Raw genomic sequence first — 110,083 nt, 5'->3', positions numbered from 1 at the left:
CAGCACTTAAAAGTCACTAAACTGATCTACAGGCATTAAGAACCTTCAAGTGAAGTGGACTTCATATGCAAGACTCTATTTTAGTCAAACCAAGTCCATTTACCAATATATTAGCAAAGACAAGAGACTCTCTGCAGTACCATTTCTCTCTTACCCTTTTCTTTCAGGACAAGCTGCTCAAAATCAGATGACCTGTAATTAGGATCCAGTAAACCAAAAAATTTTATTCTGTACTCAGAGATTTCTTGTGTGACCATGTGCAAGGAAATTAACATCTGTCAGCCTCAGTTTCTTTATATGCAATCTGAATTAGCTGAGGGAGGAGGGAGAAAGAGGCAATTTGGTGTTAAATAATTATTCATAATTTCTTTAATTAAAAAATACATATGTAAGGACTTTGTACACAAAGTAAAGGAACATTACCACTCAGTTGAACTGGAACACCAACCCTCATGCCCGCTTGCTTTGTAGTATTTGGAATAAAGACAGGATTTGATGAGCTCCCACCACGGACAAATTCAGGCTCCACTAAGCCCCACAGAAATAAAGTTGCAAAACAGAAGGTGCCTCACACAGCCAGACACACGTATTTGTTCACATAGCACAGACTCCCAGCTGCAATCTTGAAAGTACTCAACTACAGTAGTAGTGTACTGTGTAAAAATGACACTTTAATGAAGCCAATTTACAGGACTTGAGAAAACATACAGAAGCTTTGACCAGCTTCCTAGCTTAGGCCCTTCAGAATAGAAATCACCTAGAAATCTTCATTATCGTTCTACAGCACCTAATAAAAGTAGACCCTCAACTGCTACCTGAATATGCTAGAAAATCCCAACAAAAGTGATGAGCTCTGCTTTTAAATGCTGTACTGGGAATCTTCTGTCTGGGTCACAGCCTGCCATTGCGGGATTTTTTATTTATTTTTAAATATGACTTTCAAAAAATTATTGTCCAAGGCACTGTAATTTACACCTACAGATTAGCACTGCAGCTAAGAAAAATCCTAACAAAACAACTTACTGCCTTTCCGCTGCTATGTTTGCCAGCGTGAAAGGAGACTGCCACCCAGTGGACTCCATCCAAGTACACCAACTGCAAGCCGTGACATTCAATACAGAATTATTGAAAACTTTATTTTTAAGAAAGTGAGGTTATTTTTAGGATATTTCCCATCACTATAATAATGTTTTTAATAGATAAATTCACTTGTCATTCTGTACTGCACCTGAAAAAATTGACATTTCATGAAGGCACTGTACATAGAAAGCTTTTTGGAATTACAAGAAAAAAATAATCTACCAAATCAAGTTTTGACCATAATTAACTAGTGCAATCACTCAGTTCAGAGGTGGGTTATGTTCTAAATGCAGCTTGTGCCATCCTTGGGTAGGTTTAAACAGAATTCACCGGTAATATGGCAACGCTGAATAGCACACAGATAGTTTAACACCTCTTGAGGTGTGGAATTCATTTATATTTGTAAAATCCTTCTCCAGTCTTCTTACCCAGCTTCTTTTCTGCTACCAGTTTATTCAGGAGTGGGCTGGGTGCAAAAAGAGGGTTGTTGGGCTCTAATGAATGCCATCCTGGAAAAGAAAGGAAGTGGATGAATTAGTAACAGTTCTGTTTATATCCAAAGATAATAGAGATCTGCATTTCCTTAGAAAAATATTCAGAGGTCAGAAAACTGAAGGAGGTCTGGAACTTATTGTAAACCCTCTGAGACCCTTCAATGCAGCTTCTTAAAGCACAGATCAGTACTGATGATTATGAGCAAATCTGTCAATTAATCTTTAGGCACAGTGTACTCTGAATGCCTTTTAATCTCCAGGATGGGGATTTTTAATACTTTAAAAAAATTAAGGAGAACTTTTGAAACATAGATAAGTAGAAGGAAATAAAACAACAGTTAGCTGAAAAGAAATTTAAGTGCAAAGAAATTCCAACTTGAATTTCTACCTGTGGAAGACACAGTCAGTTAGAACAATGTAATGCTACTCCACAGTATTAACTAAAAGCAAAAGAGGTTTCACTGAAAATGCCCTTTTCAAAGTCACATTCTGCCTTGGAGAATATTTAAGCTGCTCATTCAAAAGAATACACCAACCATCAACAAGCCATCACCAATTATGTATGGTTTTTTTACTGTATTGACATTCATCCACTTAGTAACTGAAGTGAAAGGGAGATGATTTACTTATATCTTTTGAGGTATTTACTGCGTTTCCTATTAATTAAGAATGAAAACACAGCTGGCAGAAAAAGGATAAGCAGTCTCAACATTTGTTGCTTTTCATCAGAATTTCTTACCTCCAAGTATGCCTCTCTTCCCACTGATTCTTTTTAGTTATATAAAGTATCATTAATATTATTATTATTTTCCAATGGAACTCGATGAGGTCAGCAAAACCACCACTGTGTACAAAGGCCACAAGCATGCAGTACAAATGCTGTACTCACACAGCATTCTGAGCTGAATTCTCATTCCTTTCTCCTGAACAGTTAAAAGGCTATGCCATAAACATTCAGTTTAAATAATTAAGAGTCACATTTGCATTAGAACATCTACAGTGTAGCTAAAAAGGGGGAAAACAGAACAAAATAAGCATGCAGTACCATCTATAATGTATTTACTGGTATCCAACCCAACGTAGTCCAGCAGTTCAAATGGACCCATGGGATAGCCAGCCCCAAGCTTCATAGCAACATCAATATCTTCCTTTGATGCATCTCCTAGAGAAAAGATTGACAGTTTGATGAACAGAGAAGATTCCGCATCTCCTTGGCACCACTTATAAATAATTAACAGGGTGTTATTTCACCCTGGTGCAGCTCTTCACAGAAATCTCTGCATGCTTCAGAGCCACAAAAACTAGAGTCAGCATACACATGTGGAGCATAAAGCTGAATCTCTCACAAAAAAAAAAAAAGCCCTGCAGGCCTGTTTTCTATTTTTCTAGCTTCCTCCTGCATTTCAATACAGATCACTATGCTACTGATGGAGCCACAGCTACTGTGCTGAACCTATCAGAAAGACTAAAGGAAGAACTGGTCCCTATGAAGAATCAAGAGTTTCTTTTAGAGGCAGCAGAATAGGTAAGTAAGGAAATGACTAAATTTCATCTTCATGAGATCAGCAGCAGCTTTTGAGTGATCCACAGGACAGAGCTAATCTTACTCTACAACTGCCAGAAGACAAGTGATATCCAGCTGATGGATAAGGCAGGCATGGAGAGGGGAACAGTAGCAGCTGAGTAGCAGGCTTAGTTACAGCAGCTTTCACTGGAGGATATCTGTTGGTATCAGAGATGGCAGATAGGAGAGACCTGAAAAGACTATGCAGGTGCAGTTAAATTCGTGAATTCTGAAGTTGTTAAAAAAAAAGAAATCAAAATCATCAGAAATTTATTACTTCTACTTCAGTGTGTGCCTATAAAAATACAAATCCTGTATTGTCACAGTTAATATTCACCTCATTCTTTTCCTGGGAATACATATTTTATACTGTCATCAAAGCAGATGCATCTCTACTGCTTAATTCTAATATATATTTTGATAAAGGCAGTGCAGTTCTTTGCAGATCCTGTAAAAAATGATGAAGTTATACAAACCCCAGAGGTACTTGTTAAGTAACCTCCATGCTCAATGCGTACAGGCATTCAGGGTGTCCAAAAGCTTGGCAGACATAGCCTATGCAATTTATATGCCTAAGATCAGAGATTCTTAGAAATAAATTTACAAAATCTCTTGTAAAGGCAACAGCTCCAGTGACAGTTTTATATGAAGTAATAATTTATATATATCTCCCTTTACTCTTTAAAGCTGACAATGTTTGGGCTTTTTTAAAACCTCATTTTATTTCTGAGAAACCTGGAAAAGTAACCTTACTTAATTCTAACATTTCAGTTCCCCAGATTCAAACACGCCTAAATCCTCAGCCCATTTGAAGTTGATGCAGGTGTACATACTTGTTCTATCAGCAGATTTGTCCCACTTTGTCAAACTTAGGACATGGCCACCCAACAGTATATAGTTTCATTACAATACAATCAAAAATAGCAAAAGGACAAGCAAGGGTTATACCCCTAATTCATAACAGTCTCTCCTAGTATAAAGCAGACTCTATATAAACTTGACTGCTTTTTAGTTTTTCCACTAAGAACAGGGAAGTACAGACCACCACGTATTATAATATGCCCCCTGTTTAAATCACTGTTAATATACTAAAGGTATTTTGCCTATGCAGAAAGTGCACATTCAACAGTATAAGACTCTGTATAAATAAAAACTCAAGGACTGGCCCAATACAAAGGTATATTTCAGTGCTTGAGGTTGCCAGGAAAGAGATACAATTTCATTCTAATGTGGATGACAATCTGGCTCAACAGTCTACTCTGAGGATTAACACAAAGGATATGGTAAAAATTTAACCTGACTCAATGGAAAATATGAATTAAATGACAGCCATCAGTCTTAAAACATCAACCAGCTTTTTAAATAGATTTCATTAAAAACTCACAAATTAACAAGTTTGGAAATATCATACTGTGGAACAAAATACAAATAGAATAAAGATTAAATCAAAATATTGTTTTGCTTAGCAGAAACCAGTCAATTTTAACATACAAACTCAGTGACTGTTTTCTCCTGCATTTAATTAAAAGTTCTGTTGTCTCCTGAAATATGCACAATGATACATGTGACTTAACAAAGGCACCTCTTTTAAACACAGTGAAACACCCATACACTCTATTTAAAACTGTGACTTTCTCTAAGAGAATAATGCCCCCTCACATCCATGCCTTTGCCTTTCAAGTCACTAAATTTTCTCTTTTCTCTCTTTGAGATGTAATTAGGTACATCTGTTGATGGATAAACAAGTAATGTTGTTTTATATTTTTTTTCTGGAGATCAAACCACTTCTTCCATGTGCTTTAAAAGAGATTTTTAATATTTAAAGCATATTAGGTGAAATCCTGAAAATGGAGTGCTTTCATCTGTAAAAAACCAGTGATTTCAAAAACAAAATGTTTCAAATGACATTCTTAGTATCATGGCACTATGAGCAGAGCACTTGAAATAAAAGCAATTACACTCTGTAATTTCCTCTTTATCCACTACATTCATTACTGGCTTGTTTTCTTTTCAAAACAAGTACCAAGGCTTTGACAAATTCAGTGGTTCTTTGGGGGTTAGTGATTATTTCTATCTACCCTCAGAATCAATATAAGAGAGACCAGCACCTAGATGGGAGTTCTAGAGGAACCTATGTCTAAAAAAGGACACAGAATTTTATGTGGCAATAGCTGAGCCCAAATCACTTGTATGCCAGTACAATGTGACACTATTACACTACCTACCTCATCTGAAAATTGGTGGTTTATTTCACAAGCCCCATATGAGTGAACTCAGGAGAACTTTGCTAATCGTCCCCTAATGGGATTTTCAACCACTTTTATCAACGTCTCTTTGGACAGAGAGAGGGAGGTTCCTGAATAGTCGGCAAAGGATATTTTTACAATGGCATTACACTCACCTTGTCACCTCCAAGTCAGAAACATTTTCACCACCAGGAATTTCCCTCACAAGTAACTACTACCTTCCAACTCCTCACAACCTAACATTTCAAAGTGAAGGCAAGATCTTTCTCATTACACATACTGGCTCATATTTGAAGTTCACTGTTCACTTCCAGCCTTTAAGATCTGAAAATTTTGAGGGAATCTCAAGGCTTTTCTGAAGTGACATAACATTTAGTAGTATTATACGTCAACATTCCCTGAAATCAACATCCCAACAAATACCTCTCTCAAAAAGTCGAACAGCTTCCATCATATATGGCACCAAGAGACGGTTTACAATAAACCCTGGAGTATCCTATGAAAAATAAAAAAGGGATTCTAAGTACACATTCTTTACCAGTACTACACTCAAATGCTACATGACAAATGAAACAAGTGGATGAAGTGTATCATCAATTTATGATACTCTCTGAATTGTATTTTTCATCTGATTTATCTGCCCAGCGTTAAAACATAAAAGATGAATTTCACAAACAAGGAATAGCACATAAACATTCATCATGACAAAGAACAGTAAGACTACTACAAGCCCAATTCAATTAATCTTAAAACAATTTAATGTGGCCAGTTGGCAAATGTCTTTTCTTTATCAAAATTCTGATGATGCCATTTCCTGAAGGATAGGAGAAGAGCATTTCTTCTCTAATAGGTTTTTTTGTGTGTGTCCACTACCAGAAATGGGCTGTGAAACTCAAGGCAATAGTTTGCATAAAGCTACCCAGACCACAACTCAATGGATTCAGAAAAAGTGTGCTTAGGAAGCAGGGTGTTACTCTAGAGAAAAAAACCAAAGCTGCAAAGCTCTGAAGATTAATTTGCGTCTCATTACTGCAGTCTTAAGGAAAGTTTGGAATGAGCACACACCAGAGAGGATTCATCCAACTGCCTCACAGTACAAGAGGTAACAGTCTTGTCTCCAGCACGGCAAAAAATGAGTTCTTGCTTAAGCTCTCCAGTCCAGGCTTTTGCAGGACTTTAAAAACAGACTCCAAAACTGTAAACCCTGATACTTGTGAATTTTGCTACTCTAGGCAAGATGTCTAGAGTCACTTGACGTTTAAGAATTTGTGGTAATTATGGATGTTTTCTTCGTCAAACTGTTTTTAATAGGGAAGATAAACTAGACAAGAAGCAACCTGGAAATTCTTGAAGTACTCTTACACCCACTAAAACCTACCACCTTAAAATTAACAGTCTACAAGAACAGATCCTCTGAACACTGTACAGTCAAAACATACTCACCTTACAACTGACAGGACTCTTTCCTACTGCTTTACTGAAATCCATAAGAGATTCAAAAGTCTTTTGACTGGTCATTGGAGTCTTGATGACCTGGGCAGAGGGAAGGTAGAGAGAGAATAAGCACATTTATGAGCAGAAGCTCTCTCATTTCATCTCATCCCCATTACAGCAATGATTAAATTGCTGTAATTTAGAACATTATTTCAGAATTTCACAAAACACTTGTTTTGCAAAAAAGATCTTCAATGGATATATATTGGATATATATATGTAACAGACACAGAAATCCATTTTAAAGATAGATACAGCATTTTGCACATTTTGAAACTATGCATTTCTTTAAGATACTTTCCCACTCAGCCACTATGGACGGGTGGTAAAAGGGACCATCCTTTGGAATCACACTTAAGGGATTATAGTATAACAAAGCAACTTCAAAAGCTACATAGTCTCTGTTGTCTTGGGAAACACAAAGACATCACTCCAGAGAACCATGTGAACAGATACAGTTCCTGATATAACAGGTTGTAACATCTACCCTGTGCCCAATGTAAACACAAAAGACATTAATTTCTAAAGAAAATTTAAAATCTATCCTGCAACTTTGTGACAGCCCTGTAAGCTTTTCAGTACTACGTTTCCATCTTGATTTTCTTCACAGCTGAGTCTTCTGTCACACATAGTATTTTCTATACTTCACATTCCCTGCCCCAACTCCCACCCCCCCAAATAAAAAAAAAAAAGGCAAAAAAGACAGATGTGCAGAAACTGAACTGGTTGTAATATTTATGTTGAAACCAGTCTCCATGCGCAGTAGCCTAAAACTGCTATACGTAAGTACATAAGGCTGAGCTCCTTATTCATACCATTAAGTCACAGAATCATTAAGGTTGGAAAAGACTTCGAAGACCATCGAGTAAAACCTTTGACCAAACACCACCATGTAAACTCAGCAATGGCACTAAGCACCATGTCCAGGCATTGCTTGAACACTTCCAGGGATGTGACACCACCACCTCCCCAGCAGCCCATTTCAATGTTTAATCACACTTTTCAGTGAACAAATTCTTCCTGATGTCCAGCTGAAACCTCCCCTGGCACAGCTGGAGGCCATTTTCCCTTGTCCAGTTGCTAGCTGCCTGGGGGAAGAGGCTGACAACCACCTGGCTACAGGTAGCTGTAGAGAGTGATAAGGTCACCCTTGAGCCTCCTTTTGTCCAGGCTAAACAACCCCAGCTCCCTCAGCTGCTCCTCATGTGACTTACCCTCCAGACCCCTCACCAGCTTCACTGCCCTTCTCTGGCCCTGCCTGAGCACCTCAATGTCCTTCCTGCAGTGAGGGTCTCAGAACCGGGCACTCGAGGTGCAGCCTCAGCCGTGCTGAGCACAGAGGGACAATCACTGCCTTGGTCCTGCTGGCCACACTATTTCTGATCCAAGGACAGATGCCATTGGCCTTATTGGCCACCAGGGCACACTGTTGGCTCATGTTCAGCCGCTGTCAACCAGCACCTCCCAGGTCCTTTTCTGCTGGGCTGCTTTCCAGCCACTCTTCCCCCAGCCTGTAGCGCTGCATGGGGTGGTTGGGACTCAAGTGTAGCGTCCGGCACTTGGCCTTACTGAACCTCATACCGATGGCCTTAGCCCATGGATCCAGCCCATCCACATCCCTCTGCAGAACCTTCCTACCCTCCAGCAGATCAACATTCCCACCCAGCTTAGTGTCGTCTGCAAATTTACTGAGGGTACATTCAATGCTCTCATCCAGGTGATTGGTAACAACATTAAACAGGACTGGCCCCAACACAGAGCCCTGGGGAACCCCACTAGTGACCGGCTGACAGCTGGATGTAACTCCACTCACCACCACTCTCTGGGCCCAGCCATCCAGCCAGATTTTAATCCAGCAAAGAATACACCTGTCAAAGCCATGGACTGTCAGCTTCTCCAGGAGAATGCTGTGGGAGACAGTATCAAAGGCTTTACTGAAGTCCAGGCAGACAACATTCACAGCCTTTCTCTGTTACAGAGAGATTTTCCCCCATTCTAATAACTGACATAAGGCAAACACAAAAAACCTCACACCAGTTAGGACTGAGAAAAAGGCTTGTTTCACAGCAGAAAAATTAGTGATCTTTGATATTTGATAAAAATATCTGCAACAGTTTCAAGAATGAGTTTTTAATATACACTTCAGAATTTTGAAAAACTAGCGCTAGCTTTTTTGAATTATTAGAGAAAGAAATCCCCTCAAAGCTATGTGCTTTCTGAGCATGAGATCCACAATCTAGGAAAAGAACAGATAATACTCAAAAGTACTGCAGATTTGTGACCCACGAAGGACAGCTTCCATGAGAAATGACTGGCAATTTCAGTAGTATCTTTCATAGTTTTGGTGATTCTCTTGATTTTTCCCTTAATTATTTCAAATTGAAACACCTGTTTTACATAGAAAATGTTGTTTAGAGTGTTTGCCAATGCCAATCCTCATTTACAGTAGTAAACCTGAAACAAAACCAAAAGCTTTAAAAGCTTTTTAAAAAGCTTTAAAAAGTGTATTGATTTACTAATATTGGTGCCTTTCTTCATCAAGCCACTGAAAGCAGAGGTTCTGTGTTTTAAAGTTCTTCAAATACTATTCATGAACTGAAGCGACTCTGAGGTAGGACATAAGTCATGTGAAAAACCTCAAAATTATAAAGATTGAGCACGGCAGTCAAACAGAGACTCCTTGGTTTTGGTTTAATAAACAATGATAGGTATCTTGTATTTTTCTAATCTCACGGATGCTTAGTTTAGATTTCTCAAGACTATGATCTGTTTTAGCCTTAAGATATAGAACACTTCATTCACAGAAATAAATTACTGCCAACAAGTCCTTCTTGGTACAGAAATCAATGAAGTCTACGTTAGCCTAGGGAATTACATTAAATATTTTTGTTACATCTGACAAACTTATAAAATTCCTCCCTTTCCTTCTTACCACATGTCTCCAGAACACTTAGTCACAATATACAGGATGCAATATTAAACTAAAAAAAAATTTAAAAATCCACCTGGATACAGAATTCAGCGAGAGAGAATTCGCATGTGTCTGAGTGTTCATCAGACAACCATACTCTGAATCAAATTTGTTCATTTCAGCCAAAAGATTCAAGCATTCCAAAAGGGAGAAGAGGAGAACGATACATGCAAAGACATAGAGCAAACATCTGCATATATATATTTTACTGGGAAACAAGCAAAAACTATAATAACGTGAATCTTGGGCATTCGAAATGGGGGCACAACACATTTGAAGTGTTTGTCACTAAAGCAATACTAGAACTAATGGCCCACGGGACAGAGGAAAATGATTTAAAGCACTTAAGGGTATGAAGTACATGAAACTTTGGGGCAGAATGGCCAAATATAACAATTTATTTCCACTTACTCTAGAGTTTGTAAATTCTAGTGATCAAGGTCAGCCACAAGGGGGAAAGGTGAGAAAAGAAAGACCTGTTGTTTTGTCTGTAATGTGACCCTTACTTTGGAGGCTCAGATAAACTCTTATACTGGAATGTTATTCTACTCTGCATTTCAGTATTTTTAGAAATTATATGATGTAGCCAAAGAGAGTATATTTAGAAAAGACATCTGAAGAGTTCTGTAAAAACTTTCTATGCTTCCTTAAAGGCTGAGAAATACTGTAATACTTCCAGACAAAACATATGAAACAAACACGACTGACTCTATTTCAAAAGTGACAAGAAGTAAGATTTCATTTCATGTAATTTTCTATTGATTCCTACCGGTAGCAGCAGTTCTTATTAATCAGCTGCCTGTGTGCCTAAAATGATCACTACAAACACCACCTCTGTTGGCAGTTCAGTGGAGGACTCCGGAGCCTCGAGACTGAAGGAGTTACCTCTGTCTCTTCAACCTGCCCCTCAACAGAGACTGCACCATCCTCTTATCACTAGAGGAAGCTAATTCCATATCAGAAGAGCTGCAAACTGAGATCTACTCTTTCATCTAACTCAAGTCTCACTGATGACAACTGCATTGCTGCACTGCAGTTGTTATTGTGATGGAATGTGATCATAATAACCACCGTAAGGAGTGGTCCTAAGACCCTTACCTCCACAAGCTTCATCATAGGCACAGGGTTGAAGAAATGGAGACCCCCAAATCGGTCCTGCCTGGTGGTCGAGTTAGCCAAGTTTGTGATTTGCAAGGATGAAGTGTTGCTTGCAAATATCGTATGGCTGGAAATAAAAAATACATGGATTGCATAAATGACAGTAGGAGAATGATGCGCTAAACAGAAATAGATACCCACTGGCTAACCATACACAGAATCCTCAGAAATATTCCTGCAGTTTATCACAGTTCTTTTGCTGAGGTGTGAGTACAGCCACAGCAAGGACTGTGAGAGTTTCTGACTGTCAAGGAAGTGCGTTGAATACATTTGTTAGGTGCTGGGAAAAAAGACTCTGAAAGTAGAAAATTTCTTTTAACTCCCCAGTTACATTCCAGATAACTCCTTCAGCAATCCTGGAAACCTAAGGGTAATTTTTTTGTTAATCATTTACACATCTATTGAAACCCAATCATTTGCCATGTTGAAAATGCACTTTGGAGCCTTAAGGAAAATGTGGAATCTACTTTTTTATATAATGATCAATGGTAGACACGATGAGCAAACCTGCTTCAAGAGCAAAGAGCTGATAGGAAACAAACAGAGAAAAGATAAATACCACCATGCACAGGACACTGCAAAGGATACACAACATGCCAAGAATTTTAAGACTTACATGAAGTCCTTTTCCAGACATAAACCAGATTTAATACCTGCAACTTATAATGGTTTGGTTTGTGGTTTGGGATTTTTTTTCCCCAGAAATACGTCAGAACCTCAACTGCCCTGCTGTAATGACATCACACCAAAAACTTAAAGAAATGGCTTTTTCTTCAAATCACAAAAATCAGAAAATAAATCAGAGATAAAACCATATCTTCCATTCTGGACTAGATCCTACTGTCCTTTCAAAAAGTTATCCTATCAGACTCATCAAATGTTAACCTACATTGATATTTTGCTTACATTTCATTGAGATATAATTGAGCTTCACAACAGAGCTTTCAGAGAAGTTATGTCCAAGCCATGGGAACATCTTATAGTGGCATTAAAAGAAAACATTCTGAGACAAAAACACCCACATGATTTTCTATTGTTTATTATGTTCTCTTTTTCGTTATAAAAAAGGAAATAAAAAAATCCTGGAAATTCCTGTTTACTTTTCTCACAAATATTCTTTTCTTATTTCCTCACCATAAATGGGCCTTATATTGTTCTGAGGTGGGTTACTAAAAGAAGTATTCTATATTTCAAAGTTTTGACATTGCAAGGTCAGTGCATTCAAAAGTCACTTATCCTCACCAAATGTTTCCCACCGTACATAAAAATTCAAATATTCATATAAAACTTAATCACACTGATTTGTGTAATGTAATTATTGTTAGGTTTATATCTGAGTTCAATTAAGTAAGAGATTTTACCTCAGTATCACTTCTATGGGTGAATACTTGTAGCCTCACACAATATAAAGCCTTGGAGGGGGAAAATACATTTGCACTGTGTACACGGGCATTTTATTTACACTTTTTGCTCTGACCAACCAATTGATTTCAATTGAGTTTAAAACAGAATTTTCATGCCTCTTTGACTTAGAATTACATAATCCATGCTTCAGGTGGCAGCAGAGTTGGAAGGCTTTGGAAAGCAACAGTACTAGCGAAGCCATAGCGATGCTTTTCCAGGCACCAGAGTGCTTTCTCCTGGTGCCATCTAGTGGGTCAGAGGAAGACGTCGAAAACAGAGCCCAACACGAGAGAAGCAGACCATATCAATAAATCTGACTCTTACAGCCCAGCTCCCTTACACAGCAAACACTGAACAAGACTTCCTTTGTAACAGTTTTATAACACATTGATTCTAACACAGTGAACAGCTGAAAGACTCAGCCAGTTCTGAGCTGAGTTCCCACATATAAAGATAAATCCTAGATCAAGAAATGTTGATGGGCATTCCCACACCCCAGACATAAACAGAAAGCAAGTACAGAAGTGTTCTTAAAGTGGATACACAAAAATTCTTTTGTCATGTTCATTATGACCCTGTTTGGAAAAGTGTTGCAGTGTTTAAATAACTAAAAGCCACAAAGAACGTGGGGATATCCTACAAAAACCCTTGCCTGACCTTTTCATAATGGAAACACAAAACCGACTCAATTCAAGAAAAGGAAAACAAAACTGAAGAGGGGGTAGGAATGCTTTCTCCTGCTCTGAAGATGATGACCATGTAACACAGTAACAGTGACCACGTTAGGAGGGTGAGTATAACACCAAGAGGAACAGAACCTACTCAAGGAATTTTGCAAAGCTCTAAGAACATAAACCACTATGCTCTCAGACTGATGGCATCCAGGAAACACCATTCACCATTTCACCTGGACAATTACCCAGATGAGGAATACCTCGAGTTCCCCATGTGCTTTGGGGTTGCCACACTCTTCTGGCTCATTACACTTGTTCTGAAGACTTAAGGGAAATTCACTCCCCATTCACAAATACAACTTCTCTCAATAAAGAACAGCTTTCCCACTCCCTTACATTAATAGATCTACTCTCAGAGGAATTACAGTTCTTTTACAAGAAAACGGAGGAGGAATTAAGTTAATTGTGCTTTGTTTTTTCAATGCAATGCTTCTGTTTAGTGCTGTCCCCAGACTTATTTTCATTGGAGAGGTCATCATGGTGCCCATATAATATGTTTACAAGTTTTGAACTACTCAGTCTTAGCAATGGCTGTAGAATGCCTGCACTGACAGGGAGAGCCTTCCATTCCACCACAGTGCCATGTGGGCTGAAGGAAGTCTACTGCTTCCTTCTAATGCATGGAAAAATACTCACTAGACACTTCTGCCTTTCCCCACATTGCTCACAGGATCTGCAACTCTATACTTCTTACATAATTACAAACTACCCTTTGTATCCAATAGCTAATATTTTAACACTTGGCTACTAAATGTCACTATTTTACCAGTTTTCTTTCTTTCATCTAGGCTTTCTACACTGCAACCCATATTCTTCGCCATTCACTCCACTTTTCTTTATCCTACATGTAAGAGATCCGTATGTTTATCATAATTTCCAAATATCCTTTTAAATGGAAGGCTTCTTGTCTAGTCATTTTTCCCAACCTTGAAAAATCATGTCTGATGTAATGGGAGGAAGCATATCTGAACAACTCCTAATATCTTTTAACACTCTGTAATGTAAAATTTAATGTTTTAAGGCAGCTATGCTGACAAACAGCTCAGTCTTACGAAACACAGCCTCAGGTGTTCCAAACATACATATTTTTAAATGAGGCTCCAAGTCCCTCTGCCCACATTTCCTTGCTAACTGGTTCTAAACAATTTGTTATTTAGTACAGTCCAACTTTCTCATTAAAGACTAGGGCACTTGTTGGTCTATTTTTACAAAATAGGCCCAATCTCATCACTACAAGGTATTCTCATAATTGCCAAAGACAGCTACTTACTTCTGTGTGTCAGATTAAGAGTAATGGCAAGTTACCCTGTGCTCAGTACATGGTTGGTTGTGATCATTTATTGCTTTCAAAAGTACCAGGTGATTTTAACTACTGACCATATGAGAAAGGCCAAAAAATCTCCCCAGGCTGAATTCAACTAATGATAACATCTTTTCTCCCTTGACATTACATTCAAGCCACAGCTTGACTAGTTGACAGGCTTATCTAGACAGTCTAGAATACCTCTTAGTCAATATTCTCAGATTTAGCTACACTAGTTAAAATCTCAACCTGCAAGCAGTCAAGGTCTTGTGATCCTGAGTCATCAATTACAAGGTTCAAACTTCTGAGACTGCATGCTCAGCTTAAAAGCATTTTTGGGTTTGGATACAATTCAACAATAACTTCAAACAGTTATCAGTTACAGTTCAAAGAAAATTCCAGGGACTGTAACTGAATGAGTGCATATTAAAAAATTATTTACACTTTTATACCACACAATAACCAGCAATGATCTGTTTCTGAACTCTTGTATATAAAGTAAACTTGGTTCACTTAAGACTCTTTTGAGATGACTGAGACTTATGGCTAAGAGGCTGAGACTTCTTAAAACTTGTTCATGCCAGGTATGCTAAAACCAAATATTTTATCATCCCAATTCCCAATTTAAATATGGGAACAAGAGGTTAAGCATAACCCATGTGTACTAGAACAAGTTTATTCTACTGTTGTGCATTTGCAATTGGATTTAGATTTGAACTACGGCCAAGTAGACGGACAAGCTTCATGACCAAACATACCTGGAACCGTAACACATTAAGCAATGCAACAAGCAAAAGACCTGGTGGACACATCTATGAGTGTTTGTAACATATGCACCTGGTACAACAACTATTCCACACCAACATGACGGTCTGGAGTTAGTCTAAGAGAAAAAAACCCCTGGTTTTAAAAAAAAGCAGCTAAGAAAATAGAGAACTAACATTAAGCACAAAAACACCAGAAACAATGGTCTAAGTTTCAAAGTGTAAAAGGAAAAATACACATACTCTGGAGCAAACTTATCCAGCCTCTTGAAGAGTTCATTTTTGACTTCCGGGTTCTCCACAATGGCTTCTATAACCAGATCTGTGCTGTGGACTACTGCTGCTGCATCTGTGCTCGTTGTGAGGTTCTTTAAGGTCTTCTCAATGAACTCAGCACCAACCTGAAACATTTCCAAGAAGTTATAATGTCTATTTACAATGACTTAATTTATTTTTACATGAAAATCCCCTTATGTGCTCTGAAGTGTTTTTGAGCCGCCAAAATTGCAGGCAGTCTGCCACGTTTCCAAATCAGTGAGCAAGTTCTAAGTGTGTAGAGATACAATGCTTTCCACTGACAAAATTTTCCTAGCCAGTCAAATCTGCTTTGAAGCAAATAGGAGACCTTTGAATTAATTCTTTTAGGAAGACCATTTGCTGCAGTCCAGCCTTCAGGGTAAGAGTCTCAGTGATCAACTGGTTGGTCAATCAGTAGCTACAGTTTCAGTGCAAATGCAGGGGAAAAAATTGTTTTTTTCACTAGTAAATCCAACAATTGCTGACACAGTTTGTGAGGACAGAAATCAAACAGAACTGCAAGACTTTTCACCAAGGGTAAATGGAGACATAGTATAAGTCTCCATACCAACCAAAACCTGCATGGTAGAATACAATGGCATACAAAACCCACAAGCAATATGTGGACAGTTTTCCTTTGTATTAAAAGACTCCCCATAATTATGTATGTATGTATGTATGCCCTGGTTATCCTGGTACAAGCCCTTTTAATTTCCTTTGCTTCATCATTTCTACTGGCAATCATCAATCCCGGTATACATAATATATGTTAATATGTATCAAAAGAAGAAATGAATCTGCTGTGGAATTTAGAGAAACAAGAACAGTAACAAGTAACCCTTTGGATACAAATTTAGATGCATCAACTGCTCCACAGTGGCTTGCTCTATGTAAGTCTTACTCAGTAATGTAAATGAACAGTATCTTATACATCTAATTCATGTTACTTGCATTCTCTTTTCCTTTGCAATAATCCTGTACCCAAGTCTTGGGGCCAGGACAGGAACCAACAAAACAAACCCAAAAAAACCCACAAAACCCCCACTCCTTACTAAGGTATTAAGACAATTTTGTTACTATTTGCTTTTGGATAAAATGGGTGCATTCCCAGATAACACATCTTTCAATCTCCCTAAATTAAAAAAAAGGAAAATCGAAGTTCTTCAGTACACTGGAAAAAGTTTTCTTTTTAAGCCAGTATATTAACATGCTCTCTAATGCACAGCTGTAAGCAATATCAGAACTCGAATATGGTAGTTTTTACTTTCCTAAGTTTTCCTAGAGGAATAAAGAAGAAGATGTCAACCTCAGGCTTATCTGCAAACTTCTTTTTTGTCACTCTCTTCAAACTCTCCTCGATTCCTTTTGTAGACTTTTTAAGGATTTCATCTGACTGGTCTACTAACACCACCGTGTGACCACTGGCTGCTGCAACCTGAAAGTTAAAAAAAAAAAAAAAAAAAATTCAACATCAATGTCATAAAAGAACCAACCATATTGATTTGTGCTGGGGCAGACAATACACCAGGCAATGAATTAGGCAAAAGAGACATTGAACCAAATGCACTTTCATAGAAAAATCATAAAAACCTGCAGATAGCTGGGGTGGACTAGAAGGAATAAAGGTCTCAACTCGAGAGAAAAGGAAAAAGAAATCCATCTTTGCCCCACACTGACTGCAGAACCCTACCTGTGCCTGGAGACATCTGAATTCTGCAGCTATGGCTAGAGAACAAACAGTTGCCTTGAAAGGAACAAGTGGCTTAGCTGTGATCCTTGTATCTTGTAAGGAAAAAGGGCTGTGGAGACCAAAACTGGAATGCTGGCAGAGCGAACAGGTGGCATAAGGGATGACCAACCCTGTGTTCCCAGGACAGCGACAGCTCTGCTGTCAGGCCATGAGCACGTGCCTGCAACAACTGGAAGGTGACAGCCGAGCTGGGAGTAGCAGTGAATGTTTGCCACTCCAGGACTCTGCACAGACCTGAATGACCTGCTATCTCTCCTTACTACATACTTGGTGCAGCTACAGACAGCACTACTGAGTTGTCTTTTTGGTTGGAATTTAAATTAATTTCAAACGTATAACATCACTTTCACACATTGCATCAGCATAATAAAACTCAGCTGTTCATTATCTGTTACTTCACTATTCATTAGTTAGCAACAGCCTATCTTCCTTTTCAGAATTCCTAAATTAACAGAGCTTGTAATATAATAATTGTATAAAACGGTTGTTAAAACATGGTTCCACTGATGGTTTTTAAAGACACAACTTCAGAGCTTTCCTTCTGCAGTCTTCTACCTTACATCTAATCTTATATGTAGAGATTAAAGACTCTCATGTGCCCACAAGACCTACTCCAACAACGCTAGTTGAAACGAAAAATACAGAGATATCTCATGAAGAAAAGCATGGTGATATTCTCATCCAATTTGCCTCACTAATACAGCTAATAAAGAAATGCCAGACTGCCTCTGGACAGCAGCAGTAGAGCTTTAGCAGGGAGTCAGTTGGCAGATGGGCACGTCTTTATCCAACTTTTTTCCTTTTATTTCATAAAAACAACTGGATAAAAAACACTTAAACCAAGCTTGGACTTCTACTCCTAACACTTCATCTGTTGCTGATCATTTGTAGCGGTACAGCAAGACCCTTTAGTCTTCAGATGAAAAATCAATACCAAGCACATTTTTAAGAAATGCTTCTCTGAGTATCCATTCATGAAACCATCACTGACCAGTTGGTGAAAAATCCTAGAAAAATTAACATCTGCTTTCCCCTCATAGTTACATGGACAGGAAAGAAGAATATGGCAAAAGATCATATCATCTCCTAGCAATTCAAACACACACTTGCCTAGATTCTACTACCCAATGATCTTAAGAATGCTAAATAAGAAACATGAGTGCTGGGGAGTCAATTAATGCTCTTCTCATGCAGAAGTGTTTTTCACGTGGTAAATCAGAAATTATAAATTCATGGCTTTCAACCATACATTTTAGCGGAGGTTAGCTTCTCCTGACAGTATGAAAAAGCAAGGAAAGAGGAGAGACAATTTCTTAAGTGTACAACAAGGGAGGAAAAACAGCTTTATTAACAGGGTACAGGGGATACACCACTCAGTGTTATAATCATCTTTGCTTTGAGATAATTTTGGATTGATGAATTGGAGGCAGATGGTCAGCAAAACAATCCTTGGTCCTTAACAGTGGTAGAAGCGTACAACCCCTGTTACTGCCAAATACCAGACATGTTTCTCTTGACATGCCCCTCTTTGAGAATGTGCAGACTAACAGAATATGAAGATCAGCTCACTTTCCCTGCAAGATTATAAACTTTGCATAGTGTGCATCTTCCTCAAACATGAGAACAACTTTCTTCAAAGTTCCTTTAGTGGAAGCCTCAAGCTCTAGCATCAAGATACACAGGAGTGTTTTTACCAGACAAGTGAAAAACCAACTAGCTAATTCCTTAGTAAAAGAAAAAACAAACAAAAAATACCCCTCTGTATTCCTCCTGCTAGAGACTTGCCAGGAATGTAAGACACCTTCCGTTCTGAGAAGGAAACTCATTAATCCATTAAAATGGAGAACTGCTATTTATGAGCTCCAAGCTCACTGTCAGTTTCTAGCTGGGGATACTTTGCATGCTCCCCTTACTCTTTGTGAAGTTTGTGAACTACCCTGGTATCCTGGGCAACAGGTTCTTTCTTTGAATTAAACAAATATCTAAATTTTACATCACTGACAGAACTGTTCAGTTTTATGTCCTAAAGCTATCAAGTTAAAGGTGAACTTGAAAGCCAAAGGCCTGAGATTAAGCACTGGGAAAATAAGCCCTATTTAAATATTAACCACTTCGTAATTCTGCAGATGACTGGCAGCTAAATACCCATTTTAGCTGCTGCATTCTACTTGTAAAATGACACCTGATCTGCTCCCTTGGCAAGTTAGAAGCAGCTTCTTTCTCGGACCAACATTTTCCACATATTATCATACACTGTCTGGTTTACAAGTAGGCCACACACTGTCTTAACAACCACCTTAAAGAAACTAAAATACAGACCTTGGCTCTTTTTGCCGACTCGTCTGACCTGAAGACGCGTGGATTAGCAAGAGAACAAGAAGTGCTAAAGTTGGGCAACCAGACAGCAGCGGTGCAGCAATACTTCCCACTCCCGCCCCGCAGCAATCAAACCCAACCCCAACCCTGACTCCGCACAAGTCCGGCAGCGGAGCAGAAGGGGCGCGTCCCTCCGGGCCCGCACCGGCCCTGCCCCTCGGGGTGCCACGGCCGGGCCAGGGCAGCCACTGCTTCCCGCACAGACACAGCCTGGAAAGCCACAGCACGGAACAGACTGAACACGAACTATAACACACTCAGAGAAGCGGGAGGTTTTATTTTGTTTCGCTGCGGTTTTTATTCATGTCGGTCCGCCGGCGGACCGCTCGACTTCCTCTACGTTCGCCCCGTCCCGCCCAAGCACAGCGCGGGGCGCTGCACCGGGGCCGGGCTCAGCTGCGAGCGGAGCGAAGGGGCCGCCAGGAGCAGCAGCGCGGGGGCTCCCCCGCCACCGCGGCCCCGGCCCCGCTCCGCCCGCACTTGCCGAGCCCCGGCCGCCCCGCGGCCGCCATGGCGCCGCCGCCGCCTCCGCTCACCCCCGCTCGCCCGCGTCCAGGCCGGGCTCTCCACGCTCACCTGGGCGATGCCGGCGCCCATGAGGCCGCCGCCGATGACCGTCACATGCTTGATGATCAGCTTCTTGGCGGCCGCCGTGGCGGCGTCGGAGGAGGCGGCGCGCACGAACTGGCGCGTGGCGAAGGCCATGGCGAGAGCGCGGAGCGGGCGAGCGGCGGGGCCGGGCCGGGCCGGGCGGGGCGAGGGCTGCGCTCCGCCCCGGGGGGCGGTGGCCGGGCCCGGCTGCCCGGCCGCGGGGAACAGGCGCGGTGGGTCTTTCACCTACGCTACCTCGGATTCCTTAAGAGGAGTCAAGCAGCAACGCCGAGGTCAGAGCTCCCGCTGGCCCCCGGCTGGCGCTGGCTGCGCTGATGCCCGTCCTTTGCCACAGAGGTCACCGCGCTGCCTCCTCAGCGCTCACCTTCCTGCTGCCGCTGCTCATGTTCACAGAGTTAATGGGGCTGGAAAAGACCTCTGAGATCACCGAGTCCAACCCATGACCGAACACCATGTCAAACTAGACCATGGCACCAAGTCTTTCCTTAAACACCTCCAGGGACTGTGACCCCACTACCTACCAATGTCTAATCACCCTTTATGTGAAGAAATTCTTCCTAATGCTCATCCTAAACCTCTCCAGGTGCTGCTTGAGCTTATGTCTTCTTGTCCTAGTGCTATTTGTACGGGAGAACAGACCGATTCCCACCTGGCTACAACCTCCTTTCAGGCACTTGTAGAAAGCGACAAGGTCTCCGGAGCCTCCTTTTTCTCCAGGCTAAACAGCCCCAGCTCCCTAAGCTGCTCCTCACAGGACTTACCCTCTCGGCCCTTCACCAGCTCCATTGCCCTTCTCTGGACCCTCTCCAGCACCTCAGTGTCCTTCCTGTTCACATCATTAGAAGCTCTCTCTCTATAACAAGTGTTTCCTGACTAGAAGGGGATTTTATTTCCAGGCTAGCACAAGTCATATAGTAAACAACAACAAAAAATTATTTCCTTTATAAATACTAACAATCGAATCATATCAGATGCAGACAGACCTGATTTTCCATGTATTTAATTTATCTCCAGAACAACCAGCACTTCAAGTCAGCAACAGCAGCAGCTGACAGTACAGCAATTACAGCATATTCTACTTAAGTCAGCATCAGGGTAAACATTGAGCAGCTTGTTTGAGTCAAATAAAAAATAAGAGGATTCTCATATCTCTGCACTTTGTACCAAAAGCCCAATGCAAAAAAATTCCTCATTTCCTCACTCAGCCTCACCTGACAGTAGGTTAGGCAGGAGCAGGAAGTGGTTGTGAGAACAGCTTTACTCAAACAGAGACTCAGAGTTACTGTTCTTTGTGTATACAAATGACAGCTGAATGGGTAACTAATGAATTTCCCTTAAAAAAAAAAAAAAAAAAAAAAAAAATAAAAAGCACTATGCCAAGTAACCTGCAACCTAAGCCCAGGGTATAAGACACAATTTCTACATACAGCTGTTGCTCCTGAGTGCCCAGCTTCCAGCACACACCAGTGCTCATACTCACTCCTTCCCCACAAGCACTTCAGCTGTCTGCTCCCAGGTCTTCCCTTCTATATATAACAATCTCCTCCCTCCACCGGGCCTCCTCTAGGCCAGAGGCCCCAGCTCTCTGTCCTCCCCCCCAGGCTCTCCATAGCCACTCTTCTCCCTCTCTGCCCTCCATGCCTCTCTATGCCAGGAGTCCAACAAAACTACACCTCAGCTCCCACCCAAGATTTTCTTTCTTGCACACGGTGCATCTCCTCCTGGTGACAACTCATTTGCCCTTTTATCTTCCTCATCTCTACCCTTCTCTCTCCTTTTATTCTGTGAGTGTTTTTAAAACATTCCTTGTATCATTTGATCATAACATGCCTGGCAGTGTATTTTTCCAATTTCACTTTGTTCCCCCATGTCCTTCACTCCTCATCCAAAAACATTTTGTAATATTTTGTCACTCAGAAACTTTCATTGTAAGATGCCAAACACCACAAGCTTAGTCAGTAAGTGGAACTCATCAAAAGGACTATGCAAAGCTGTCACACACTTACTTGGGAATTACTTTATTAAAAATAAAAATATATTGAAGCAAAGTCTGAAGTAATTTTTAGACACAGATATTTTCAGCATTCAGAAACAGCCACTCTTATATATACATTTTTCAACAAGGCATTTGATATGCTTCCTCTGCTAAAAAAACAGAGGGGGAGGATATATTTACAAACACAAACCAAATCTGTTACCATTTTACTTAGTTTGCCAAAGATGGCAACACGCTTTGAAAACCACAAAGATTTTGTTGCTTTTATGCTACTGTTTAGCTACTTTGATGGCATCCTGTGAAAATTTCAGTGCATCTAGAAGGCATGAAAGGCAAGTCTTTATTGTAATTTCTAACGGCATCTTGCATTCTGACAGACACTGACGTGACTGAACCTTCGCATCAGTATTTTTAGCTTGTCACACGATGCAGCATTTGATTACAGGTATCACCAAAAACCACATTCTCAAGATACTATTTGCAGAAGAATAATTTTCAAAGGATAGTTTTCAAAGGTGACATTTTAAACTAAACTCAGCAGGCAAAACAAGCACAAATATGTACAATTTCACATACTAGGGGATTATGCAAATTGTGTTTTCTTTGGAAAATGTAAAAATAAAACACTAAAGTGCTTTTCAAATGTGTCCTCATTGATCAAAAGGACAGATATTTTGTATAAGTGATCAGTTGCACACCAACATCATTATGTTGCTTAAAAGGCATTTCAACAGAAAGATAAATATTATCAGCACTAAATTTTAGCTTCTCAGTCAAGCATATACTATTTTAAGGATTTTTCAGACAAAAATCCTGACTGTACAGAATCTATTTATTCATTGGAAAATACAAAATTAAAGAAACGAGTGCTTAATTCTCCAATACTGTTAGCTTTTAGAGCAAGTTCACTAGCATTGGTATCAAATTCAACTTTTTGTCGTGCTAAGTTTTCAAAAATTTCATACTAATAAAAAATTCAACAGAAGCTTATGAAGTCCAAAGTTAGCCCACATAAGAACTGGAAGTTCTCACACAAACAGAGGGATACCTGACCAATCAAATACATAATTCAGAAATTAAGACACTCTGTTATTCAAAACAGGTAACAGAAAACCTTAATTTAAATCCGAAATAACTATCTTACAGTCTCTGTTAGGCACTACCTGGCTTATAAAATTTCAAGTTTAAAAGTGACAGAAACAGACATTAATTTAAAGCTGAAAAGTTGATTCTTCTTTTACAATTTAGATTCAGTTTCTGCCATGGAATACCCAATTCTAAATTACAGTCAAATTAACATTCCAGTCTTGTAAACTTGACATTAGGAGGACTCCCAGTATTCTCTAGATCTCCAGTGACGGGGAGAAAACTTTCTTTAAAAGAGTACATAAGAACTTAATTCATGTGATATGAAATTCTGCTAGATAAAAAGGGGTATAAAGTAATTTAATAATAATTAAGAATAATTAAAGGTTGTTACATATTCCCCCCCAAAGATCACTTGATGTGTTTAAAAGATCTTTCAAATACAAAGCAAGACTGATCGCCCTGTTCCAAAACACCTAACATGAGGTTTCCTTGGCCATTGGTTTAACAGTGGTTAACAGCACTAAGATTCTGCATATATAAAGAATAAGGTACTGATACAGTAGTACTATATGAACTAGATATTTGTACTTCGTGTGGAAGATAACAAAGACATTATACTCAAACCTCAAGTTTGTCAGATTCCTCCTGTTCCATGGTAAATGCATAAGACCTTCACTTCTAATGCCACTGTGAAGTCATATTTGAAGAGTCCAGTTCCCAAAGCCGTAGAGGTTGTGGCAGTACTGTCCGTACTGCTGGTGAATGAAAAACTTGAGTGCAAGCCCTGAGTCCAGGATTGCACATGTCGAGTTTCTCCCTATGAGTGGGTGTTGGTCTCATCCAGACTGCAGCCACTGCTGCTGTGGGGAAAACAGTGAACGCCAAGAGGCAGCACAGATGTCATCTTGAATATCTGCTTGGCACCAGAAAGAACAGACTTCTGCTGTTTCTTGTTAGGGGATTCCGCTCTCATTTATATGCCGAAATAAAACATCTGCATCCATATGCTGCACACTTGTTTCATGTTGAGAATATGGCATATTCAAGCATCCATGTGGCCTCAAACCTGGGGTTTTCAGAGTTGGCACCTACATGTTTTAAGTGAGCCCTGATAGTCAAGTATGTTTGAATCCAGGAATCCAGACTGATTCAATCCTATCTACACCTATGAGTTACTTGCAAGAAAGAATCCTCCAAGGTTAATAGAAGTGTCATTTAGTAGTTTCCAAAAAGTGTGTGTCATTAGTTAAGCTCAATTACAATGTTTCTTTACACAGAAAATGCTAACACCCTGTCATTTGTTAATCCTTTTGATATTATACAATGTCCTTCACTCCTTTGGTAAATTAATTGTTTATGTGCTGCTTTCACAATTTTTTACAATTACTATCTGCTAAAGCATTAACAGATGTTTTGGACCATTCTCCCATAATTAACATTTGACAAACTGACAGCAATAGCTTACAGACAGGGTTTAAGCCCAGCAAGTTTTAATATCAAATTGAAAACTATGCTGTCAGATTGTTTGTGGAATGCAACAGCTGACAAAGAAAATCTTTACTTTCCAGAAGTCTAAATGGAGTGATCACTGGCTATGAAAGTATATGCAGTTAGTGTTTTCCTGAGAAAAAAAAAACAAGAGATGGAAACAAAAAGCTGGATTTTAAAAGTGCAGTATTTCTTTGCTAAATCTTTTTTGATTTTATATCATCTCTTCAAAGCTATTATGTTGAATGGACATGGAGCCAAAGTCAGACCAAACCTTCCCTCCATGGATGGTTTTGCAGCATTTTCAGGGTACAAAAAGGTAAAACTTTGCATTAAACTTGTGAAAATCAAGAACAGCTCCATTTTTGCCAACTGCTCTCCCATGCACACACGTTTACCTGAAGAACAGTTAGAAGAGATATGTTACTGGCTTTACACAGTTGATCCCTTTGTTAACACACATGTAATTCCTGTGCTACCATAGTCCAAACACAGAAAGGCTTAAGCTACTATTAAGCTATGAACTCTCAATATTTTGTTCTAAGCCCTGCTCATCAGTATTACTTTGTATTAACAGCATTTACATCTGCAACAAAAGTATTAGCAAAGGACAAGTCATACTTTCTGCCTGGCAGCTGGAGACTTTAGGAACCCAACCCATTTTGCAAGTCACCAACTGTAAGAATAAAATAAGATCTATAGTTGGTCCTACGTGCATTTTTTACATCTCATACCTCCAAGGCCTTACACTTGAAACACCACCCCCCCCAGCGCCCAATGACTGCATGTGGATTATCTTACCCATTCCAAAAGGAATGAATGATTCTTTCTTAATTAGCTGCCCATTTTCATCCAGAAATCTTGATGGTTGAAATTCATCTGGTTTCTCCCAAATGTTAGGATCTCTGTGTACTGACCACAGGTTGGGCACAATCACACTGCCCTTAGGAATGGTATATCCCTGCAGCACTTGAAACAAAAGCACAGAGACAGAGATCTGACAAGTTGCTAGAAGTAAACACGGGAAACATATCACTAAAAAGACAACTAGAAGATGTCATAAAAAATTATATCCATCCCTAGCAGTGGGTGGCAAATGTAGCAAAAGCTTAAGGCAAAGGTGATCTCTGCTACCCTGTTTGAGTCAGAATCACACACGCCTGAGCAGCTGGAAAGACATCAAGTTACACCAACAGCTCCCTGCAGAGAAAAAGCAGCAGCAATTGTAAGAAATGCACTCTGCAGCATGCAAATGCTGCAACCCAGTTTCCTCTTACTCCTGTGCTGTCATAGAGCCCCAGCACAGTAAAGGGACGGGTTTTGAACTGTTGTCACAAGAGGGTCTTGAAATTACTAGTCTCATTTCAGCTTGTTGCACCTCACTGTCCTGAAGCCAAAACAATTTAAAAAGATCAATTCAGTACTGGGTTTGAAAGCTGAGTATGACTATCTTACACTGGCTTTAGCCATTGCTCAGCAATAGATAAGCTGGAAAAATACGTGGAGGTCAATGGTATAAGCCTTTAACCAATGACCTGCTCTAAATTGATGTTTTCAGACCTCTGTGTCAGAATGCCAAAAACAACTCTGCTGTTTCAGGTACAAAGGTGGAGTCTCAGCTGCCAGCTACAACTAAGCATATCAGTCAATACAGGCTGATCCACGTAAAAGAAATTGCCCTAAATTAGGATGTTAGGTCAGATATGCTGCTTAAATAGAGGAGTATCTTGAGGCCACCTACTCTCTAAAAATGGCATTTTACGTACTTGGGTTACAGGTCTAACACATAAATGAGGTCTTTGTAAATTATCACTACATGTCCCATCAGATCTTCATCCCCAAAAGAAATACTGTAAGTAAGAAGTCTCTAGAAACACTTACGAGCAGTTTCTGAGGCCATTCGAGGAATAGAGAGGGGAACAACTGCAGTCATCCTCTGCACTTCCATAATGGTTGCCTCTGTGAAGGGCATTTGAGCCTTGTGAGTAAGCGAGGGAACTTTGTCACGTCCTAGAACTGCTTCAACTTCTGCATGAACCTTCTCTATTCAAAGGGAGCAAGAAAAATAAAAAATTCAAAAGATGCACAATATGTCAGGAGACATCTTCCCAATATCATCTGTCTATGCTTCATTGTTTACACAGATTTCTCAAAAATTACTTCAAGATGTGATCCCTAGCTGAAATAATTATGCCAGCATGAGCTTTAAGAAGAGGCTCAGTTAAGAAGAAAACAACCAAGCACAATTGTCAAAAATAAAGCTACTGAGATGACAGACATTGCTCACACTTCTGCATTGGAAGAGTGCAGGAAAAGTTCTGTGGTAATTCCAAATATATCCATAATCTTACTTTAAGAGGTTAATTATATATATATATATGCAGTAATTTGAATGGTGAAAACATCAAGCTTCTGCCATGCATTAAAAACCTTAAACAAAAAGAGAAGTGTGTGTAGTGTGTGCCTGCACACAGAGATATTGGAAAGCTTTTCATGCAGCTGCTTTAGACACTTCATTCTGGAGCAGGAATTCTGGTGCTGTTACTGCAAGTGTAGAAGCCATTTAACTTGTTCTTGCCACTTCTTACTTTCTATTCACAGAACCTAAACTCAGCTATTTCCCAGTTCCCCCAAAAGGCAGCAGTAGATGCTCCTTTCCCACACAGCCCTTCTGCAAAGGAAAAAAAGTTAATGAGCTATTTTCCTTTCTCATTCATGGGAAGCATAAACTGTCAAAATATTTGTTTGTCCCTTTCATCTCTCAAAGGACTCATCATCCAATTAGTTCTCTTCACAGAAGTTTCCAAGATGCAAGATTTGCTTCACCTATGTACATGCAGGATGATATGCCTTCTCTTACAGGTAACTTGGAATCTGGCTACACAGCAAAAGACAATCTTGAAAGAGGAGACCTCAAAACTACACCTTTAATCAAAAATAATAAGTCAGTTTTCAATTTTCACCTTTTGTATCCTGAATACTTTGTGGTTGTCCTGCCTGCCTTTTCCAACCAGGCTGCTGATACTCTTGAGTTTTTGCACTTTTCTCTTAGCAGTGACACAAGATTAAATGAAAGCTCAACACAAAAAAAAGTGTCCCAGTTTCCCAAGTAAAATCCAGAACTGCTGCCTGAACTGGGTTCAATGAACAGCTGCTGCCACCTAATGGTTTCACTAGTAAAAAAGTTCATGTATGAAGAACATTAAAAAACACAGCAAGAGATGTGCTGCTGATGGCATGGCCCTCCAGAATTTTCTTTGTGAGGGGTTGCTACTTTTATTAGTGACACACCATATCCCAGTATTCAGGTATGCGCAGTAATTTAAACAAAGTTTTCAATATAAAAAAATAAAATTAAGGAGACTGTCTCACGCCAAGTGTCACATCAGTGCTTCATCTCAAACAACTCATTTGTTCAGTTAGTAAAGAAATGCTGAACTATACAGAAAGCAGCCAAACTGCTGCTCACATTGCTAAGTGCAAAAACACAAACTTGAGCAGTTCTCCACTAACAGCATGATATTTGAACTGTTCCACAACTTTTCACATATTTAAAAATCTCACAGATCTTCAGAAGTTAAGGACCAAAACAAAGTCAGGGAACAGAACAAACCAAATACTCCACATGGCCTCAGCACATTGTCTCACACCAATCCTTTTTTTTTTTCCATGTAAAAAGCAAAACTGGTTTCCAAAGAGAAAAAGGTTATTCCAGATTTTTTTCCCTGATAGCCTTTAGCTTGCCTTTCCATGTCTGCAAGTAACATTTGCTACTGCTAAAAGTTACAAAATTCAGGTATTTTCTTTAGGGAAAAAACCATGTCAATATGTTTAAGAGAAACACATTACCAGAGTCAAAAAAAGAGGCCCCTACCTTACTCCAAGGCAATCAGGATACATAAGGAACAGGATACTAGAAGTAAGAGAATCACATTCCATAGCTAAGTGATACACTCTAGACTATTGAGCTTATTTAGATTACTCAACAACAGCCACATAAGGAAAGGTGGAATTGGAGAAGCAATAAAAGAGATCACCAGAAGAAGGAAAATTGACCAGCACATAGACATACAGTAACACGCAGGTAGGAAAGAGGTTAAAAAACCCAAACCAACACAACACTCTTCCAGATCTCATTTGTGTAATTTAGAATATATCTAATTCATGTAACTGCATATCAAGTCAAGCAGTGATAACATGCAGACATCAAAGACAGAAGAATAAGCCTATGCAATAAAAGTTTATTTTGCAGTTGTCCCAATGAACTCTCTCTTCCACGTATTGAACTGATGCCCCATTGTGCAATCTTTGGTCAACAAACTGGTTGACTTGGTGCAATAAACTATGATCTCGGCCTATTTAGAAGTGATTATTCTAGACAGATCAGACTCTGAGGGTAGATGAGCCTACTCAGGGTCATAACCCACTGAGTTTCGAATACTTTTAAAGTCAGAGATTCTATTAACTCTCAGGAAAATCCGCTGCACTTCTTTGCCATCTTCAACAGGGTAGTTTTTTTTTCCTAGTATCTGATTAGAATTTTCTTGTTGCAGACTGTCTCCGCTGCTTCTCTCCCTTCCACTGCACACCTCAGGGGAGACTGTCCCCATCTTCTCAGCATCTTCCAATCAGGCAGCTGTAGACAGCATAATGTTTCCCCTCAGTCATCTTTCCCTAATAATGAGCAAGATCAATTCCTTCTGCCACTTCTTTGGGGTCACGTGTTCCATGTGTCTTACCCTCCCACCCCCTGCCATCATCAACCACCTACCCAAGGCTGACCATTGAAACGACCACTCAAGACTCCTGGGGAGAGGCCTGTCCAAATACACTGACCAGCTGGTGCTCTGCACTTGTGCCAAGTCCAATTTGCTTAAACTGTCTCTGATTTGATCTTCCTCTACAGTGGACAGTGTTTCACTTCCCCAGCCTCTGTCACTAGGCTCAACAACCTCCCTGCTCAGAAGGCATAAAAGCAAACCTTACCACTATGGATCTTACATATCTTGTATCACTGCTATATGCCTGGAATGCCACAATTGCCAAAGTTTCTCAAACATGCTAAAGTTCCCTGGAATTATTTGGAAAAGATTTGCCCCAAAACAGAAGAAATGCACAGATTAAAAGGCCATTTAGTACTTAATATCACTAACCTAGAGGTCTTCAAAGCACAGGAGGATAGAAGATGTCTGATTATGTATCAGCCTTTCAAATTGCACATACACACATTGTTTCAAATGTTTCACACACACTTCAAATGATATCTGCACTGTCGCTGTTTGCTTCTGTTTCTGAGCATCCATCTAGAGCTTTACAGTCTGGAATAAGTCACCTAGAATAAAAATAGTCTTACCTTGTACTTCTGGGTAAAGGGACATGTAGAGCAGGCACCACAGTAATGTGTTGGAAGTAGTATCTGTGCCTGCAATGAAGAGGTCACCAATGATAAAAAATAGGTAGTCATCATTAAAGCTGCTCTCCTTGTTGTTCTTCTCCTCTTCCGCATGGATGAAGTACATATCAATGAAGTCCCTGGGATTTGCTGCATCCAGTGTGTCCCTGTGCTGTGCAATTATTTTCTTTAGAAAAGCAGTAATATCTAGTTCTGTTTGCCGAAGCTCCCGGAAAGGCCCAAAGGGAAGGTAGTAGAGCCAAGGGCAGATGTTGACCAGGATCATGTAGCTGTTCACGCTCAGCTCCAGTGCACGGGCCATGTTCTTCAGCATCGTCTTGAACTCAACATCTTCGTAGTTAAAACGCTTGCCAAAGGCCATGGAACAGATAACATTGGACACTGCGTTGCGAATGATTGGAAAGGGATTAAATGGATCCTTCCCATGCTTCAGCATTTCTTCCTTTATGAAGTTCAGCTCCTCAATGATTTTAGGCTCTAAGCTATGTCTCCCTACTCCAAAATGGCGCAATGTTGAGAGAGAGAATTTCCTCTGTTGCTTCCAGACAGGACCGTATGGTGCAAAAATAACACCTGAAAAAGAAAGGAAGAGTCTGAAACCAAGATGCCCTATTTTCAACAAGAAATAATTATATGGACCTGCAACCCAAGACCCAGAAAAGAGGGAAATGATACACAATAAATCCATCCCAAGCACTAGGCTAGGAGCTAGAGGAAGAACACAAGGTTCTTTATAATAGCTTTGGGAAATCTTGTTCCTCCTATTCCCAATCCATGAAATTAATATTGAAGTTACATCAGTGGTTTTATTAGTCTTTGCAAGATGGATGGAGAAGAGGTATTGTAGATGCTTCATTACAAATTATAATTTTTTAGGAACTGTTATTCTGGGACATAGATTAGCTATTGCCTTTTCTCCTCAGTGTCCTGAGATAGGAATTCCTTCAGCGAAGCAGAACAGAAGACATTAAAGCACAATCTAATTTGTATTTCTTTTCACCTTCATGTTATACAAACTTCTCAATACTTTTTGCATATGTTTCTATTACAAACAAGATTTTTCTTTAAGTTGTAATAAAAATATAGGATACACATGCTCTGAACGAACCGGGAAGGTAAAGACAGCTTCAGAGCCACTTGGCAAAAACCTGCTTGATTTGCATCTCAAACTGCATCAGTTTTGATGCCTCCAGGCACTTGTTCTACATGATTGTGTCATTATGAAACACCATTTAAATTAACTCCCTTAGCTTCAAGTATAACTATTGCTCACTTACAAACAGAAATATCTCTTCTGTTGAATTAAAAGACCACGCCAAAGACATCGCAGGGTGACAAACACACAACCTGCTATATCTAATGTTAATGGTTAACTTGGTGTCCTCAAGTAGGGTAAGTGAAAAAACAGGCATATTCAGGGCTGAATTTGGCCAAGAACCAACATTTCCAAGGTTTGTGGCTGGGGTGGAAAAGAAACATGGATTTTTTGGAATAAAACAAAGTTATCACTATTTCTATCCCACAACAAATATCTCAAAACCAGACTACATATCCACAATCTGTTCCCCTTTCTGTCATTAGGAAAGTAAGTTTTAGGATTCAAATACTTTCATAAAATAAAACCAACCTGTTGTCTTGAATGTAAAAAAGACTCTCGTAGTGCCCCAGAAAAGCTGACACCAACAACATACCTTCCCACACCCAGAGTCTCTCCAGCAGTCCTGCACAGGGCGTGGCCGCATACCACGGTGTTTTCTGACATCCTGAAACCCCAAATTGCTGCAGAATACTAATAACTGATTTGCAAATAGGGAAAGAATAATACAGGAGACAGACTGAGGAGGAAGAAGAGCATGAAGTTATAGTAACAGAGATAAGAGGAGAAAGCAAACTGTCAACTGGATCACTACTAAGCTACACTAACAGAATAGTCCTTTGCTGTTTTCAAAGAAAATCTCTGCCTGCCCTGAAAAGTCAAGGTACCCAGCATAGACAACTCTACTCTTTAAAAAAAACAAAACAACCCTAACCAAAAAACCAAAACCTCCCACAAACTAAAGTAAAATAAAACAAATAAACAAAAACCTGAAGAAAATACAATAATGAAGCAACAAGAATAACCAGGACTTCATGCTCATCGCAGAAGGCTAATTCAACGAACTGATAATGAAAACCTTTCAATACAACCAACAAACTCATAAGAACCAGAGTTCATTTTCTTCTTCTTTTTTACATGAAAAGAATTTAAATCCTTACAAGAAGCAAGTTCTGGCAACAGCTAATTTACCCTCCCTCCCCCCCATTTCTTTCTGCTAGCTTTAGTGTTACTGCAATACTGGGAGCATTGACCAACACAGAATTCATGACCTTAACACTTAACTTCTGTGTTGTCAGATGTCCACATCTGGATGTGCACAGGGCAGGGCTAAAATGGTAGACAACCACTCAGACTCCATCCCCTCTAGAGACTGAGTCACTGCTACCTCTCATAGATATAAAATACAAAAACGCTTTACTAAAACAAAACCACCAAAGTCTACATTTTCCCCCAGTCTAGTATTTTTCTTCCCACAGATGTATGTGCAGAAGCCTTCAATTAAGACTTAACTTCTACCGTCTCCCTTAAGTTCTCATGGAACTTCCCATCCAGCCAAGGAGGTCTCCCTTCTTTACTAATCAAGTCGTTGAAATACAGTATTTGCCATTTCTGATACTTCTACTTGCTCTCCCCCAGGCACAATATTCCATTTGCATGTCACACACAATCAAGCCACAAAGCTAAGATAAGCCCTGCTTTCTTCCATACCATACCCAGCAGGTCAGCTCAGGGTAAAGACAAAACTATGACAGAAAATGTAGCTTACAAGAAAATAGCCCTGTAAGTTCATACCCTGTAGCTTGCTTATAGAACAAAGATATAGAAACCCAAAATGAACACTTACTGACTCAAAGCGTCCCAGTGCTGTAGTACCCAAGTTGTGACCAGCAGATCTGAAGTTACCCATCATCCTGCTTTTATCATTTCCTTTCCTAGTACATATTAACACAACTGCCTCTGTCCTGACCTGCAGCAAAGTCTCACCACAAACTCCTGAACCTATGTTCAGGAGGCTCTCAGACCAGCTTTCAGAGTTCTCCAGTTTGAGTGTTGTAACCCATTGTCCTCCTCCATGAACCACAGACAAAAAAGAAAGAGTAGTTATCACAAATGTAGCATCACAGATGTTCAGTCATCTCCTTCATGCTACCACTAAAGAGTAGTTATCACCAATGAAGCATCACAGACTTTCAGTCATCTCCTTCATGCTACCACTAAACCCAAGCCAGCCCAGTGACAGCACCTGTAACTTACACTGGCTTTTGGAGAACCAGCAGCCCGCACTGCCCACGTTCACTGACTTTTCCCTTTGTATACTCAAAATACACCACCCCTGTGGTTCATTCTACAACACTCCCACATCTGTGGCAATTCAACACTCCCAAATCTGTGGCACCAGTGAACATAAGCGCTACACACCAGATCAGGATGTTTTATGGAACACTGGGCAGCCCTCATGTAACAGTCCTCGTGCCTGAGCACAGTTACAGTGACCTTCCAGATAAAACTAAACGTAAAGCAATGTAATGTCCCTGCTGCAGTGCAACACAGGCAGGCACAGTCCCTGGACTTGGCTGCAGCACGCTCTGGCTCTGGACAACAGGCTCCTTCCACAGTCAACTTCCCTGGAACATCCACTAGTGAAAGCAGCTAATTGCTCTTGCTAACCTTGGTTCACCATGTTCAAAAAAGCCTGTCAGAGACCATGAAACACGAAATACACAGTACTTAAGGAAAAAGAAATCCACCATGAGCTTAAACATGCAGTTTTACAGCACCGCTAAAATTATCTAACTCCTCTTCCCTTTTCCTCCCCCAGTTCTTGCTAGAAGTACTGTACCTAAAAATACTCACGCATGATAGTGTGCCAGCAATATCTATCCCAGATCAATATAATTTATAATTTATTTTTTTATTTTTTAAACCAAGTTCAGCAATGGTACCTGATCACATTTTGATAAACATGATCTAGGTCTCTCGCTTTCCTCTTATCCTTACAAGGGTAATTCTGGTTCACTAAAAACAAAACAAAACAAAAAAAACAAACAAAAAAAAAAACCAAACCAAACAAACAAAAAACAAACACAAAACTCAACAACAAATTTAAGATAAGTTGATAAAAAATAAAAAAAGATAAGTTTCACAACAAGCTAGCACACTAACAAGCCTTCTGGGCTACACTTCCTAACTGGAAATGGAAAATTAGTTTTCCACAAACACCGACATCCATAATGACCTAAAAACTAAACATGAAGAAATTCTAACTGCAGTACTGCCAATATGCATTTACAGTCTCCATGCCCTCTTCTTGCAAAAGCTAGTAAACTCTCCTTTGACCTGTAAAAAAACCCCAATAAAAAACAAAACCAAAAAATAACAACAAAACAAACAAAAAATCCCAAAAAACAAACAAACAAACAAACCACAAACCCAAATATACTCAATAAGTTCTGACAAGCAGAATAATACACCTGCAAACATCTCAGCAACAGTAGCTTGCACACAGGCAGCACAGACTGCACAGCTACAGGACTCCACAGAAACCTGCTCTTTGCCATTGTTACCTTGGTAAGAACTGGGGAAGCACTCATTTTTGTACCACTGCCAAAGTTTGGAAATTTCTTCTCCTGACACAGTCAAAATCAGAAAGCCCTTACATGACAGACCAGTGGTTCCTTAAACCCCTGCACAAATGCCAGTCACAGAATCAATTAGGTTGGAAAAGACCTCTAAGATTGAGTCCAATTTATGATTGAACAACACCAGGTCAACTAGACCATGGCACTAAGTGCCATATCCAGTCTTTCCTTAAACACCGCTAGGGATAGTGACTCTACCACCTCCCTGGGCAGCCAATTTCAAGGCCTAATCACCCTTTCTGTGAAATTCTTCCTAATGTCCAACCTAAACCTCCCTTGGTGCAGCCTGAGACCATGTCTTCTTGTCCTACCACTGGTTGCCTGGGAGAAGAGGCCAACCCCCACCTGGCTACAACCTCCTTTCAGGTAGTTGGGAGAGCGATAAGGTCCCTCCGAGCCTCCTCTTCTCCAGGCTAAACAACCCTAGCTCCCTCAGCCACTCCTCGGTTCCTTTACTGTGAATAGAGCTAAAGGGATCAGACATTTCAGTCATCCGGAGGTGGGCTGTGGTGCACAGCACAGCACTGCCCAGCTCACGGGGATGCTGTACGTCCACCTCAAGGGAGAGCGAGTTTCTCTCTGCGTGCTTTCGGTCAGCAGCAGGGTGAAGGACACACGCTAGGAGCAAAAAGCAAGTAAATGGTTCATTCTGCAATTCACAATAGTTATTAATAAATTTTGGCACAGCAGCCACGAGCCCCGCTCGCAGTTCCCGCTCGGTATCATCGCCCTGGCCATCCATCAGGGTACGACAGCTCCCCGAGCGACACCCGCCGGGGCGCCCCCAGGCGCTTACCCTTGTTGTGGGTGATCATGAGGACGATGGGCACGGAGGGCCGGTCGCTGAACACCTCCGCCTTCTGCACCAGCGCCTCCCGCACCGCCTCGAAGGTGTTGAGCACGATGAAGGGGCGGCTGCCCACGAAGAGGCGGAAGACGCTGCCGTACATCTTCGTGAGGCTGGTGAGGAAGACATGCGGAGAGAAGGCGGGGGAGACGCGGCCGCAGTCCCGCACATCCACCGCCCACCGGCGCAGCAGCGGCGGCGGCAGGAGGGCGAAGGCGAAGTTGCCCACGAGCGGCCAGGGCGCGGGGCCCGGCGGCAGCCCCGACAGCGCCCGCGGCCGCCGCCGCAGCAGCCAGTAGCAGCCGAGCCAGCACAGGGCCGCCAGCAGCAGCTCGGTGGCGGTGGGCGGCCGCAGCAGCCACGTCCAAGCCGCCGTGCCCGGCGCCGCCATCTCCCCGGGCGGTGGGACCGGCGCGCTGGCCCCGCTGCCGGCGAGTAGCGGTTTAAGATGGCGGGGGCGGGCAGGAGGCGAGGCCCGCGACGCCCTGACCCCGTCCCGCCGGGTCTGTGGGCGGGGAGCGGGGCCGGGCTCCGGTACCGCCGCCGCCTTCAGCGGTCAAAAGCTGGCTCGGTGCTTGGACACAGTCGAAGTTTAAAAGATGTCGTTAAACATAAGCACACAGGTTCAGCTAATGGCGGAAGAAAAAAAAAAAAAGAGAGAGTGCTCCCCACAACCTCATAGGACTTGCTTTCAAACGCTTCTTCTGCAAGCATCCATTTTTAGTGGAAATACAGATGATCCTTCTTCCCCCTTCCCCAATAGAAAAGCTGGAAGTTCTAAGTAGTAGACCAAAATGTTCTGTTTTCATAACCGAGGACTAACCCAGAAACATGTCTCAGCTCTAGGTTAAAGCAACTGCTTGGCAAACACAGAACAGCACAGAGAGGCTTATCACATCTGAATTTTAAGTTTAGAGGAAAAATAATTTTAGTTCTTTCCCACAAATAAATAAATAAAACAAAAACCCCAACAAAACAAACAAAAAACCGAACAACAAAAAAAACCCACAGACACCACCCCTCCACACACACACACCACACAGGAAGAGCTCTTGATACCCCCTCACCAAAAGAGAAGAGCACTGTGGGCAAGACACAAGTACACCATCTTTAAAGTGATCCCCCCCCAAAAATAAAAAACCGCAGGGAACAAGAGGTGCTTATCCACTCTAAACAGTGTTGTTAAAAAACTTCTTTTTAAATAGTTAAGCATTCCATAAAGATAGTGACAAGTGGCTCATAAAATAGTGGCTGAACTGTATTAAAAAGGTTTTATTGCAATTTTACAGAAGTTACAGGAATTTTAGAAATACATAAAGCTTCAAATGGTCAAGGTCAGCTTTCCTCCAAACAATTAAGGCAACCGTCTCTTTAATCTAAACAGCAAATGGACATTTTACTAGCCATGGATTAAAAAAAATAAAAAAACCCTAAGAACACAGATTTAAATTAGCAGAACAGAATGCATCTTTTTTATATATATTTGGCAGAAATTCAGTGGTTAATTACAATGTACACCAATAAAATGCAACTATTAGAAAAAATATAAAAAGAACAGGTGAAAATTTAGCTGAACTAAAGACATCTTAAATCTGAGTCTCAAGAAAATTTTAAATTCTACAGTGTGAAAATAAGCTATTCAGCACAGCTGAAACACACTACTGGTTTTGCCCGTTTTCTTTATAGAACAGTAATCTAGTCTCCCTTCCCTCTTAGTCTAGTCAAGAAGTTACACTAGATAAAAAAAAAAAAAGCCTGCCTTCCTTCTGTATGCAATTGAAAGATTGGTTTCAGTGGTGTATGACCAATTCAAGCTTGTCCAGAGATTAAATTCCACATTAATTTTGATAAAAATAAGATTACTTTCATACTTTTAAATCAAGTTAATGATCAAATGTACATTTTGCTCTAGCATATCAGTACATAAATGGATGTTTCACGTTAAAATAATAGCTATTGCAACATTAAAATCCATTTTTTCAATTAGTACTAAATAGCCTCTTTATAGAGCATAAAATTAACAGCAAAACAATACGCATGTACTAATATTCTGCTTACCCCAAATAACTACATATACAAGTTTTAGCACTATAATGCTTCCCATGGAAATCATTCTTCCTCAGTCCTAGTAGCAGTGTAATAAAAACCCACCCTCCCTTGAATTCTGCATTTAAGGAAAAACCATTCTTCAAACTCTTTTACCTCAAATTGAGTAATCAAAGCATTTGGTGACTTTACTTTTAACAGGTAAAAAACCCCTCCATATAACAAACAAAAATCCCCATCAGAGTAAAGACTGTCATTAAAACAAGCATTTGAAATAGAATAGTTCAAAGGAACTTATTTTTCTTTAAAGATAACTAAGTTACAGAGTTAAGGCCCAAGCAGAAACAGTAGAAATTTAATTAACACAGTAAACTCTCAAAAGAAACATAATATTCTTTTCTCAAACTTTGAATCCTATCAACGTTTATGACTATTGAGCAGCTATTCTCTATAGTTACTGAGTTAGCACCCATTCTCTTCAAGTATGGGCGGTGGTTTTATATGCTTTATTTACATTTGCAGGCAACTTTTGGATTTTTATTTCCACAGGCACTTTATTCATTAAAAAACACTCTCCTTGCCAAAAGAATATTGAAAATATTTGAAATCTCTGAGTTAGACTAGTGCACTGAAACATGTTTTTGTAACACAGCAAATGCTAAGGCTAAAAAAAACACAGTCAAGTGCATGTCACATGCTCGCAAAGGCTTTGTTTTTTGCAGGGCATTCAAACCTGCAGCCATCTATCTCTTTATATTTCTGTAAATATTGCACTTTTTTTTTTGTAAATTAAAAAACAAAAGCCCTTTTTCTCTGAAGCATCTAGTAATTAAGAGATAGGAAAGTTATATTTCAATGTGGCTTAGGACTGTTACGGATGACTTTGTTCTATCTTTGGCTCTTCCAAGTGTCCTACTATTAAAGCAGGCACTGAGACAAGTAGCAAGACACAATCTAGACTATTGCTACTAGATTATCCCTCTTCACTCAAGAAAACCCCCAGCAGCTCACCCTGATTTTATCTCAGATGACGGGTTTCTGCTTTAAATTAAGTTACTTTAGCCATGGAATATTCTTTGCATTGACACAGAAGTCCATAAAACAGATCTTTTACAAGCCCATACTCCTTGACATGCAAGGTGTATGTGACTCAAGAGAACTTATTACAGTATATGAAAGAGAACAGTTTAGGGACCAAAACCTCAGAGCACAACCACTTTAGAGCAGAGGAATGTGCTGCAGTGTTCCAGGCTGCACCCTGCTGACTCACCAGGGTGTACCTGGACATGGCATCCACTCTGCCAGGTTCACGTGTCCATATCAAATACAGCATATTTATTTCAGAGTTGATTACAGTAGGCTTGCCGTATGTGTCACAGGCAGGCACTTTTACAACTGCAAGTTGACATGGAAGGGGCCTTTAGAAAGAGAGTCTTGGTATTCTCCATGGGTAGAAAGTGTAGGTACTGCTGCCCAAAAATGCCTCCTGAAAAGACTGGGAAGTGCACTGTCCTTCATTATATACAAAAAAATTCATAACCAAAGGCAGGGAGGGAAGAAAACAATAACTTCTGCAACAGAAGGCACAAGAGTTTTTTGTCTTAAGAGAACGTTGTTTGTGAAGCTTTCAAACAAAGCTAGAAAGTTACATTGCTGTTCCACAACCTAAATAATCTAGTTTAACGTCCTTTCATGAGTTTTTATAATGTCCTACAATGAACAGCCTTGATAATTACATCAAATTTCAATTCTGTTCTTTAGATATGGTTACATGGTCATGTTCCTTCACAAGTTTGTTTTTTCGAAGTTTCAGCAAAAGGTGGATCTACCCTGCATAACTGGTGTTCTCCTGCTGCAGCTTTGTGCATTTCACATCCTCTCTGTCTCTGAGGCTTCAACAATGATGATGAAGCCAGAGGATGATTTTCTTTAAACTACTAGCTTGCACCTTAATCCTGCCAACACAACTCTCGTATTTCAGACTGAGTTTCAGACGACTAGCTATCTTAAGAATGTATGAAAACTTAGACTTGGACATGTAGTTTAGACCAACATATACACTTCTAATGTTTTCCTGCATTAAAATACTTACTTTGCAGTTTTTATATAAAATAGAAATAGAAAAGGGTCATTTATATTAAAAGCATCGGGAACAGGCTCAAAATGTAGAGAAATTTTGCTTTATTGAAAAGATGTCAAAACAGCTTTCCTTAGTGTTCATGGGTAAGAAGAGAATACCAGCTCTTAATAATATTTGAGATCATTAGCACCATAAATGCATATAGGTTTCTGATTTTTAAAGGTATGGGTGGTCATGTAAGTAGTCCAAAGTATTGCATTTGTCAGTACACAGGCTGACCACAAAAAATTTCTACTTGTATGTGCCAACTAAATGACATAACACAACTTCTTTAACATGTTTTTACCAAATTCATGGCCAACAATGCAAATGATCATGACAGATAGCACCTTTGGAGACAAAAGCTAAAAGATGCTCATGTTATTGCTTTTTTTAAAGTACAGCTAGTGCAATAGGGATTTTGGGGGTTTGTTTTTCTTTTTTTTATACAGTGAACAGATTGCAATATCTTACAAATCACAACTCTAGCTCTAAGTCTCTCTTGCACGCATACAGCAAACCACAACACTCACAGTTACCTAACCAAAATAGCTGACATCAGCTATAAAGCGTCATCCTGAAAGTCTCACAAGATAAAAGTCAACTCTTGCTAATTGTGAACAGTTTATGTAAAAATGAGGCCCAGTTTGCAAACATTAGTGGAAACTACAGCACAAAAGGTCTATAAGTATTATCATTTGTTATTGTAGCATTATGTTGTGCAGTGTTTGCAGAACTGGACCCTAAAGCCATAAACCCCTGCCATTTATTAGCTCCTTATCGTGCACGCATTACAGCATTCCTACATTACCAGGTAGGGTTCCTCAGCAGCCAACAGCTTTTCTTGCCTAATTTTTCCAAGGTTGGATATATAGCTCCAACCTATGTACAGAACTACAGATTCAACCTAGGAGAAATCATGCAAGAAAAGCTGTCAGCCAATGAGCATGAAAACATGTTGCAGTTAAAAGCAAAGTCTCTTGCAGTGTTTTTACAGAAGTGTTTACAGTTCTCAAAGTCACATGGAAAGCACGAGAACATCAGCCATCAGACCATTATTTCTGCTTTTACTTTCAGGTTCCTTGGTATGACCCTGACTTCACGAAGCTGCCAGAACTCATCTTTTTCACATCTCACACATGCTCTCCTGAATCAGGAAAACAAACACAAACAAACATACTGAACATTTAAAGAGCAAGAACTGATTCCTGAGAGAAAAAAACCAAAGTATGTCCTAGCATGTTAGGTTTTGTATTTAAAAATACTTTCAAGTCTCAAATTGTGCAAAGATGTGTCTGAAAAGAATGCCTTTTGGCTTTAGGGTTAATTATGGAGTCTTCTCAAATGTAAATCCTACTCTTCTGTATTGAGCCATTTAGAAGAGGCAGACATAGTGAGACAGGAGCCCAGATCAGCACAGGCTTAAGTGTAAGCAGCGTTTTGAGTGGCAACAAATTATGAAAAAAGTGGAATGCAAACTCAGTTTTTAAAGAAATAAAGCACTCATAACAAATTGGTCAAAATGTAAGAGGGGCTGGAGTTTAGTAATATTGTTCATACACAAACACTTCAATGGTAAAGGTAAAAGTAAGCAGGGAGATAACTTCCTCTTGATATTCTCAGCGCTCCTATCATCTCTAATGAAAAAACCCCCAGTAATTTAAAAAGCAAACAGACCCATTCATTTTAAATGGAACTCACATGCTTGAAGTAACCCCAAATTTTATGCTCCCTTGAATTAGAACACAGCTCTCCAATGACTGGTTTTACAGAGATCTGCCTTTTCAGCCCTTTTATACTTTTCTGATTTGCAAGTGACCTTCACTACACTTTTTAGCTATTGCCACCTTTGGTACTGTGCTCTCAGTCTTAAAGGAGCTCAAAATGACAAGCAAAGATGGCTCACAGCCTACTATGTAAGAACAACCTAGTTCACCTTCCCAGAGAAGCCTCTGTACTGAATCCAACACTGCACATGCCACAGGGACCCCTCTCTGCGCACATGTGCCTGCATGGTGCCTGGGTGCCCACCTGCTCAAGATGCTTTTACTTCAGACTAGTTTTTGACTGCTTCTTCTTTTAATTAAAAAAAAAAAGAACAAAAAACCAAAAAGCCAAACCAAATAAACCCCCTCCCCCAAAGAAACCAAAACCAAAAGTCAAATATTCAGCAAAGTTACTTTGTGAAAAGTCATCTCAATTGGCACAAATGAGATGCTTCTGTAGTAATTCTTTGCAGTGTCACAAACGCTAACATCCTAAAAACCTTGCTATGCTCAGGGCAAATGCAAGAGCTGACATAATTATACAGGCACAGTTTGAAAGAAGAGTATTTCTCCTAGAAGAAACCCATGCATAGACTCCTTAAAAACATCTTAGGCACTGTATACAATGGATCTACATTTTTTTTCCATTGGCATTTACCAGAACTAAAACCAGTTATGTTCAACCATACAGCAAGCAAAGGACAAAAATACTCACTCCTCATCTAGGGGAAGGATTGGGCCAACCACTACAGAATAATTTGAAAAAGTGTGAACACTAAGTATAATAGTACAATACAGCATCTTTTTTCAAATATAGTACAGATAAGACTGCAGGTAGCATGCAGTCAATATAATTTTAGTTCAAAAGTCACACACTGCTCCTTACAGCAAGATCTGCTTTGCTCTTCTCTCCTACCTAGTTTGCATCTTAAAGGTTAGTGCACAGCAAAGAGCCACAGAAAACAAACTGCTAACTCTTTGCTAAACTCCAAATCCTTTGTAATTAAAACATTTTCACTGAAAACAATTCAAATCTTCCTGAGTTTTTCATCACCAATTTACATTAGGAGAGAAGGAATCTTCAACACCAGTATTTTAAGATACACATTAGAGAGACTGCCCAGTATTGTTACTCCATCTTAAAACATCATTCAGGCATTGAGTGTTTTGTTTGGAAAGATGAGTTCAGAACTAGAATGTTTCCCTACAATACATAAGCTATCTGTATCTAGCCTGACATTGTCGTGTGCTACTTTCTAGGTTAATAAGACTTAATCATACAGTTAAATCCATGGAAACTTAAGCCAACTAGAAAAAGCTTCAGTATGTTTTAAGCATTGCAGTACTTTGTTCTTGTTTTAGAAGCTATTAGTGTGAGCTTGAAGGAACAACTCACAAAAAATTGTTAATTATATTTAAGTACCTTAAAATCTCCAAGCATCTCTCAGAGTTGGGTTTTATTTTTACACTCTAAGTTATGGATGAGAACCAGCACAGATACACAGCTGTACTGTAGAATGAAGTACTTAACGTTGCCTGTTTCCTTAAAGGCTTTTTTTTTCAGCACTATTACACAAAAAACAATTTATTTCTACATTACTTAGAAGTTAGGTGTAGTTTTAGCTCAATTTCATGTAAAAAGCAATATATGATCACCATCTACTTCTTTGTTTTCATCTGTCTTTCTTTTTCTTGTACATACTAGAACAAAAGCCTTTGTCCTGTTTCACAGCACTTCTTTTTGGACACTGGGAAGCATAATAAAGTAGCATATGAAGGCTTACTTATAAGCATGTGCACTTAAGCAGCAACACTCATTTGAGTGGAGCCCAACAGAAGTATTTATTTTTAAGATCCCTTTCCTCAGTAACTGAATTTAAGATGTTGATTTTACAGTGGTTTGTATAGAACGTTTCAGAAGTGTTCAACCTTACAGTATCACTCTAATTTTGTGTGTTCATAGAAGAGTTCTGGCTAAGTCCAAAACATGGCTATTGTAAAAATATCAAGATGACAATGGAGCTAGTTAACTTAACTAATAGTTAAGTCTACTAGTAAGGAAAAATGGTTTCAGTGCATCTGATAGATTGGACATGTTTTCAAAATTACCTCATGAATTTTTAAGATTCAAGGTTTATAAGTTAAAAAAAAACAAACAAACAAAACAAAGAGCTATGGAAAAGTTCATTTAAAGTAAATGGAAAGGCTTCACTTTGCACTGCAGTTTATGGACCTGTCTCTAGAACTGTAAATCATACTTCACATCTACTGAACTGAGCAAGAGAATTCGGGTCAGTACCAAACAACTTACCATAAACTGTCTAGCCAGATACTAATGATGGGAGAAAGCCATACCTTGAACAGATTCCGATTTAAGACACTGGTAAGTGGATTTGCAATAATCCAATTAAGAGATTGCTCTCTCATATCTCAGAAGACTTCCCAGTTCTGTCTCTGTTACTGAACTTATTTCTCTATTACATGAAGGTAGTGCATCTTAGCATATGCAGTCTTGATTTTTTTTTTTTTAGTTTCCTTCTCCCTCACCCTTTAAGGAGGGAAGCAAATGCAGTACTTGAGTTCATAGCAACGTTTAACACAGCTATTTTTGCTACTACCCCACCTGTAGCAATCTTTCCAAGAAAACTGCAATGAAGGATGGCTAATACATAGTACCACTTATGACCACATGGGAGTGCTAAGCACATACCAGAAAAAAAAGTGTCCTTTTACAGTGGTTTCAAGTATATGTTAATCATTTCTAGCATTAAAATTAAACATCTATAGCATGACCACTTAGGAGTACATTTCTTTAAATCCTTAAAGTTAACCTGTTACATCCGGGTTTAAATTTAGATGAGGCATTTCACAAAACTTGTTTCATAAACACAAGGCAACTAAGTCATACTGATATGCCAGGTGTACAAGTGTAGAGTTTAGTTCTTGGGTTTGGGTTTTTTGAAGTGTCTGGAAAGTTCAACATGTAAATGCTCTTCAGCAGAAAGAAGGAGCATGTTATAGTCACAGCACAGGTGCAGCCCATATGACACCTGTAAGAAATATTGTAACTAGGAAAAAATAAGTAATGACAGGTTGCAAAACATTGGGCATATACAGTCCAAATAATGTACTAATAATTTGATTGTAGGCTTAAGTTCAAGTTTCTCCTTTTTACCTACTGCAATCCTTTTTCCTCTTAGGATGAAACTATATTTTCAGCTTCATGGTATTAATATACAACAATCAGTAAGATCTTAAAATTAGTAATTTTCATGAAGCAGTTGTGGTTTGTATTAGATAAACTACTATAGCAGTAAGAATCAGCATGTATGATTACTTACCCCATTTCATCACCCTATATATAGGCCTAAACAATCTTCAAATACAACTATACCATCCAAGTTTGCAAAAGCAATTAAAAGCTACTGAGAGAATAGAGAACTGGTGCTTTCTGCTAATTAAACACTACCCCCCCCCCCCACACACACACCCCCTTCTGAGGGCTTGGATACAACAGAGAAATATTAAGCACTTATGGAAGGGCTGAGCCAGAGCAGGAATCAAGTATTTTAAGCTAGAGCTGCCACTTAAACTTTCCTTTTGTATTACAATAGAAGTTTCTATCAAATTCAGCAGTATAAGGAAAGCCCAAATGGCCCCACGAAAGCAGAGTCTTCACTTGGTTCTATTGCATCACTCACATTTTTTTCCTTCCAGAAATAAGAATAAGCATAAAAAACCCAAAACACCTCATCTGGCACGAAGTTCTACTTTGCAGATATATTACAGAAATCCCACTGAGACACAATGGTGGTTATGCAATTAGCTATCTAGAGTACCTAAGTATTTATTTTTCAGCCACCAGATGAAAACCACTGTTTAGGCTCCTCCTGTAAGGCTTCTAATCATGTTAATTTTCAAGGTATGGTTACCAATAATGAAATCTGTTCATAAATCCTAAAAGACAGTATTACTACAGGTGGCTTAACATGACCATATTTAGGATATCACAAAGCTTAGATTTAATCTTTAAAAAATTATGCTCTATGAAGTAGTACTAATATAACAAGTATCTTGGGAGATTTACTGACTGACATTGAACAGACTCATTTATATGACAGAGAAAAAGGACTCATAAGTGTTTGATACTGGCTTTTTAGCTGTTCAAAGTCTGCTAGGAGCGAGCAAATGGAAGCATAGTTATGCCCATACACACACAACTTCAGGGGCATGTTATCAGAGTCTACTAAGCTCATTTTAAATAACAAAACCAAACATCAGCAGAACTTCTTTCTTAGCTAAGTTTTACCAAGGATGTAAGGAACATTGTTTATTGTATTATTTTGATAATGCACAAAAATACTCATGTACAACAAGAGCAATGATCCCCTTAGCTGAAAAAAAATCATATTTTAGTACTATTTCATTTTATAACTTTAACTGAACTTTTTAAAAGGAAGTTGTCATAATTTAAATTGTGTTCACACTGGTCAGTCAATTCAAGACATTCTTAATATTAAGCAGCATTTCCTTTATATTAGTATCATCTCAACACTTGGTGCAGTTTTATTTTTGCATCAGGTTTCACTGAAAATTGGAAAACAATATTGAATTAACTGCAGAAATTAATCCAGAATAAAAATGGTTAAACATGGTATGCTAATTTTCTACTTTACTTTCCCAACAATACAAAACATAAACCAACAAGAACCTGGTAGCAGTTAATTTGTGGTTTTGTTACATGTTTACCCGATGCTCATTTCCCACTTTCTCAGACAACTTGTTTAACTAGACATTTTAATTGGACTGAAACCCTGGGGAAAAAAGGAACCTACATGTGAGTTCTACAACAGTGTAATTTAATATGAAAGGGTTTTTGGTTATACTTGAAGAAATGCTGCTGTTGTAGGTATTTAACCTTGGCATGTTTTTGTTTGGAGGGTTTTCCTTTCAGAGTAAAGTCACAGAAACATGTGCCAACAGGTAAAGAAAAAAAAAATTCAATGCAGAACTATGGCTCCCAAGCAAACTTGCTACACAGCTTCAACAAGAGATAGCTACTAAAATTAAAAATTAAATTTTAAATGTAGCCTCATTTTGGACCTGGCCTTGCATTCCTCAAGCAGGTGAGAGCTGTGGGACTTTCACCTGCATGAAGAACTCTATGATCACTCTTCCCAGTAAATAACTTGGTTTAGTGTGTGCTTTTGTGTGTATATGCATGTACATACACTGATAGGCACTGTATAGCTATATACACAAGGCCAACTGTAATTAAAGATTTTTGAAACTGTGTCCCTTATTAAAAATAAAATTTTAGGCTCCTTGACCTCTGATGTTAGCAGCTATTTCTAATTAGCAAAGTCATCAGGTAGCACAACAGTTTAAATATAAAATTACTAATAAAAATGTAAAAATTGGTATATAGTAGAATACACGGGAGTTAATAGTGGTAAGCAATATTTTAGGGTCATAAGATATTCATACCCCCAGTGTGTAAAAAAAGTCAGACTCGCTTCCAGCTGTACCAGTCATGCAAAGGCCTTACCTTCATTAGCAAGAATAATGCAACAAACCACTTCCCACTATTGTGTTATTTTTTTATATACCTTGATACGCCAATATCGTGCCTTTACAATTGAGCATGTTTTTGCCCTTATGCACTCCAGAACTCTGAAGATGAGACTTTTGGGTGCTTCTGTGGATGAGTGATAGTTAGTAATGAAAGTGTTACTGTAGTTTTTGGCACCTCTATCTCGTTAGTAAAGCAAAGTCCTGCTCCATTTTTTTTAATAAAAATAATCCCATCAATGGTGCATTTCATTAGCACTGAGGAGTAGAATAGGTCTGTACAGCCTGATGATAAGAAAACATCTGAAATGGCAATATATATGTGTCTATAATTGTCTCTTCAATCAATTGCACAGAAGCTTGGTCCACTTCTTCAGTTACAGTAGAGTCCTCTTAAGAACTTTGGTTACAGCATTAATGTTTTGGTAAAAAACAAAACAAAAGAAAACAGAAAAAAACCACAGAGCAGATGTTTTCCTTCGTTTCTTCAGGTAGATTTTTCATTGTCCTCTCCTGTCTTCTGAACCCGTGAATACTTTTTGCATGAAGATTTGAAGCAGCTGGGAGGCCAAGATATTGGCCAGGAAAAGCTGCAAGGAACAGAGCCTTGCACATTCTTCTCAAAGAAATAAAATATTGGATACCACCATGCTCGAGAGAGAAAATTCGTCTGCGAAGAAACCTTTAAAGTCTGTATTGGCACAAGTAGATAAAGAGGAAAAGGAAACAGTCAGTTTAGAGCATTATGATCAATTATATTGAGTCAAGACAACAACAGAAACGCATTTCCGCAAAGACAATGAGCATTTAGCCTAGAAAACACAGAATTGGGATAATGCATAGATCATAGTCCAAATGCATATGACAAGGTGAGCATCTTTAACACAAAGGGATGCTTTGTTGCTGTACAAAATTTGGGGATACAAAGCACCCAAGTCTTTTTGAATGCGAGTGCTTCCAGGCATGTCACGTTTCCATTGATGACTAATAGTTGAAAATTGAATTAAATTGGCTTGAGAGCTATGCTTCTACTTGAAAGTGTTGTTTAAACAACTGCAGTAGATACCTTCTGAAAAATATACTTTTATTGACATTTACAGAAGAACTGTCACTAGAATTTTAGGATGGTCTAGGTAATTTCAGTTGGTCACAAGTTTTATTACTAAACTACTGATTATTCCTAAGCTGAGACAAACAAAGGCTATTCTGAACACCAACTACAGCAAAAAAACCTCAAAGTTCAAAAAAATGTTTTAAAGACAAATTATTAATATTTACTTAAACAGTAAAGTGAAATTCCTTGCCCATTCTGTTTAAACTTCAATATGGAACCTCTATTTTTATTTAGAAATTAAAAACTAACTTAGACCTTTGGGCAATACATTGATTCTAAAGGTATTTTCCACTCACCTTTTCATTAGCCATTGAGTGGTACCACCAAAAGAGCCGTGTGGTGATATAATAAGCAATGATGACATCTACAGTATAGTGTTCATGAGCAACAAGGATACAAATGATACCAGCAGCACTCATTAGCCAGCAGATCAAGTGATACCACCAGAAATGACGTGGTGAATCTGTGAAACGGGGAGGTGACGGGAGAAAACACACCAAAAAAGACATTCATTATTATAGCAATCCACAAAAGAAGGGGAAAAGATAAAAATGATTTAAGGTTACTAAATGTGAAAACTTAACTCCTATCACACTGGTACAAAATCCCTGCTTTGACAGGGGTTTTGACAGAGAAAACAAGATTAAAGGATTATACAAGTTTACTGAGCTGTGTTCTTACTTCGTAAAAGGAGCCCAAGATGAGCCTGCAGTTATACAGCCTGCAGTTATATACCACCCATCTTCTAGTCAAATTAAGTTTTCCAGATAAGTCACTTCTAGGATATGGGGTGCAGAGGAATAGTCAGAATTGAGGCAAAACATACACTTTGTTATTTTACTTGAATCTTTGCTTTTCTTACAGTCTATGTTCAAGTAAACTCAAGTGCCTAGAATTGATACAACCTGAGCAGAGATCATAGATTAAACAGGAAAAGACACTCTTAAATTCTTAGGTTTTAAATACTTTGCATGAAGCCTCAGTTCTGTGAAACAGAATACTCCGTACAGGAAAGGACAGTATGTGAATTTATACCCTCTAATGAAAGATTTAACAAATGGGAGTGAAGCTGTTCTTCAAAACACATTTAAGCCGCTTCAGCAGAAAAGTTCCCCTGCTCTTCTTTCCCCATTGAAAAATGCCTCGGGTGTCCCAATGACCATTCATAACTTCTGACAGACTAACTGGCTTCATTTCACTCACAGTGGGAGGTTTTGGCACCCCTTGCCTTGTGGGGCAATGGTCAGCCTTGACTTTCACACAATACCAGCAGAAAAGTTACTGATCTCAACAAGCTTACCCGGTAGTAGTTTGAGAGGCCTGTGCAAGATAATAATAATAATTAAAAAAAAAGAAAGATAAGAAGCCAAGTAATCTCAAGAAGTTGATGGAAGTACCACAAAGCAAGACAGACATATCAAAGCTAAAAATATAGCTATTCTGGTATAAAAGATGGACTGCAGAGGAATAAGTGGAAAAAGTGGCAGCATATGAAAGGAAGAACGGAGCAAAAACTCCACTAAGTGAGAAATAATAAAATCCTCAAAATGCATCTTACACCAAAGATATGTTATCAAAAGAGCAGAGAAGAATACCATAAGCAGCCTCTAATTCAGAACAATTATAGGGCTTATGCCCTTGTTCAGACAGCAGTTTGCTAATTGCATAGGAGGCAGAAAAAGGAAATTATGCATTTCTCATTTATAGAGCATAACTCTCCTGAAATATATGCCTAACAGTCAAAGGGCTTATTACAAGAATTTTTGATACAATTTCTCCAACCCTTTATAAGCACAGGAATAAAACTAGTCCAGGAACTACTGGGTTGTCTGCATCTTTCCTGGTACTAAAAATAAGTATGCAAACAGCATTAAGATGCAATATAACATACACAAAACAAGGCAAACAATAGATCTATTATTAGGTTATTTTCCTAATACTGATCTGGTAATTTTGACATATGGCATTTCCCCAGTAATGTTCACTTTACAAGAAAGACCTAGGCCTAAAAATTGGACTGTAATCAGCATCTTAAATCACTGTTCAAAGAAGAATGTCTCACATCTGTAGATTCAGAGTTTCATATTAAACAGGCTTTTTTATATTGAGGTTTTTGGTTAAGGCAGAATGTAGCACTACAACACCTCATTCCCTCAACATTTTAATAAAAGGAAGGCATCCAACTAATGCTGGCTAGTCTTATTTTTGTTTTAGTGAGAACTATATTCCCATGAGCCAAGATAGCATTTGCATAGTTTGGAATACAACAGTAGGAGAGAAGAATCCAATTCCAAACATGTGAACTGAAAAGGGAACTCCCCACTACACACTCAGGAGCAGCCAAGTTCTCGGGATGGAAGCACTGCTTACCACATATCAGATTTGGAAGTTGGTGCTCAGTTCTCCAACACTTCAATTGGTTGCACCAATAGAAAAACCATAACTATCTTCTGTGAGCTTGCCAAATGCTTATTAACTACAAGAAGCATTACACAGGACATTCTAGCAGAAGACATCCAAAGAGCACAAACCAACTTTTCACTGTTTGCAGTAACTACTGTTACTCTCACAGAGGTGAGAAAAATAACTTTGCGTCCAGAGGTAGCGTAAGTGCGCAACAGTGCTGTGTTCAAGCCACAGAATTCCTTACAGTCTAACACAGATCTAACAAAGCTGGGAGGAGTGGTCAATACCCCCGAGTGCTGCACAGCCTTTCATAGCAGGATCTCACACACTGGGGAATGGGCAGAGCAGAACCTTTTGAAATTCACCAAAGACCAGTGCAGGGTCCTGCACCTGGGAAGGAAGAATGTGGTGCACCAGTATAGGTTGGGGGCCAACCTGCTGGAAAACTCTGCAGAGAAGTACCTGGGAGTCCAGGTGGACAAGTTGTCCATGAGTCAGCAGTGTTCCCTTGTGGCCAAGAAGGGGAGGGGGTATCCTGAGGTGCATTAGGAAAAGCATTGCCAGCACGTCAAGGGAGGCAATCCTGCCCCTTTACTCACCCTAGTGAGGCTGCATTTGGAGTTCTGAGTTCCCCAGTACAAGACAGATGTGGAGCAAGTCCAGTGGAGGGCTAGGAGGATGACTGAGATATTGGAGCACCTCTCTTAGGAGGGAAAACTGGGGGAGATGGGCCTGTTTAGACTGAAGAAGAGAAGCTTGAGAGGGGGCCTGATGAATGTCTGTAAGTATCTGAAGGGAGGGTGTCAAGAGGATGGTGCCAAACATTAGGACAAGAGGCAACAGGCAGGAACTGATGCACAGGAAGTTCCCCCTGAATGCAGGGAAGAACTTCTGTACTTCACCAGTACACAGGTGACTGTGCAGTGGAACAGGCTGCCCAGAGAGGTTGTGGAGTCTCTCTCCATATTCAAGATACTCAAGAACTGTCTGGATGCAATCCTCTGCAATGTAGTCTAGATGACCCTGCTTGAGCAAGGAGGTTGGGCTAGAGGACCTCCAGTAGTCCCTTCCAACCTTAACCTATGATTTTACTACACCCATGTTCCATTTCCAGTCAGAATCATGATTTGTATTTCAAACCCATACACATACAGTCTATGTACAACTGACAGGTTACTTCTGGAGGGCAGTAGTTTTACATTCATGTTATCACGTGTTTTCCCAGAAGAACAAAAGCATTGAAACACACTTACACTCTTTGATGAACAGGTAGACCAGCGTTAATACCACAGTGTGTCCACTAAACAGGAAGTCTCCACACAGGATGTGTGATCCAGTTATGGATAGACCACCACCAGAAATCAGTCGCAGGATTCTCTGAACCTTTGCCTGAGAATCTCCATTCAACTACAACACCAGAAACAAAAGCACAAAGTAAAGGTCAAGATATACCAAAACCCGAGTAAACTTCTTGCCCAAACACATGTGAAAAGGATATAATTATCTTCATTTTCTGTATTTTCACATATTCTTAAACAAATAAGCATGCATATCATAGCTGACAGATGAGAAAGCTTAGTTTGATAACATTAGCATTCCGTCTATGCTTTCTCAGGCTATTTTGAAATATGCCTTGTATGAGAATGAGATGCAGAATATATTGAAAAGGTAAACACTAAGAATTTCTAAAGTCAGACGCCATGGCAGCAGTCCACAGAATGGATAAAATCAATTCGAAACCACTACAACCTTGCATGCTACTTCTGTCATTCTGTTCAAAGTTGAATAAGGTTTCCGCAGAGCAAAAACCTCAAACTTGGTAAATTTTAAATTTGGTTATAAACTCAGTGAGGACTTACTAATATTTAGAGGATGTATGTTTTTTAAACATGCATTAGGATCAGCTTTTGATTTTTCACAGATACTAGGCAAACTTAGTTTCACCTAGCTGCTTAAAAATTTACTCTAGAAAAAAAAAGGATAACTGAGTTTTCCATAACCATAAAAGTATTCACACAAAACAAACAAACAAACAAAAAACAACAACAAAAAAAAACAAAAAAAACCAAAAAAAAAAAACAACAACAAAAAAAAAAAAAAAAAAAAACCAAGAAATCCAGAAAAGCTATCAAGTTTTTTTCAGAGTTCAAGTAATTCATCCTTGTTTAATGCTAGCAAAATGCGCTTTCAGCAGAGACATTTAAAGTCTTCCTTTGCTTACCTCTTCTCACTCCTCAATACAGTCTACTACACAAAGTCATTCCCCAAGCTATTAGAACAAAACAATTATGTCTTTAAAATAGTGGTATGTAGAAGTTTTCAAACAGATACTGATTCATGTGCCTAAAGTTGTTTCAATGTGAAAGAGAACAGATATGATGCTGTACCGCAAGACTGATGAGATCCTACTCAAGAGGTGACAAATTCAACCCCCCAGTAAACTTTTCTTTCATCACAGCCAATATAACAGTTTGTTCCAAGGCAATCATAAGTCTACATCTTTTTATTAGTAGCCTAAAACGGCAATAACAACTCCTTTGTGTCACCACTTAACTACAGTGCCATAGAAGTTTTTTAAATCTTTTTGTAAAAATATTAGCACATCCATGTTTCTATATGTGTCAGTCTATTTAAGCAGCTGAACTTGTTTTAGTCACATTTCTATACATTTGCAGGTTTGAAGCAGAGACAAGCAATTGATTTCAGGTATTGCAATTGACCAAACAGTGTGAGAAACAAGAATAAAGCATATAACTGGTTTTTAAAGGGATTCAGCAACAGAAGCTTGCATATAAGCCTATAAATTACGATATTGACCTTAGGTATCCTACTACATAAGAAAAGAATACTGCTGTATTATTAAGAGTGATTAGCTTGAGCCTCAGACTAGCAGTGCTATTTCAACATAGGTACTCTCATTAAAGCATCTTAACTGCAACAACTTGAGGCTCTTTCTGTATGAGACAACTTTTGATTTATCATTACCTATGTTTCTGAACACATCAGCTGAAAGTAATTTGTGTTATTTAATAACACCTGAAACATTACTTTCCATTTGCTCAAAGGAGCCATGAGGACTCAGGCAGAGACTCCGGCAAGAATTAGGGAGCAAAGGCTCTTACCTTTGGTGCACACTGAAAATGCATCCCAGGCACAGGTAAGGTGGTAACGTACATAGTAATACAGCGGTACAGATACAAAGTTCCTATTATAAAAAAGAACCTGCGTCCCACTATTGATCTGAAAGTAAAGGAAGGGGGGGAAAAGATTGAATACCAAGTTTACATGCAGAATACACATATAACAGTTATGGAGCTCTAGCTTTATTAGATAGCTAAATCCCTAGAATGAAATAGCAGCTCCATCCCCAGCTCTTCACCACACATTTCTCTAAATCAAATACTAAAAAGTCCTTCTTCAGGTTTTAGTCCTGCTAGCTCTTAATAGCACAGAGCTCCCACCTATTTAATGTGGTCTCACTCTAACTTACATGTGCAGTCAGGATCAGTTTGCCTCAACTCAGTGTTATTCTCTTCATAGTCCCATATTATAACCATATTCTTGACTTACATATGTATAGTTTAAGGAAATGCAGACACAGGAAGAAGCTTCTAGTCTAGCTGTAGAGGACAGTGGGTTCTTCCTCATATTTGGATGAGATTTTTTTATGTCATCATAATTTCCTCTGTTAAAACATCCCCATGTCAGTAACCTTTGAAAAGCCCAATCTCAAATAAGTTTGACCAGTACGACATGGGTGTCAGAAATTCAGAACTAAACATTATTCAGTAATCAGGACACCCGTGTTTTGATATCCAGCATGGAGACTGGAATGTTTTTTAAACAAGTCGCCCCTTTGTCACTTTCCTGTCAGGCCTCTTCTATATTGTTAAGGATTTTAACATAAGATTCCTTCTACCCAAAACAAACAACAAAAACCAAAATTCTGAAAACATAAAGCAGGGAAAAAAAATATAGCTAACTTACTTGTATCTAAGAAACAACCACTGGCATATCCATAATCCAAGCAGTATCATTCCGTTTATTTCTGATACAGAAAAAGCCCATTTCACACGATCAATGTAATCAAAAAATTTGTCAGGCAAGGGAGGGCTTAGCTCCTTTGGAGGTACTCTCTCATGGACCACAGTGATCATGACAGTTGTTAGAATCAAGTTGAAGAGAGCGTAGACAAAGGCAATGCCTGTTTTCCACCACTCCAGAGGAAATTTGTTCCTAGCCTCAGCAGGCATAGAAATCTGGATGTAATCAGGATATTTCTTTGCTGTTTTCCGCAAGCCATTAGACAAGCCCTTTGGTTTGTTAGTGCCATTTTTGTTCTCTTCACTGACTGAGAGAGTAGGTCGTGAGTAGCCATTAGAAGTGTCATTCGTTTGACCCTCCATATGCTCTTCAAGCTTTGCTGTCTCAATGGTATTCATTTCCAAGCTGTATGGCGAAGTCAGGTTTTTCAGTGACCAATTTCTGGGCTCTCTGAACTCTATTATTCCTTAAAGTCTAAAGTTCTTGTTCCTAGATGATTTCTGATTTCTGTAAAACTCTAAAATGTGTCCATTGTGCTTTCAAAGGAAATCGTGAAGACAAATCTCTCCTCTAGAGCTGAATCATCTGAAAAACAAAACAGATGGACCTTCAGAAGTAGTAATGTGACAGTGAACAAAATATTATCCTTAGGAAAAGCATTTTTAAGTATTTAAGTTCCATCCAAGTCTACTTACATATACAGTCAAAAGGCAAAGTAAAGGTAGATGGTCACTGTGAAATAATTCAAGCCCATTCCTACCAAATAACCTGATAAATCTCCTATCAGTTTAAGAACTAGAACCAGTTAGGCTTCTTTTTTTTAAAGGGTAAGATCCAGAGACTTGAATGACCATGACATCACTTGTTTTATCAGTTGTCAGAATTAAGGCTAATCCATGTTTGCAGCAACATTGAATTTTACTGCATAGTGGTATTCCATGTAAAATATCCCAGTTTTGACGATAGGGTTGCTAGATATATTAATATGGTTTGTCCATATAGATGAGACAATCTTGTAAGTTCAGGTGATAGGACAAAAAAACAGAAGGGTATCACAAATTTTGATTTTGTAAGGCATAAAGTAATTCATATTCATCTAGAAAATCTACTCAATTGATAGCTCCATTAAACTTTATTGGTTTACTAAACCAAGTAAAACCCATGTTTAGACAGCTACTGTCACACACACTAAATAACATCTGAAACTTCAGAGAACTGAGAAATATACCTCTGTATTAGATTCCTAGTTATGCTACCCTATATGTAGAATAGACCACAAATGAATCTGTGTTTGTTCTTTAGCTACTTTGAAAAAAATTAAATCTATTTAGACAATTTTTTAAAACAGGAACAAACAGCAAGATTTATTATTGCACAGGATTTATTTAAGGTTACATTTGTCAATTCAGTAAAATCTCATTAGATTTAAAAAAAACCAAAACAGTAAATGCATATGTTTAATAACAACATTTTCTACAGAGAGAAAAGAACACAGTTCAGCTCTACACAACTGACATTGCTCTAGTCAAAATAAAATCCATCTTTAAACTTCTGTAAAACCACTTACTCAACATAGTTGTGATGTACATATTTTTTTCTTACTCTGTTCAGCTCCTATGACAAAAGTAGTATTACCATCTACTAGTACATTGTAATTCTCTCTTTTTTTTTAGTGGTTCCTCTAGGAGAAGTTCAGCACTGCTGGCTCCTCAGGTCTCTGCACGCCAACACAGGCTGCCAGTTTGCCATGCTTTAAGTACGATTAAGTCATCATGATGACAGCTAGAGCTGTCAGTCTCCCTAACCATATACCATAGGACTTGGCTTAAGAAAAAGCAACCAGTTTAGGAAAAACCTGCCCAGTAACTGATCTCTTGATAGCAAGGACAATCTATGACCAGAACATCCTGGAAAGTCAAGTGATTGTGCTTTGGTCCCTCCCACCTCATCCCTCCCAATAGAGAAGACATTTAACATGGTCAGCATGCAAATACCACTGATTTCCTAGATGCTGCTCTTACCGCTGCTAGAGAAAAGGGGTGGAAGTTCAGATCCCAAATATGTGAGATTCATACAAATAATACTAAAATAGCCAAGAAGCATTTCTAAATTTACTCCTCTGCAGTGTTTCTGAAATCCACTGTCATTAGTTGACCTTTTCAAAATTCCTGATCAACAAGCCTATGAAAACTATACACACAACACACCCAAACAAACATCCAAGAAAACAAGTGGTGATTTTGGATGCTTTTTTTCTCCTCTTAGCAACCATGCTGTGAGCTCTGCATGTCTAAGAAAAGAGAATGTTTAACCCAGCAGCCAGGCAATGACCTCTCTGATGTTTCTTACAACTAAAAATACTCTTTTAGAGCATCTGCAAAAGAAACAGCCTTATTTAAAACTGTAGTAGAACATGTTAGCTTTCTCAAGTCCTTTTCTTAACACACTCTTCTATTCCCTCTGTCTACTAAAGTTAAGCACATGACAGAACGCTTAGGCAACAGCATATTAAAAAATAAAAAATCAACTTAATTGCTTACATTTTGTAATGTGTCCACCTAGCATTCACCAGTAAGTCAATACCCTACTTCTCAACATTACATTTAGCAGAGATCAGCAACACTCGATAAGTTTTATATCCTGTGCAGTTGAGACATTATTAGAATTACGCATTTACCGAGAGCATCACAATAAGTAGTAACCTTGGTTATTTCCATCTCTTCCCAAGAAATACCTAACACCATTAGCGACATAAGTACAAAGAAGAATTTATTTTCAGATGTTTAGTAACATCCACATAAGCCCTAAAGACCAAAAAGCATCTGAAGTACAGATGAACAATAACCTAAGAACCTAAAAAGCAGGGTGGCACTCATGTTTTGATAAAAACTCATTAACTTATTAAGCAAAGCAATTATAGCTACAGCTTGCAGAAAAAAACTGTGTTCCTTCCTGGTACTTTTAAATGGAATGTAAGGCATATTGATCTATCACTTCTGACTCATCAAGATTATTTCAAGCAGAGTGCATACTGTGGTCAAGTTTGTTTACATGGGTAGTTCAAGGTGCTACATATCATCTGATCAGAGATTGGTAAGAACATAAGTGCTTCCCTTTATAGTACATTTTCAACCTGTTTTTCCTATATTATAAAAGAAATTAGCAACTCTCTTGATGAAAAAGCCAAAACCCATTCTGCTTGAAGCTTTCAGTCCCTTGCCACCAATCTGACTGGCCAGAGAAGAAGTGACAAACAAGAGCACCAACAGCCTAATCATCCCCTGCTACTGGCTGAGAGAGGAACTCCCCAGAAGTATACAGGTTTTTCTGCCAAGTTCCCATCCCCAATTCACATATCCATTCACACACCAGTAAGGGGTGCGTTCCTTTTATCTTCATGTTGTCCTTATGTTACTTTCAGTAAAATATCCATTTCATTCTTTTGTCAAACCTGAAACATTCCCATATCAAAACCAGGAGATGCCCATAAACTGCATAGTAGAAGAGATGGCCCTAGAATTCTTCAGTTACCATGCAGCTTAGATCTGGCCATCTTGCCATTGTCTAGGGTTTGAAAATCAAACCAAATTGCTCTAAAATATGGAAGAGCTACTGGTGAAATCTCAAACGCACATGACACTGGCCAAGTAACCCAAAAGAATAAATAAAATTCGGATAAAGGATACACCCAGGTATTAGGAACAAATTTGCTTTTTGGAACCACTTCCATACCTCCTAAAAATAGATGTTACCTCATTAAGAAGCAGAGCTTCTTAACAAGCAGCTTTACAGCAGAAGCTGTAATTGCCTCAAGGAACAACATATTTCAAAGAAAATCTTAAGAATGAAAAAGATGCTAAAAGAGCAAGGGTCCTAACTTTTTATCCTGAGCTCCTACTTGCTACCATGTAAATAGCTCTCTTAGTTTTCTGCATCCCCATTTGTCATTCAAAGGAAAATAGTTGACAGGGGGCACAGCTTTGAGGCAAGCATAAGAAAGCACGTCTACATTTGGCTCTTTATGCTAGAACTCAAGAATAACAAGGGGTTTTATTTAGCTTGTTAGTCATCAGATTTCCACATAAAGGTCATTTTCACATACAGTTAGTTCAGAATATTGGTTTTTCTTAAACAGTATTTGAAACATTAACATTTCTCAAAATATTTTAATTTCTATAATTTATGAAGGACTGAATAGTCGCAATCTGCACAGGCTTTCCAAATAAACAGTTCTTAACCTGCTGTTCCAATATTATTGGAACAAGAGTAACCAAAACAGTAAGACTGATCTATTCTGACATTAAGGAAAGCTACACTTTCATATACAAGACGCAAAAGACTTCTAAGGAGCACTGCTTTTAAGCCTCATTCACTTTTGTTAAGGTTGGCTCCAACATTTGATACAGCTGTAATATATTCTTGTATTTGGTAGCTGCAGAAAAAGAGTCTGTAAATAAAGTACAATTTGAGGTTACATGAGAGAACATTTGAGTATTTTTTTATTTGTATCACAATTATTGGGAAACAACTGTTAGCTACCTTGTATTTTCTTCAGTCAAATTTTTAGGACTATCTATGGGACTAGAACTAAAAAAGAAGTCAGGACATGTCTCTTACCTAGACAGCAATGAATAAAAAATTGCTTTTAGGGGTTTCTCTTTAACTTCTGAATGCTTTCTGAAAGCATTCCAGGTCTCAGTTAATTTCTATCATATCCCTTCTTCCATGCCATATGTAGACCTCACAGCATGTAGACAACTGGGAGAAAAAGAGAAATCCAAAACAAAACAAAAAACCAACCAACCAAACCAAACAACTCAAACACACATCACCACCCAAAACCCTCAAAAGATAACCAACTGTTAAACCAGATCTGAGCAAAGTATATTCAGGTATGCAGAAACAGAATTGAGTTTAAGAGATTTCCTTATGATTTCTATTTCCCTACAGTAAAAATATTTTCAGAGCTATGTTCATCTTTGACCTGTACAATTATTTATGCTTACAATATATAAAACCCTGGACTTTATCTAAAAGTTACGAGTTTATCTATATTCCATAATAAGCTGCCAACACATTTTTTGCTCATGTGATGCTATGGAGTTACGAGTAAGATAAAGCTGTATCATAGAAGTACCATTCATTCAAATGCCCTCAGAACTGAGATTATCATCACATTATCACTTGCAATAAATGTTAATGCTTTTTATAGAAGTTAACTACTTACCTTGTACAAAATTCTTTTCAGAAGTAGAAATAGAGCAGTTACTCCCTCTACCTCAATAGAGGGATTCTGCAATTCTCTCATTTATGATTACTAATGTACCAACAGATGTCTTTTAAGGACTAAATTCTTACACTTGCCTAAACAGAGGAGAAAAGCTTCAAGGCTATAGTTTATCTATTTGTGCAAACCAAGCTTTACCAGTCCTATGGAATTCTATTTCTTCATACCTCTTAATAGTAAAAAGCTTCCATCTTCCTGGCAATTCAGTATTCAGTGTGTTCCACAGCAATGGCAGGTTTCTAAAACAGTATGTCCCAAAAAGCGCAAAAAACCCTCTCATAGCACCATATTCATATTCATAGTTTGGGCTGAAAGGGCCCTTAAAGATCATCTAGTACCAACTCTCCTTCCACTAGATGAGCGCTCAAACCCCCATCCAACCTGGCCCCAGCAACTACCTCAGGAAGCACAGGGAAAAAAAAAAAAACCAAACCTTTGAGCTCTTTTGTCATTTTGAACACTGCTGAGTAGGTTTGCTTTAATTGCATGAAGGTATCTTCAAAATCTTCAACTGCTTGGTCCTCAGACTTCAAAGGATTATATTTGGTAATTAAGAGTCTGATGCCCTTTAAAGGTACTTCAAATCTTGACACCATGACAGGCTTAGATTTTCCTTGTGGTTATCACCTTATCTTTTAAGAACCAAGGTCACAATAGCTGTGAAATGGCAAATATTTGGTACCTTTTAGTGCTATGGTAACTCGTTCTGGAAATAATCCACATGTATATGGCATAAACAAAGTCAGTTTATTTGCAGACTAACAGTGTTTTCTAAAACAAAGGCTTTGAGAATGGTCAGTCATCTGTAGAACCAGAAGAATGAACAGAATAATTCAGGTTAGAAGAAATCTCAGGAGGTCTCTGGGCCTCTGGCCAGGAACAGCAATGACTCACATTAGGTTCCTCAGGGCTTCAATCCAGCTGTACTTTTAATGCCTACAAAGATTCACAACCTCCCCAGACAGTCTGTTCCACTGCAAGGTTGTTCTCACAGTGAAAGCTGGAGGGTTATTTTTCTTGTTTTGTGGGGGGTTTTGTTTGCTTTTATGATTAAATCTACTGGTTTTGTATCTACTTATTACAAGTTACAGCCTTTGTATCTCCTCTCCCCACCACTATGAAGAGCCTGGCCCCAATGTTCCCAATGGCCTCCTTGCAGGTATGAAAACTTCTTCTGCTGTGTCCCCCCATACAATGATGTCATCCGTGTACTGGATGTGTTCGGGAGGCTTACCCTTCTCTAGTGTGACCTGGATCAGTCCATGACAGATGGTTGGACTGCGTTTCCACCCTCTGGGCCTGCTCTTCAGGCTGAAGCAACTGAGGCTCCTCCAGCCTTCCCTCACAGGGCCTGTGCTCCAGCCTCCTGACCACCCTGACAGTCCCTGTGCTGGGCTTGTTGCCAGTTTATGTTTTCCCTGGATCAAGGACCCAAAACGAGATACAATATTCTAGATACTGCTAAGTAGTACTGAGCAGAGAGAAGTAATCAGTTCCCTGTAAATAACAGCTACGCTCCTATTAAATACAGCTCAGGGGAGTGTTGGCTGCCTTCACTATTAATGCACATTGCTAAACCTCTTTTCAACAGAAATATTTCAAAGTCTCAAAAGAAATATTGACCTTCTTCCAACAGCTTAAAGACTCCCTTTCTCCACTCCAAAATATGAGATTGAGAATAAGTCTTCTTCCTACTCAACCCATACTCTTCAAAATGAGACTGTTTCAGTATTTCAGATCTGCACAGAAAAGCCTGCTAACCTGAAGTGATACTTTAACTCCAAATCAGCTGCTTTTGAATAAAGGTAAAAAAGGTGCTCTATCACTGCATATTCTGTAACGCTGCAAAAACCATTGGGCTTCTGACCTTTTTCTATTTGTTAGAAAAGACTATTATAAACGCTGTACAAAGTGTGGAAGTTACTGTACTACCTCAGTCTCATCAGGCAGAATAATGCCAGAGTGCCAAAATAAACCTCGGGATCAGGCTTTTATGTAGCATGTTGGCATCTGACTGCTAATCACTTTAATTCTGCTATAGCTTTACAGACATTATTGAAGAGGCACCATCCAAAGCAAGATTCTTCTCATGGAGAGCAAGGTCTCAATATTTGTTGAGAGCCTAGCAGCACATCTGATGCCCCACATCTCTTCTAGCTGTTTTGTGAAATCCTCCACCTAGTTACCGAGGGTAAAGTTTGCACTTCTTAATGGAAAGTCAGACCGAGAGATTAGTCACCACTTTCAGTACAGGGTGGTGAGGAACCACAGTGACTAATGTGTGCTTTAAAGTGACTGTGCTACAGCTTATCAGCCATCAGGCAGCTAGAAGAGGAAGTTACATATTCTGTAAATTTATCAGCAATACATCCTACAAATATTTGGGTAATTATTAAGATGATAATGCCTGTCAAATTTTTTCCCTATGCTACTCCCAAATAGCAGCAGTGCCAACCCAAAAATAAGGGGTCACATTTATGAGAAGATTCTAATATATTTCCTGCAGCAAAATCCCTCTTCCTAAAAGTTTACGGTGAGAGGACAGTAACTGCTTAAATCTGCAGAGTATTTTACAATATTAGCAGTAATAAGAAATACATGCACAAGTTGCACAATCCAGAGAAAAGCTATTTTAGCTCTGAGGTATACTCAGAGGCTCATACCTCATAACTCACATTTAAAGGAAGCCTGAAACGGACAGTAACCCTTGCAAAGCATACAACATTAAAGAGACAACCATTAACTGTAATCCTCACCTAGCGATAGCAGAAAGACCCCACATGAATTCTTCGGACAGGGCATATTTAAAAACAATTAGTATCATACTATAAGCTGGTTTCATATACCCCTCAGTTCAACTGGCACATTACAAGTTGTGACTCTCTACATAGCAGCAACGCTTACTATGTTCAGAGGCTCAAGCAATGAAAACATCCCCTTTCAGAAACACTATTTTCTACCCACACCCTTGTCTCAGGGTATCCTGATCTAGTGTTGGCATAGAGGATAAACCATTGAAGTCTAGCACATTATAAACTGTCAAAACAGGTCAGGAAAGAATCACTGAATAACTTCTTTTCTCTTCCCCCTAAAAACTCAGATAGTTTTCAGCTTGCTCAACTCTGATGTAGTTGCCTGGAAAGCATTATGAATATTAGTTAAGAGGGATGATGCAGACATCACACATCATTTATCGCTGACAGTGAACACATAGATTAATTAAAACTCATCATGAAACATGATCTGGTCCCTATTTCAGTCTTCTCCTCTACCTTCTTGCCACAACCACTGGTTTGCAAGCACACCCACCACCAAGCAGCAACAGCGTAAGGCTTTCATATCACAGTCAGCACACCCAATCAAACAGGGATGAGAACACACAGATCCCTCTTTCAAGCTGTTTGTTTACAGGCTCTGACACCCAAATCTACACCCAGCTCACACACTAGATGGTTCCCTCCCACTTTTTCCCTCCTTGCCCAGCTTTTGTTGCCACACTTTCAGAACTAAAATCAGGTAAATTTAATTTTAACAACAAGAAGTTAAGACTACTGAGCAACTTTTGGCAAGTACTATGATCGGTCTACAGATGTTTACATTGAGGGTGAGAACAGCAGCAAAGAAACCTTTATACATACTCTTCAAGCTTCCAGTTTGCAACAACCAAAATTATATCAAGCTTCCTATATGTAACTGGGTTTTTCACTGAAGTTCTATGCATCAACTTTAAGTACTACATAGTTAAAAAAAAAAAAAAGTATCACAACCTAAGCTTCCAGTGCAGTCCCATGGTCTTCCTTGAACTTGTTCAAGTATTCCATTAGCTCAAAATTTTCTATTAATAGAAGAAAATACTTTCCACATTATGCTGACAAGAAAAAACATTTCTTTTTTATATTATTTAATTTGTCAGGGAAGACACTGTTTAACTTTAAATACTAAACACTTAAGTACTATGCCCTTCAACACTTCCTTCTTCATTTTCATTTCTGCCACAGACTGACAAACAGAACACTCCTTTCCTTAGTATAATCACTCCTCCTGCCTGGCACGCTATCTCCCCACAACACAGGGTATAATTGTTAAATAAATTTTCCAAGAAGATGAGACAGCAGTAGAAAATAATTACAGTTATAATCCAAAATCTTTCTGTAATACCTCAGACATTTTGCTATCTCCATTTCAGCCTCACCCTACAGATCAGAAAGAGAGGACAAGAATACTATCAATGTGTTTTTTACTGTCTCTCACAGAACTATTATTTACCTCAGAACTTAACTAAACATCTCCAGAATAATTCAAGCCTCTCTTCATTATTCCCTACTAAACTACAGCCTTTGGTAAGAACAACCCTGTATTGAATACCACTGCAATAACGAAATTCCTTTATGCCAAGCCACTCATGAGACTCAACATGGAGGCTTTCACCATTCATGCCAGTGCTTTAATTTATTTTCCTTCCCCTTCTCACCTAATTGTTTGAAAATTTTATTGCTTTCTTTAAAGCTTTTAAGAAGGATATGAAGATCCAAGTTAGTGAGAAAGGATTTAAAGAAGGAATTTAGTGATGCTTGAATTCCCACTTACTATTTCTGCAAGAAAACAGCTGAGTACTATCTTCGGCATTACTCCTAAAAAGCCTTCATTAGATCCTTTCATTGTAACATCAGACAACTGCTTTGTAACACCTTATCCATTCACACACAGCATAACTAAAAGGGTTCAAATGAAATTAATCTAATGACCAGCATTACATTGACCTTATCCTATCAACTGGTAAAACCTGGTGTGAAAGTACTGAGGTTGCTCTCAATCTAAATAGAATGATTTATATTACACTGCATCACATACCTCAGGTAGTACCTTCCACACCATAAACTACCTTTTATGACCAAGGGAAGCTTCTAGTCCTCACTGAACCTGCTATCTTTAGAAGTATAGGAGAGCAAATGTTCACTCAAACCAATCAAGCCTGAACGTAAAGTGGAAATACAAGCTGGCCAATCAAACTGCCTGCTAAATGGCATTTATATCAGTTGCACAGCATGCTGCAGCTGAACACTGTTTATTTTCCGTTCATTTAAGTAACACTACTGTCATTAAATTTTGAGTCAAGAGTATTTCCACAGTAAAAAAAAAAAAAAACACAAGCTAGAACCTAAGTCTAGTTCTGACCTTTGTGTTACAGTCCATGAAAAATCTGGGGAGGAAAAAAAGAATGTGTGATCAAACAAGATGTTTCAAAAAGGACATTCAGAAAAAAGTTATTTCCAAATATATTTAATAATTCTTGGTCACATTTTCTTGTGAGGTCCTAGAGCTTATTTTAAAATTATTATAAGCTTATTTTAAAATAAAAAGCATTTTATAAAAATTATTCAAAAAGCATTTCATAGCATTCTTGTCTCATGTCCAGCAGACATCTATAGACACACTGATTTAGAAAGACAAAGGGAGGACAAGAAGAGGTGTCATGTAGACTAGCTGAAATGTGGAAAGACAAGCAGATTCTATAAACTGTTCCCCAGTCAGAACTGCAGCTGACAAACCTGTTTCAGACAATAAAGTCAGTCCCATCTCTAGACTTACTGAGACCAGTAAGTTGTTACTGATGTTGTGAATGTGTGCTAAGTAACCATGGTGTACAGTAACTAGGTTGTGAATCAACTAATTCCACGTGATCAGTTACAAAAGTCTAAGAAGAGAACTAAGTGTTCAACTGGAAAAGAACAAAAGAAATTTATCTGAAGTCCCAGAGCAAATCTATTTTTTCCCCTTCCTAATACTTGAACTTTTTAAAAATTAGAAAAACTGTCTAAAAAAAGTCTTTATATCACAAGGAATGCAAAATGCTGTTCTACCGTAAAGATAAACTATGACTTCTAATGCAATTTGTAAGACCTTCAGAAGCAGAATCTATGCCCTACAGCATCCCTGAAACTTCTCAGATGTCTCATGCAAGACAAAGAACACACAAGAAACAGGTTTTCTACACAGCAGTGTTAGCATTCCAGCAAAGACCAGTAAACAAGTCAGCCCCAAAATCAGGTCCAGCTCTGAGCAAATCTGATTACCTTTTAAGATAATGCACATTGTAAGCATAAGTATTAAATACTCAGATGTGTGGGTCACAAAAAGAAAAGAAGTACCACATCTTTTGAGTAAAGGCATCTGCCAAAGCCAAAAATGTTTCTTCCTACATTCCTAGGACAGCTTTACTAAAGTGTACACTCAAAGTTATGTATTCAACTCTAACAGTTCAATTCCAACAGAGTAACTACCCTAGTCTAAAAAGGATTCTGCTTTCCAAAGTTTTCTCATGCCTGACAGTAAGATTTACGAAACAGGTTTAGACAGAATTGACACCCATTCAACTCTGTTTCTATGCAACAACAGCATAAGCTGTGATCTCTTAACTCTGCAAGGAATCAGTCAGGGCAGTCACCTGAAGCGTCCAGGGTAAAAATTCACAGTAAAGTTTCTTAAGTATGTTCAGACATCAGAACACTGAATATTCATGCACACATATTGAGACACTTTCCAGGAAGAATATGAGTTGCTACTAATCCTCAACATTTGAGTTAATGTGCAGACTTCATAGCAGGCAATTATAAAAAACCAAAACCAACAAACACCAAACAAAAAACCCTACCAAAACCAAACAAAAAACCAGGAATAGCTTACTGTTCAGTTTAACTGTATATTTTCATCACAGATACAGGAGGCAGAATAACATAAGACAGGAGGGTGCTCATACACCTACAGACTTTCTCTAGTACACTGTCAGGTAAGAGGCTACATGTTCTTTGATATGTACCAATGTGAAGATCTACTCAAAAAACAGCTTGGTTAACTGCAAACATACCCCATGGGCAAACACTCTTTAGCTGCTGCCTGGCTAAGAGGGAAACAGAGACATGAAAGTCCTCTCAGATGAGGCTAGACTTAAGTTACATCAGGCTATACATTAAACACTAGGCCAAAATTAATTAACTAGTTTTGGTGCCTTGATGTCCACAGGAAGAAGGTCCTGTTGAGCTAAGGTATTGGTTAATTCATGGGTACATCAGGTCTACATGCCTTCAATTACCCAAACAGATTTGCTTTGGGTAAAACATTTTGATATGTTCCCTCAGACTAAGTCCAGCATTTTACTCATAATGAGCTTATGTCAAAGATGGTGAGATTTAGCTGAGTAACAAGTAGCAGCCACTTCATAGTTCAAACAATGCCCAAGAAATTATAAACTAAGAAAGTGGAGAGGACTGTCTAGATATTCATGCACTTCCAATTCACATGCCTCGAATTATGAAATGACAAAAAAAAAAAAAGCAGAGGCTGCCTTTGTTTTTTAACTCAATGTATGAGCGGCCCTAGACCTATAGAACTCATGAAAAGAGGAGGTGAAAGGTGTGGAACCAGTGCTTTAGAACAGTCATAATAGTAACAAGACAAAAAAGTCACCTTCCATAACAATACATTTTCTGTCCCCTAAGACTGTCTTTTACTCCATTGAATCACACTATTACAAACAGACAACAACAATAATGCTGTGTTCTGCAGTTTACAAGCTTTTTGATGAAAGGATAAAGGCTTGTTACCTGATTCTAATTGAAAACACTATAGAATATCACTATAAATGCATGTGGCAGTACGTTTTTAATGTTACATTCTCAGCAATGCACAACCAAATCATAAGCTATGTAGTATCAGTCTAACACCTGCACAGTAACACAAACTGTTAACATCAGAAGGAGCACTTTCATAATAGCAAGTGTCACGGAAGATTAATCAAGATAGTGGTTCTTTGGGCAAGTTATGGAGGCCTAAGTACAATTTTCCTCTTTGTAGCCATCCTTGTAATTGCAATATAGACTACTCTGGTAAGAAAGAACTTTTTCTGCATGTTACACACATCACAGTCAAACTTGGACTAAACTGCGTTGCCCTCAACACATGTTCTAGAAAGGCTTGCAGTGCTAAAAGCTTTGTGCCTGATTCCACTACAACACGATGCAGACGGAGAACAGGAAGAAAGCATACATGCATGCACACTCAAAAAATGCTGTGGACAAGGTAGAACAACATGGTTCTGGTGTTTGCCCTTAATACAGCACCATAGAGCAGAGAGCTTCTGCTTTCCTGCCACTCTCCTCTGCCCTCCAGGCCTTTGAAGGGGAATAGTGTCCCATTTTAACTTCACTGAGCTCCTCAAATGTAAGAGAGTTAAAGAGTTTAGTCAAACCATATGATGTTTAATAGTTTATACTAAACTTTCTCCTAATCCAAATTAAGGAAAAAGGAAAAAAAAGAAACCAAGCCAGAAACTGTTTATGGGAACATTCATTCTGCACAGTAAAACTAAGCCAGGCAGTTACTTATCTTGTTCAGACTGATCAGTGACTAGAAAGTTGTGTACACAGGAAAGCAAACTGCCTACAATCTGTAGAACTATGCTTTAAAAAAATCCCAAACACAAAGAAAAATACTTTTAGAGCAATAAATGTACATACTTATTTTTTTTTTAGAGCTGAAATTTAGCCTAACTACTTGAGCTTTGCTATTTGACATGTATTGTGCCTTGTTCCATGGTTGGTCAGCATTCATCTTACTAAATTTAAAAGTCAGTACAAGTTCCTGAATTTTACCACAGAGATACATATTACTCCACCCTACTTTTACATAGTCCATTTGTTCCACACAGAAGAAATGACTACTTATCATAATACTTATGCCTGCTTGCACATATGAAAATAGCTAAGTTTGTTTTTTTTTTTTAAAGCCTGCATAGAGGAAGCTAATGACCATGGTTACCACAAAACACACAAAAAAGGTCAACCAAAAAAACTATCCTCATTAGAAAGCACTCGCCATTCAGCTATATAGCAAGTGTAATATTCAGCTGCAGGGTGGTAAATATTGCTAAGATGATGAATTCTGAATAGCCTGAAAATTCAGGATACAGTCATTGCAGTGGACAGAAGTTTAAACCTGTAATGCTCAACTCTTCAGTAAGTTGTCTTAATATTAGACTTCCAAATTCACTCTGGCACCTTGGAAGGAGCAATGCCTTTAATATTTCTTGCTTCAGAGCCAAACAGGATGCCACAGCCCTTCCTCTCAAGACTGAAGTCCATCATGAAAGTTAACATATTTCTAGGAAAACAAAAACACTGAAGAGTTGTTCTTTCTATTTTAGTGCATGAGCACTTTTAATAGTCAATAAAGGATTCAAACCATTTCAGTCAATGTTCTCTCTCACAGGACAGAAATAAACACAGCTTCACTTTGGAGGACCACCTATAGCTTTCTGGCACATGTTCCACATCAAGTAGAGTTGACTGGTTTTTTTTTTCCAAAATTTCAAAATCACTCCCCATATCTACATGCAAAGTATACATATGCTTTCAAAACAATTTGCAAACAATTTTGTGAAAAGCACAGCAGACTGAGCATCTGCACTTCAGTAACTGCAGATTAAGGAAGTGTATTAAATGGGCCTTGTTACTTATTAAGTAGAGCCAAGTTTTGGCCTCTGCAAGACTAAGGTGGTATGTCAGAAGAAAGGAATGAACTCTTGTCAAGTCACACTCAAAATAACATACAAAATCTGAGTGAAATCAAATTAAGACAAGCTCATAGTTCTGAGTCTGCCACTGTAAAGAAGTCTTACATTGCATCCTTACAAGTTAGTACAGTATTATGAAGACAGGAAAAAACACAGGCTTTGGCAGGACTTTTGCAGGCTCCAAATACATAGGAGCCAAAAGTAACATGAGTTAACTTTTTAAGCTACAACATATTGATAGTTTATATACACTCCTGAAATAGGTAAGTAACCAGAAAAACTAACAGTATGAACTAAAGTAGAATCATAACAATTAATTTCTCTCAGTACTAAACAAAAAAAACCTGAGACCAAAACATAACAAAGTGCTTTCAGAATTTCAGTTGAAATGCTTTTGGTTCTTTACTGAAATTGTAATACATAAATTTGAACCAGAATAGCTGGCAGAGGATGAAACAGAATCCTACATTGTGTTGTTTTAGCACTGTTAAGACAGTAACACAGCATTCCAGCTTTTAAAATGTCCTTTTGAGGCAATGGCACTGATGGGAACAGTTTGTTTCAATATAATCTGTGTTCAGTATCAAATCAAGACAGGGCAGTGGTATTTGGCACCCTTATAGAGCATCCACAGGCAGCAAGGGCTGTTTCCATTTACAAGGTTGATGTGGGGGGAAGTTAAAAAAAAAAAAAGGCAGTAATTACTGTAGATGTGTACTAGAACCATCAACAAGCTATAGGATTATATTGTGCCCCTCCAGATGAAATACAGAATTAATGACTATGAGGTACAACCTTCTCTACTGCTGCAGCTTCTCTCCAGCAAATTATGTCACCTAAATAAGGAGTCTGTCTCATTATTTCTGATTTAGCAGTAACTCAGAATCTTAAATGGAGCATATAGAGTTGAATTCAGTTTCTTGGATAAGACATAAGCATATCATGGCTGGAACTGGAAAAAAAGTCTGGAGACTGTCTTCTTATTTAGATCCGCTCCACTAACCAGCACTAGAGGGAACATAAGCAGGAACTTGGGTGTGTGCATAAGTAAACATTTTGTCACTGTTATGTACATTTCACATGACTGAAACTAATTGAGAGAAGTCATTCAGCACTCATCACACAACAGTTTGAGATCTTAGGAGGCTAAGCAGATCACAAACTCTAAAAAGAGAAAAATTAAGAAATGCAAACATATTTTAACATGAAAAACAAGCACTGAAAGCAGGTGACTTCTTAATAAAGGACTTTTACAGATGCAAGTGTTCTACTAAAGCTATATTGGGGAAGTAACATATGCCAAACCACTTGTAATAGTCCTTCAATAAAGGAAAACCATTACCTTTTGCTTAGGGCTCTAAGATAGGTCTTACAGGTTCTAGACAGGCTCTGGCAGAGGCTTGTTCTTTGAGGTTGGACAGATTTCTGCACTCTAATAGGGTTAAACTCCCATTCATTTTATAGTTTACTGAAATTTTTAAAAGAAAAACAACTACATTCAAGTTCTAGTATTAGAGGCATGAACATCACTGATCTATGAACAAGCAAAAAAAAAAACCAAAAACCCACACCTCACCCTTCTGTAAGTTACTGAAGCTTGCCTATGTAGAGTGTAAGTTTTGCTAAAGCTCACAGTGACACTTTGTTATCAGAACTTTCATAAAAACAAAAACTGAATAAACATACTAATTTTGGATTTTTTTTACTAATATGGATTTAATCCGTATTAGCACTTAAAACTTCACTCTCGCAACTTCTCAGAACATTCAGTGCTGCACCCAAGAGGCTCAGCATTTCCTCAAGGAAGAACAGGTGTAAAACCCCTGATCTACTTTGCATCGGAAACCACATGCACACAAAACCCTTGCAAAGCTTAGTGTCAAGCTTACTGCATTGCACAGGATTCTAGTACGATTCAGCCTAAGGAAATCTCAATATATAAAGAAAAAAAAACCCAGAAGACTACAGTAGGAAGCAGGAAGAGATGAACTCTAAAAGCCAGGAACAGGAAAACATTGCAACATGCGGCTGCAAAGCTCAGACTCTGGAATCCTCACAGGTCCACTGACAGCAGCAACTTCAATTTTGTTTAGCAACTTATAAAGAATAAGAGGGATGTCATTGCAATTTATACACGGCAGTTGCAAGTTAACCTGCATCAACTGGGGAGGGTAAATGACAGCGAGACACCTGCTTTCTCATTCAGATACCTTTAAATGTACAGGATGTTCTGCCATTCTAGGGTTACACACCTGAGAAACTATTTTATCTGCAAAATTATATAATTAAATATTGAATATGTGCTTTTTTACTATAAAATTCCCTTGTCAGAATGAAGTCAAGTTTTCCTGAATTTCCTGAAATTTCCTGAATTTCCTGAAAATGCTCCAGAATTATTTGTTTGAGGTTCTAGACCTGAACACTATTTCAATTAGAGCCATTATGATTAACTCAACAGCTTCAGATACTCAGACAAACTATTTCTTCACCTGTAAAACAGACTAGACCTCAGTATATTTTTTTATGCCACCAGATTAAACAAGAGGACCCACTTACCACACAGTGAGGCAGGAAGTTTTACTCAGCAACTACAAGGATGTCCTGAAGGCACAGCAGCATTACAGATACTATATATATACACGTTAGCTAAATGGGTAAGTAACAGGTTTTCCTAAAGCTGATTTAGTTTTAGTACACAGTTTGGTCCTATTAAAATTCCTATCAACAGCTATAAAGTAGACTTCCAAAACTATAATGGTAAGTACTTTATTCTTTGTATTACCCATATCCCTACAAGATCTATTCTGGAGAAGAGAAACAGTGATAACTTAAACAAGTATCCTCGTACAGGACAGATTTGTGGTTATTAACGTTCTGGAGGCTCACTAAAACAGTCGGGTTTCAGTATAGTTAAGAAATATCTTTCAAACAAAGTCTATTCTGGACAAGACAGAGCTATCTGTGTTACATAAAACTTTTCCATTAGCAGCTCTTAAGCTCTTCAGAATCTGCTGGGACAGTGGTGCCTGGATGCCTGACGTTCTTAGCGTCCGCAGCATCTTTGGGGACAGTGGTGTCAATGGTACAAACAATTCTCCCAGCAGAGAGAGATCTCTGAAGACAGTGGACCTAGTGTTACATTAATCTTCCCAGCATCTGTTTGGACTCCTACAATACCATATCCATACTAAATAATATGTCACAGCGTCTGTATTGTCCACTCCCCACAAATAGTATCCAATAACATTGTAGGCAAACAGCCCATCAAAATTAGGGAAAAAGGACAAACAGAAGATATATGCAATTTTATTACAAATATCTGTATCTTCAAAGTCCATTTCTATACCAGAAGACTTAACTGTAATGAGCCATTTCTTCAAAAACCTTCGTTCACATTTTCTGGTCCTTAAGAAAGACTACTCATTTTTTAAATCCATCACTTGTTTCAATATTTATTTTGTTAATATTTAAAAAAAAAAAAATCAATACATTACTTTTCAGTCTTCATACCTTTATTTGGCATACTGACACATTATAAATAAAGAACTCTGGTATTTAGAATTAAAAATACTTGAGATTATGTCTCTTATTCAGATCTCTCAGATACAGGCAGGTATGTGAGTTGGGTTTTTTTAACTTGATAAGGAAATACGAAGTTTGTCACAATATTGCATCCCTTATATAATACTTCCGATGTCTACTTAAAACATTAAGTTTGAAATTAATTTGTCTTAAAGTATTACAAGCACAACACACTTATGATGCAGAAAAATAGATGCTTATCAACATGCCAACCAAGGCTCAATTTTAAAACTCAGGAGTAGAGTCATTCTGAATTAGTCAATCTAATTAGACTACCAACCCAAGAGTTAAAAAAAATAATACATCTTTGCTCTCCAAGTTCTCATTTCTCCATCGTATAAGTTCACTTCAAGGACAGCACAGAAATCAACCTCATTAGGGGCCTTCATCTGCCATGCTATTGTTGTCCCCTTAGATTTTCACCTAAAGTTTCTCCCCACCAGCACTTTGATTTGTCCAAATACTCTTTACGACTGCACATAATACAAAGGTACACTTGAATATTTTTCTGAAGGACAGAGACAAGGATATGTTTTTCAGTAAAATGTGATAATCCATGCCTGATTTTGGAGAAACAATCTAAATGGAAAAAAATATGGAAGCAAGCCTATTGACCTTTCTAGTAAATTAAGCCCCAGATCATTTAAGTTAGGGTAAGTAAAGAGTAAGAGTTACTAGATTCACAAAGAAAAACATATCTAAGGCTACGCAGTCTCAAAAATTGTGCCAGGTCAAATAATAATACACCTAACCAACTACATGAAATATAGTGAAAAAAAGAAAACTGGTTTGGGGCAAACCATTTAATAAACATGACTTAAAGAGAAGCTTGCCAAAACTCCTCTAAGGCCTGGTGTCTCAGACAGAGTATCATGCACCTGCTCATTTTACGCTAATACATCTACGGAACCATTCACTTGTATAATTGTGCATAAATTAACAGCTGTCAAGTGGTTTGCAGACAGACAAATGTTTGATTTTCTAAGGTCTTCAAATGAAATAAAAGTTTAGAAATGGATTAAACTGGACAACACCTAGTCTACATTGTATCCTATATTATCTTGCTAGAAGATTATGCATTAACTATTTTCCAGAAGGATTTTAAGCCAGAAACCATGCAACGTTAACAGAAATGTACTCTGCCATTAAGTCAAGAAGTTTAGTTTAGCTGCACTTCAAGAAGTTTAAGACTGGCTTCAATGGAGCAGACATTCAACAAGAAAAAAAAAAGTACAGCAAAACACCTCTTTAATACCATTATGATCCTTATAATAATACTTTATCTTCCTGAGCTGAAATCACACATTTTGAAGTCCTCTCCTGTCCAGCTAGGTATCTACGTGGTATGCACATATCGCCCATATCAAGAACATACAATTTTATAGCAAACTAAGTATGTTCTGTAAATTAAATATTTGCAAGAGAAATCAAAACAGCAGGTGTCCTCCCTAGTTAGAAGGGCCTCTCCAGGACTAAAAATAAGACCATTTTACTGGTAAAACAGACATAACTCTAGAAACGGAAGAAACCGCAAGTATACGATTGCTACTCCCAGTCTCTATCCAGTTCACACGTAGAAGTCTTCCGTGAAAACAGCTCTCTAAGAGCGTACCTGTGGTATGCCACGCTTTTAATCCACCTGTGCCGTTCCCAACTTACCTACTCAGCTTGCACTGCTGGTAGTTCCTCCTCCAAAGGCAGATGGAAGTCTTTTTTGGAGCCTCAGGGCTCTCAGGTTTGGGCTTTGCAGTTCCTTATGGCCAGACACTCCCACCACTGAGGTAGCAGCACACAGAAGCAGCTAGAAAGTTTGCCACAATCTCTACCTTCCCCTGCAATTCGCTCCTCTCCCAACCTCAGCCTCTTCTCCCTCCGGGCGAAAGGGACCGGCTTTAAGGGCGTCAGCGGAGGTGACACTTCTCGGAAAGGTTTCCTGCCTCAGCAGAGCCGCTGCTGGACGCGCTCCCCCCCTGGAGGGCGGCGCCGGGCCGGGGGGCGCCGGGGGCAGCGCTGGCTCGGGGCTGCTGCGGCCGCCGCCGTGTTTACCACGAACCTCATGCTCGCCGCGGTGCTCCCTGACATCATTCATTCTGTTACACGCACGCCCGCCCACTCCATTTCCAAACACTGACTCACCCCGGCGCTCCCGCCGCCGCCGCTGCTGAGGGGCAGGGCCGGGCGAACCGGCCGGACCTCTGCCGAGCCCCCGCCCGCCGAACGAGGTGCCGGCGCGGCCCCGCCCGCGCGCTCCGGCCCCCCCCGCCCCGCGCCTCTGCGCGCGCGCGCCGCCCGCCGCCCCCGCCCGGCGGTGCCGCCCCCGCCGGGGGACGTGAGGGCTCTGTGGGGGCTCCGCGGGGGCGGAGGGGCCGCCGCACCCCCGGCCGGGCGTCCCCTGCCCAGGTCCCCTCTGCCGTGCCCGCGGCCGCCTGCTCCTGCCAAGCCACGCACGGCTCCCCGGGGGGCGGCTGAGCCCCGCCGCCGCCGGGCAAGGGCCAGGTTATCTCGCAAACCGGGACACCGACACCTGCGCTGCCCCCCTAAAACGCTGGTTAGAGAGGAACGGCGGCAGGTGCGGGGGGCCGCCCCCGCAGCCAGGCCAGAGCCCAGCGCCGCCGCAGGGACGGGCTTCCCGGCTTGGCCGGGGGATTTGATTCCCCGAACTCTGGGCTCACATGACGGATGACTATCGTCGGAACCCCCTGCTTCTCACGGGTTTCGTCCTCGTCTGTGGACTTGGCTTTCCTCTGGGTTTTGTTTGGATTTTTTGCGAGTGTCTTTTTTATTGTTTGGTTTTTTGGGCATTTTTTGTGGGGAGGGGGAGGATTGGAGGAGTATTTTTCTCCCCTCCTTTTTTGTTTTCAAAAGAGTTCCCCCATCATTACGTAGCAGCCAGATTTTGTTGGGAGTATTTCCAGTGTAACGAACACGTGATTGGCGGGGGAAGGGAGGAAGGGAGGGGGAAGAGGGTGTCAACTCATCTGCACTGAAACTCGCTGTGGCCGATACACACCTGCCCTGCCGTACAGTGACCCGGCTGCAGCGCCGAGCGGGCGCATGACAGAGCGGCGGCCCGGTACGCAGCCCTGGATTCAAGGAAAGCACCTGACCCTCTGTTCGTCACACCCCTGGAAAGCCCCCTTCACCCAGCTATTGGCTATTCTGCTTGGGTTGCTTGCACTTTGTTTTTTTCCCACAAAAGCCTGGGGGAAGGGAAGGGGGAATCTGCTTTATTCCAGCACAGGGTGGAAAAATTTTCTGCACTCTCAGAGTTCTGTGGGACAGGGAAACTATAGTCCCTGATCCAAACGGCAACAGGCAGAGCACTGGTACAGACAGGATGCCAGGATTTCTAAGTTTTATCTTCTGCAGGCTTAATGCAAACAGTCTGTTCTAACCAGATAAACAATTCAGCTAGGCTACTGCTGTTCCTGTTGCTAGGTAAATGCACAAACACACCTGTAGTGCTGAATCGAAGTCTGTTGGAACCTCACGGTGCTCTTTACTGCCACCGTGATCACCCACCACCACCACCCTCCAATTCTCATAGCTGGGTCCTTTAAAATGAAATCCAGAAAAGCCATAGGGGTACCATGGGCAGGGAAGGGTCCTTGCTTTCATCGGCTTATGAAGACACTTACATATTGCGTACACTTAATCACATGCAAGCCCCTGTAGAATTGTGTCTCACTTCAAAGTATTACACAGAGAAGATAAAACCTGACAGAGTAACAGTTCAAGAGCAGAAATAGTAGGAGAGTTAAAAAAAAAATAAATCTACAGGCAAATATACATATAGGTATAGCAAAGGCTAAACAGAGGCCCCCCTATTTTTCTACATTAAAAAAAGCCATTTAAGGGAGGTTAAAAGGAAAGACAAGAAACTTTAGTGGCACTTTTCCAAATTATTTAGTTATAAAAGTAATCTGAAACACTGCCTTTACTTTAAATATTATTCCCACTGCATTTGAGCAAAAAAAAAAAAAATAGCAGTACATGAGTTCACTCTGTTCAAGGCTACACTTCACACACCCAGCCTTTAAGCCTGTCATTGCAGATGACCTGTTGAAGAGTAGAACTTGGTCACAGAGCTCCTGTTGAGCTCAGAGGAGCTGTGAGGAGCAGTTTGCAGGAGAGGGTCTTCAACTAATCTGCTAACTACTGTTTGCAAGTCCTGCAGAACAACAAACTTTTGAAAGCAAGTGACATATTTGTGAAGTCACAAAACTTGTCAGAGGAATTAGCAGCACATCTCTTTTCCTTAAACTAGATTAACTTCACAAGAACGTTTTCAGACAGAAATTATAAGAGAGGACATAAGACTTGCAAAATGACAACTTATTTTATGAGGAAAAAAACCTCTCCTGTGCATACATAATTCCATGGGGAGATTAACATACAAGCCACAATCCCCCTACCTCCCAGGGACGCAGATGGGAGGGAGAGAGTACAGAAGTGAGTTTTGAGGGGGAAAAAAAATTACTGTTCCTTTCAGTTGGAACAAACCCAGTATCTTTTTCATTACTGTTTACTTTTCCCCCCTTTCATGAGATCAGCAGGGATATTATTGGAAACAGTAATTCTATAAACGAACACAGCCAGCCTGTGCATTAAAATTCTGACTATTTCCAAAGAGACACCCAGGCAGTTTTCAAAAGCAGCTACCATCAGAATCCTGCTTAGTTCTACCATGGGAGAACTGAAGCTGCAAGATGGGGTTTGCTGGGGGGAGGAAACAAGAACCATATAGAAATTTCTAGTTCAAGCTGACTTTACAGTTTATGGACAGAATAAACAGTGGTACAAAAAAAAAAAAAAAAAAAGCCTATTTGTGTAGCCAAGCCATATCAGACATCTGTGCAGAAATGTGATAGGGAAAAACATGTACTTGTGCTCAGCCTGAGTAGTTTCAGAACTAATTAATTGTTCTGAAGTACACATGTTCTAAGGAGCTCACATGTATTTGTAGCCTTCATTGCAGCTGTTAAAGGCAGATGAAAACATATATAGGTATTTTGTACTTAAGTGTACCATACGCACCCATAATTATAGTCCCTCATAATTCTTCCTTCCTTTTTCCCAAGTAGCATATAGATCAGAGCAATCCTGCAAACTATTTCTATTCAGGTCTAACATATTCTGCACCCTGGTTCTCAGAGCAGCTCTATTATATCTTCAAAGGTGCTAGTTGATACTCCTACCTTGAAACAGATGAAGTAACTCCAAAATGATTTATTATTCCCATCCAATTATGAAAGAATAAAACACACTGAAGCCCAATGTTGGTAGAACATTAAATCATAAGGAGATTTTTCATCAGCATACACTTGCTAAATATTTAACACCACCTAACAAAAAGAAATTCTACAATTTTGGAATTAAATGCATTTCAGCAATAACGTGAATTCTAGGTCTCCAGATTATTATTTCAATCATTCATTAGTTCTCTTTCTTCACCAAGGGTTTTAGAACAGGATCAAAAAAACTTACCTTGTAAAATCACAATTAATGTCACTATGTTTTGGCAACCGAACAAGTGGATGAAAAGATAAGCCAGAAAAGAAATCGTAAGACGAGTTTTTCCATCACTACTTCATAAGCACCAGCTCCAAAGTACACAGTACTGCCCTACTACTGCCCCCTACTACTAAGGGCCTTAAGAAACACCTTTATAAGTCATCACAGCTAGCCCAGGCACTGATTCGGCTGCTCAGATAGCAAGCCTACTCCAACAAGCCAGTAGAAGCTGAAACCAAGTAAACATTTAAAAAAACCCAACCAAACAAAAAGACACAAACACCAAAAGAAGCCTACTACTTCCCATAAAGCACGAAGCTGCCAAGACAAGCGCTGCCATACTAAGCACACAAACTTCTTTTAGCGTTACCACGTCGTATGAAGAACCCACGAGCAAAGAAACCTCAGTGAGGCTCACTCAGCTCAACCCAACCCCGCCCAGCCTAACCGAGCCCACCTCAATCCCCAGGAGGAAAAGCTCCGAGAGCAAAGGCCGCCCCCCGGGCTGCCCGAGTTACCTGCGGCCTCCAGCGCTCCTGGCCCAGCCCTGCTGCCCGACTGCCGAGGCACGACTGCCGCCCGCCCTTCCCAAGCTTTCAAAGGAGGCGGGAAGCAGCGCCAGGCCAATGGCAGCGGGAGCCGGCCCAGGGAGCCGCCCCGCAGGTGCCCGGCCGGGCTCGGGAGGGAGCGGGCGCAGCTGATCCCGCTGCCGCTCTGAGCGGCGCCCTGCTTGGCGCGGCCCGAGGCAGCTCCCGAGGGCAGAGGCTTCCTCCAGCCGCTCTCTTCCCACTTAAGAGACTTACAAACCTGTGATTATTGTCTCCCGTTTGTCTAACCTTGGTGCTCTATACAGTTTACATTCCTCAAAAGTTGCTATATTAGCTGTTTTCATAATCAGCAGCTAGGCAGAGATACTAAGTTTTTCAAACTATTTTTCCAAAGGCTTATGTAGTATTGAGAACGTCCCTGGATAGTGTCCGGAAAAAAACAAAAAACAAAACAACCTGAAGCTTTGTGGAATTATACTCCCTGCTAAAGCTCATGAGAATACCGAATTTAGACTACAGAGATTTTTTTTGTTTTGTTTTAACAAAGCAGTAAGTTAAAACAAACTTTCTACTTTCCCCTCAATATTTCACTTACATAAGCAGAAAAAGCTGCATCACAGTTATCCTATTTTTTCCTTTGGATACTATTGTGAGATCATAGAATCATAGAATGGTTTGGGTTGGAAGGGAACCTTGAAGATCATCCAGTTCCGACCTCCCTGCCGTGGGCAGGGACACCTTCAACTAGAATGGGTTGCTCAGGCCCCATCCAACCTGGCCTTGAACACTTCCAGGGATGGGGCATCCACAACTGCCCTGGGCAACCTGTCAGTGCCTCACCACGCTCATAGTACAGAATTTTTTCTTAATATAAATAGAAACAAGATGGGGTGGAGAGGGTCTGTTTGCTTGTTTGATTTTGGTAATTCTTTTAATATTCAAACTATCTGGAATCAGACACACTTTAGAAGCTGTGAAATAAGAGATCTGGTTCAGTTTCTTTAAACCCGTTTCTCTTATGAGTGAAGCCAAAAATTGATTTTCTATCCAAAAATATATGCATCCAGAATCACTGCCTCTGGCTTCAGAGCACTTTCTAGACACAACAACGGCACATGAATTAAATGCTTTTCTTGTATGAAACGAGGCTTCAGAAGAAATAGCAAGAGTACAGGTCCTTACTTGACAGAGGGTGTAGGGAAGAAATGGGAGATCAGGGAACAATAAAAATAAATTCTGGTTTACCGTCTCTATATGGAAGCAAGGTGATTCTAGGAAACTGCCTCAAGCAGAAGTACAGGAAATATTCTCAACCTTTTTAGGAAAAGAGGTAACATTTTTGGAAACAACTAGATGATCAGAAGAATGATGCCAGACAGCTAAAAAGGCTTATTAAGGCTTTTCTGTAACATCATAAGGATTTCTGGATATGACATTAAATGCATGAAAATTAAGAGAAGACTTCTGTGCTGTAACAATTGTCACAAAGTCAACTGACAGGTGAATTGGCCCATTTTCTTTGCTACTCAGCCTTATCTACTATATCTTCTCTTCATGCTCCTGAATAGTTTTCCTCTCTCACTTCTCTGATTCCATCTTTCCCACATAGCTTCCTTTTAATTTCTTGGCCTTAGGACTTTTCTGCAGCAGGCCCGTATTCTGAAACAGAATAGTTGGACTAAACCTGTGACTGCTAGACAATGTCCTTTTCAACAAAAAGTTTATAGGGCTTTTCCCCAGTAAAGCAAAACAAAGATTCCTAAATTTTAATAAAACTAACAGTAGCTGAACAGGAGTTGCTAGATGATCTCTGTTTGTCTCTACATGCCTCTGCTTTTTCTATGAAGCAGAATTTTATCTTATTCAGCTGGGAGAGGAGAAAAAAATAGAAGGAAAAGGAAGTAAGACTGGAACACGAATGAGCAATACAAAACTGCTAAGATTTACCCCTCCTTGTTGAAGTTTATGAGCAATATAATTTTTATCTCATTATCTTACATTTTAGGATTCTATTACTATGAAGACTTTTTTTTAGCAAAAATTATTTTTAAGCCTAAGCAGTTGACACAATTGCATGAGGGACAGTTGGCCTACTTAAAAAAAAAAAAAAGTGACTGCTGTTATCATCTGAGTGTAAATTCAGTATGAAACATAAGGACAGATCTATCATACCAGGGTAACCTCCTGTCTAATCTGCTGATCTGGCTCTGGTAGCAGGCAGTGCAAGAAGCTTCAGAAGAGGCACAATGGTAATATCAATAAAAGCTGGGTAAAGGACAGAAAGGAGTAAAGGATCTTTCTATTCTAGCTGCTTATCTACTTACCCTTCCAAATTAGAATCATAGAATTGTTAAAGTTGGAAAAGACCTTTAAGACCGTCAAGTCCAACCATTTACCTAGCACCACCACCATGTTCACCATTAAACCATGTCCTCAAGTGCCACATCCACACATTTTTTGAACACTTACAGAGATAGTGACTCCACCACTTCCCTGGGCAATCTGTTCCAAGGCTTTACAACCCTTTTCATGAATTTTTTGTCCCTAATATCTAATCTAAACCTCCTCTTGTGCAACTCGAGGCCATTTCCTTTTGTTTTCTTTCTGCATAGCATAACAGGAGGTTCATTTTCTCCTTTTAAATAAATAGACCAGCAACCAACAAGTAAGTTTTAATGGAGTTATGCACTGAACACCAGAAAATTGCTGCTTTTGGTATTTTTTTTTTGTTTGTATGTTCTGACACTCCTCTGTTAAGTAAGATCTTAATACAATCCCATTCCTATTTCTCCCAAAGTTTAAAAAAGTTTGAGGAAAACTACAGAAGGTATACAAAATAGTCTCAAATGAAATTTTGCTATGACTTTGTCCAAGACTGTAGAATAAAGTCTGTGAAATGGCTAAAGACATTCTGACAGATATCCTTCAAGTAAGTGAATGAGTCATGAACCTCCAAGATAAAGAAGCAAAAGACAGAGCTGACTCATATATCAGTTCTGAATTTCAAATATGACATGCTTCTTTTGATATTCTCTGTATTAGCAGGACTTTAGCACGTCTTCTTTTTCACAGGACTCAAAAGATAAATGAGTTTGGTAAAAAGATGCATGTCGCCTTTTGTTCCACTATATTTGAAATGTATTCACAGTAGTTTTGGGCTTATTCTTATATGGGAGCAAAATGCCTTGGTGCTACTTATTAAAGTCATGGCCAAAAGATTTAGTGCAAAGGCCACAATTGAGAAAATGTTGTTTAGTGGATGATTTTTTAGACTGAAAAGCATAAATCTTTATTGCAATTTCTATGTATCATCACACAGATATGATTAGATGGCTTCTAATGGCATGAAGTCAAAGTGAAGAGATCAAGGTATTGTTATGTCCTGCCAAATGCACATTTACCATCATAAAAATATGTTCTAGAGTGGCTTTTCCTTTGATTCATATTTTCAAATTGATTTGGAGGAGGATGCAGAATGGGTGAGTCATAATACAGGGAAAAGGGCTCTTCCTATAATCCTCTCAGAAAAATGTTCTCAAGTCTCTAGCTTGAGAAGAGGTGCAAATTTCAGAACAGATGAGGAGGCTAACAGTTTTCCATGAAATGTCTCAATGGAAAACACAATAGCATAATCTTGACTTTAGGTACTACAAGTTTATATGTGGCAGACCAATGAGATGTCTTCATTGTTAAGAGTCTAGATTCTTGTTCTGCTCTTATAAATAAACCACAGGGAGCTGTAAATATAGATATCTCCAAGGCTGCACACACTAGGAAAAGCAAGAGAAATTAAGACTGAAATGGAAGTGTATTCTGCAATCTGAAGTTGATAGGAAACTTCTATCTAGTAGGAATATAATTGATACTCATTAATTATGCACTGAGCTAATTTGGCATTCTGCCAATTCAGGGATAGGCATAAAAAGTATGAAAGTATTAAAAATTTACAGTGGAATAGGCTTTGAAGAAGGAACTATACTGACACCAGAAACATGAGGATCCTTATCTTCCTTTCAGAGTACGAAGAAAAGCAAAGCAGATATCATACTCTGACTGGAGAGTAGTACTCCCTTCTGACTCAGGAGTAACTGAGTGACTTGTGGAAATGCTGTTGATCATATAACTACAATGAGAAAGCGCTGGCATCCACAGCCCTGACGATAATACCGCAAGTAAGTTACTGACGTACTGTAATTAATGAAAAAAAAATAAAATTAACACATTTCCCTGAACCAAAAGCAGACTTTGTTGATCCTCCCACAGAAATAATTCCAGGCAAGCATTTTTCTAGTCCATCTGAAAAATTTGCAGTACCCATGGTCTTTTCTAAGGCAAAAGAAAAAAAAAAAGAACAAAAAAACTTGATGCAAATATCCAGTATGGACTCTCACTCAAATCTCTTATATCCACTCTACTTGATACTTGCATTTTCTAAACGTTATTTTATAACTTTGTTAATTTCTTCACAAAAATGTTGAGGGAAGGGCTAATGAGAATACCAGAAAAATACTGCAACACAGAGAACTATGCCATGGTAAGCAATCACGGCTAAACTAGATATTGTAGCCACTGGGAGTTAGTTAATTAGCACCTTCTTCTTCACCTTTCTTCTAGGGCCTGGGACACATGACGGATAGGGATGGCACAATCCACAGTGAAAAAGTATTTTTCACATCACCTAACACTCATAAGTAATGATTCTATGTTATGAGTCTATGTAATGATTCCTGAAGATTTCATGCTGCAGTGATTATGCAAGTTAGTTAAACATTTTAATTAGAGGTACTAGGTTTTTTTAATCTCTTTTTAACACCTATTGTTACTGAATTCAAAATGCCATTCTTTGCATCTTAAGGAGTTGTTGTTTTGCTGTCATATGGAGACAAGGAGAAGGACAAACTAGAAAATGTCCCTCGTATATATGTCCTTATTTGTGATTCTGACTCCTGTTACAGAGAGAAAGAAGGGGAAATTAGATTTTTAGAGTAGGCACGGGATATCTCCTGCAGCGAAAAATATAAAATCTGGAATGTAAGGTGGAATACAAGTGTCTTATATTCCTTACATCTCTGGAATCATGGGGATTAACAGCCTTTGGCTGAAAGATCATGATCTAGCTTCCACTGGGCATCCCAAGAGCAGAAGAAGAACTGGAACCAGTGGCCAGTGTCAATCATTTCCATTCCACTTTTTTCCTATACATCACTACAGTCCACATGCTGATGATAGCAGGTTTATGATCATGCAGTCTTTTATGCAGACATCAGCTCCTGGGATGATTTTTGCTTCCTGTAAATTTCTCTTAAAACAGTTGCAATACTTAATGGTCACTTGTAGAATTACATTTTAGTTCTTATAATGGATTTGTGGAAACAACTTTCTAGCGTAGCAAAGGCTTTATGCCACTGTCCTTTAAAAAAATGTCAGGCAGACTAGGGCACAAATGGGATGAATGCAAATATTGCTGACTGCAAATGTCCAAAGAAGCTTAAAGGAAAACTGTGCCATGTTCATTGATTTTTATTTCGGCAGAGGGGACTGCAATTTGCCTACATTTGCTCTACTTACCTAAATTTTCCCTGAGACTATCAGAGTTACATCTTGTTTTATGTCCTAAACTCTTAAGCAGTGCTTCACACTGCCTGTTAAAAAGTTGTCACATTCAGTGCCAGAGTTAGCTGCAAATTGAATCAGAGACTTAATCAGCCAGGAATAGACCTCTTGTGAACCCACTCCTTAAAGTTGGGTTAACACCCAATTCAGGCCAGGCTGCCCAGACCTTTGTTCATTTGGGTCTTGAAAACCTCTGAGACCCCACAGTCTCTCTGGAAAACCTGCACCAATACTTAAGTATCATCATACTGAAATATGTTTTCTTTACATCTAGCTGGAACATCCTTTCCCAATTTCTGATTGCTGTTTCTCATTCTCTTTTCTTGTCCATCTGTAGAGAGCCTGGCATCAGACTTTTGATCGGTAACTTCCTCGAGCATTGGAAGGCTGCTGCTAGGTCTTCACTAGGGCTTTTCTTCTGACAAATTTATTATCTCCTTTAATAGATCTTCTGCTAAATCTGTAAAGTGTTTAGGGAGGTATTGGATTAACAGTTTTGGTGTTAATGGAAATTCATTAAGTTCTGCAGGTCACTGATAAAATCCTTGAAATTCTACTAAATTTCTATCACAGAATCTTCTGAACTGGAAGGGACCCACAAGGATGGAGTCCAGCTCTTAAGTGCATGGCCCATACAGGGGACTGAAACTGTGACCTTGGCTTTACTAACACCAAGTTTTAACTAACTATATTATAAAGCATTGAGAAAAATGTTTGTGGACTTAACATTTTTAAGAAAAATCCAACATTTTTAAGAGAAATGAAGAATCACGTTTTATTTCAGTCCTTAGGCACCAAGTAAGTGGTGGGTTATAATCATCAGCAATTTTTGGATCTAGAAAGAAGTTTTCAAAATAAAATGGAAGAAAGCCCTATATCACTTTTTCTGTATGCTAGGATAATGTGAAAAAGGTTGAGAACAACAACAATTTCTCTTCTGCAGGATTTAAAATGACTACTTAAATTTTCTTAATCAAGAATAGAAGCTGTAGTATGAGAATAATGGTTATAAATATTTCATTTTCATACTGACTATTCAGTTATAAAAAACTTTAATTCTTACTTATGGTAGAATCCAAGACAGTCATGAATTGCCAAACTCAAATTCTTGAGGGATATATAAAGTGACTGCTTCTCTTCTGCCTAAATTTACTATAACTTCCTTATTCATTCTTGTTTTCATCACCCTCCTCTCCTACTCCTTCCCTGTGCTTTGCAAATTTTCTCATGGCTGAGGTACTTTCTGTATATTCTTGCTTTCATTCAAGGTTTGTATGATGTGCCTTTGTTCCTTTATAAGACTCTCAAGGTAACAAAAAGTTAAGATTTTGTTGAATAACTTACACATTTAAGTCAATAAGAAAATAAAGATATGGTTATTTTTTACATATTGTAACAATGTCTTCTTTAAATGTTAACCTAAGTTTTACATAATTTGAATGTTTTCAATCCTTTTTCAAATATTAGTACGCAATGGATATTCAGTTGATTTTTATAATAATTTCTTATTAGTAATAAAATATTCAGTATTTTTTATCTATATGCATCCAGACTTTGTAGAAAGGAAAGTATTATGGTTTTTCCCAGTTATTAGATAAAAATAGGATTGTACAGTGGTGGCTTCTCCAAGGTTCAGCTGCACATCAGAAACGGGATGAGGTTTTCTGACTTCAGCTCACTGACCTATGTACTATAAGCAAACATCGCACTATTTTTTATCAGTGGGAAATCTAGTGTGTCTAGAATAAACAAATCTTGGAAATTTCCAATAAACCCAGAATGAAAACATGTTGGTATAGGCGGAGTGGCTGTGTGCACGGTTGCACAGATGTGAGATAGATCAGGCCTCTGGTATATGGAGTATGGGAAGAAACTTCAGAATCAGAAAGTGCTGGGATAATCCTTTTAACATCATTTTATTATGACATTGTTCCAAGAATATTACAGAGGGAAAGAAGGCCACATAAGCCCAGTGTTACGCTAAACTTTGTTAGCCTGCCAAAAAACATAAAATCCGAAACTGTATAGAAGATAGGGAATAGGGAACACTGTAAATCTACTGTTTATCTTGGGATTTTAAAATAAAAGACTGGAATTCTATTTCCATCTCTGCATTGCAATGTTGGGCAAGTTGCTTCTAATTATATTTTTTACGTATTTTCACTGTTTTTTGATAACCCAGTTACACGGGACCTGTGACCAGCCTCCTCTATCAAAGATTTTGATGGGTTGGAACTCTATTCTGAATCGCTCAAATAAGTTTATATACGTATTTTGGGACCCTAATTTTTCTTCCCATTTATCTGTCCATTTTTAAAATACTTTTGAGATTCTCACCTAAAAGTGAAAACCTGGAAAACTGACTGTATGTCTGCACTTTATTACCAAATATGGAGGAAAAGTTAAGTTTGTCTGTATTATATATTTATTGACTTCCCAGGCTTTTGCATGACTACATACTAAAGAGATTGGTTGCTTTTTTTCTATACAAGTATATTGCTTGTATTGTTTAAGTACTGCTAATGTTAGCTCAGCTAAGATATCCTAAGTCCTAATGGATGTGCACTTGTATTAGTTGCAATCATTACAGCTTTTAAAAACCCCTTCTTAGTTTATAGAAATTAGCTGTATAAGGGAAACTGCAGGGACCTCCATGTTTCAACAATATATCCTTTACAGCTTCTAAATAAATAAATAATAATTAAAAAAATCATGACATCTCTCATGCCAAATACAAACCTCAATGACAGTAATGGGAAAAACGTGGACTAAAATACTGTTTCTTTCCATCTGAAAACTCGTATTGTACAGCAGTTGTGTGTATTTCCTAAAATTATATTGACAGCAGCACTGAAAAAACAGACATTCACCTTGCTAATGACCTCTGGTTTTGGCAAGGTAATAAGTACGAGAAAAGAGAAGATCTGTTCTTACCATAAACAGGAAAAGATGCTTTATAACAGCAGCATTTGCTAGTACCTCTAAAATTAACTCTGGGTCAAGCTTTTTTTAGAATTAATACAGAGCAGCTCAGCCTATAGACACATTAAAGAATATATTTCAAACAAGTCAATCTGGAAACCATGTTCTAAAATAGTACATGTGGAAACAAAACCATGAATTTGTACTGTGTATTCATTTTCTCTTATAAATTGTCTGGCCTACAGCCTTTTCATCTTTCCTATGACTGAAACATAAGTTAATTTAGGGCACAGACAGTTGTCTTTAAATTGTAGGAGAGTTAGATTAGAAGGCATCTCTGGAGGTCATGCAATCCAACCTGTTATCAAAGCAGGGCTAGTACTGTCTGGTCAAATTTTGAGTATCTCCAAGGATGTAGAGTTCACAGGGTTTTTGTCAGGAAATTCCAGTGCTTAACCTCTTCACCGGGACATTTTTCTTCTTCTATGTATTTGGCATTTCCCTCTTGTACTTCTAAAAATCCCCATTTGTAATCATGACCATACTACTGCAGTATGAAGGAAAAATTATTTCACACCACCTTCCATAGTATTTTATGCAAACACATCTTACTAAACATTGCAGCAAGCCAGGAATGTGTGTTTGCTGAGTAAGAAGTAACCCCTCCAACCTCACTACCCCATGTCAAATCCCTAGTCACCATCTGATCAAAACATTAATCACTTTTCATCATAAATTTATTTGTGTTAGGTGATACAAAAATATTGTCCAGTAGTTAAAGCTGAGAAAAGAGCTCTGATAGACAATTCTGACATTTAAAAACTGATATGCTTTCTTATTAAAATGGAAAATATTTGTTTGGATCTTAAGTTTTTTCTGAAGTAGACATACAAAAAACAGCAGGAGAAAATGTTAGTGAATGGGAAAAAAAAGAAACTGAAAGCACAGCTGTGTGCACTTTATGTACTTTGCATAACACAAGTGCAGAAAACAGTATAGGTAGGGAAAGGCAATTTAACTTTTTTAATTATTCAGTTTTAACAGTAATTATTATCTTATAATATGACCAATAAGGAAGTTTGCTGTCCTTTGTCAAGTTTCCTCAAGTTTTGTTAATTGCTAAGGACATTCTTATCTCTAAAAACTAGATACAAGGTAAGGGTAAAAATGCTTTTACTCTGCTCGTATTTCCTACCATTAACTAAATTTGGCATTACAGTTTCCTTGAATGGCAAAGTCAATTAAAGAAATTCTTGCTACCTTCTCCCCCAAACCCCTCCTCCCCTGGTACTAAGTGCCATTCCCACCTAAAGGCTACAATTTAATTCTTCTTTTGCTATGAGAAAAAAAACCAAACTGTGTTTTTCTTTTTTTCCTTAAATTATCAAATTCTTCAGTCTTTAATGCAAAAGTGTGACTGGCTGAATCAATGCCAATTCGTCCTAGAGTGTGAAAACCCTTCTTCCACTCATTGCTTTTGGCCAGTGTACAGCAAATGACACATTGACATCTTCTGTCCACCTAATCCTCTTAAGAAGTGGTCAGGTGCTTTTGTGCTGACAGAATCACTGCCACAAAGGTCTGTCCATTATGGTTTAGGATGCTATAGCCCATGCCTGAAGCTGAGCTACCACTAACACTGCATTTGAAGTATATGGAACTTAGCTACGTTATTAGAAGCACGTTGTGCCACAGTGCCTAAAAAGAGGGGTTCCTGAGCTGCAAATCTGTGTACATATATAGAAACAGAAAGCATAGTGTGTTAGAACAAAATGAGGCAATAATTTATAGATAAGGACAAGCACGGAAAGGAAATCAGTTACGAAAAGATTAAAATATCACAACAGACCAGACACAGCAGAATCCAACTTCAAGACAACTAAAAGACATTAGTTGTGCAAGAAGTGTTCATTTGCCTGATAATGATTAAAACATTTCCCTCTATTTCTTTCATGTACCATGGCAATTAGAAAATGTAGGAAATTGTTTGTCCCTGATATTCAAGAAACAATATTCAACAAGTTTATAGGCATCATATTTAACTACCATAGTAGGAGGTAGTTTAGCAAACTGCAGCAGTATTGATACTTAATACATTTTATCATAGCTCAAGTGAAATGTAAGTAACTTCTTGAAAGTCTACAAGACCATGGCAGGGTAAATGGAAGACTTTTCTAGTCTTACCATGTCTAGTATTTGAAAATATTGTCTTTTTATTATGAAAAAAATGGTAGTACTTATTATTTTAGTGTTGCTCATCAAAAGTCATACTTTCTGCTCCGTTTTCAGAATAGGAGTTTTCAATGGGAATTCTGTGATATGTGCACTGGTTTTGGTCAGCAAGTGATTTCAAAATGATGCAGAATCTAACACAAGGACAAGACTGCCAGTGGTGGCCTGCTATCACTGCAGCTATTGCTACACTGAAAAGGAAGTTAACTAATACCTTCCAAAGTCTTGGACTTCTCTGTTGACATTGCAAATTAAACTGACTTATTTTGAGTGAAGAGAAGTGAGGTTGGGTTTTTTAAATTTTGTCCTCCACTACAGATAATGGAAAGGGGTCAAAAAACCAAATTATTCTGAATAATATGTTTAAGTTTTAAAGAGAAAAGCAGAAGTTAGACACATCTCCAGATCCTAACAGCAACTGCCTAGGTTTTAAGACACTGTATAGGGAGTCATTTCAATATTATAGAGAAGAATATCCCCCATAAGGGCAGTTGGGTAACATTAGTTTTAATGCCAAAAATAAAATACACTAGAGAATCTCTCAGGAGCAGAGGCAATAGACAAATGTGGTTTAAAACACTGATAGCAAGCAAGGTCAAATGAAAATGTAGATGCATATTATTTTATTATTTAAATTTTAACAATAATGGCCAGACTTGAGGAAGAGTAACTTTGTATTGTACTCCACATAGTCACATATTCAAGGTTATATGAGGGTAAATCCTGTGTTGTTCATCACTGAAACTTGAAGAGAAAAATTAGTAAAACCTGTCAGACTTGGGAGTTTGGCAAAATTTACGTTTTAATTATAAACTAAGCATAACTTCTAAATATTTATTTTCTCAATACTTAAAAAAAATTAAAATATCTATTTTATGCTGGTTTTGTAATCAGACAAATCTTGACTATGATGTTATCTTGTATTGGTGGGTAGTAAACTGCATAAACATGTTCTAGAAAAAAATTTTTAGGTTTTACTGTAAAAACCAAAAATGCTGGATGTGTGGTAAATGTAATCTATCTTAAGACATTGCTGTTTACAGCAACTAACCACTTACACTGGTTTCTGTCCATTTTTTGAAATTAATCAACTAGATTCCAGTTAGAAATTAATGTCAAATAAATTTTCAGATTATATACTAGGGCATCACTGTATTCTAGATTATCCTATATTCTGCTAGGTTAGAAAGCTTAAGTCTCAAATGTAGAAATTCAAATCAGATCCAAATAATTCTGGACAGAGCTAGCTATCATCATCATATCAATATTAATTGTATTATCAGTATAAAAACTAATCTGTGTACTTTGTAGAACTCAAATGTTCACAGACAAAGGCCTTTCTATGCAGTTTTCTGCCTACTTGTAACCGAATAAGCCAAATAAGTGTAGGCCATCTAAATAATCACATTTCCTTATGTCTAATTTTCTGTTGTCCATAAAAGCAAAAAATATGACAAAATATGTCTAAAACATCTTGCTATCCTCATTAGGGAAACACAGCTTCTAACTATTAGCATATATACACAGATTTAAGATAGAAATAAACCCTGAAAAACTAATAGCCATTATTGTTCCCTAAGCAGAGCACTGAAAAGTAACTTTTTCTTTTTTTCTTCTATGTAACTTTTTAATTATAAGAAAAATAAAAGAACTAAAAATCACTATTAACTACTTAATTAATGGGTAGCTTGTATGATTTAAAGAAAATAATCTGTATTGAATTGGTGCATATGTTTGCAATTTGTTCTGCAAAAAGAACACTGTGGCATTTTGCAGTAGCTGGCATATACAGCAGTGGGTATGTTTTATATCTCTATTGATCCTTTGTGGTGTCTTGTAAAAGAGGTCTGTAAATTATTCAGTAAAGGTATAAAATATACCTTTACTGAAATACATTTTAAGGACAGTAGAATTATAAGGTCAGCTGGCTTAGCTATAGTGATTTCTAACAATCATTCAGTTGCTAATAATACCTCAATCACCATGTAAAAACCATCCTCAGACACTGAATACAAAAGCAGTGGTGCAAAGTAAGTTTAGATAACAGGCCTCACAAGGCACCTTAATGGTATATCTCATTGCCCCAGAAGTACTAGCCTGCTTATGTTCTTTCAGGGCAGTAAATAAACCCATGTGAATAATAAATGATCAGTCCTAGAGCCTTGAGGCCAGCACTCTTCAACACATTGAACAGTGTCTTACCACATGGCTATTTCCCTGAATAGGCACTGCATTATAAAGCAACTTAGTGAAATGATCCAGGTTTGCAGTTTTTGAGAGGAATGGTATCAGGCCTTCAGTGGGCACTCTGAAACTACTGACTAAAGTCACTAGTCTTCTTGGGCTCCTCAGTTCAGCAGCGCAGAAACAAAAATAAGTTTGTAAAATGATCATCTGAATGATTAAATGAATATGTAAACATATTGTTTACAGAAAATGTATACATACAAGAACTGATAATACTATTTGGATACACTGATAATTCTTATCACTTTCTCTATAATGGGGGATGAGCACTGAGGAGGGAAAAGGTAGTGACAGTTTAAGACTAGGAATAAGCGTCTGTCACAGTCCCACATTTTGGACCAAGAGATTGCTACACAGATACTCATAAAGAACTGGTAGAGTTTTAAATTTGCTTTTCTTTTTTCGAGTGCTTCTAAGCCTGTTGGGCAAGGCATCAAGCAGCCAACGGGTACAACTATGCTGTCTCCTTAGGCTGAGGTCATCCTGAGTGGCACATAAAATAGCTGAAGTAGTGTAACTGTTGTAGCACAAGAACTGAGTGCCAGCAAGTTGTCCAAATATTTACTTACCTTTACAGGCAGCTTTTACAGCTGAAACTGAACTGCTTGCTGCCATGGCTACACTGTTTCCAGCAGCTGAACTAGTTCATTCGAACCTAGCTTGAGTTTCTCTTTAAAAGTCTGCAGATATGACTCTATATCTCTACAAGGTATATAACCTTAGTTACCAATATGCAAATTTTTCTATTCACTTTCTATAGCATATAAGACATTGGAGGATTAGGTCAAATATATCAATGAGAAAAGAATCTTACATATAAAGCAAAATTACTGTGTGACAACGGTAAAGGGATTACATGCTAAAGCATGTAAAACCAGCTGAATTTCATAGAATCATAGAATCAGCCGGGTTGGAAGGGACCTTTGAGATCATCAAGTCCAACCCTTGATCCACTACTGCTGTGGTTACTAGACCATGGCACTTAGTGCCACATGCAGTCTCCTCTTAAAAACCTCCAGGGACGGAGAATCCAACACTTCCCTGGGCAGCCCATTCCAATGGCTGATTACCCTCTCTGTAAAGAATTTCTTTCTAATATCTAACCTAAACCTCCTCTGGTAGAGCTTAAGACCATGCCCTCTTGTCTTACTGAGAGCTGCCTGGGAAAAGAGACCAACCCCCACCTGGCTACGACCTCCTTTCAGGGAGTTGTAGAGTGATGAGGTCTCCCCTGAGCCTCCTCCTCTCCAGGCTGAACAGCCCCAGTTCCCTCAGCCCCTCCTAATAGGACTTGTGCTCAAGTCCCTTCACCAGCCTTGTTGCTCTTCTCTGGACCTGCTCCAGCACCTCAATATCCTTCCTGAACTGAGGGACCCAGAACTGGACACAGCACTCCAGGTGTGGCCTCACCAGGGCTGAGTCCAGGGGAAGAATCACTTCCCTGGTCCTGCTGGTCACACTGTTCCTGATCCAGGCCAGGATGCCATTGGCCTTCTTGGCCACCTGGGCACACTGCTGGCTCATGTTCAGCTTCCTGTCAATCCAAATTCCCAGGTCCCTTCCTGCCTGACTGCTCTCCAGCCACTCTGTCTCCAGCCTGTAGCGCTGCAGGGGGTCGTTGTGGCCAAAGGTGTTTCTCAAAATGCCTTAGCATCACTAACTTCTCAGGAAACATTCAAGGCATTCCAGGATTTAAATTTGGGCTATGGACAGTCTTGTGGCATTTAGAGTCTGCAAGTAAAATCTACATTGTTCCTTTTTCTTTTTTTTTACTTTCTTGTTATGTATTGCTCCAGATCTAGCATAGCCTTCCCTACAGCTTTGACAAATTACAAATCATGTTACTGTAATTAAAGCTGTACTGTTGAACTGGTAAGTGGATTGGATGGTGGAAAATGGAGTTCAGCATAGACTGCTTGATTTTAGTTTACTACTCTGTACCAAACCCAGATGTATTTACTCACCCTCCAATTTAGTGATGCATGTCTGTAAGGAGGGAGGAGATCAATAAAATTTATATTAATAATTACAATACCAAGTGCCCTATTTTTCAGTTGCCTCATAAACTCCCATGTAACTGGCCTTTAGATAGACCACATTTATAAAGATAAACATAGATCAACCTTATTCAAATAGTTATGGTTTATCATTTAACTTAATTGTCCTATTGCAACCTTCCCTTGGATTGCCTAATTCCACGTATTCTTCACTATTAACTTCCTAAATATTTATATATGAAATATTTGTTATTTTATATACACACACACACACATATACACACACACAAATTCATTCAGCTAACTCTTGAGGGATTAAAGCTGTGCTCCAAAATTGTTAATCTTCATATGAAAGAGATGCAGTCAAGTTGCAGACTATGAAGTTAATCCTGTCTGGTTTGGCTTTCAAAAGTTTTGGTATTTACTGCATTTCTGTATTTCTTGTATTTCTGTACCCAATGTAAAAAGACAGACATTAACACATGCCATTCAAAAGAAGCTTGGATAAATAATTTTTCTACTCTTTCTTATCTCTATAGAAGAGCAGGCAACTAGCTTAGTTCTGATATATACCCAACTAAAGTTAAATGAGATGAATCTTACCCTATCAGACAGATCTGGGTTTTCTGAAGAACATGTCAAACGTAGTTTATTTTCTGTGTCCTGAAAGAGGCAATGAGTACAGCTTCAAATTAAAATAATCTGACACTGAAACTAGTGAACAAACAATCTCTCATTTTGAATTTAGTTTTATTTTTATCTCACAGTCTGTAGCACCCACTCAAATTTGGTTATTGAGAAGAGACTCTAATGATCTGGACTGCTGTCAGTTGTTTGAAAAACCAACACAAAACGTTTCTTTTGACTGCTTTTAAAGTGGTTCAGCCTGCACATACATACCCCATAATGTTTTGGTTGCACCTATTACCAAGTTGAGAAGTTTTTAGGCAGGATCAGTACTTGGAAGAGTATTATATTCCACAAAATACCTTCTTCAGGTGTCTGATAAGGAACATTGAAAAGCATATGGACAGTATTGTTCCTGAAGTCTTTCTTTCAGCTTCATAGAGGGTCATCTTTGTTTCATCTTCATTGCTACAGTTATTAAAGTTCAAATATTCCTCAACAATTTTAGGGGGTGAGCTAATATGCAGTATTAGTAGCATGCCATCATCCCATTAATTCAGTGTTGAGCTTAATACATGCATGGTATAGGGAAAGCCATACTCTTGGAAAATTATACTCTCCTATTTGGAAACTGAGAGCTGAGAGCTCCTTATGGGTATGATTAATCCCATGGCACATTCTCAAGTACCCACAGTTATGCTCCTGAGTAATCTCAGTAAATTATTTGAGTAGTTGCAGTTGGTTTAGTAGTTTAAATGGTTTAGTATTACTACCTTCTTTTCTAAAATTACAGAAGAAACAATTTGTGTGCTCTTTTGTGCTGCAACTTTTCATTGCAGAAACACTAAATTTCAGGGTAGCTTGCCTATAAATACATCCCTTCAAAAAAATCCCATGGCATATAGGGATGCCTGGAGGACATACCTATCAATGCTGCTACACACCTATGCTCACTGCACTAGGATTTTAATAATTTTGTAGTTTCAGAGTACAAATTTTACATATATGGACAGAAGAGTCATTGTCAGAACTGCTCAAAATGTGACAACATAGCTTCTACTAATTTTAGGAAGAATATATTATATAATACCAGAGAATTATTGGCACTAAGAATTACATCCAATGCCTTCTGATGGAAAACACTTGAAATTTACTGTTAGTGTGTTTCTGTAGACACAAGACTTCAAACAGGCATCACAAACTCAGTGTGGTTTCTTCTGTAATTAAAAATATTTTCGTTTAATAGCAAAATATTTTTGTTCTTGTTCCAAGAACACACCACTGCAATCCAGTGTTTAAACCAAATGTTTTCTTTTAGCTTTCCTCAAATCCTTAGCAGTCAAGCTACACATGACTTCAGTGGATTCTATTCAAGCTTTCCGTTACAAACCAAACAGCTTTCTTATAAATGTAACAAAGAGGAAAAGCTGTGTTACACGGTAAATATCAAGTCCTCTCCTACTGGAAAAGTGTACCGCTTGTATGAGAAATTAGTATCCTGATCCTTCAGCCAGCACCTTGCTGAGATAACTCAGATTCATTAAGGTTTTTCCATAAACTTCAGTAGATCAAACTATGCTGGTAGAGATCTAACTCATACTGAGTTAAATACACTGATAATACTCTAAAATGAAATCACAGCATAGAATGTCCATCTTAACCAAGAGAGCAACTCTGTTTAGGTTGGGAACATCACAGAGAACTGCAAATGAGATACACTATGAAAAAAAACAGATTAAAGTTCAAAGTAGGCAACCTGACAAACTCCTAACACAACAACAACAGAAATCTGGTCTTCAAATATAAGTCCATTGGCTGCAATATTAGAATCTGGGTTTGGAACACATGACATGCTATAGTCTGGATCACAGAGAATTTAAATAGGGAAAGGAAATTTTCCTAATCCTCTGTTTTGCTTTATTACATCATTTGGTTTAATTAGATCATCTGTATCAACTGCTGTCTTCAATGTGCTCCCAAACGAGCAGAAATACTACTACTAATTTGACTTTTTGTGGGTTTAATTGTTTATTTAATGGGACCTGAGGTCAAAATTACTTTTAAAAATTTCTTGCTAGAATCATAAGAGTAACATTCAGTTGGAGGAAAATAATTAAGGAGAAAATAGGTGAATCAAAGGCTTCCTCCCTCCCCCCCAAAAAATAATAGATTAAAAGAAGATTTTGATTTTATCATGCAAGTATGAGTCAAAGATACATTGTTATCATGAATTTGCTTTCAGTTAATGTTTTTGTAATCCAAGTAACTTGAAAATACAACTCCCCTTAATACTGTTTTCCTATATAGCAAACAAATGGATTTAAAAACTTGCTGAGGGAGTGGCAGGTGGCTAAATAAATACATAGAAATCCCGGTGTTTTGTCATATAACAAACTATAATAGCACTTCAAAGTTTTGGACAGATTTCCTCATATTATGGGTTTTGGGTGTAGCTATGTGGAAAACTGCGAGTGTTGTCTTTTGGTATTTACTTTACAACCCTTTGTAATCTTCAGCTATATTTATAGATCCAAGTGGGAAGAAATCAAAATTAAATAGGCCTGTTTGAGAGCCCCTTGTAATCAAATGCTTTTCTCATTTCTCCTTAAAATAAAAGCACAGCGTGGACATTTGGCTGCCTGAGGAGACCACCCGAAGAGTTTACAAGCTGCGGCCTGACAGTGAAATATTTTTGTGGAAAAGCATAAGAACACAGGGAGAGGAGTCATGGATAAACTAGATGGTTTCTTTTGAGGGAAGAAGGGGCTGCTTGGGTTTGAGTTGGCAGGGTTTAACTAGTGATAAGAGGGAAGGGCTGAGGATTTCATGCCTGGGGACAGCACGGGAGAGGTGAGTTATTCCCGAGGTGCTGGGACCGCCACTCACTGTAGTTCAGGGGCGCAGTCCGCCCCGGCCGAGCTGGGCAGAGGCTACAGCCCCTCGGGCAGAGGCTACAGCCCCTCGGGCAGAGGCTGCAGCCGCCGGCGGCGCCCCGGCCCCTCTGCCCGGCCGCTGCTCCCGGCCCTGCCGCAAGAGCCGCCGCGGGGCCGCGCTGGGGCCGCCTGGCGGGGGCGGCAGCGGGGCCAGGCGAGGCCGCCGAACCCCGAGCTCGGCCAGAGCCGCCCCCTCAGAGCCGCTGCCCGAGTGGGGCACCGACCCAAATCCAAATGAGTTCTACCTACCCGGGGATCCCCCGTGCTGGGGAGACGGGAGAAAAGGCCGCCCGAGGGGAAGTCACTCCCGTGAGGGCACGGCTGTTGCAAGGGAATGAATCCAGCGCAACTGGCAGCGCAACTGTGGCAGCTGGCGACAAACAGCGCCCAGCTTAGGCGAGGGCACCAAAACGCAGAGCCCAAGGCCGACGGTGAAAAACTGGCCATGGGTTAATTTATTTAGGCCTTCGAAAATTGGTTCCAAGCACCCAGCCAAACAAGGTGACCAAAATGCAGAGCCCAAGGCCAAAGGTGAAAAATTGGCTATGAGTTACTTACTTAAGGCTTTTGAAAAAAAAGAAAAAAAAAGGGGGAGGGGGTTCGAGAACTGCTTTTGGGTCTCGGCTTTCCCCTGTTCCTTACTTGATACTCAAAGCAAGATTTATGAAGAGAATTGCTTTTTATTGGCCTAACTACACTTCTTGGCAAAAATAGCTTTAGGACAAACGAACCTTCAGATTTGTGCAGCTGCAGAAGGGTGTCGTGGGTACATAAATTACAGGAGCTCCCTTCCATGCTGCCAAACACTCTTGGGCTAAGACTTGAAAACTGTTGCTACGTAGGGAATATCCCAGGAGAGCAAAGTGGGGTTTTGGGGGATATACAGGAGCCTTACCAAAAGAGTTTCTGACTCTGGACTATTAGTATATTGAAAACAGGCCCTCATTTACTGTAACTGAAACAAAAGTAGAACTGCCTAGAAAGGACACAAATCTATCTCCCATAGCAGCTTTGGAAACATCCCAGAACTGTATCTGGAAGAGCAGCTAGGTATGCTGTAAAAGAAACAGAATAATAACATTTTCCATAATTTCAAGTAAGAAAGTTTGCCTTATTGCCAGCTAACCTAAGTCCAGGTGATCAGATCACAGCTGTACTTTGTTTAAATTTTGTTCCTTTACATTTGGACTGAAATGTCCTTGTTTTCTTTTGCTTCTGTTATTGCTGAAGCCTTCTCATCTGCTTTTTTTCTAAATAGAACACAGGATCAGAAAAGACTTAGTGGACTAGGGGATCTAGTTCCTTCCTGCAGCAGTTAAACGGCTCATATAACCACATTTGTAAATTTATCAAGCTTTCATCTTAAAGCAGGTTTAGATTTTTTTGCCTCCATACTCCTATTGGGAAGCTGTTGCAGTACTTTATGTCCTGAACAGTTGGAAACCTTTCTAATCTCCATGATGAATTTTCATGGCAATTTTCTTAGGTGATCATATGCTGATACTGAGTTCTACTTCAAGTATTTTTTCTTTCAGTGTTTCTCTTGCCCTCCTTTATCCCCAGTATATCCAGAGAGCAATAATAAATGTTTTCTCAGGTTTTTGTTACACAAGCTAAATGAGGTAATGAAATGAAGGTAATAAGCTAAATGAAATAAGGTAATAAACTGAATAATCCTTTCAGTCTCCTATACCAAGACTGTCAGCCATTTTACATTATTTCAGAAAAGGTCACAAAAAATTCTTACATAATAGGTTGTACACTTGTCTATCTGTATTAAAACTGTGTGGAGATCTTAATAGTTTCATCTCCCTGGCAGTACACAGTTGTGCTGCAACAGATGTATAGGGTTTTTACCTAATTGTCTTTTCTAAACTATGAACTATCAGCTGGTAATAGAAAATTCCTGCTATTACTTCCAAAGTCTGCAACCTTGCACTTTGTACATATTAACCTCATCTCCTTTCAGTAACTGAAGTTCAGTGACCCGTATGATATTCTGAGCCTTTCTAGTTTGACACTGCCTCCAGACTTTGTCATCAGAAAATGTCATAAGCACATACGCTGTACCAAAATTAGCTATGATACTATCTGCTATTTTTAGTCTCCAAACTAATCCTTGAGAATTCTGTTGGTAACTTTCCTCCAAACACACATTTCCCCTTTCAGTGCAATAAATTGAATTTTAATATTTGTGAATATAGTACAAACAGTCCAACATCAAGGAACTTGTGTTTTTCTCTGTAATTTTAATTTGATTCTAGTTAATTTCCTGCCTCTAAATTCTGATATGCTCTCACAGTGAAGCCTTCCTCCCATTGTGGGTTAATTTTTGACAGACTAATGCATAAATGGTTTAATAAGGTAAACCAGAAAAAGAAGGAATTGTTTTTATCTGAAAAAGGCAACTAGGTAGTTCTCTCATAGTCTGCTTCACATAAAACGATTTTTTACCCTTCACTGTTTCAAATTTCCATTTACTTGGATGTGTTAATTTTTCTTTCCTAAGCTGTGTGTTTTAAAACCTTTCATACTACTAAAGTCAGTTTAATAGGGTCGTAGTTTACTTAGTTACTTCCTCTACTCTTCCATACTTCATTTGCTAATTGTCAGTAATATAATACAATACTTGCCTCATTCACTTAATTAACTAACCCTCTGCTTTTCAGTTCACCATTTCAGGTGAAGGAAAAAATTTTTTAAAAATGTTGTCATTCCAAAAATAAGCTTGTTAAGGAGTACTGTGCTATTAGGAGCACAACTGGGATGCCTGAAGCAATAGCTATACAGGACTCATTTGGCTGCCTGCCTAATGGTCAGCAAATCCCCAGGCGTTGTATCTACACTAGGGAATAAAAGGAGAAGCTTCACTGTAAGTGTATCTCATTTAAGTTAATTGCTGAAATGCCTGTTTTCCTTGTCTTTGTTACTAGAAGTCACTGTGATTTACCATAAAAATTGCTAATCAGTTTGGTGTGAATCATTCTTTTCTATCCTATGCTCTGTTCTTAAAAAGTTATTATACTTTTTTCAGTTGTTTATATTATCTTGACCTTCACAAATATATTTCCTAATTAACACGTGATTTTTTTTTCCTGTATCTGCACCAAAAGATGCATCAACTCTGCAATATTCTGACTGAGTAGCATTCTGAAGAATGTTGTCAGAATTTCCAAAGAGCAAAAGCAGAACCAAAGATTCCCATCAAGTATGTACAAATAGTACAAATGGTACAAATCTTACTGCACAGCAGATATTTAAAATTGAATTTTTCTATGTTGGCAGAGCACTGCAGAATTCAAACATCTAAGCCATCTGAAACTGTTGTCCTTATATCCTTTATTTTAATGTGAAAAATAAAAGTTTTCATTTAGATTCTTATCGCATATATCACAAACTTGTATAAGCAAGAATGCCATTCTATGATGAAACGACAATTTCATTATTTTCCCTATGCTGTAGAAAGGGATCAAAAAGGAGAACCGCAAAATTTTCAAGAAGGAATTTGAACTCCTGCTCCTCGCATAGAGAACTATATTTTTCTTTGCGGCATCCACTGTAAATTAAGCCATTTAGCATTTCCAGTGATGACTCCAGAGAAATCTGATTTTTTGCTTAGTAAAAAAAGCCCTTCAAGTTAGAATTTCTGAAAACAATGGGTTTAAATTTTGACCATTTATCTGGTAATATGGAAGGCCTTAATATTTGCTACTAGGGTCTGACTCACCCATATATTCATATGTCTTATTCTGTTAACACTGTTAGTACAAAGCCTTAACCACAGATACTTTGGAGCTCTTTCTCTTGAAGCCAGAGAATATGAAAAGAAAGCTCTCCTAGTCTGATGTCTTCCTTTCTTAACACTGGTATTCAAGGAGATATGCAGTAGCTTATTCTACATCTATGAACACAACATCTCCTCATCATTGGTTTCTTTGGTTAATGTCCTCCTGAAATGTAAATAGGTGGTCAATGTAAACCATGTCTGCTATTTCAGGGACATAGCCATTAAGATGGATGAAGGCCTCTGCTTTCCTAGGCATCTGACAGATGGATCAAAAGGGCCAGGAGCCTGTGGGTTTCCCTATTGCCAAAGAATGCAGTTTACTTCGAAGTTTTATTTTAAACCACAGTGAATCAAGGGCTTCAAATATGAGCTCTGAAGTGAGAGATTACAGATTCTGAAGAGAGGGCTGGCTTGTATAGATATATCACAAGGGTTGCTATAAATGTTAGGTCTATAACAGAGCCTTTCAAGCCAGTGGCCTGAAAATTATAGTCTTAGATGAAAAGGGTGAGGTTGAAGTGAGGAGTAAAGGAAATTATCCAAAGCTGCCAAATTGTATAGATTCAGACAAGTATGGATTGTGAAGGAATGTGATTGAGTTACTTTGTATGGGGACTGTTGATTCCATGTTTTACTTCAGTCAGAAGGTATATCACTGTGTCATCTCAGTACAAGATGCTTGCTCTTTTTGTTCTTTGAGCTGCGAGTCTTATGTTGAATGAAACCCTGGAAAATCATCTGCTGGATCTCAATTACATTTTTCTGAGTAAATAAAATGAAAAGCTTGCATTGTTTAAAGTGCAGGGGAAAGTCTGTGAGAAGTTTGTTTGTGTTCACATGTTGAACAAATTGTTCTTCTTTATGAAAGATTTGGCAGCCAAAGGTTCAGGTTCTACACTTCCCCAATATACACAAACAGACACAGGGATTGTTTAAAAGACAAGCGTGTAAGTTGCTTATCTTGGTTTTCTCTTTTTTCTCATCTGTTTTTGACAGGTTAACCCATCTCTCCTTATTTATAACTCTGGAAAATTTTCCAAGAAACCTATGAAATTCTCTGAGAAGAATGTGTTCTCTGAGCTAAAAAAGATACATTAGACTGTACTTCTATGTTTTCAAATTACAGAGGAAGATTATGAAGGTCATACTCATATTTCAGATCTGAATAAAATTTTATAGGCTGCTGTGTAAATATACACAGAGTGGTTCTTATGTGGTTTCCCACAAAAGTTGCTCTAGGCTTTCATCTGCTGCAATTTTCACTGAGTTCCATAATGACAGGTTCCACAAAGGCACCCTCATTCATTTTTAGCTCTACCAATCCAAAACAGAAAAAAATCAGAAGAGAACAGCCAGTATCTAAAACCAGACTCAGAAACAAGAACTTCTGCTGGTAAATCCTGTCTCCACACACTGGGGACTCATCAATATAACTACTGAAAAACTGTATGTATAGACAAATATTTAGAATGCAAGTGAATGGAAATAGTTTCAGGCCCATGAGGCAAGGTGGATGTGACTGGCAGCAAGAAATCAAGTAATTTTACGGTACAGGTCAGTTTAACCAGATCAAAGGGACTAACTAAGCACAAAGGCTCAGGATCAAGTGGAACCTCCCCCACAGCAGATAGCCAGCTGTTCATGTGCAGCTTTGAAACGTTCTGGATGAAGTCAAGTAACAACTTCACCAAGCTAAGCAACTAAAATCAACGTGAGTTGAAATGAAGTCTAATGAGTTTGCTGTGAAGATACTATCCCTAAACAAAAGAAATTTAATAAAGCAGATGCTCTAGAGGATAAAGAAAAACTTATTAAGCAAAATTAGAATGATTCGGTTAGAAGGAACTTCATCTCTGTCTGAGCGGTATTTTTGGTTAATTGGAGGCTATTGAAATCATAAACAGAAACATAAACAAGAAATGTGTATTTCCTGTCATGACCCTTCTCCTGATCTCTGTAGATTACCTTTCTATGACAAAATTCTGCACGACAACCTCCTCCCACATCCAAAAAAAAAAAATCCAAGAAACAAACAAACAAACAAACAAACTGTTTGTAGAAATATGCATAAAATAGTCCTTTGGCAATATTCCACCTTTTTATAGTAAGAAGATCATGCTCTTCACTCTGCTGTACTGCCCAGCTCCTACAGAGGGGGATTTTAAAGCCACCTTGCCTCAAGGTGTAATTACCTAGGGAAGTTATTGAAGTCAAAGTTTTATAAAGAAGCCTTTTGGCTTAGAACCTAACCAACTAATCCTCATACTTCTGCCACTCTGTACAGTAGATTGAATTTAGGTAGCATTCTGTTTATTGACTGTCAATTGAGATATACAGATTGTGCTTACACGTGGCAAGTTAAACCTAGATGTAACCATTTCTTCTTGTCAAAACAACCATGGTGTAGAATTATCAGGAAGTATGTAAACACTGTTAAGTGTTGTGATGATGTTTATGGAGCACTGATATTTGTCTCTAAAATTTACTCAGGAAGGAAGTTTTTTTGAAAAGATGACTCTCTATATGAATGCTTGCATTTCAAGTAATTTAATCTTGATCATCCGCTTTGATTTCCAGACTAACAGAAGATAAGAGGTTTTCTATAAAGGAAAATTTGGATATGAATACAGTGATGAATCTGGCAGAGGTACACCTTGCTTTATAATTTCAAAGCTTTCTTTGTTTTCTACCTTATTTAACTTCTTCTGTTCTGCTTCCTATTCAGATGTTCCTCCCATTCAAATGTTGTCTTTTTTTTCAGAGTACTGTGAGCTTTATTTTTCGTTCTCCTGTAACATCCTGAAAAATTGTTCTGCAGTACAGCTTTCTAGAGAACAGAAGCACACTGTTGAAGCATTCTTTTTCCTTCATGACTGTATTTTATATCATTACAATCCAACTCTGAGTAATAATAAATGAATCTCCTAAGGTTTCTCTAATTACTGTTAGGCATTCTGTTGAACGTTACCTGAGTCCTTTGTGGGAATCAACTTGCAAGTAAATACATATTAAACCATGGGTTTCAAGGGCCATATACAGACATAACCTTTATAAAGATTTAGAAAGGTCAAACAAACTGCAGTCACACTTCTTATGACCAAGTGAAACACAATGTAATACATGAGGTAATGCTGCCACAAACCAGGTCAGTCTGTCCCTTGGACACTTACCAGTGTGCTGTTTGCTCTCAGTCCACTGGGCCTGATATGTGCTAAGCTTCTGGAGTCTGAAGAGACTCCAGGTGTTTGTATTGGGAGGTGCAAACTTTAATGCTCCCTTCTGAAACTGAACGTACAGTTCAACAATCTGATTCCTGTGCCTGCTGTTGGATCTTCAGACTTTTTTTGTTAAAGCACACTTTCGGGAAGACTTTGACATTTGGTGCTATATTTCAGTTTTCTGGGCATAAAATAGATGTGAAGGCAAAGACTTACTGAGCCACAAAAAAACTAAAATATGACCTGTCTTTACTTACAAGGTAGCAGATTTAGTGTTTAGAAAACAGTATCTAAAGGCAATGTACTTTTTTATTTCAGATTACTAGAAGTCTATCTGTAGGAAAAATCCTTCCTTAGATTTAGAAACAGAAAAAATATACCTGTAGGACAAGGAAAGTGTAGCGAGAAGTTCTTTATTGCAGTGCGCTGGGTGCGCTCCAAGTCACATGGACCTAAAGGCACACCAACCGTTTGAAAATCGCGCTTTTTGTATTCTTTCAGTTATATAAGCTGTTAAATATTCAGTGACCACCGTTTTTTTACCTTAAAAGGTAATTTCTTGGACTCAGGAGGGGGTATTACCTTCCCTCTTGATTGATTTGTGACGTATCCCTCTGTACTGTACAGGGGGGTCTCTCCATACACAATGGACGGCCACGTGGCAGAGGATACATTTTTATTTTTATACTTTTCCCTATTCCGGGCCGCAAAGGTTCCCTGGTGTCAGGCTCAGACAGGACCCTCCACCTTACAGCTTTCACGATACGCCTAAAAAAACCCCTTGGAACTCATCATGGCTAGGCTTTGCGAACGAAACCCCACCCCCTTCTGTTTTTCCACTAAATTAATTTGCTTATAATAAACCCAGGTTATTTATTTTTCATATATCTGTTCAATATTACAGGACTTCTTCCTGCATTTCTTCTACCTGCTTTGGGTGAAAATGCCCTTGTAGGTTAGTTCTTATTATATTTTAAGTTTTCAGCCCCTCTTCCATAATGATAACATTAGAACTGTTTAAGGCAGCAAGATATTACAACAGAGAAAGATTCATAAGGACAAATGCTTACAGTGCTCATGAAGTGATGATTCATTTTTATTGAGACATTTTACAGGCTGACATTTCAGAAAAACTTTCCTGCCAGGAATATATCTTCTCTCCTAGTTTCTTTGCCTCCTTTTCTCTCTCCATTCTTTGCACGATAATGAAAGGACCTCTTTTTATTCTTCTCCTGACTCAATATATCCTGTTCTGAAGGCCACCAAGGCATCATTCTTAGGGTTATGATTTTCAGAATTTTTTCCCTCAGTTCAAAATTTAAGCTTTGCTGAGCAGACAGGTATGAGCCTGGAACCATTTTCTGCTGTTGCTGAATGAAATGTCAGATTCTGGATGCAATCCCATCTGGTCTGCTTGTTGAAGAATTTGTCCAAGATATTGCAGTCTTTTTTCAGACAGTAACAATAATTCCAGACCTTTTTTCAGGGGTGATCCTTGTGATCTTGTTTAGCTCTATGGTTAGTGAACTTGAGTAACTCAAAAGATTGCTCCAATGAGTTTTTAAAGTTGAAAAGGTCTGAAAGGTCTCTGTTTCCAAGACCTTTATAAAACTATTCCTCCAACTTTTTACATTGTTTATAGTCACAAGAGAAAATTTTTAAGGAGTCAGAGAGGAGTCAAGGTGACCAGATAAATGTGTCTGACCAAAACTGACTGCACCCACAGGAAAGAGCAGTTAAACTTCCAGTACTTTTTGCTGCTTTTCTTCTATTTCAATTTTGCTGGTGTGTTTGTCAGCATAGCAAAGAACATTGTTCTCAGACATCAAAGGGAATAAAAGAAAATAAATTATTACTCAAGCATTTAGAGACTGATCCTGTTAGCTACTGGGCTGAAAGCCTCTTAAAAAGGGCTAAAACCTTCAGCTCCTTTTGATTTGATTAAGTGCACTAATCATCTGTTCAACTGGAGTCAGTGAGAGATCGTGGTACAAGCACTTCACAGGCTGTTCTCTGTATCACTCTGACCGTGGTAAAGGGGACAAGCATCTGTCTGAGGCCCTGAGCTGAGAAATTCCTCCTTGGGAACCAGGTTAGCTGTCAGTTAACAACCAACTGTTGCTGCTGCCACCTTTAACCAGAAGGGGGGGCACGGGAAGTGACCAGCTCTAGGGGTGAGGTATCACCAAGAAGGGATGCAACATCTCTGCTTGTAACGCTGGTTGGCTATGCGCCCCACTGGGGATTGAAGCAGTTATTCTGGGAAAATATGAATTCTAAATTCCTTGGAGATGTCTAGAAGAAAGTATTTCAGTTAAAGCTGCTTCAGAGTGGCACATCTGGTAAATAATTCAGTACTTTTAGCCTTTAGGAAAATGTCTGTAGTTTGATTAAATATTTTAGATTAGAGAAGTGTTTTTCCTGTTCTTGAGTTGCTGGATTTAAGCACCTTTTGAACTGAACCAGAAATGTGTTGAGTCTCTGTTAACTTTGGCCCTTAGGTGTTCTCCACCAAAATATATTTTATAATTCTGTACTAGTAAATGCCACCATGGTAGAATAACTTCATTTAATGTATCCACATAGTAATATTTAGGGTATATAAAAAGTCTTTGGTTTTAAAGACTTTTCCTCAAATCAAGTAGCTACAGTAAAAAGAATGATTATTCATATGTTATAGATGAGAAACTGAAACACAGAATGACAAGCCAAAAATCTTTAGTCATGTAATAATCTTGCAGACCTATTAAAAGCACTCACTTTTCAAGGATGGTTGGCGTCTACATGGCTTTAGTAGTTCTGGGCAGTCCTCCAAAACTTATGTCAACAGGTCTGATACTGAACAACAAATACTGGAGGTACAAAGTATAAATTACTTTTTTCCTCCCAGGATTCATTTCATGATCCTTCTCCTGTTTTCTAATCAGCAGACCACACTTTTCTGGAAACCTTTAATTTACTTTTTCAGCAGTTATTCTTACGAAGCTACCTTTCAAAGCTTAGTGATTCTGTGGCAACTCACTAATTTATCATTTAGTATCCATGTGTACAACACTTTTAACACTTTTCATACAGAATGTTTTTCCCATCTTTTACAGTTGTGGGCAATCCTATTTAAAAATTATCTCAGAACTTGCTAATTCCATTTAGAAAAAAATAGAACTTTTAATTATGTGGATTTGCCAAAACTGCTAACTAAACCAGCTGCTACCTAAAGCCAACTAAAGTAGCTTTTCTAAAGATTTCTTCAGAAGAAATAATTCCTGGAGTAAACATCAGTTAGATTCTCAAAATGTGCCATGGTTGCATTGGCAATCAGATAGTGGGACTGCTACAGTTATTTCCAACAGGTGGGTATGTGTGTGATACAGCTCTCTATTTAGTGTTCAAGATGAGATAGATACTTTTTCTCCTAAACATGTTATTCTTAGGAGGTGGATTTGCATGCCGAGAGCAATAAATTATCAAAAAGCACCCTAATGGCTCGCTTTCCAATTGTATTACAAATAATTCTGAGAAAGGGCCTTCCTCATTAAATAAAATTTGTTTGAATTCTAATAACAAAAACAATCATTAAGATAAATTATGTATGTAGTGAGTAGCACACAAAGTGGTAGAATACTTGTCGCTGGTGAGAAAGCAATTCCATAGTACAGAGACATTAGAAATTACTTGGCAAATCTTTATGTACAATGTATTTATTTAGTTGCAAACCATCTACTCTTGGAAGGAACTTCCTTTTCAACAGTTGTGCTTTGGCAAAAACAGCCCTAGGGACATTATGTCCTAGGATTGTTGACAAGAGTGAAAGTCCTCTGTATGTTCTCATCCCTAAGAAAACAAACCGTTAGTTCACATTCACTTTCATTCTCAGCTTGTCTCTCCTACTAGGATCAGAGCTAAGAAGTGCTCATCCTTCTTTGGCTTTAATATAAGAACTGTTGCATAGAACTTCCTTTTCTTTTGCTCATCTGACAGGAGGTGTAACTGCTGATCCTTCTAGTTTTCTTCTTTAAGCATCTTCTGATCTTCCTGCCTGATAACCTTCTGCTCCATTCCCACTTCAGAGATCCCACCAGGTTTAGCTTATTTACAGGTTTGCCATGAGATTTTTTCCCCTACATTTAATGTCACATGCCGAGATGTGGAAAAAGAAAGGGGAAAAAAAAGTATTTTTCTTCAAATGTTGAACAGAGGCTTTAATAGGAACAGAAAGGGGAAAACACCTTCACAGTTGTACTGTCTTTAGTTCTGCTTCACTAGTGAAGATCCTTCTGTCTAGAGTTTATGAGTTTTACTCCTGATGTTTAAATAAGCAGTACACGTTTTCTTTCTTCTATCTGCCAAAGACAGGGTGAAACTATATAGTACCTAAATTTAAAATAGACAGTTATGTGGAAAATAGACATTTATCAAACAGATAAATATTTCTGAAGTTTTGAACACTGGAATTAGGACCAGATTTTTTAAAGGTGTTAATTACCTAAACACACAAAGAAGCACACAGCAAAGTATTCAGGTTTCTAGGTGTATGTCTAGTTCCCAATCAAATTCATTAGCACTCCTGAAAATGTCAGCAGTCACATAGGGCTACCTACAATCACTGAGAACCTGTGGAGAACATGGATAGTCAGTTATCTTCAGAAATCTAGTACTTAGCTCTCTTGTAAAGTTCACTCTTTATGTTAATGACAAAGAATAAAACAAATAAACCCCAAGTCAGCAAACCAGCCAACTGAAAGCCTGAATTATTTCTTATTCAGTGAATGACCTCTAGTGGTCATTTATCACAGCTTTTACACCAGTTGAAATTCCAGCTTGATAGAGCTGCAAGAGATGGAGTATAAGGATCAGATTTTTTCAAAACTGTGTTCTATACAATTTTGGTCTACCTCTGTTAAAATTGTATTTTATTTCACCTTACAATGTGTGCACCCTGGGAACTCTGCTGAAGTTTTAAGCCCGAGTTCTAGCATCTGCACTGCCCCTAGCTCTTTCTCTTTCCTAGCCAGTACCTTCCTCAACCTACCTCTTTGAACTTTGTCAGAGACACCCTTCCATCGTCCAACAAAGCCTTGAGTATATCCTGTTACTTTGATGGTATCTGTTCAGCTTCTCATAACAT

At 38.8% G+C, this 110,083-nt stretch overlaps 3 protein-coding genes and 1 long non-coding RNA gene across 8 annotated transcripts; 1 reads left to right on the top strand and 3 right to left on the bottom strand.

Moving 5' to 3' along the window:
• Positions 1 to 339: 339 nt before the first annotated feature.
• Positions 340 to 20,364, bottom strand: HADH (hydroxyacyl-CoA dehydrogenase). Its single transcript, XM_027736578.2, has 8 exons — positions 20,212 to 20,364; positions 16,816 to 16,944; positions 15,456 to 15,613; positions 10,948 to 11,074; positions 6,828 to 6,917; positions 5,808 to 5,880; positions 2,620 to 2,736; positions 340 to 1,589 (listed from the first exon to the last, which is right to left on the bottom strand). Exons 1-8 carry the CDS (start codon positions 20,338 to 20,340, stop codon positions 1,471 to 1,473), a joined length of 942 nt encoding a protein of 313 aa, XP_027592379.1. The 5' UTR covers positions 20,341 to 20,364; the 3' UTR covers positions 340 to 1,470.
• Positions 20,365 to 22,249: 1,885 nt separating this feature from the next.
• On the bottom strand, positions 22,250 to 36,372 carry LOC113996005 (cytochrome P450 2U1). The gene is made up of 5 exons (XM_027736605.2): positions 35,767 to 36,372; positions 30,174 to 30,806; positions 26,702 to 26,863; positions 25,622 to 25,789; positions 22,250 to 25,218 (listed from the first exon to the last, which is right to left on the bottom strand). The coding sequence occupies exons 1-5, from the start codon at positions 36,206 to 36,208 to the stop codon at positions 25,040 to 25,042; spliced, it is 1,584 nt and encodes a 527-aa protein (XP_027592406.1). The 5' UTR covers positions 36,209 to 36,372; the 3' UTR covers positions 22,250 to 25,039.
• A 3,657-nt stretch (positions 36,373 to 40,029) lies between these two features.
• SGMS2 (sphingomyelin synthase 2) lies at positions 40,030 to 79,503 on the bottom strand. Of its 5 annotated transcripts, none has more exons than XM_027736329.2 (6): positions 79,353 to 79,503; positions 54,827 to 55,468; positions 53,962 to 54,079; positions 52,093 to 52,246; positions 48,730 to 48,896; positions 40,030 to 48,010 (listed from the first exon to the last, which is right to left on the bottom strand). In XM_027736329.2, the coding sequence occupies exons 2-6, from the start codon at positions 55,279 to 55,281 to the stop codon at positions 47,807 to 47,809; spliced, it is 1,098 nt and encodes a 365-aa protein (XP_027592130.1). In that variant the 5' UTR covers positions 55,282 to 55,468; positions 79,353 to 79,503; the 3' UTR covers positions 40,030 to 47,806. The 5 variants fall into 5 exon arrangements, with proteins under 5 accessions (XP_027592130.1, XP_039235810.1, XP_027592139.1 ...); XM_039379876.1 differs by lacking the exon at positions 79,353 to 79,503 and adding an exon at positions 75,457 to 75,478; XM_027736338.2 differs by lacking the exon at positions 79,353 to 79,503 and adding an exon at positions 74,980 to 75,407.
• An 18,724-nt stretch (positions 79,504 to 98,227) lies between these two features.
• On the top strand, positions 98,228 to 104,679 carry LOC120322986. The gene is made up of 4 exons (XR_005563016.1): positions 98,228 to 98,484; positions 101,067 to 101,161; positions 104,318 to 104,387; positions 104,502 to 104,679. It is a non-coding gene; the product is annotated as an uncharacterized LOC120322986 (long non-coding RNA).
• Positions 104,680 to 110,083: the final 5,404 nt, after the last annotated feature.

This window comes from Pipra filicauda, unplaced genomic scaffold, assembly GCF_003945595.2.
Source record: "Pipra filicauda isolate LSUMZ 115617 unplaced genomic scaffold, ASM394559v2 scaffold17_size4572894_pilon, whole genome shotgun sequence".
Taxonomy (NCBI): Eukaryota; Metazoa; Chordata; class Aves; order Passeriformes; family Pipridae; genus Pipra; species Pipra filicauda.
This window is presented reverse-complemented; position numbering and strand designations above follow the sequence as displayed.

Bases quoted from the DNA above. Each gene is read 5' to 3' on its own strand.
- LOC113996005 (XM_027736605.2), bottom strand. From the start codon at position 36,208: ATGGCGGCGCCGGGCACGGCGGCTTGGACGTGGCTGCTGCGGCCGCCC. The intron at 26,864-30,173 runs GTAAGACTATTT...CCCTTTGAATAG, and splicing joins CCTTTACCCAGAAGTACAAG to AGAAGGTTCATGCAGAAGTT. The intron at 25,219-25,621 runs GTAAGATAATCC...ACTGTTCTTCAG, and splicing joins ATTCATTCCTTTTGGAATGG to GTAAACGTGTGTGCATGGGA.
- SGMS2 (XM_027736329.2), bottom strand. From the start codon at position 55,281: ATGAATACCATTGAGACAGCAAAGCTTGAAGAGCATATGGAGGGTCAA. The intron at 54,080-54,826 runs GTAAGTTAGCTA...CTTTACTTTCAG, and splicing joins TGGTTGTTTCTTAGATACAA to ATCAATAGTGGGACGCAGGT. The intron at 48,897-52,092 runs GTAAGTGTGTTT...CCCGTTTCACAG, and splicing joins CTACCTGTTCATCAAAGAGT to ATTCACCACGTCATTTCTGG.
- HADH (XM_027736578.2), bottom strand. From the start codon at position 20,340: ATGGCCTTCGCCACGCGCCAGTTCGTGCGCGCCGCCTCCTCCGACGCC. The intron at 15,614-16,815 runs GTTGACATCTTC...GAAATGTTTCAG, and splicing joins AGTTTGCAGATAAGCCTGAG to GTTGGTGCTGAGTTCATTGA. The intron at 2,737-5,807 runs GTATTTGTTGGG...TCTTTTCTCTAG, and splicing joins TGTTCGACTTTTTGAGAGAG to GAGATGCATCAAAGGAAGAT.